Below are 142,648 nucleotides of genomic sequence, written 5' to 3' on the forward strand. Positions count from 1 at the left end.
TATCATGGATATGACTACTACTGATCAGTATACATGATGATGATCATTAATCAGATATATTAGCTACTCCAGGCTAACCTAATTTGTTATTAATTATATATATATGGATTATGGGTATAACTATATATGGGTATATATAACTGTCGACATAAGTACTGTCAATGACATGGTTGTTCTATATATATATAGTATTTCGCTTTAATTAATTAAGAAGATCACTAATTTGATCGACCTAGCTAGCTAGCTAGCTAGCTCATGATGAACACATATATATATATACTCAAGATTACCAATATCATCCTTTTTGCTCGGCCGACAAATAAACCTAATTAATTTGGTCTCATGTTTAACTAATTAGATTACTTTCGTGCATGCATTAATAATTGCTTGTAGAAAATATATATATATATATATTTGCAAAAGAATTTTACAAATTATAGGAAGATCATGATGATGACATGATGGAAATTATTACTTAATTTCTAGCACAGGACAAGTAACAAATTAATTCCTAGCCTACATTTCATGAAGTATAGTACTGCAATTAATGTCCATGCATGCATGCATACATGATTAATCCCTTATAATTAAGTTCCCAAAATAATCTATTTTTTTAGCGGATCGATATATTAATTTTAATAGTACTTGCAAGTAGTACGTCCGTTAATTATAAAGACGTTCTTTCGATTTTATTTTTTTACACTAATATTTTCTTGATATGTGTGTGTCTCCATAAGTAAACAAATCCTCAACTTTTACTATATATCTATAAGTTTCGATATAATATGAGTATATAAAAATATAAATGATACGTGCAGTCGTGAGTGTGCAAGTGTCGTGTAATCGTTTTGAAAAATGTGAATAAATATGAGATCCATGTGAAAAGAAATTAATTTTTTAATAGTGAACTCTACTCTTTTTCAAAGTGACTGCATGACATTTGTACATTCCACAACTGTATATAGCATTACTCATATAAAAATACACGTGCAACTTTAATGGAAATGAATATATAGTACTTTATATATATAAAAATGATACTTATAAGTCTCATGATAAGTTTGTCCCCTCAAAGTTGTTAATTGTTTGGATAATTTTTTTTTCTTATTTAATGGTTAAGTGAGTGACTATATATTAATAAAGTAGTGTATTTTTTTATTAATTTTTTAAAAATATTTAAAGATATTTAAAAAATGTTTGAAAGGAAAAAAAAAATGCAATTACACGAACAGTAAATTTGAGGAGGCAAACTCATAGAACTAAGTAACTAAGTAGCAGCACCCTTACATATAACACAGTTTAGTCAAATTAATTATAATATATGTTTTTTTTTCAGACAACTTTATGACAGAGATTGAATGGTTTTCAACTAATTATTAAAGGGTACTGTTGTCATAAACGTCAACATTATATGTATGTTTCGATAAAATAATAAAATAACTTGTTTAATCTATATTTTTCTTCATGAATTTCAACGATTGGACACCAAATTAATTAAAAAAAAAAACCCTAGATATGCAGTTTATTATGAGTTTGTCAAATCAAACCCGATTAATTTACACTTGCATGAGTCTGAACTTATCATACAAAATAAATTAGAGGCCAACGTCTTTCCCGACCATTTTCATAAATGGCCCAGGCCCAAGTACTTGAGTTTGCTCAGTTGTCTAATTAAAACCACTTTGTCCTATATATATATGACCGTATGACGTGGGAACAAAGCTATCAGAATTTATATATATATATATATATATATATATATATATTATATCATGCATATATCACTTTGCTAATTAATTACTGATATTAAGAAAAAATGATCGTACGTGGGACCTGCATGCAGAGTTATTAACAAAACAATATATTGATATTTTTGTGGCAACTACGTACTATATATTAAAGTTGGAATCCTTAGCTAGGCCGTACCATTTGAATTAAATATCGGAGGATATTTTATGGAAATAGTCATTTAATTAGTAGGAGTAGTACGGGAAGAGATACTTAAGTGAAGGATCATAATGGGTAAAGTGGAAAGATTAGTTTTGTAAATAAGAGAATAATAAAACTAAAGAACCAATTAATAAAATAGTAAAATAATTAAGGTAATTTAAAAGAATGAGAAAATCTATTTAACAAACAGCTGATGTGGAAGATTTTCATGTCAATTTTGTTAAGAAAAATTGATGTTTTAGTTTTTTTAAAGTTAAAACCAATCTCACTAAGTGGTGCAGGTACACCCGACTTATATGTAGCAAAATTCTAAAAAAAAATATATAGAGATGACTTGATAAAAGTAAAGGAAAAATAAATGTATAAATATATCCTACAACATTTATTGAACAGTTAATTAGACCTTTAAGATATTCTGTATATATATATATATATAAACACGTAACTGGATCATCAACCCTTTGGGAGACCGCATGCATGCATGCAAACAATGAGATGGATCATGAGGAAGCTGATCATGATAAACAGATAAACGACTAACCAGTTGTTGCAGTAATCATTATATGAATGAAAAAGAATATTGAAAATAAATACGACAAGTTGATCCTATTTACACGGACCGGTTGAGTACTTATAGGTAGCAGATTCCATAGTTTATTCGAACACAGGTGTCTTCCATGGGAAAAAGATGCCAAATATATGTTGGTATCCAATACCACGAAGTGATATATATTATATATGTGTGTGCGCGCACGCATGTATGTATGTATATGTGTGTGTGTGTGGCCAGCGCAGCCCATTAATTAATTTAAGTCTCTAGCACGCAGGATACCCGGGACCAATGACAGCATGCAATTCACATGATGCATGCAGCATATTGCCGTCCAGAAAGGGATATATCATCATGTAAATATGCATCTTGTAATTACAATGCTGGTGCTATATTATCTATATATATCTCTCTCTATGGTCAGCTGCATATATCACCTCATGTTAGAAAAAAGGGGGCATATAATTTGATGATGGTCCACATGACTTTTTTAGTGCTAGCTAGGGATCAGTTTCAGTCCTTATCCCTTTCATGCATAATAAATCGAAAATGGGGGAAAGATAATTAATGGAGAAAGATGGCAGAATATAATTAGTATTATTATTCTGATCATCAAAGATATAGGTTCGTACGTACGTTGAGTTTGGTGATCTCCAACTGCAACATTAACATATATAGTGCAGTACTTCATGATCATCATCATCATGTACTGCAAGATTAATAATTTTGAGGGCGCTCGCGTCTCATCGATCTTTGTTGTGTTTGCGATCGATCAGCTTGAGATGCAAGATCAGTGGAATCTGGCTCTCTCTCTCTCTCTCTCTCTCTCTCTCTTAACCCACAAAACAAACAAAAAAAAATGAATGATTTGACAATTTATTCAAGAAAGTAAGCATTCGCTAGTTTTGCCGAAACTTAACAAAAGAAAAAATAGTGGCCACTTAGTCACAATCAATATTCTTTATCATGGGATAATGATAAGGTTATTATCTTTTTATTTTTTCTTTAATTTTTTTTTTTTTATTTGACTTAATAATTAAGAACGTGAATAAGAAAAGTTGAGTGGCGTTTGATTCTGATCACTGCTTGCTGAATGTTTAATTTGCCAAACTTGCATGGTATTAAATTTTGTGCATGGTTCTTTGGTTTTTACTCGATTAATTAATATGCACTTTTAAAAACATATAAGATTAAGGTTCAGTCAGAGAACTGACTGATTGATTACGTGATAAATTTGTTTGTGGTGCAGCCGGACTCGGCCCGAGGAGCCTGCTATATATATATGGTACGTATGACATGAACCTGATTGTAGAGTACTTTTGAGCATCAAGCTGCATTGAGTTTGACCAGCTAGCTAGCTGTGGTAAGGTGGGTAAGTACGTACGTAATTAGAGTATGCAATGACATCAGCTTTGAGGTAATTAAAAGAGATCAGATTTATGTTTACCTAATATTAACTATCAACTATATATAAGGGTACAATATATGGTTTGTTTTTACAAAAATTTTCAATTTATCTTATTTAATTATTATAATTTTTTTAAATTTTTATACGAAATAAAATAAACAATTCAGCTTTTTCAAATTTTAAAATAAAAATAATATTAAAAAACTATATTTTAATAATATTTTTTTCAATTTTTAATTTTTATTTCAATTTATTTCATCTCATCTCATCTGTGAAAACAAACGAAATCAACTACTCTATCTTTATGCATGCTTTTCATTCAGTTTATGACATCAAATTTTGGACTTAATTAACATTAATCAACAATTGATCAGATCAAGATCCAGAGAACATGCCGATGAGAACTACATGATGTAATGAGTAATCGTAGACATGATGGGAAAAGATATTGTACATTAGTTTACATGATTCGACACCATATTAAGACCTATATTCCTAGCTAGGATTATGGTGAAGAAGTTCCATTGTAAAGATGCACAAGTCACAAGCTCTCGGACTTTGTTTTTCTCTCGTTACAAGGTAAATTGGGTAAAGATCATGAGAAGATGGGGATCATGAAAGCTGTGGTCGAGGAGAGAGCTCTTGATCTACATTAATGTTGTAATCATCTTTTGTAGTCTCATTTTGTTTGTTGTAATAACTTTCCTTTATGATCGGTAGATCATGTGTCTCATGTCTTGTTGCATCAGCCCACGTGTAATATTAAATAAAAAAAACAATGTTATATATTGTTATTACGAGTAATCCCAACTTCTTGACTCAAATCATAAGGAGACTTTAAAATTTATAACTTTTTTTAATAAATTAAAATCAACACATGAACAACCTTTCTAAAACCTAATCCTTAATTAATAGGTCAAGAGAGGGTATTAATATATATTTAGTCATTCAAATCTGTCTTTAATATGAGTTTAAAGTGAAAAATAATATAAGAAGTTAAATGAATAAATGCTTCCGTCTCATCTAGCTAGCTAGCTATTATGAAATGGAGGGAAGAGTAGCTTTGTCCCCATGCTTGGGTCAAGATGCAATCAAAGCTAACTAGAATTGATGGGGTTCTTTCTCTGTGTGTGTGTGTGTGTGTGTGTATATATATATATATATATATATAATGTGTGTGTGTGTGTAAGGAGGCTGCCATTGGACAAAACAAGAGAAAAAGAAACCAAGTGGAGGTGCAGGTAAAAAGCATATTGTGAACAATATTTGAGTACTTTAGGGCTAGCTCCAGCTCAATATTTTCTGGGTGTCAGTGTCGATATATCCCACTACGATGATCGAGCTTACATGCATTAATATATATATATTGGCCGAGTACTAAGCTAGGCAAACATGTAAGCAATGACCTATTAATTAATCATCGACCTGAGTGGAGGTCATGATCATCGAGGAACGTATATGTACGTATGTATAAGGTAGATGCATGTGTTATAATTACGTTTTTCACACTTATAGAAACGAGAGGGAAGTGGTTCCGGCACGTACACCCACTACATATATATAATTTCATTCAATGAGCTGAAAAACATCACCACCACCATTGACGTTATTGCCTTTCTCATTGATTTAAATGCATGTAATTATTTGCAATTTGTTACGTACGATTCTGCAAAGTTATGAAAGAACTTTAATGTTGTTCCGGACAATAATGCCACCCCCAAATTTCCACGTTGCTTCAATAAAGTCTTTTCTGCTTTAGATATATATATATATATATATGTAAGAAAAAAATCATGTATCTGTAAACATGACAATATATACCATGATTTTACAGTTGGGTGGTGGTGGCGGCCAGTGGGTTGTCGTGTAATTACAATTTGTGAAAAAAGGCGCCGTGGTCTTTTCGAGCATGCGTGCTCATGCATTGCATTGATATGGTGGTGATCGATCGATCGATGATCATCTGTATATACTGGACAGGCAGCCTCAGCGCGGGCGGCTCTGCAAGCTAGCTGGCTAGTGCAAATATGAATGAATAATTGATATATAGTGGAAGATAGAGATCATGATGATGATCACTACGTATAAGACCAAAACACTCGGAGATTTTCAATCAGAATTGATAAAGTCGCCAAAAAGTTTTGAAACATTTCACGATGATAATGATGATGATCATGATATGAAAGAAATCACGTGAAAAATATTCACAATTAATATTTATATTATATGAAGCGTAGGTTCCTATCTTATATATATTCCGATCTCCGGCACATTATTAATCGATGCAACATCACTCGTGTTTCCACTATTTTATAATGTTTTATGATCTTCAGTACTACGTACAACATTAATGTGTGTATATATATATATATATTTATATAATATATATATATATATATAAAGAGATCAGAGATCATGATAGATCGAGCAAAATATATGACATGCAGATGATTGTCGAGTGCGTTCTTGATCGAATGTTACATTCTATATATGATAGTTAGCTAGCTAGCTAGGGACGAAGCCACTACATATATAATCTCTGAGCGGTGCTACTCTACCGCTCATATTTGACCGCTGTAAATTACCATTAGGCTAAAATTAACTTTTTTTTCTTTTTAATTCATATTTTTTTATTATTTTAAAATATTTTTAAAAAATATAAAAATATATATATATATCAATACACTAATAGTCACTTCTTTAACTACTAAGTAAAAAAAAATTAAAAAAAATTAAAATACATGAGATCTCAAAATAGCATTATTCATAATCTATATGGGGGTGGAATAAGTTGTTGGCCTGGTTCCAATATTCTTATTAATGTTTGAGTAGCAGTACCCATTATCAAATTGGTAAAATAAAATAAAAATAAAGTGAAATGAAATGAAGAAAAATGGAAATTAATCATCAAGCTTAAACAAGAATTACATAATTACAAGGAAAAAAGTATCTTGTTTTTAGAGTTCAAAAAACATTAACCACTGCACATTACAAAAATAAGAAATAATTACTAAAAATATATATATGGCCCTAGGGGTACAAAGTTTGGAGAGAAGGGACCAAAAAATGGTCCAGAAATCCAATACAGCTGAAACAGTACTACTGCTACGTACGTCCAAAACTGTAGCGTTTATTGCACAAAGGATCATGCACTTTTTTTTCTGGTGGTCTTCATTTTACATTGGTTAAGCATCAATTTGGCGAATCTTTCATGTAAGTAATTAATACGGCTACTAGCTGGTTACATCATGGTACTGGATGCATGGATACCTGTGTTGATTAAACACGGCTGCATGCATTTGCTAGAATGGCCATGTTTTGAACTAAAACGTTTTGAGTTTCAGCTTCCTTAATTATTAGATAGAAAGTTATCGAGGAGGGAATTCTCAATCCCCCATCTACTAAAATAGCTCATCATCAAAATCTTCTTTTTATATTTATTTTATCTAGTCATTTTAAGAACACTCTATTTCATTAGAGAGAGAGAGAGAGAAAGAGAGAGAGAGAGAGAAAAAAAAATTTTAAAAAAAAAGATTTGAAAAGAGGGAGAGGGAGAGATTATAAAGAAAAAGAGGGAGGAAAAAATAATTAAAGAAATTAGGCATTGATCATGAAGAGCATCAAACCGCATGAAGATTGATACTGCAGCAAAAATGCTTTTTGCTTTTTCAAGGCATAATTGGATGGGGATGACTTTTTGAGGATCTGTGAACCATTCTATCTGAGAAGAAATATTTTAGACAGAAAGATTACAAAAGAATAAATCTATATAAAGTTAAGTGACATAGTTTATTGTAGTATATTAGATTGTAAAATAGATCTAATAAATCATATGAAGTTACGTTATTTTGTGTGTTTACTTTTATGTAATATTTTTATCTCTATAACATTTCTCATTATGTAAAGAATACTGCTATATCTATCGAGCTCTTATATCAATAGTGTTAAAGCTTTTTTTTTCAACATTTTTTGTGTATTTTTTTTTTCTAAAAATTATAAAAATTAGAAGAAAAAAAAAACACAATACTATAAAATAAAAAACCGAAATGCTAAGAAAAAAACCACACATTTCGTTAATTTTGTAGGTGGAATTATATAAAAACAAAAACGAAAAACGCAAAACTTTTGTAGGTGGAATTCATCGTGGCTATATCATTTTCCTTTACATAAAATGCAAAACCCATTAGTCGTGGAGCTAGCCCAGCAGCCAGTCTTATGCTTTTAGCACTTGAGTCGAGGCCTGACCAAAAATTCAGAAACGCTCAAAATAGTGTTAGGTCCTGCCTCCTGGAGTGAAAGGAGAAATCGTCGTGGCCCAATTTCGACAACTTGCCAAAACTAGTTGAATTTAAAGTCCGGTTTAGATATATAAAATGAGAAATACTTATAACCGGTCTATCTATTTTTCTTCAAATAACAGCCGACTAATAAAAACATGCCACGCATCACTTCCATTTTATCATCACTGAATCGCATCACATTAGATAACAGAAATCTTCTACGGTTCTACCCCCACCCCCCTAACAGAAATCTTCCCCCCCGCCCTCCCCCCTCGCGATTCTGCTCTGCTCCCCCTCGTAACGGCGTCGATCTCCCCCCCTCTCTCGCAACGGCCACGGCAACGGCGTCGACCTCCCCCCACCACCTTACACCGGTGTCCCCTACCCCTGATGCGAACTGCCCTCGCGATTCGAACCCCCCTCCCGACGAACCCCCTCACCCACGACCCTCCTCCCCCATCTCACAGTTTCAGACGCCATCTTGGATCCTCAGATCATCTCCTTTTGTGCAGTGTCCAATCGCATCGACTTAACTCACGCCTGCCAACTCTTTCGCCATCTACCGCATGGTATGGAACACCATTGTCATTGGATATTTCTACATGTAAAAGGGTATTTTTTTATTTTGGGTATGAAAAAGCTGAGATTGTAGGGTGCTATCTGGTTCGCCTTGGGGATGGTTGTTCTGCTTCATATTTTCTTCATCTGGTTTGAGAAAATTGCCGGTGTTTGCTTGCTTCAATTTTTCTTCATATTTCCAGTGTTCGGCGACTGGAGGTAGGCGACGTCTTCATCTTGAGCGGCGATGCAAAGAGACGACTGGCAGTGCAACGTCTTGCCTATTGTGATTCTGTTTGGTGAAGCCTAAGAGCACAACGCCAAGTGCAAATTTTATCCTTTTTTATCACAAAATTCCTACATTGAACTAGCTATAGCCATATATTTTAGTTTTGAGCTATAGTAACTTTTCCCACCTAGCTATATTTGGTGAATATTTAACGATACACTATTGAAGGACCAAATGAGTTTTTTATTATTTTTTCTCAATTTCCCTCCCTTTCCTTCCCTTTTTGATAATTTTTCTTGCCAAATTACTTTTCTTTTATGATAAAGTTTCTAATTGAGGGTACATTTATTTTCTATCATTATTAGCTTAATACACAATATAAAAATATAAATAGCAAAAAAAAAAGATTAGCAAAAATTAGTTTGTTAGTTTCAAGAATTGTTGTATAATTTTTTTTTATCAAATATTATTAAAATATATGAAGTATATTTACAAAATATGAAAAAAAAAATTTATCAAATATTATTAAAATATATAATATAATAATATTATTTTGACTTTAAAATGACTAGTCAAATATGGATTTAGATAGTCAAAAGTTAATACAATAGCCAAAATGTAAAATTTTAGCCAAATTTTAGACTTGGTCCATTGCCAATGCTCTAAGGAGCTTATTGTGTTTTTTTCCTACGCGTCGATGTCTTTAGCAGCCAGACCGTTCTAAAGCGTTTCTGATATATAAAATAATCTCATTTCATATTATTAATATAATTTTTTCAAACTCTCACATAAAATGTAATAAATAATTTAATTTTTTCAAATCTCAAAATAAAAATTATATTAAAAAATTATATTCTATCAATATTTTATTTAACTTTAAATAAAACATTTCATCTCATCTAAACTACGTAACCACGAGACCTAATTTTCCTTATAATGAATCCAAATAATCCTTTTTTTCTCGATAGGTTGATCCAATAAACCTATCAATAAACCAAGACATGAGATGAGTCTTGATTTGAATATTCATCTCATTTCATTATTACAACTTTTATAAATTCACACACAAATATAATAAACAATTCATTTTTTTCAAATCTCAAAATAATAATAATATTAAAAATTAATATTCTAACAATATTTTGTTCAACTTTCATCTCATCTCATCTCAATATCCAATCCTAACCTAAAACATCCGTAAATAATAAATGGTTTCAATGACCACCATCGGTCCATCTGGTACCCAATCAAGAGAAATATACGTCCATCAAAGTAAGCTTTGAGACATCATGACAGAAACTATAGTCTATATCCAAAATCTACTCAAAACTCTGGTTTTGGGTTCAGAGTATTCACGTGATCATCACGTAACATTGGACCTTCGAGAAAGGCCCTAAGCTAATTTCTTTACTTCTGTACCTCTTTCAGGCCCCGTTCGGCCGTACAGCCATAAAAAAAATTAAGAAATAAAATAACAAGCAGTCCAAATCCTTCAAGGCATTAGTAAAACTTGCATGTAGATGATGCAGTCTAAAAATTGATCAATTTTTAATCCTATGTGCCCTTCACTTACAAGATAACTTCGACTTAGAACTAAGTTTTCAGCAAAATGCCAGGCCTAGAAACAAAACAAATAAGCAAATACCAGTACTTCGAGGCAGCATTTATGACTCAAATGTACAGCTGCATCTAATATTTTTTTTTTTTTATAAGTAACAGCTGCATCTAATATTAACGGGTGTTGAAATCCCCATCCAGCTTCAAAGGTAGTTCATCATTTGCTATGGTGTAAATGGCAAAGCATCGTGTTTTCATTGAATTCCTCCTAGTAAAACCCCAAAAGTGATGAAGAAAGAGATTGAGGGCAGCCAGAAACAGAGAGGAAATAGATATTTGGCGCAAACAGTTTGACGTCCCACAATTGCTGGAAGGACAATAGTAATGGCAGAACTAATTGTAAGAGTTTCTGAGTTTGTAATGGCGAAACAAGTAATAACATCCAAGCCTCGAGTAAGATTTACAAAACATACTAAAGCTCGAATACTGGTGTGAAAGCAAACTATGCCTTGGCTTTCCCGGCCTGGAGAGATTGGATCCTCTGTTGTACCTTTAAGACCTGAAAGATGACCAAACGAGTAAAAGCAATTAATTCCTGTTTCTAACAAATGATCTAACACTCGATACATATAGATGCCCTTTTGGTGTAGTTATATTCATTCACAATATTCAACAAGGTTAAAACAATAAAATATAAAAGAAAAGGCACATAAAATATATAGCTTTTAAATGAGCAAGCTATAAGTACACAACTTATCATGGCTGGCACACCAGGACCCTTTTTTTTTTTTTTTTGGATAAGCTAACCACCATTGATCTTTCACCAGAGTATACAAATATGTTTGAAAGTATAATATAAAAACTACCAAATTTAGCTACAAAGCATCAACACAAACGGGGAAAACAACCTTGGTATTGAGATTCTCCACTAGGCTAGGCAACTCGATCCACAAGTCTATGTATAAACAGATGAAAATAGAAGCCAGAGAAAGCATCAAGGAAATTCTGGTCTGGGGAAAGGGGCAGTTTTTCACTTTTAGACCACAGGAAAAAAGGCAGCGAGCAAATACATAAATAAAAGGATTATTCCGAGCAATTGCTTCCAGTTATAAGAATAAGAGCATGCTTGAAGGAAATAACATCATCCAGCCACAAGTACAACCCATCCATTTTCAGTCTAGATCCCAAAAAAGCCTACACCCAAATCCTATTATGTTATGATGTAGATCAATCATTCCTAGCCCCAAAATCATCATAGGTTTTTTTATGCTTGCATAATACCTTCATTCTAGCTTTGTGGTTATTCAAACACTAAAGTGTACAGGAAAAATAATATCATAAATCAACCATCACCAGTAAAATGCATCACTCCTTCTAGTTTTTAAGATGGTTGAGTCAAGACTTAGTTCAGGTACAGAATAACGTTATCATAAAAAAATAAACAGAGAATATGACCCCTTTTGATAGCTCAATGGCAAAACAATCACTAGAAAAAAGGAAACTGGAAAAGAGTGTAATATTTGGTTGGAAGAAAGGAGAAATGAAATAAATAGATAGTTTTGACACTATACCCTGATTGGAATGGCATATGTAAGGGCAAGTGCATAAATGTAAAAGCCCCTCTAATCAAGCTCCCTTTCCTTCCTCCAATCTCTCCACTTTGGGGAGGGTTGAAAACAGTGGGCGTAGTAGGAGAAGCCATGCTTTCAATTTTTTTTTCCCCCTACCTTCAACTGAATGACGAATAGAGTCCACCTCCACTCCCCTTTCTTCCCTCTCAGCGCCCTTTCCATTCTTCTAGTTGCAAGAGGGCAAGGACCTAACTTTTCAAAACCCTCTTAACAGGCTTCCTTTTTTTCAATATCTGTTCACCCTTCAAGAGAAATGAAAATGGCAAGCTCCAAGGAAGACCTCACCACTCCATGCTAACCTTTACTTCCAATCCTTTAAACCAAATGACAGAGACTCACCCTCCCCTATCAGGGCCCTTCTCTATAGCATGATGCTCAATTGGGTATGCCACTATGGATTATGTACATTGCTACAATTACTCTAATCCAAGAATGAAAATTTCCACAAACACCTTTAGTCATTTTATCAAATCTACCAAAACCAAATATCTAAAATATATTAAGGGAATAATATTGTGTTTTATACTTTGTACCCCAACCATCAAGACCGTATAACGCCACCTATTTTACCTATTCTCCATGCATCCTAATGACCATACTGGACTAGAGTGCTTTTTATCAAATTCTAGTGGTTGGAGAGTGCATGTGTCAAGTTTGGTAATTCAGGGTGCAAAGAGCAAAACATCCTATAGTTTGAGGTGGAAATGTATTTTCCCCATATGTTAACTTCCTGAACCATGAAATCTACAACCTTCCTTTGTCATAAACATTAAGTACAAATCACACCTAAGACCACAGTTTGCTCCCCAAAAAGATATAAACACGTGAGGTTCATGAACGCAACATATTCAAATACAAGCAGTTAACATTTTTGCAATAAAATTGCAACACTATTGAAATCTGTAGAAATCAAATGCCTATAGTTGTATTTAAATTTGAATCAAATATCTAGAATAATAAATTTTTTCTTTGAAATTAGAAAAAAACCATCAGAAGGCATATCTTCTTATGGTAAATTTCACAATAAGAATGTGATACCCCATATGATAAGAGGATAAAGTAGGTGGTGTATGAGATTCTACATTGCTTGGAAAAGAGAAGTTTTTACTCTTTATAATGTTTCAATGGGGCTCCAATTATATCATTGACTAGTCTTGTTGGAGTTTAGGCCATATAGTTAGAACCTTTCATTGGGATGTTATAAATGGTATCAGAGCTTATCCCAATCATAAATGTGGGACTTAAGTCATGCCAATTACGACGAACTAGCCCGAAGAGGACGTCGGGAATTTAAGGGGTGGAGATTGTGATATCCCATATGATAAGAGGATAAAGATATGTGGTGTATGAGATCCCACATTGCTTGGGAAGGAGAATTTTTTGCTCTTTATAATGTTTCAATAGGGCTCCAATTATATCATTGATTCAGTCCTTTTAGAGTATAGGTCATGTAGTCAGGACCTTCCATTGGGACATTACAAAGAATAAGTTACGTTTCTTATTGAGTTTTCTTCAAATTTCAAGATCACAAAGTTTTTGCCATAAAATATCGCACAGTAGAAGCTGGTAGCTACAATTAATGGAATTTTAGTAAGGAGTTTGTGGTGCCCTAATGTTTAGCCATAAAATTCAAGTTTTTTCACAAACTTCCAAACATTCAATCAAAAGCAGAAATCAAAATTTTTCATGTTTGATAAACTACAAGATTCACCAAGTCATGCCTCATTATCATATGAGTATAATGGACTTGAAAAGATAATGATATCACATTGTCCTTAAGAATCATAGCTAAAAGTGAAGTGAGTTAGATATCGTGACTTCGATGTGTCCATATGTTATGTGAAAAGGAAGAATTCAAACCGCATCTCTCTTGCTATTTTGCTTATCCTCCAAATCTTGAAGAGTTGTATCAAGCCGTTTCCTGTTATGTACAAAAGTTTTTACAGTCAAATATGAGCAGCAAAAACAACAATAAGATGATGACAAGGATGATGTGAACAACTCCTCCGAATATATACTTTTTAAAAGGTGAGACCATCAACAGAACCAGACAAATTTGACATTACACAGAGACATCATGGCATATCTAGCCAGTTCCGAACCAACATATAATCGTAGGAAAGATGGAGAATAAAATTCAGGATCCACAGAAATTCCGATAAAAGATATCACAGCATATCTAGCCAGTTCCAAACCAACATGTAATAGTGGGAAACATGTGGGAGAAAAATTGAAAATAAAACATAAGATGACATGAAATAAAGTACCAGCAGGAAACAAGCATGACAACATTGCAAACACAGATCTTTAAAGCTAATATACACAGGAAAAAAATGACAACTGTAGCTCTATATGCCAAAGTCAATGGTTCCATGAACAATAATTTTTTGACAATTGAACAACAGATGCAAAGATTGATAGAATTAGTAGTGAACAACGTAAAGCATCAGGAGCATACAATTCAGCAGACATGTATTCGATTCTCTTGCGCACATTTGCATTTGCCTCTGCCAAATCCTGCTTTACAAGTACCGGACCAATCAACTTGTACACATTTGCATCTTCGCTCAGCAGATCCAACTCCTACAAACACAAATAAATAATTCAATTTGAACTGATACCTATTCATAATCAAATCATAAAGATTATATTAAAACTCTATTTTGATAGCATATAAAAAGAATTAGAATCTTTCATTCCAACAAATCTAACACAACATAGATAAGAACTTTGCAAACTTGCACTGGATAGAACTTCTCAAGAAAGAAAACAATTCCAAAACATAAACCAAACAGCTTTTCAATTCGGACATAGCATATCAATAAGAAGTATACCTGGAAAATTTTAATTTATTTTTATTCAACCTTCGTTTTCCCAGTAAAAGACTAGAAATTAAAAAGAAAAAACAATAGAGGAGGAAAGGGGAAGAAACCTTCAGGACAAGCTCGTTCTCACCGAGCTGAATAGTGTACTTCTTTCTCACTTGGTGATTCTTCGAAATATCTGATAAGTTATAAACCGTCATGAGATTCCAATAACGGAAACACATACAAATATGAAGGAGAATGGATCATACAAGGCTTAGGGTTTAATTGGAGGGAGGGAGGGAGGGAGATATGAAGAATACGATATGAAACTACAGCTATAGCTTGCCTTTTTGGATTTTGTTAAGATCGTCGGCTTTGGTCTCTAATTCGCGCTGTAGTTCTCGAAGAGCGGCTGGGGAAGCCATTTGTGCTCGCTTCTTTTTTCTTCTGCTGCCACCTTTTTCGGTTTGAGAATGGAGATCGAATGCGGTTGCAACTTGCTGGTACGCTTCTTGGGCCCAGTACTGAACGAAAATTAGGCCCAATAAGTTTTCGAACTTTCGAAGATTGGGGCCCAATAAGTGAGCCACTCCTTTCAGTAATTCTATTGGAGCACTTTCAATGAATTTTTTATAATATATATAATAATTTTTCAAAAGTGCTCTTTATTAAATTTCTATTTTAAAAATGTGAAAAGCTTTGGAGCGGACGGACTGATCTTTTTTAACGGTCCTCAATCACAATTTGTCACATAATAATATTATATATAATTATAAAATACGTAAATATTATATAATTATTTTAAAAAAAAATTAATTTTATTATTAAAAAATTAATTTTATTTTATATAAATTTTATATTTATTTTTTTTTTAAATAATTATACAACATTTACATATTCACGATTAATTTGTCTTTACCACATCAACAATTAGGTAGCACAATAAATCTTATTACACCTGATCTTTCAGAACCCTAATCACACCCGATAGAAATCAATTCATCATTCTATTGTTCAACCCATCAACACCGTCGAAGGAGTGCACTTAAGTAGCGTCGTCCATCACTGTCGTCCTGCAGCCCGTCCGTCACCGTTTGCTACTATAAAAATCCATAGTAGCTGCCATATATGCCTTAAAAACACTCTACCTAAAAATTACAGATTTTTCAAACCAAATGAGGAGAAATAAGAACCTGCTTCTTAACAAAACTAAAGAACAGGTTTCGATTCTGAAGACAAGCAAAAAACAAGATAATTATGAAAAAAAAATATCTTCAGGGAAAGATCAAAGAGGTTTAAAATAAACAACCTCTTCTAATCCAAAAGCCTAAAAAACCAACCTTGAGGGATCAAAAATAACCCTCCAAGCCGATCCAAAGAAAAATGAAAAGAAAACGACTAAAATCTACTATAAATAAAAGGAAAAAAATGTTTTTCTTTTCAAAAAACTAAAAAGAAAAACCTGGATCTCGATTCTGAAAACACCCGTCTTCAAAAAAATCTGTCTAAGTTTGCTTCTTATACATTTTAAAACGAACCCAAAAATCAGAACCAAAAGCTCAAGAGATCGTCAAGTCCATTGTGGCCAAGGTTGTGGCCAAAGAAGCTCGAATGGCAGCTTCGTTGCTTAGCCTTCATTTCCACAATTGCTTTGTCCAAGTAATATCTTGCAATATTAACTAGCAAAATCTCTTGTTTTTAAGATTTCCTAAGGAATAGAAAACATGGGTTGTCCATGCATGAATGCGAGATTTGGATGGACGGGCTGCAGGTGTTCGAAGGAAGAAGAGATCTGCACAGCAGAGGAGAGATCTGTTGTGAGATTTGGACGGCTGCTTCTTGGTAGAGAACTGAGATGGGGCTGCGTTTAGACGCTGAACGAATTGAATTGAGATGAAATGATACTAAAATATTATTTTTTAATATTATTATTATTTTAATATTTAAAAAAATTAAATTATTTATTATATTTTTTATTGAGATTTAAAAAAATTATAATGATGAATTAAAATGAATTAAATGAATTTATTTATCAAATGAAGAGAGTCGAAATTTTTTTTAGATGCGGTCTCATTGTAGTGTAAATGGAATGTTTACGTGGAATTAAGTTATTGGAGAGCTGTTTTTATGGTAGAGTTCAACCCAAACGATTATAGGATTAAGGGCAGGTTTGGGGTCAAAATCAAAATATAAAATTTTCATCTCATCTCATCATTACACTTTTTTCAAATTCCTATATAAAATATAATAAACAATTCAACTTTTTCAAATTCTAATATACATTTTTCAAATCTCAAAACAATAATAATACCAAAACTTAATATTTTAAACTTCAAAATAAAACATAAAATTTTCATCTCACCCTCCAAACCTATTCTAACTCTTTAAAGATATTTTTATATTCTGCAATAGAAACTCTTTAGATGTATAGGACATTATTCATCATTGTAAATATTTTTAATTAATTTATCTTCCCTCCGTGCTGAGTTTCTCATTTCTTAACTCTCTTTATTCACATTCAAATCCTTGCGCACAAGATATGCTTGTTAAAATATCCGACTAACCAACAAACCAAAAATAGAATGATTTTGGCCGTTGATGGCTTTGGATTTTCTTATACTATATGTTTCATTTTATAAAAACAATAATACTAATTTATATTTTAGTTTAGTTTATAAAATTGGATTAATTTAAAATATGACATAATTATATGACATTATATATGATAATATATTGTAAATATCAAAAGATACGAGAATATTATTAGAAGTTAGAGAAAATATTTGAAATGAAAAAAAAAAGATTAAAAAGTATAATATTTAAATAATATGAAGAAAAAATAAATAAAATGATGTATGATATATTATAATGTCAATATATAAAATAGGTAAATTTTGATTATATATTTTAAATAATAAGATAAAAAAATATATATTGAGAGTGCTCAAAGAATTTTAGTAATTACTTGTCCATTGCTTTAGGGGAAATATTAGAAGTTAGACCAATACTTCAGACTGACGTTAATATCTGTTGGTAAATGGGTTAAAGCCCATGACTTATGTTGAGACATTTAAGAGCATTTTTATTGGATTAGTTAAAAGTTAAATTTGATGAGTATTTAGTTATTAAAGAGTAAAATATGTTTACATTAGATTAGTCCAATTCTAAATATTTAGAATTTAACTACAGTGACTTTCAAAAATTTTTTCAAATTTAAAAATTACTGTACATACATCAAAGACATATTTTATTAATTATTTATCTCTCCCTTTCTTTCTATCACATATTTTATTACAATTAATATATTAATTTGACTTAGTGGTATATTAATTTAATTAGATCATGATTATTAATTAAAATATAATAAGTAGAATAATAAAATTAAATAAAATTAAAAAAATTAATAATTAAAAAAATGAAATATTTTTTAAATTAATAATTATTCATTACCATATAATAAATAAATGTACAATCTAATGTAGAGATTTAATGTGAATAATCAAAACTAAATTATCTTATATTATTTTATTATTATATAATGAAAAAATAGCTATTTCAATATGGAGATTTATGTGAATGGAATAGTCAAAAATTAAATTTCTCTTAAATTTATTAAAACTATCATTTAACTTTAACTAATCTAATGAAAATGTTCTAAGAGAATGGGCGGAAAAATTACATCGGCAACTCCTTATCAATTAAATAACTTTCTAATGGTTATTTAGCTATTTTAGTTAATTAACTATCCACAATTAATTAACTTTTAAAAAAGTTAATAAACAACGTCACGAAGCTCTTGAAAAATGAGTCTTGCATATTTTCGTTTTTTATTATAAAAACAAAATATCTCTAGTCTCTCTCTACAATTTATCAGAAACAACTATTTTAAATTGCGTTTGATTGATAAAGTAATTTCAGCTATCCCGTAAATAATAGTAAAAAATTAATAATAAAATATTAAATAATAAATAATAATTGAGTATTCTCAACTACTAAAACTAACCCTAAACTATAGAATCATAGATCTTAAAGTGTGGAATAAATTTAAAAGTAATGCTATACATCATACTCTCATTTTATTTTGATTATGTTAAGTAGTATGTAATAAATTTATCACCATTAGATGATAAAAAACTATGCAATAAATAATCATTTAATAATAATATATACGTCACATCATACTTAATAGAATGAAAGTGAGATGGTAATATGATGTATAGAATTTTTTTAAATTCAGAGATCTGAATAGCCTTCTAAATGACGTGGAGGTGCAATCTCAAAATTGAACATGAGTTATAAAACAAGCAAACATCCAACTTGTAGGAATTTCAGTCTACTTGAAATAATTCAAAGTCTAACAGTCTTTATTAAAAAATTAAAAAAAAAAATCCAATAATTATTAAACAGGACCACATAATAATGATGGGACAATGGAGTATTAATATCAATGTGTCAAGCATTCCCATAAGAGGACCGATCTCTAGTTCAAGTAGAAGACTATTTGTTATGAATATGCCTACCAACATTGTTATAATTGCCGTGAGACAGAGGAAGAAGACTAACATGGTAATGGCGACAGATAATAAATACATGCAACAACACTTCTCCATTCCCTTCGGTAAAGAAGCCAACTCGTACAAGAAAAATTATATTCAGCAACCCTATATTATATATCTGTAGAGAAAAAAAAAATAAATGTATAGTATAGAGTTGTTGAGTATAAGAACTTTCCGTACAACTATTATTATTACATCAAGAAAAAAATATTAGCCTTTTTATTTTTATTTTTTTGTCAATTGTAAAATTAGTAATTGAGTTTTTACATTCTTGTAATTTGAGATAGCAGTTTTTAAATTTTGTAAAGTTGATATTTGAATTTCAAGAAGCTTGAAAGTAGGTAATTTCATCAATCTTTCATTACAAAACTAACTTAATGCCACGTGTCATTTTTTATTGGCTGATAGGTACATCAGCCCATTGAATGATGACACGTGGCATCTTGATGATTCGTGACAATTGTGTTTATTGAAGTTTAAGAATTAATTTCTAAAAATTGAAATTTTGAAATGTAAAAACGTGAAAATCTAATTATTAATTTGTAATTAAATTTTTATTTTCTTGAAAAATAAAATGAGTTATGCTAGTTACACTACTTGGCGTGGGACCTCTTTTAATTATAAAAAACCTAAAATTATATTTATTAATTGATGTGAGATTTTTTATATATTCCAAATCACTGATGAATCACAGTGCGAATTCTTTCCCGCTATATTGTTGGAATCGACAAGAAACCACTCTTTTGATCAAAATGCCATGAATGTTGTATTATAACATGAGAAAAGCTCTCAATCATATGAGTTTAAAACTCATTTTCACACCAACCAATAAAATCGCAACACGTAGGCGCTTCAAGAGAAAAGAAACTGCACTTGGAAACACCCGATCCCCAACTCATATCCCTTCATTTCTCAACTCATATCCCTTCATTTCTCAACACGTAACCCTCTCTCCCTTTTTTCCTTTCGTTCTCTTGTTGCACCAAACCTACACCAACCTATTTGTAGTGTTCTCTCCCTCACTTGACGTAAGCACTCATTCTCTCCCTCTCCCTTCCTCTCCCTTACGGAAGCCCCAATGGACAAAAGCCCCACTGATGTGGATACATAAAAGTCTACCTCAAACAATTCATCTGAACCTCAAACAATCTACCTAAAAGTCTAAATAATGATTTGTGCTTTCCTCAAATATATTTAAAGAATGATCAATCTCAGACTATAGTAACTGAATTTTGTTTGGATTATGAGAGTCTCGGGATGGTTTATCTGAAAATCACATTTCAATATTATATCTAAGACAAAATAAAGACGATGAAGGACAAATATGGAGTTGATAGGACTCTGTATCCCCATCTAGATAGGGATACACGTCCTAAGTTTATCTTTCAAAGGATTGCAAAATGGGTTCGTCCTGGAATAACTATTTTTATTGCTTCAAATGAAATAACATCTGGATTTTTTTCACCTCTATTTGTAAGGTAAACAGCCCACATTTGCCTTCTCTCTTTGTAAGGTAAATAGTCCAAGAAAAGCTTGAGTGCAAAGATGGGGGAGGGAGAGAGATTGAGAGATGAGTTGGAGATCAGGTGTTGCCAAGTGTAGTTTCTTTTCTCTAGGAGCGCCTACGTGTTGCAATTTGATTGACCAACATGAAAATAGGTTTTAAACCCATCCGATTAGGAGCTTTTCTCTTATAACATTTGTACCTAATACAAGCACATCATTATTGATGGGAGAGTGTCTACATTACCACCGTTTTCAATGATTTCTTATGGTCATCAATCTACAAAAAACTCACTTTAATAATATTTTACAGTACATAATCTTTGTAACGAGAAACGATTTGTATAAATTCCTAATAGATAAATCTTATGTAAGTCCTTGTAAAAAAATAGATTCCGTCTTAAAAAAGTTGTACAAAAAATATTTTTTATTACTAGAATCTACTTTTTTTATAAAGAATTTGTATGATACTTGTCTATTTGAGATTTGTACGCTTATAATTACTCATATATAACTAATGGAAAATGATAGATTATTGAAATTCCTTACCTAAGTGTGTTCTTTTTTTTATAGCATTTGTGTTTGTTTATTTTTAGTATTTAAAAAAAAAACACACAAAATGCGATAAAAAGAAAGACAAAATACTTTGACACTGTTGATACAAAAGCTCGATGGCTTTGCTAGATGGATGCAGCAGCATCCATAACTAATAGATAAATAAAATATAACAAACAGATTCTCAATGATCATTTAATAGCATATCATAAAATAATGTTAAGATAATAAATAATATATTAATAACACTCTATTACAAATAATTTTAATTTTTTAAAAAATGATGAACTCGCAACTTTGGAGTTTTACATAAAGAGCTTTGCTACACAACCTCCACCACACTCCACATTCCACACTCCATACTTTTTTAAATTTTTAATATTTTTTTTAAATTTTTTTTTGAGTTTATTCTTTTTAAATTATTTTAAATTTTTTATTCATTATTTATATAATAAATATTTAATAAAAGAAAAAATAATAAAAATTAAAAATAATATGGAGTGTGGAGGTTGTATGAATATTAAGAGGTTGAGTAGATTTTTTGTTACATAAATAGCAATCCTTTAAAAAGAAAATAATAAATAATTTTAAATTTATTATTTTACTCCCATAGCCCATATCTATCATGTTATGCAAATAAAGATAAATGATAAATGATAATTACAAGTGCGCAAGCGTCGCATTTAAATAAATAAACAATTACGAGATAAAAAATTAACTATTTAATTTTAATCATTATCTATACACTATATATTTATTAAAAGAAAAAAATAAAAAATTATATATAATGTAGAGATAATGAGTAAAATTTTCCTTAAAAAACTAAATAAATCCTGTGAAAGGGTGGTGAGCCGAGCCTGCTACAAGACCACGGTTTTCCAAACACGCTAACCTAATTGTTAAACTATCATGATGATTATTATTTGTTTTTAGTGAGAACCCTAAGGTATTATTTAGATAATGAGTTAAGATAAAATGAATTGATATAAAAGTTAAAAGTTGAATAAAATATTATTATTATTATTTTGATATTTTTAAAAAATTAAATTATTTATTATATTTTATGTGGTGATTTAAAAAAATTGTAATAATGAGATGATATGAATTACTTATGTTATCAAAACGATCCTAAGAATAATTAAAGAAGCCATTTTTTTCAAATTAAATCATTATATTAAAGCAACTTTGATTGATTAGCAACACTTTATCTTTCGGGTTGAATAAAGTTATAACTCAAGTTCGCATTATGATTAAAGTCTATCATTTAAGGAAGAAAAATTCTTCTTTAAAATGTACACGGTATTCGTTAGCCTCTTGCCAAGAATAATAAGGCTGTTGTTATTTATCAAATAATTTATTTATTTTTATTTTACATTTTATCACTTATTTTTTTTATTTAAATGATCATTTTATAAAATCATTTAGAAATTATCATATGAGTGAGAATGATTAAATTAAAAAGGCATGAATAATATTAGAAAAATGATTTCTACAAGATGACTCTCTTTAAAAAAAAAAAAGTTACATTTTTGTAATGATTAAATCTATTATTTTCAAAGAGAATACATAAATTTATACATCATCTTATTACTTATCCAGCATTATTCGTAATATTCATACTCCTCTGTCATTTTGCATGTTAACAACACTTTGATTAAATAAAGTAACAGCATTGACATTAACTTTATCAAAAGTCCAGCTAAATATAAAATATGATACATTTCAGCAAAAGAGAGTTATATTAGATTAATCAAATAAATAAGTATGAAACATTGAGTTACAGTAAATGTATATGTTTCTTTAAATTTGAAGAGTTATTGTTCACCCATCAAATTTATTTTTTATTTATTTTTAATCTCTAATGATTTTTTTATTCACATTTAATTTATAATTTTCTTGTAATAATAATATAAGAATCAAATTAAATTATTAATTAATATATGATTAGTATAATTATAAAATATAAAAAAAAATTATTATTAAAAAATAATATAATATTATTATTTTGATAATTCAATAGTTAATTTAATATAGAGTTATGAATATGAAAATTTTAGATACATGAAAAATATATATTTCTCATCAAAATTTAAATATGAATTTAATGAGTACAATTGTCGTTTGGATTCGAAAATGAGTTGAAATGTATTGTAAATAGTAATAAAATGAATTATGAATAGTAATAAAATTTATGAGTTAAAATTGTTAAATAATAATAAATAATAATGAGATGAATTAAATTGAGATAGACTGTAAATACAAACGAAATAGAATAAAGACCAGAGAACTGGCATCTTTGATAAATAGACACCTTCACTGTCCATTTACTCTGTCGCCAAGAGCAGAGTGCAGATATCTTAGCAACTGAGAGAGAGAGCGAGAGAGAGATATTTTGGGCAGAAAATGGATCAGAGCTCCTCAAAAAGCAAATGGGTCTCGCTTTTCATGCTTCTCTTTGCTCGTTTGGCTACTGCAATCGTAATAGAAGATGGTATGTTTTCTCTTCTTCTCTGCCCACCACCTATATTGTTGTCTATTCGTTCCAAATTTCTCTCCCAAAGTTGCAGATAAGATTTGCAATTAGTTTCCACCTCTCATTTGTGGGTTACCCGTAATTTCTGTGTTTCTCTTCGTCATTTCTGAGATCTGGTAGTATATATTGCATTTGCTCTTTCCACCTCTCATTTGTGGGTTTTCGTACGGAAATATTGGTTTGCTCAGCAGCTGAAAATATATAATGTCTGATTCTTTCTGCTCTCTAAAGATAAAGAAATCACCATTTAGTATTTCATCGAACAATGAGGTTTCGATTTCAAGCTGATTACTCCATCTTTTTTCCTTCGGTAACTTCAGTCGCGAGCCTTCATATGATGTATAAGACCCATTCGTAGCAAGTATTTTTGCACAAAGTAGCAGTTGCTCTGAATCATAAGTTCTAGTAATAGTGATTTCACTGTTTGCAAGTAGTGCTGATTATGGTCTTCAACTGTTCAAACCCAAGGAGCCCCCCACCCCACCACCACTTCTCGACTATTTTTTCCTGTTTTACTAGATCAGTCAGAGACTCAGAGCACTCGATATAAATTTTCTCTGACGATAAAGAACCTAGCTTTTTTTTACCTGGCTGTTTGCGCTCTGATTTGCTGTGCACCTTTGCTGATGATGAACAAGATTGTAGGATGAGAAAATCAATTCGGGGCCCATGTTGAATGTGTGACTAATAATTTTTGCTGCCAAAACACATAATGATCTGCATCATAAAGTTTCTAGGAACCCACTTCAAATAGTTAGGTACCGTGACATATATCGATTATGGAGTTGAATAGTTGATAGCAAGTTATAATTTCTCCATGGTTTCGGATCAACAAACCCTCTAATTGCTTAGAAACTTTGGGCACTAATTTTTCCTTTCCTTTCCTTTTGAGTTCCAAACAATCAAAAGCTTTAAAAATTATTGTCTTTTGAAGCGAGAATCGAGAAAATTATAAAATTGGTTGGTATAAGGGCCCTGGCCCCTATCCCAGTATGATTCATCTTTCCACTTTTTGATAAGATGGATAAATGACCCACGGTCGGCTGATATCCGGGCCCTTTTTCTCCAATTTAAATAAGAAATGGAAAATGCTATTTCTACATAAGTTTTCCACCGAAAACTTCTACCGAAAGGCAATTTTATTTTATTTTTTATTTTTTTATTTTTACTTAGTGATTAAGAAATGTTTTTAAATGAATTTATGATTTTTTTATATTTTTTAAAAATATTTAAAGTGTTTAAAAAAATGATTGAAAAAAAAGCAAAAAAAAAAAAAAAAAAACTTTTGCCTTTCGGTAGAAGTTTTCGGTGGAAAACTTCTGTAGGAATAGCAGTGCTCATAAGAAATTGATTTACAAACAATATCTTTTATAATATTTTATACAAATATTTTTATTTTATAATATTATTGTCAAATATGTTGAAAAAATATATTATATATATATATCATTACTCATTTAACAAAAAGGTGCAGCGTCTGTGGCACCGAGTATCTTTTTCCATTGTTGCTGTGTGGTTATCATCATCCCAGTTTCTAGCTAAAAACAGCGTGATATGGTAAAAAATAAAAGAAGAAAGCACCTTTTTCTGAGTCAAAGTTGAGAGGATCGGCGTGGAAAAAAAAGACCAGGCCAGACACGGTTGGGTAGGACCACGGGTTTAAAGTTTAAACAACGCGGCCTCATGATCAAGCTGATGCCGAGTTTTATTTGTCGTATACGACTCAGAAATGCTTCACAGAGGGGCACATGAGCTTCTTCTCATGTGCTGTATATTTCTCTGTTTTTGTTTAGTTTATTAGCCTTACAGTTAAAATAATTTAACCATATTAGTATTCTAACAGTCTTATATCTTTTAGATTAATAATTAGATATTTAACAATTGATATTAGATAAAAGACCACATCACGAGTTCAGGTCGAACCGACTGGATTAAAATATATTAGTATTATGTGTGGTCATAGTGTTAGGTCCTTGCATATTGATAGATAATTGAAGTTGCTAAAAGTGAAAGGACTACCATTGAGTTAGTGTCGATGGAATGGGCTGTCGTAAATGTTGAATTCGGAAGCACGGTGAAATGTTATAATTTTGAGAGTTAAAAGTTTAATAAAATTACTATCTAACAGTTCTATAAGTTTTAGATGAATGATGATGTATCTAAGAGCATTCACATTGGGTTCCCTATAAAATTTCCTATAATTTAGTTAAAAAAGACACTCCTTATAATTTTTTTTCTAAATTTTACCCATCTTTCAAAAATCTTCTACATCTCATTTCTAATCATTTCTCAATTATATTAAAATAATATTATTCTATTATTTCTTTATTATTTTTTTCTCACTTCTATTTATAAATTTAATTATTTTTTTTTCTTATGTTTTGAACTATTACTATAGTGAATATTTTAAATAAAAATTTAAATTATTTTTTTACGGGTTTGATAATATTTTTAAAATTATTATTTTTATATTTTAGTAATTATTTTTAAAATTATTATTTCAAACTATAATAAATATGGGTATAAGAGAAAATCTAATTGATTAGAAGAAGAATGTATTTTATTTATTATAATAAAATATTAATAAAAGATGATTTAGGGAATGAATAGTGGATGAATTTAGGGAATGTATTTAGAGATAATAGTGAAATAGGGCTGCGGATGGAGATGCTCCAACAGTTTAGCATTTTTTTTTCCCCCATTTAACAATTTCTTTGAGGTTGCAGAGAATCTCACACATTTGGCAAGAGGTCCATATGCAGATAAGGTTATCCATGGGGCGTGTTTATATTATACCATCCCCACCCCGATTATTAAAAAAAAGAATAATTTTGGTGACGTTCTATAGAATTGTATAGTTTAAACGAGAAATTATTTAAAATTTGTTCCGTCTCACCGACTAAAAACAGATTGATAAGACGGTGCAAAATTGTTTTTTGGTAAGCAAGTTGGTATGGTGTCTCGTGACAGCGTTGTTGTCTCGTGTACAGAGAAAAGGATTATCTGCACACGTACAACATCTTAAACTCGTACAATTCTTTTGTCGTGAGAGGAGTGCAAACTGCACAGGCCCGTTACTTGAACCGTGGTTGCGTGTTGTCAGATCATTCCCCTCTCCCTCACAGCTCGTACCACTATGATTTAAAATATAAAAAAACATATGAAAATGGTTGAAACTAGAAATAACTTGCTGACGATATTTTGTTTTTAACAAATTATATTTTATATAATCTTGTAAATTCCATTATCCTGAATGCAGGTCCTTTGCCAAACGGTGATTTTGAAACGCCGCCATCAAACGGGTTCCCAAACGGGGCAATAGCAGAAGGCCCCACCTTGGTCCCCAGCTGGAGATCGAACGGCACGGTAGAGCTCGTCGAAGCGGGCCAAAAACAGGGCGGGATGATCCTCATTATACCCGAGGGCAGACACGCCGTGCGGCTCGGCAATGACGCCGAGATCAGCCAGGACCTGAAGGTGGAGAAGGGATCCATATATTCCGTCACGTTCAGCGCGGCTCGTACCTGCGCGCAGCTAGAGTCACTGAACGTGTCCGTGCCGCCGGCGTCGCTGACAATAGACCTGCAGACACTGTACAACGTGCAAGGGTGGGACCCTTACGCCTACGCGTTCGAGGCTGAGGAGGAAGATGTGAGTTTGGTTTTTAGGAATCCGGGCATGGAGGACGACCCCACTTGTGGACCCATCATTGATGACATTGCCATAAAAAAGCTCTTCAGTCCCGATAGACTCAAAGGTAAAATAAATAAATAAAAAATAACAGTTGGTAATGTTAACAGTTAGGACTGACTTTCGCATGCATGGCTCCCCAGTAGGCACGTAGGGTTTGCGATGCTTTTTGAGTGACTGAATTATAGGGGCAGCATCCAATCCTCTGCGGGTTTCATTTTTTTGGGGAACCAGACATGGGGTGGTCCTTTGTAATCGTGTCAAATAATGTCGATTGAGATGTCTTCATGCTTAGCTCCTAGTTGCAGAAGAAAACAGTAAATAGAATAAAAATTATATGCTACAATAATTTTAGAAATTATAAATGTTTTGCAGGTTAAGATATACCATCCGCATGATAATATTTAATTTACAATATTTAAGTTTTTCATTTTTTTTAAAATCAAATGATGTTACTTCGTCAATGTGAGTGATGTCTCTTTTATACCGATTTATAAATATTATTTTATATTTTATAATTAGTCATAATGATACTTTATTTAAAAAAAAAAAAATCATTTTGAGCTTTCTATCTTATTCGAATTTCAGATTCTACATGAATACTTAAATTTAAAATAAAAATATAAAAATGATTGTATAGGTATAATAAAATATCCACCCGCACAAATGAGGGACAACCTACGAAGATTCATTCAAGTGTCAAAATTTTATACTTCTTGTGTCACGTATTTATGTAAATTATTACGGTGATTTGATGTATTAATACTACTTCTTGCAGAAAGCTGTAATGACAACACACCGGGCTAGTTTAGTTATTTTGGATGGTTCAATTTGACTTGGGATTTTGCAAACTTGGTTTGGATGTTGTATGATAATAGTAACCGTAGAAGGGCTCTTAAAGTATTGTTTAGATTTTGATTGTATTGTTGATGGGTTGCTGAATTGGTTGTACTCGTTTGCAGACAATGCAGTTATCAATGGAAACTTGGAAGAAGGCCCATGGATGTTTAGGAACACTTCGCTCGGTGTCTTACTCCCCACCAACCTTGATGAAGAAATATCCTCATTACCAGGTTGGAATGTGGAATCCAACAGGGCCATCCGCTACATAGACTCCGACCACTTCACCGTCCCGGAAGGCAAACGAGCCATCGAATTGCTTTCGGGCAAGGAAGGCATAATTTCCCAGATGGTGGAAACCACAGCAAACAAACCATACACCTTGACGTTTTCCTTGGGCCAAGCTGGAGACAAATGCAAGCAGCCACTCGCCGTCATGGCCTTTGCCGGAGACCAGGCTCAAAACATCCATTACACGCCTGATTCCAACTCTACCTTTCAGACTGCCAATGTCAACTTCACAGCCAAGGCTGAGAGGACCAGAATTGCATTCTACAGTGTCTATTATAACACGAGAAGCGATGACATGAGCTCCTTATGTGGACCGGTGGTGGATGATGTGAGGGTGTGGTTTTCTGGGTCTAGTGGAAATGGTTTCGGAGGTTTAAGCTTGGGTCTTAGCTTTGCTTTTTGGTTGTTTGTTTTCAGCATGGTTTAGGGCTTTCAAGGCAGGTTATATGTGGCTTAATGTGTTTGGTTTGGCAAGGGAGTTGAGGTCAAACCCATTCCCGTCTATATGTTTGTATGTGTTGCTTTAGAATTTTGGTATGGAAAATGAGTGTCCTTGTGTATGCCCCCCTTTTCGTTAAGGCTAATACATCAATCTAATCAATAGGCTTTGCAATTTTAACACGATCCGAAAATATAAAGTAATAGAGTCAGTGTCAAGTTTAATTAAAGTTGAATTATTAAGTTAACACGAATCTAATTCACCCAACTCAATTTTTATGACTGCATCTCGAATAAATCTATTCTTATAAATAGAGATTTTAAAATCTTTAAGTGTAAAATAAAAATTGAAATAAAATCCATTATATAGAGCAAAGGAAAACAAGTTTAGGAGTTGGCTTAAATGGCAAATGTCTACTCCTACGAAGATAAACTATTTCATCTTATCTCATTTTCTTTTTAAACATCATTTAAAAACAAATACTTTTAAATTAATCATTACAAACATTATTCAAATATATAAATACTTTCAAACTAATCATTACAGAATTCTCAAACTTCTAAACAAAAATAATTTAACTTTTTCAAATCTCAAAATAAAAATAATATTAAAAAATAATTGTTAATGTCGTGCGAATTGGGTTAGAGATCAAAGTGATTCTTTTTGTATCTGGGACTTGGTATTTATACAATAAGTCTGGGGGACAGATCATGTCTGTCCCCATGGAGTCCTTTAATGAGATGTGGCTTTGCGACAGTGTTATTAATGATGCGTGTAGTTCGGACAATAGTGCCATTAATGCGGCGTGATTTTTTGATTTCACTCTCCCCGTTAAAGTCCTTGATGGTCCATTGATATCCCTACTGTCAGAGGATCAAGGGTCTCTCGTACATTACGGCCACTACACAGACAAGCACTCAAGAGCTAGATACTACTCGAGAGGTTTTTAGGTCAATGAGTCACATCCCCTACAACACGTTCTTTCATGCAGGTTGCATCCAGATGAGCCTACCCACGAGTCGGGTTGAAGACTTTATTTGTTCTGAATTAGACATTCAGTTCTTGTTCCCGTAGTTGCTATTCTCAGGCCCGCTGGGACTGTGGGGAAAAAATCTCCTTACAATAATATTATAACAATATTTTAATTTTATAATATTTTTTATTCAACTTTTTATCTCTTATTTCTCAAAACCTAACAAATATTCAACTCAATCTATCTTACTACTATTTACAAAATTATCATCTCATTTCAATTTCAAATTTTTGATTTTTTCATATAATTATTACCATCAAAATAATATTAAATATTTATATTATAAAATTCAACTTGTACTCTCTCATTTCTTAAAGAGAAATTCTATTTATAGTCCTGAGTGGAGGATTACGTGTACAGTCTCATTAATAAATGATGGTAAAAAGAAGAAAAAATATCATTTTAAAAATGATATTGTTGTAATTTTAAATTTTTTTTAAATATAACTGTATGGGCTTACATAAGTAGTCTCCATTTGGGAACTGTATGTAGATAGAAAATCCAATTAAGCATCTTAACTCAAATTATTTTATTACTATTTATAGATTTCTCATCTCATCTCATTCCCCAAACAGAATTTCAGTTTTGTTGGTATGCATTATCTATATCTAAAATTTGAACTCTTGAATGCTTTAAGTTTCTAAAGGTCAACCTCATTCTTTGTTTGGACAATAGTTTTAGGGAAGACTTTGACCATTGATAATCTTAGAAGACGTGGCATTATGATAATGGATTGGTGCTGTTTGTGCAGAAATAGTGATAAAATGGTGGATCATTTACTATTATATTGTGAGTTTGCTAAAGATACATGAAATTACTTTTTCATCAAGATGGGAATAGCTTGGGTAATGCGGGATAGGGTGGTTGAACTCTTAGCATGCTGGAGAGGGATCATATTGGGACACCACATATTGCAGCAGTCTAGAAAATGACCCCTATCTGTATTTTTTGGTGCATTTAGAGTAAACGAAAAGATGGACGTTTCGAAAATTGTGAATGTACCTTAGAAGAGTTTTGGATTTTTTTTTTCTTTTCTGGAAGACTTTGTTTTTGTGGCCATTGCTTTAGATTTGAATAGTTGCAGTTTACATGATTTCCTTATAACTGTTTCTAGTTTCTAAATAGGCGTATGCGTATGTGCATATTTTTATTGTATTTGAGTTATTCATATCTTTATATCAATGAAATATTTTATTACTTATAAAAACAATAATAAAAAAAAAGTTTCTAAGGGTCACCCATCATCGATGAAAAGTCAAGAATTTACCTAATTTGTGTGATAGAGACTTATCATAGGAATTCGAAGTTTAATAACGTAGAAGACATATTACATTTATAAGATTTTTGAAAGGGTAATATATTTTACACCTTCTTTATTATTGATTTAATGTTTAGTTTTTTTTTTTTCTTTTCACTTTTTGAATTTAGATTAAAAATTTCAGAACTTGACGTTCTTATATATTTAAAAAAAAATTAAATCAATTAACATAATCATGTAATTTAATTAAAAATAAATTTAATTTTATAAAAACTGACATTCTTTTATTCTTTGAGTCGATTTTTATAAAATTAAATTTATTTTTAATTAAATTACTTGATTATATTAATTGATTGAATTTTTTTTTATAAGTTATATAAGAAGGTCACGTTTTGAAATTTTTAATCTATATTAAAATAGCAAAACACAAATAAAAAAAATTTGAATATCAAATAAGTAATGAATGAGTAGTATTAGCTTTATCCTAAAGAGTAATTTTATATATAATTGTGAAATGCATAAAGATTAAGTAATCGATTTGAAAAATATTAAAATTTATTATTAAATAATTAATTTTTTAAAATGATTTACACATTTTATTTATTTTTTTTAAAATAATTACGTTGCAGTCCATAATTGAAAAAATCTTTTCACTGCCCTAAATTCCTAAAAGTTTAGATAAGCCGTTGGATTGATGTCAAGTGCCGACCACGTCAGCCAGCGGCCCCCAACGTCAAGTCGGTATAAAATGGGTACTCGGGTGGAATTGACGACCAGAGGGAGTTGGGAGAAGAAAGGCCGGGCTACAGAGTTTTCCATTTCCTATTCTCAGATCGCCTTTGCTCTCTCCACCTCCTCTCCTTCCCCAATGGAAGGCCGAGAGGGTCCCACCTCCCCCTCCCACTCCCACTCGGACCCACCGTCTCCGCCCAGAGATCTTGATCCTGACTTCACACCTGTTGGATCCCCAGACCACGACCTCCACATTCCCGAGATCCACGCACTTCCCTCCGATGAAGACCACGACCACGATCACGGTAAAGCTCCAGATCATCCGGGTGGGGCCGCCGTTCTCACTGATGATCTCAAGCATAAGATCATTAAGCAGGCATGGCCTTCAACCCTTTCCTCAAAACTCTTACCATGTGCATTTTGATTTTTGAATCCTAATAAATCCTTTTGCTACACTTTGGCTGCTGAGAAAACGTATAAATTTTAAGTCTTGAGTTTTATGCCTTTTTTTATCAGCACAACAGGGACTTTTTTGAGGATGAAAATAGGCATAGCCCAAGAAAGAAATATGAAGTTCTTATATCGAGAATATTTGAGTTATGAGTTCTCAGAGTTTCTTAGTTAGATGAATGAATTCACTTTATGTTTAGGGTTGAGCTTTTTTCTCCACTCGTGACTTTTAAAGTTGTAATCATTGCATTGCTAGGTAGAAAATCCTTGCGAATAAACGTTAACGAGCTGTTACTTAGATTTGCTGCCACTCAAAATCTTATTGGCCTTTGAAAGCAAAAATATTGAAATCACAAATTCACAAAAAGAACCGAACTCCCCAGACCGCAACATGGTTGGCTCATTTTTATCGCTTTTTTTCTTCGTTTATTGTTTACATTGATTGAAATTTAATTTTATGTGCAATTTCTCAAATGATTGAATATCTTTTCTAGACCATTTATTTTATGAGACCTCTAAAGTACTTTTGAAACGTTCAGTCACATCAACAAATTCACTTTGTGTTCGTTGTTTACAACTGAATCCTCAAAGTGTACAACTATGAATACCCAAGTGCTAGACGGGGAGTCCTTGAGACATTTATTTGTCATTTGTTTGTTTTTCAAACCAAAGGCCTTCATGCTAGATGTCATCTCCCGGCCCTATAAGAATGGAATGGTTTGTGAGGTCACGGTTCAATTCCTGCGAACTAAATAATAAAGAGGAAAGATTTTCTGTATCTTTGCTGCTAGTTCTATTGATTTTAACTTAAAGTGCTAAGTCCTCAAGCATCATGGAGCTTGTTCATGGTTTTGCAGGCAGAGTATTATTTCAGTGATGAAAATTTGTCAACTGATAAGTATATGTTGGGCTTTATTAAGAAGAACAAGGAAGGTTTTGGTAAGTCCTTAGCTTTCATGGTTCAATTTCTAATTTAGCTTTAGCTCTATGTTGATAGTGGTAATGATAATTCTGATTGCACTGCTAATGCATGGCATGTTGTTGTTGTACATAAGTTGTTTTGCATGTGTTTTTATGTACTATAGCATCTGATTCTGCTATATTTTTAAGGCGATGAATTTTGGATCCAAACAAATATGTAATGTTTATGACGCTCCTCTTGCAGCTTTAAAGATCTGATGACCAGAATGGGTGCTTAATTTTTTTCTTTCGATAAGTAAGAATGGGTGCTTAATATAACAACTTTGCAGAACTTAATATGCAAAAACAATTTTTCTTCTAGATATAGCACAAGAGACATGTAGTCTGGCACAAGAGCCCTCTTTCAGCCTCTTTCACATTTATCTTAGGTAGAAGACTTTAAGACTAGGCTTGGTTTAGATTGAGAGGGGCTCTCAACCCATCTAATCTCATGTCATCTCATTATTACAACTTTCGCAAATTTTCACACAAAATATAATAAACAATTCAACTTTTTCAAATTCCAAAACAATAATAATATTAAAAAATAATATTCTAACAATATTTTATTTAACTTTCAACTTTTATCTCAACTCATCTCATCTCAACTCACTATCCAAACCTAACCTAATCGATATTGCCTTATTCCTGCATTTTAATTTTCCCTAACAGGATTTTATATTTATTTATCAGGCTGTTATATTAGAGACTAGATGCACTTGAATCATCCAGTGTCATATTCTTCATCAGTAACCGCTAATTCAACCCAATCTCTCTCCACCCCAACCACCATCCAAAAAAAAAAAAAAAAAGGAAAGAAACATTTTTGCTGCTAGAAAGACAAGAATAGGGATGATGAACGTGATGAGTAAAGCAGGTACTTCTGACAGGTTGCTTTGCCTGGATGTTTTCCTGGTGCAGCCAGTTTTGGCTGTGCCGAGCTTCCAGGATTAGTCTGAATGACGTTGCAACTAACTGCGAACTGATTCCTTCCCTGTTCTTATGTCCCACTGTACTGTGGCTAGCAGATTTCAGTTTTAGCCGTGCCAATCTTCTGAGATTGGTCTATATGACTATCCTTCATCACATAGATGCTTTTTTTTTTTTGTTTGGTCTGTCACAAATGTTTTTCCACTTCGAATGGTGCGGTAGGATACTCTTAATTTTCTAAATTATTCTTGTTCCACAGGTCCGCTTTCCCTCAATTCTCACGTTAATTTGAAACATAGGTGTTATGTTTGAAATTGGAAATAGATTTGGCAATATATCCATTAATTGTGGTCTTCTTAAATTGTTGGCTTTTCTCAAAGAGGAACAGTTCAGACTTTAGATGATCAGGAGGGAGTACATTGCAGATTCATATATTCTATTTTATGATTTTCTCTGTTTTGTAACTTTTGTTGGAGGGAAGATGTTCTTTTAATAGACTTATATGTGCATCAATGATGGATACATGCTACATCGAACTGCTTATGTCACTCTTTCCCTGTCAATATTTCAAGACTGTTAAGAACTGCCTTTTAATGTAGATGGTCCTCCCATTATGCGTTGGGAGCTCCTCTGTCAATGACTCAATTGGCAGTCTCATATTCCGTTCCCTTGTGGAGCAGCATTGTTGCTATTACCATTTGAGACTGGCCATGAGGCATACAGTTATTCTTTCTACTATTTTGTACCTATCAAGAAATTTTTGAGACTGTTACCCATAGAAAAAATAACTGTTTAGTTGCAATATTACCCAGTCCCTGGATTTTATTTTTTTAAATTACATGCAGAAGCTGAAGTCACAAAAAGGTCTCATTTTTTTATAAGTAATAAGAGATTTTATTCCCAAGAATAGGCAAAAATAAAATGTAGATTGTCCAAATCCGGCTCTATCATTTCATGTTACTTGCACATCCATATTTTTGGAGTAATGCATTTGTATGTAAACCTATGAGAGTTAGAATTCTAATTTGACAAGTTGATGCAGCTATTTTCTTGGTTATCACTTGTCAAAGACTATTAGTATAAAAAGAAATTTTTCCTTGAGCATTTAGGACACTGTTTTAAGTTGCAGACCTTTACCACCACCACCAATCCCTCTTGTAGGGCAATTTGTGCTTGGATGGGTCGTGTGATCTATCTAGGCCATTGTGCCTGGATGGGTGCGTGTCGATCGATCTGGGCATGTGGAAATCTTCAATCACCATGTTCCTGTTTGCATCTTCTCTTTTTCTTAAAGAAGGTTAAGTGAGGGGATCTCCTCCCCAATGTTTTTTACGGTTGTATCCAAAGGGAATGTTAGCCCTTGACATGTGTGAGTTCATTCATTTATGAAAGAGACAAGAATATGAATGACTATAGATACATTTGTTCCTCTTCTTTTTCTGGTTATTTGGTTGCCATCTGTTTAACCTTTAGTTCTTTGTTATGTATGGGTGTATTTCCAATTTCTTTCATGAGTCAATATCTTTTCTAATTTGGCTGTCATTTATACAAACTCTGTTGTTTTTGGCATATTTTCCTTGCAGTCCCTATAGCAGTTATTGCTTCTTTTAGGAAAATGAAAAAGCTCACCCGAGATTATTCATTAATAGCAGCTGCACTGGGGGAGTCTTCCTTCCTTGTAATGCTATTTTATTTTCTCAGTTTATTTTATTTTTAACTAACAATGGAGTGGTCAAGGTGCTAACAGCTACAATTCAAAACTTCTTACATCACAACTACAGGTTGTGAATTCAAATGGGAAAAAAGTCAAGCGACTCCACCCATTTCCATCCACTGAGGTTAAGGATCCAAAGGTATCACTTTGATGACATTGATATATTTCTCTCAGATGCGTTATTTATAGAAATTTTGTAGATCTAATTTCTGGACCCTAGTTATTCACTGTTTTGGTAGAAAATCTACCAGAGGATCATTCAGTAGAGAACATTCAGAGGATATTTGGTGAAGCTGGAAAGTAAGTTTTTTCCCTTTGCTCTTAATAAAATTGTCATTTGGTCGAGTCAGTTTTTTCTTCCTCTTCATTTGTTTGTCCACATTGTCATATTAGTGCATTCTGCATTTTATTGATTGTAGAACTTCATTTTAACTTTCCAGTATAAAGAATATTTGCATCCGTGACCCTCATGCCGTAGAGGGGTCAGCTAAAGTCAGCAAGCCTGAAATGCTGATCAGTAGTAAGGTGTGTAGCTTGAGAAGATGGACTTCAATGTCAAATAATTCATTTACATGATCTATATACTTTTTTCCTCATCTTAGATTTTTTTAATTTTTTGAAATTGTCTTCCCTTTTTCCAATTCATATTCTCTAGTATTGCTAACTTCTAATTTACTTATCAAAAAATTAATATTCTTTAGTATTGCATGTATTGAAATTGCATATTTTTCTTCCAAACTAAATTGGATTTATGACGATTAGCCTTTTCTTTTCTTAAGGAAATTGGTGAGATTTTCTATGCATTAATGCTAGTAAATGTGCTTTTTTTAAAAAAAAAAATCTGGGAACAGAGAGCTTGTTTAGGAAATGGCTATGCCAGCCTATGCAACCAAATTGTTTTTTTTTTTTTTATAAGTGATAAGAGATTTCATTAGAGACGAATGTATAGGTGAAACCCATATACACAGGAAAAAGAAAACACCTAAATACATTCTAGGATACAAAAAGCGAGATCAGAAAATCATGAGCGGAAGATCCGTTATTCACTAAAGCTGCAAGCCAAAACAACAAAGAGCGTACAAAAAAATTCTAGATATGTTCGAGAGAACACTCTGTCATGAAAATATTGCCCATTCCTTTTCATCCAAATGCACCACATAAGACACAAAAAAATCATCTTCCAAGCAGCGCCCACTTGAGAACAACCATGAAGCCTGTTCCAACAAGCAAGAAAGTCAATCACTCTCAACAGCATCACCCAAGTCAAACTGATTCCACGAAAGATACCATTCCACAAAGCCTTTGCTATCTCACAATGCAATAGAAGATGATCCACAGTTTCCCACTCATTTTGCTCGAAGCACCACTCCATAACTATATGAGTATTGTTATAGCCACAAAGAGATTACAAAAAAGTAATCCCACAAACTGACGTTACTTCATGTAGTCCGTTAGATCTACTTTACAATAAAAATAACTTTACAATCTGACGAACCATATCATGCAGTATTAATTTGTGAGATTACTTTTGTGTAATTTATTTATGGCTAGAGATGGTAATTGGGGAGATTAGAAAGTAAATAACGATAGAAAATAAGTGGAGAGATTAGAAAGAGTGCTCTTAACAAAAGTAAGGCCCGCGTTTGGATGTTGAGATGGTCTCAACCCATCCCATTTCATCTCATCTCAATTCATCTCAATTCATTTCAATACAAACATTTTTTAATTTCAAATTTTTAACTTTTTCATTTAATCATTACAATTTTTTCAAATTTTCAAACAAAATACAAAAAAAATTCAAATCCTAAAATAAAAATTATATTCTAACAATTTTTAATTTTATAATATTTTTATTCAATTTTTTATCTCTCATTTCCCAAAATCCCATAAAAAATCTTAACTCAAACATTTCACTACTATTCACAAACTATTTCACTGTTACTCATAGATTTATCATCTCATCTCAACATCTAAACGAGGCTTAAGTTTAAGTCTCTCCTTTAGATGAATATAGTTGCTTCCAGTCAGCTAGCCTTCTCTCAACTTTTTCAACAACCCTATCCCAAATAGCACAAGCCTTGAAAGGCGCCCCCAACAGTAGACCCAAATATTTCATAGGAAGCGAGACGATTTTACAGCCCATCAAGTTTGCCAAACTATTGATGTTACACATCTCCACCAGAACCAACTTTGACTTACCAACGTTAAGGCTCGAAACAACTTCAAAACATAATAACACAGCCCTTAAGGGTTGAATATGACCACGATCCACATCACAAAAAATGAGGGTATCATTTGCAAAAAGAATATGCGAAAGATTAATAGACCCATTAATGGCATTACCAACCGAAAAGCCAGAAAGAAACCCCCCTAATAGAGGCCGCCACCATCCGTCCCAACACCCCCATGATGACAAAAATGAAGGGAGATAAGGGATCCCCCTGTCTCAAGCCACGAGAGTTATGGAAAAGCTAGTAGGGTTACCATTAACCAATATCTAGAAACGGGTTGTAGAAACAGTGCCTAATCCATGAACACCACTGTAACACCCCCTTCCCTAGGGTTAGGAGTGTCACATGTTTTTTTTTACATATAGCCAGACAAGAGATTTCATAATTTAATAAATTCAACTAAATAAATAATTAAAGCCTGAAATTAAATCCAATTGCTCCATCTAAGCCTGACCCGCCTACCCGTACTAATCATCCTCACGTGGGTGGTTAAAAATATGAAAGAAAACTAAAATGAGTCGAAGACCCAATAAGAAACCCATCACAACATAAACATAATAACGTAGGATTTTTCATAAAACATTTCATGCTGAGAATTTAAAATCATGATCATTTACATATATGCTAATGTCATGCATGACTTATTTTTAAATTATCTGACTTATCATACTTATCTTACTGGCCAACACGCTTAACCCTGTGTGCAAGGTTGTGCACCGGCCCCACATCCTGTAGTCACAAGAGGAACTGCTAATAGTATTTTGGCATATTATGGTAGACCACGCTTAGGACTGTGGCTTACATGTCCACCCATAAAATCACATTGGTAGCATGCATCTAAATGACCATCTTATAAAACTTATCTTATCTTACACTTAATCATAAGAAAGCTTACGTAACTTGATCATAAAAAGCTTAGATATCTTATGCAACGTGAGATGTATAACATATATAACATTTACATAATTATAAAATGCTGAATTAAATGTGATGCAGAATGACATGGTTGTGTACGGATCACATGTTTGCATATACCATGACGTGCATGGTACATAAACACTAGCTTTCAAGAAGCTAACAAAATAACAAAGGAAATTTGTTTCGATAATTAGCTTAATCGTATTTAAAATTCAAATACTAACAAAACTATTATTATAATCTAACTATAATTTAACACTAACATTTTATAATTTGGTAGGAAATCATATTTGATTTAAATCTATTAAATAACACAACCATTTAAATACTAGTATCATATCTTAAGTTTTAAATTATAGTTTAGTAGGGAAAATATTTTATCAAATTCTGTAACATAACAGTGGAGAATATTCAGCTCATGGATAGACTTAACAATACTTAATATTAAAATTCTTGTAAACTATTACTGTTTAATAATAATTTAATACTTGATAATATAATTTAAAAACCCTTGAATATTTTCTGTAAACAGTAAAATTTCTGGGCTAACACATTTATTCAATTAAAACCGAGCCTATGTAAAACATAATAAAATGGTTCTGTATAAATAAATATAACTCGGTCCAATAACACCTGTCTAACTTAATAATCATTTAACATAACCCAACTCCAATTAAAAATCAAGCCTAGTATAAAATAAACGTGGAAACAGGCCAAAAGCATACTGCCATGACTTATAAAGTAGGGTAGTAATGTAATTATACTTAAAACAAAATTTTCAAGATGCTTTACAAAAGCTACACGACAAAGGATTTTTAAGGGCATTAGTGTAAAAATGTATAATATGTGGTTGCACTTCTGGAAGGCTAAAACAAAAAGGTTGCCTTAGGTCATGATACTAGAATGCTCATTTGAGAGGAGTGTCGTGCGATGGGGTCTGGGACTCATCGAGAGAAATGGCTAGGGACGAACGCCAATAGAGACTTCCGTGCATGGTGGTAGAGCTCCTAGCATAAAAGATGGTTCCGGTGCAGTTAGAGGGAGAGAGCGACGGAGAAGATAAAGCGAAGGAGAGATTGACATGGGCTTACCAAAAGAGAGGGATGTTTTGCACAGTGGTTCTGGTTGGCTAAGCTACTGTGGGTTGATGGGAGGTAATGACCGGAGATATCTGTGGCAACTTGAGAACTCCAACGTCTTGTGGTGGTCTACGGTGGTGTTCGGGTTACTTGATTGCTCTCGGTTGAGCGAGTTTCGACGTACTGCGTACAGGTAGGGATGGAGAGGCCTACGGAGGAGATGGGTGGCACCTTCTGGTGCTTCTTGGTTGTGGGGTCTCACGGTGTGGCGTCCATTGCAGCTTTTTGTGGCATGGAGATGCTATGTTTTTGTTGTATATAAACAGAGGCTACGTCGGTATCATATGGGCTGATTTTGGTGGTTCCTGTTGGTTGGCTGCTGTGACTCACGTCTGAGTCGTGGTAGTGTCGAGCATGATGACGGTGAGTCTTCCATGGCTTGAGTGCATGTTGTCCGTGCGTTGGGAAGGGCTATGGCTCTTCTTCTCCATCTGATTCGATGGTGGGTTGCTGGTGACTGGCCGACTGTAGCTTCCTTCTCGGTTTGGACGTGGAGATCATGTAGTGGAGGTCTCTCTACGTCGGGTAGTTTGTGAAGGATGAGGAGGTTGAGCGGCAACCATAGAGCTTGAAGAAGATGAACGTACATTGCCTTTAAGGTCCAAGGTTCAAACCGAGATTGTGAAAGTTTGTGGGATGGTTGAGCAACACTCTGAAAAATTCAGCATTCCACTCCTTTAAATCAAGCTTCAAAGCTTTGAGCTTACTAGCAAGAATGAAACTAGGAGTACCCGTGAATTGATAAGATGTCCACTAGCTCCTAACCTTGTCAACAAAGCCATTAGATCCCAACCACATATTTTCAAGCTTAAAATATCTCCAACTCCCATGAATGCTGCCACTGTCCAGCAAAATAGGAAAATGGTTCGAACGCACCCGAGGCATTCTCTTTTCACATAACTCCAAGTAATGTGCCTCCCAAGAAGGAGAAACAAGAAAACAATCCAATCTCCCCCCCACCACATTAGAGGAAGGTCCAAGAGGTCCAAATATAAAATGAATTCAGAAAATCCTCCATTGCTGGGGAAGAACTAGAATTTCTTGAACGTTCACTAGGAAACCAAGCAGTGTTGCGGTCCCCACTCACACCATGGAATGTCCCAAAGAGAATACAAACCCGCCTATTCCCCCACACAAGTCTCCTATCCCTATCTGAATTTGGACCATAAACACCTGTGAAGGCCCACTCTCACCCATCCTCTACATTTTTAAATGAACAAGCTACAGAAAAATTTCCTATACATTCCTCCATAGACCCCACCACCTTGTATCCTACATCAAAAGAACTCCCAAAGCTCCCATAGATGCCAAAAAGGCCCAACTCACAAAAGAATTGCCCCACAAGCTACGAATTAAGCATCTACCAATAAAGTGTAACTTCCTTTTTTGAAAACAAACAATGTTAACCTTCCAATTATGTAACAAAGACTAGATATGAAGCGTTTATTAGGGTCATTAAGCCCCCTAACATTCAAGAAAGAATCTTAAGCTTCATAAAAAAGATGAGACCCCCTCCCTTTCAATCTATGCCTTCCTCCACTCCCATCCTTCATAATTAATAGAGCATTCTAATCTTCTTAACTCTCTTTCTTTTTTAGAGGTTGATTTCAAATCCGAGGAGCGTCCAGATTCAATGGCTATGAGAAGAGCTTCGAATTGTTCTTCGAAGCCATCACGAGAGATCCCAACACAAGCCTGTATTTCCTCTACCTTTTTAAAAACCAATTTGACACGGCACATGAAGAAGTGTGACAAGGAGGAATCAGATCATCGTCTTTCCCAACAAAACAGTTCCCTTCACACAACCAATTGCAAGTTCGAGACATCAGAAACCCCCCTAATGACATCCTGCTGCACCCTACCAGAGTTGAGCAACACTTGTGAAAAAAATCCATTGTCCATCCTTGATTGTAGTAAAGCCTCCATTAGAATTAATAGTTGAACAACCAACAGAGTAGAGTCCATTGAATGCGAACCCATTACATATGGAGCCAGAGGCATTGATGGGACAGCTTCCTGCACATCCACTGTTGTCCATGACTCAAGACTTGGCAGAAATTCCCCATCTTCCATTTCCGGAACAGATGCACTGATTGAGAGATCTATGGGCTCCGACTACGAAGTTTGTGCCGACCCCAATGACAATGGACCAGCAAGCAGCATTGTGGGAGAGGGTGAAAGTTTCGAACCCGAGAACCCCGAAATAGGCCTGATATGAGGCTTTTCTCACCAAACACAGAGTGGGCCTTTAACCAAGCCATACCAACTTTGTTTTCCCTTATTGTCCTCACCTGGCTTTGGGCCCATAAAGGCTGGCCCAACTGTATCATAGGACGCCCGCTTACCCAGAACTCTGAACTCGCAACCTACTCCATCCTTCAACGAACCCGAGCCCGTTGCAACCCAACGAAGCATAAAATCAAAATTTTTCCCTCATATTCAGTAGGGTGTTCTGCATGGATCTTCATCTCCATCAAAGGGCGAAGCTTTAGTTAGTGACAAGCGGTAGTTATTCACTTTCTCACGAGTCTTCTTTTCACTTTTCCGGAACTCCTTGCTGGAATTAGCCACTTCTTTCCTTCCTTTTAGCCTCTTAATCATTTTTTCTTATACTCATTTCTTCCTTATCTCACGATGGGTTTTAGTAGGAAGCTTTTCATTGACTCTTAAGATTTTTTATTTTCATCGTGAGAATGACAAATGGTGGCAGATTACGGAGAAAAGTCGTAAGGTCACTAAGTTTTAAAAATAATTTTTTTTAATTGGCACCAAGTGTCCATAAACAACGTCTCGACTAATTCCGAGGGTGTACAGGCCCACGACAAGGAGTTTTCCGCAAGTGTACCTTGGGTAATTTAAGGGGAAATCCCCCAATACGATGGACCCTAGAGATTGTTTGCATCCAAGGGAATTTGAACCTTAGAACTAGGGGAGCATACAACCAAGCCTAAGGTTTTTACCACTTGAGCCAACCCCTAGGGGTTTAAAAATAATTATCTAGGGGTTTAGAAATTTCTTTTGTGCCAATATTTTACAGTGGACAATTACTCCTGACAGTTTATTGTATCAATAGGGCTTTCAATAAACAACTTTTGAATACATCCTGTGTAGTTGGGTTGTACCTATTCTTGGTAATAAAATTTCTTATTAATTAAAAAAAAAATTTGAAGTTTTGATGTGATCAACATATGCGTGGTTGCTTTTCTTAAAGGGAAAAATATACTCTCTACTCTCCAACTATCCAGCGCTTTATACTTTGCATCACGAATCGCTAGAAACATGTGTAGTGTATGGCTAACCCAATAATGAACCTTTCATAAGGGAAGTGTGAAGACTAACACATCACCCTCCCAGAATTTCTTCTAGAGCATGTTAAATAACTGTATATCGTCTAGGAAGTGCTAGACTATTTTGTGTAAATGCAAGTTAAAGCAAACCAAAGTAAGTTATTGTTCATATGTTTTTACTCTAAACTAGTCATTTGAAACTTAATCCTATTGATTAAGATTGAAGTTAATTAATACCGAAATATTTTTTTATGAATATAGTACCGAAATACAGAACGCCTCTTTTTTGTATTTTTGCGGTGGGGGTGAGGAAAAGGGAAGAGGAAAATTTTCTGCAATGTGGTTCAACTCATAAATCAAATTAAACAATAAACTTTGCAAACTAACATAAAATTCCCAATGTGCTGCTACCACTTTTTATATAGCATTCTCTAGGTAATGACTCGGACTTTAGTTTTCCTGGCCTGTACGATTGTCCTCAACGACACCTCGGTAAATAAAGCATAAAAACAAAAATAAGTCGTATGTTTGGTAAATATATGTCATGCAGTAAAAAGTTACAAGAGTAATGCTATAAACCACACTTTCATCCTACTATCATCCCACCATGTAAATGTGGCACTCTCATCAACCTTGGATTATCCTTTATTTTTTTAAAAGAAAAAATCTACAAATTGATGGACAATGCCACCTCATCCTAGTGGGATGAGAGTAGGAGGATGGTGTAGTATGTAGAATTTCCCTAGTTACAAACATTTTATATCCGTAGAAAACATTTTAAAAGTTTTCTGATTTTTATATGTAGTTGCATGTTCTGGTGGAGTACGAGACTGTGGAGGCTGCTGAGAAAGCTGTGAGTATCAAATCTTCTTTCAATAATCTTTTTGCACTTTAGTTTTGTTGCTTGATTAATTTATATTGAGGGCTTGACACTTCCCTAATGATTGGATCAGGTGGCTACTTTGAATGATGAGCAGGACTGGAGAAATGGCATGCGGGTCAAGCTTCTTAAGCGAGTGGTAATTAGTATGACATTGCATCTCTAATTTTGGCAAAAACCGGTACTGACATTAGTTTATCTGCTTTAGGTCAAGTACGGGCAGAGAAAACATGCCTGGAGGGGATCTGATTCAGAGAAGAATAGCACCAGCCGAGGATCTGATCATATAGGAGACGAGGAAAATCATAACTTGAGTGAGCATCATGATGATACACCTGATGAAGAGGTCAGCAGTTCCACCCTTTTTTTAGGCATAAATCAACTTTTCTGTTAAAACCCTCGATAGATTGAGGTGATTTCCAAATTTTCTTTTGAGAGCATATTGTTTAGTGAGTCGGATTGGCTAAATTATGCGCACTTTATTTCTAATGGATCTCTTGTATAAGCCTTGGAGATGCTGTTGTTTTTTATTCTTTGTTTTTAGTCGTTTTGCTCCAACCTTTGATGTTATAAGGCAAGTAGAAGAGAGAAAGCCCCGCGTGGGGAAATAAAGGAAAGGCCTTTACATGTAATTGTCTCTGTTATATCTTCTTCATTGTAGGATGGGGAGCATCTATTGAAGGAGAAAATTGGGCAAAGAGGTCATAATCGAGGAAGATCAAGAAGGCACAATTACCGTGGAATCAATGGGCTGGGTATTTAGAACTGCTGCTTTTTCTCTCTTTTGATATTTCGATTAAATTTAACTTGGGTTGATATTATGTCTCCTGTAGGCCACGGAAGTACTTCCTCTACTCATGCCATTGAAGCCTCAAAACCACCTCCTGGTCCGAGAATGCCTGATGGAACTAGGGGATTCACATTGGGGCGTGGTCGGCCTCCCACCTCCAACCAAAGTTAAAAGAAAAGTAAGTGCTTTAATACCCAGGTGGAGATTAGCTCTCAGTTTTCCGATAATGCGGTGATCTGGGAGTTAGAAATGGGTGGGTGTCTGAACATGTGATTACATCGTAAATTCGTGGATATTTTAATTATGTGAGGATGTTCTTGCTCATAAACTCTAGATTTAAATCATGAATGCCAGATTTGCTTGTAAGATTGTGATTGAAAAGTAATACAACCTCATACGACAGTGTTCATCCCACGTTCACTGCTTTGACATGGTGTGAATGGATACATCAATTTTTCTTTCTTACGGATCACAGACCTAGCAGGTTTGTTTGAGATATTATCAAAGCAAAATCTGGAGATCCAAAAGGACAGACATACTTCCTTACTTGGGAACTGGAACATACTGGATAAGTGATTATAGAGGGTGGATGATTGCTATACAACCTGCCACATTCAGTTTTGAACGTTTGATGCAGACTACCAAATGCGAAATCTATGTTCACCTGCTCGACACAAGTTGCTAACTAACTAGTCAGCCTCGAAGAAACATTCATTCGGTGTACTTTATATATATATATATATATATATATATATATATTTATGGCCATTCGATAAATTTTGTAGGCAATTCGATTTTCTGACTGAATTGTCGTGCACCTGCATTTTGTTTTGGGAACCAATATTTTCTCGAGTTTCAAATGGGAGGAAAATATATGAGAAGGGTCTTTTAGCTTTAATTGATATCTGTATAGAATTTCAAGATAGCAATAATAATTAAGAAAAAAAATTCTGAAATAATATTTGTTCAAATTACCTGCAATTATCTAAACACCAAGTGTAGTGTCTAACCAGCTGTGGTGGCACACTGGCCTCTATCTGCACTGAGGCAGCCCGGATCCCATTAGTATTCAACTGATGTATCTTTCTACTCTATCATGCACTGAAATATTAATAACCAACCTCTCTTTATTTTTTATTTTACCCTAAATACCAGCATATTTTTATTTATATTATTTTTCAACCTTTATACAAGGCAATTAATCTCTTTATAATTCATGATAATGATATAGAGCAATAATAATTTTTAAATGGCAAATCTGAGCAATAATAATCTTAGGCTTGGTTTGGTTTCACAAACTTTTCAAAACATCTCATCTTATTTTATCTTATCTTAATATCTAAACATTATTCAAATACAAATATTTTTTAATTTAAAAATTTTAACTTAAATTTTTCATCTAATCTTTACTTAATCATTAAAACTTTTTCAAACTTTCAAACAAAATACAAAAAAAAAAAAGAAAAAAAATCAACTTATTCAAATTTTAAAACAAAAATGATATTCTAACTTTTTTTAACTTTATAATTTTTTATTCAATTTTTTTTTTCTATTTTTTCAAAATTTTAGAAAAATCTTAACTCAGATAATTTTATTAGTATTTACAGATTTTTCTATCTCTTCTCATATTAGGGGTGCTACCTATCCCCAACTCGCCCCCCGCCCCAACATGGGCGGGGGGCGATTTTTGAATCTGTCTCCCTAGTAACAGCTTCTGGGCCATTTTGGACCCATAAAAATAGAATTTAAAAAAAAAAAAGAGATTAAAAAAGAAAAAATGTTACATGAATAAAAATAATATATACATACACAATTTTATATAATTAAGACTCTAAAGAAGTACTACTATAGACTACAAGTCTAATACCTAATAAACTAATAAATAATAATAATAACTAAACTATTACAAAAATAAATGAAAAGTCTAAACAATTACAAAATTACAAAGAAAAAAGTGTTTAAGGGACATTGTATCAACATTACAAAATTACAAATCAAATACATAATACGTATATCTTATTCAAATTTCAATATTCTAAGAAATTAATAATCTAAACAAATAGGTGAGCTATTTGGGTCTTTGACTGTGACATTTGAGGCGGCCGGATGGATAGTCTTTTGAGGCTTGAGCACATTCATATTGCAGTGGAGGTAGACATCCGTCTGAGTCGTCTTATGTGTTGCTACAACAATCAATACCAAAATTAATATTGATGAAATTGAAAGGAATATAAATAAATCAAAATAATAAAAGAAAAACAACAATTACCAGATGGTGCAGATCCAGACTGATCACCAGCCTTTTCGTCGATCTCTTTAAAATCTAAAACATTCGGAACATAAATATCATTTCCCATCGTCCACCTCTGTGTGCATATCAATGCCTCCACAATTGTAGGAGACAATGAACTATGGAAAGGATCCAATGTGCACCCTCCAGTACTAAAGGCAGACTCTGAGGCAATGGTGCTAATAGGGATGGCCAACACAATTCAAGCAATCTCAGAAAGGATGTGATATTTCTTTGATACTACTTTCCACCATCCTAATATGTCAAAATCATCATCATCTTGAACAAGATCCGCTGACAAATAATTGTCTAACTTTGAAACCACCTCCGTAAATTGATGGACTAGTGTGAGATTATGTGCGAGGGTCTTAGTCTATGCCAATCTACGCTTCTTTGTTGCCCCGGTGTCTGGAGGAGGTGTTGGGGTAGATGTAGGTGTAGGTGTAGTAGATGTAGTACCATCCTTAATTGCATTAAACTCATCATAAAATTTATAAAGTGTATCTCGGGCCATCTCACTAATAAGATCAGTCCATGCCTAATCATGCGTAAGCCCCAAACCATATAACATGCATGAAATTTTTAGACGGGGATCAAGAATAACAGCCACATATAACAAAATATTTAGTCTAGTCAAATCTCTCCAATACTTTTCATATTTGACCCTCATGGTCAATGTCATCCCCCTCATCCTTAGATTGGAACCCCTAAACATGTCGTCTAATTCTTCTTTCACCCTATATATTTGTTGACAAAATTCATGGGATGTAGGGTGCAAAAAAGCAGATAACTTCAACGTGACATCGTAAAAAAGCTCGAGAAAATCAACAAAAGTAGCAACTACCTCCCAATCATCATCATTAAGCATTCTTAAACCCCCTTGCTCATTAAAGTATTTGATATATAATTGAAAGGCTTCCTTATATTCTTGGGCCGCCTCCAACATCAAGAAGGTTGAGTTCTATATGGTAGGAACATCAATACAAAAACCATTCTTTGATGTTATGCCCACAGTCTTCGCATCAATCTTGAATTTCTCTAATTTAGAAGGAGAAGACCTCACAAATTTCACAGCCAGTCTAACTCGTGCAATCGAGTTATCGACATCTTTCTACCACTCAGTCACAATTAGATTCAAGATATGTGCAGAACATCTAACATGCAAATATTCACCACCCAAAAATGTCTTATTTGCCTCTCTAAGATAAGTCTTTAGAAATCCCAAAGCGACATCATTAGACGAGGCATTGTCAACCGAAACTGTCAAAACCCGTGTCAACCCCACTCCTTTATTGTGGCCTCTAAAGTCTTCCCAATCGTCTCACCCTTGTGATAAGTTATTTGACAAAAATTAATAATCTTTTTATGAAGAATCCAATCAGAATCAATGAAATGAACAGTCAAAGACATATAATTAAAATTTGGACAGAAGTCCAAGTATCAGTAGTGAGACAAACTACCAAACCCGCCAATTGGCCGCTCAAAACATCTTTATATTTCCAGTACATCTTTTTAATATCCTTTGCCACAGTGTGGCGAGAAGGAAGCGTAAATCTAGGTTTCAATTCTTGGACAAATTATTGGAACCCTCTCCTATCCACAAATTGAAAAGGTAGCTCGTCTATGATAACCATACGAGCTAACTTCCTTCTACACTCATCAGCATTATACTTTGTATACCCCTTCAATGTTGGACTCCCACTACTCTCATCCGCCATTTTTTCAGTCCAATTTCTAGCCTAGATTGACTCTTCTCCAGTAAGGATCTTAATATTGGACTCTTCTTGCATTGTTCCTTTAGATGGACATTTAACTGGAATGTACCATGTTTCCTATAGTGACATCCATATATTTTTCCACAATAATTACATTTAGCTTGGGGGTTATTGGGGTCACCACCCTCTAATTTGGTAAAATGAGACCAAACTACCGAAATATGTTTCTTGCTTTGTGTGGGCTTGGAGGTGGGGCAAGGTGTATTCTCACTCCCAGGGGTTGAAGTAGGGTTAGGTTCTGGAGCAGGGTGACATGTAGGGGCAGGGGTACTGGTAGGAGTAGGAAAGCTATCAGTGAAATCCCTTTGACAAGACATTCCTGATTTCATAACACAATAAAAAAAATTATAAAATCAATCAACACACAACATAAGAAAATCATAATTATATACGACATAAGAAAATCATAAAATTTAAGGGGTTTCAATTGAAACCCTTAAATTGAAAATTATGGAATTGATACCCCTAAATTGAAAATTATGGGGTTTCGGATTGAAACCCCTAACTCAATTTAGGGGTTTCAATTGAAACTCCTTAAATTTAGGGTTTCGGATTGAACCCCTAAATTGATTTAGAGGTTCAATCCGAAACCCTTAAATTGAGTTATGAGTTTCAATTAAAATCCCTAAATTGAAAATTATGGGCTTTCAATTGAAACCCCTAACATAATTTAGGGGTTTCGGATTGAACTCCTAAAACCCCTAATTAAATTTTAGGGTTACAGATTAAACCCTGAAATCAATTTAGGGGTTCAATTTGAAGCCCTAAAATAGGGCTTCAAATTGAACCCCTAAATTGATTTAGGGGTTTCAATTGAAACTCCTAAAATTCAAGAATGAGTTTTGGATTGGAATTTAAATTGATTTAGGGTTCCAAATCCGAACACCTAGAGGCCAGAAATAGTGAAATACAAACTACAAAAAAAAAAAAAAAAACACACAACGAATCAAACACATGCACAAATTTCTCCACAGCACACAAATTCACAATTATTCTCATCCTCCATCTCCGACTCAACGCATCATTCCTCCAATCTCCAATCCAAAACTAAAAAACTAAAATTTAGGGTTTCAGATTTCTTATCTTTGAGTGACGGCAAGTCAACGAAAGTGGAGCCGTGGAGTGACTGGAGTCTCGGTGGTGTGGTGCTGCTCGTGCAGTCGTGCGAGACAACGAGAGAGATTGAGAGAGCGCGAGAGAGATGAGAGATCAAGACAGAGAGAGAGTGAGTCTGAGAGTGAGAGAGAAGAGAGTTCGAGAAGGAGGGAGAAGGACGCGCAGGGGGGATATTGAATGGTTTAACTAAAAGTGAAACGGTCTCGTTTCACTTTTAGTTAAGGTTTATAGTCTAAACGTGAAACGGCACCTTTTTTTTTCATGACAAAACGACGCTATTTCACTTACTTATGGGACTTTTTTTTATTATAATATATAATTTTAATTACATATAATTATATATATTAAGCGGGGTGGGGGGAAAAGCGGAGTGGGGCTTCGCCCCCTCCGTCCCCTGCCTCCACAAGAGCCTTGGGGTGCGGGTGGGGCCCCCCCATCCTGATTCAGCGGGACAAAACCCCCACCCTGCATGGGCGGGGGTGAGGCGGGTCAGCGGGGTGCAGGGCCCCGCTGCCCACCACCCCTATCTCATATTTATAACTGAACAAGACCTTTTTAACTCTCACACGTAGAGGCCCACTTGAGTTTTTGAGGGAGAGAGAGATTGAGAGAGAAGTTGGGAAAGAAAAGTGGGCCTGCAGTAGAAACAAAACATAGATTACAAGAACCAGAAAAAAGACACTCAAAATGTCAAACCGAACGAAGATGATCAAAAACTCAAACAAGTTACAAGTGGCTGCCACCTAACCCATAAGGTCACGCTCATAGCGCGTGTCAATCGCCTTGGCGACAATGTCGAAGCCAGCCGGTGCCACTTTCCACCCTCCACTTGCTTCCTTCCTTCGTTTCTGTCTTGCCCTTTCACAGGCGTAAAAATGCAACTGAATTTAGTCTTTAAATGCTCTAAAATGAAACTCCGAATAGACTCTGCCCCATCCATCTCTCCCATTTCTTCCTTTTAATGGCCGCCTTTCCCATGCCAACCTCTCCTCCAACATCTGATCCGTGCCTTTGCTTCTTCCTTTTCACGCTCTCTATTTCTTTCTCTCTGTCTCCGTAGCCATGCACTCTCACTCTCATTCTCTGAAGCCTACCCATTTCCATCGCCTACACTTTTCCCGGTTGCCGAAACCTGTTCCTCTTTTCACGCCCTCTCGCATTCGATCCGCTTCACTTTTTCCCCTTGATCTCAAGGTAATTTTTTTTTCACTCTTTTTCAAAGCTGCTTTTGCTAATTATGTTTTTGTTTATGCCAATGTTCGGTTCACTGAGAAATTCGTTGAGCAATCAACAGAATTTTCTTTTGCTTTTCGTGATCGAGGCCTTGGTTTGTTACCTTTTTCTTTTCGTGTAGTTAAATGCGCCGATCGTTCAAACACCTGGGTGCTGCTTACGACGCAGTCTTGTTCGATTTATGGCCTTCGATGGGGTATTCTTTTAAGCTCTGATACTATAGGCAAATTTTTGGGATTAATTAGCTTGTTTCTAAATGTATACTTCCTGTGTACTTGGCTATGTCTAATATATGGATTAATAAATTCTTCTTACTCATAGAAAAAATAAAAAATAAATCCTAAATGATGCATTCTTTTTGCTTTGCTTGATAGGATTCTATCGACATACCATCCCTTGATGACGGGAGCGACATGGATGGGACAGCTGGATACGTGCTTTCATCCAGTGAAGGTGAAGAGAGCGATGCAGAAACTTTGCTATATCCAGTAGCCGACGATGATTTGCCTAAAGTCCTTGTGTCGACTGATGAGGCTTTTTCAACGACTGCTCACCGGCTTGCAATGCTCGGGAGAAGGCGCAGGAAACGCAGGCAAGTATGCCGGCTATTGTCGTTAGAATAAGCTTTATTTGCGTTCTTATTTTTTTTATTTATTTTTTTTATGGGATTCTTTTGATGCTTATAGCAGTTATGGTAACTGCTCAATCTTCTTTTAAAGATTTAGTTCTAGTAAATTCTGCGCATCCCGTCCCCTCCCGTTATTGGCTTGTGCTCTAGGGTTCTATTTGAGTAGTCATAATTGTAGTTTGTAAATCACGTGGCTTCGCCTTTCTATTTTTTTTATTTATGTATCAATGATATACATGGTTTCTTCATTTTGATCTCGGTCTTTTGCACGCTATAATTTGCAGGATTAAACTTGGGGTTTTAATCAATGTTGGACTCATAATCTTCTTGATGGTGCTTCTTTTATTCGTGGATTGGTGTGCATGGCGGATAGTTAGGCTGCCTTTAGAAACATTTTACTTGACCCGCCCTTTTCTTATATCGGCCATTCTAGTCTCTTGTGCAGGCTATGTCTGTGTTCCATTACTGTATAGGTTCAGGATTCATCAAATAATCAGAAAAGAAGGGCCTGCTAAGCACTCCTTAAAAAAGAGAACTCCCACAATGGGTGGATTATTTTTTGTTCCTATAGGTGTAACTGTTGCCGGATTCATTGCTGGTTTTTCTTCCACTGAAGTATCTGGAGCAGCAACAGCAACTCTAGCCTTTGCTGCAATTGGGCTACTTGATGATATCTTAAGTGTCAGCAAGAATCATAATAGTGTCTTATTGGCATGGACAAAACTTTTGTTGGAGGTGAAGCTTTTTCACCGATTGCTTTCTTCTTGATTATAATATGCTTATTGTTGTTTGAGATAGTTGTTAATTCCTAACAAACTTGCTAATAATTTTTAAATTGGGATACTGTACAGGTAGCTGTTGGGACCTGGTTCTCATTTTGGTTGGATACCACGAGTATATCGTCACCTTACAGCATGTATAGCTTCTTGTAACTAATCTGATCAACATTTTTCTGAGGGTAACTCACATGTCTATTCTCATGATGACAAACTTACAAGACAATGTCAGCTTCTGTTATTTCTTTAAAGATTTTCACTTCTTTAAATATCTTTTGATACTTGAATATTTGATGATCTAATTAAATATGGATCAAATATGATTTAATTTTCACAATAAGAAATAGAGGTTGGCAAAGAAGGCTTTTTCCTTTTTTATTTCTACCGGGGAGGGGGGAGTGAGAAAAGAAAAATGAAAGTAAGCAGGTTTTTTTAGAACTATTAACAATTTACAAATAATAATATATTGCTGGATTTCTTAGTAGTTCAAGCAATATCAGCCATGAAAGCTCACCTATATCATTGTACCTTTATGTGTACAATTTCTCTATCACCCTAAAAGTAACAAATCATTTACTTGATATTTAAGTTTTAATTCTTCAGAATTCTCACCAAGCTGTTAAAGATTTGTTTGATCTAGTTATGCCCATGCATTGTGGGTTAGATTGATGCCATGCATTTATTATATCGTTTTCATTAATTAATGGAGGATATGCATCTAATATTGAATACTGTGCTCAGACACTTGGTTCCTGCATATCTATGAGGTAGCTGCTTCCATTAGAATTTGCATTGATTTGGGTTCATCATTCGTCTTTTCTTGTGACAGAAAAATGTTGCTTCCTCTACCGGGACCAGTAGGACTTGTGTACCTGGGAAGATGTTATCTATTGTTGACTTCATTTTGTTTTGTGTCCATGGGAAATGGGGTTAACTTAACAGATGGCCTTGACGGACTGGCTGGAGGGACTGCTGCATTGGCTTTTATAGGAATGTCAATCGCAGTGCTTCCAATTTGTTCTGGTTAGTATTGATGTTGTTAGCTAACGACATAAATTTAAGGGGGCATCTGTTTTAATATGCAGAACATTTCATTATTTTATTTGTGTTTTGTGGTTTCTGTTTGAACTGAATATATCTGTTAGGAACACTGTTGAGCTGATATATCTTGTTACTGCCCTTGTTTTCTCATCAATATGTTTATGTTGTTCCCCTATCCTCTTGAGAAAATTCATCATTTTCTGAAGATCTCTTAATACTTCATATTTTTCTACTTGCGGATTTTGACATGCATTCTCAATCATATTACTTTACTCACATCTTTATAGCCACATTGGAGGTCTAAATATCTATTTGGAATTTGTGACCTAGAAAAAAAAAATATTTTCGCAATTTGGCTTCGTGTTCATACCTATGCTTGCACCTCAGAACTGGATCTTCCTTTGTGAGTAACAAATTTTAGACCCATCATATTCTACAGTTGCATCTTGCTGGTGGAGAATATTACTGTGATGTTGAAAATTTGGTCTCCATAATATGCTGACTAAGTAGAATTATAAACCTAGCCTCTTCTCGATACTTCTTTAATGATAACTCTTGTTTTGCATCATAAACCAGACCTTGCTATATTTGGGGCATCAATGGCAGGAGCCTGTGTTGGTTTTCTTTTGCACAACCGATACAGAGCATCTGTATTTATGGGGGACACTGGCTCCTTGGCACTTGGTGGAGCATTGGCTGCAATGGCTGGTTGTACTGGAATGTTCTTTCCATTATTTATTTCGTCTGGAATATTTGTCATTGAGGCATCAACAATTATCATACAGGTATGTTATCTTGGTTGCATTTATCTCGTCTATTTAAGTAACTAAATACTCTTATCATTCATCTCGGAACTGCCACATTTAAGCAAGTTTTCTGCTACTTCGACTACATTTTGTGGTCACTGTTCTCCCCTTTAATTGTATTGCCTACAAAATGACTTTTGATAGGCCTGATTGGTGAAAATTTGAAAATTATTTCACGTATTGCTGCACAACTTGTTGGGAAGGATTCATGTAGGCTACACCCAATTATTTGGTATACATATGAACGTACACACCCATGCATGTATGTGGGTGTGTGTCATGAATGGTATAGCTTAGCATGAAAATCGTGATCTTCAGAAAGTGCAATTTCCTGGTCTGATAGCTTGACTATACTTGTGCTATAGGTGTTGTATTTCAAGATGACCAAATGTTTGTGGGCAGCTGGGCGCCGGCCGTTCCGAATGGCTCCCCTTCATCATCACCTTGAGTTATGTGGGATCAAAGAACCAATCATTGTTGCAGGCGCATACGTCGTATCCTCCATATTGGCATTATTTGCTGCCTATGTGGGTCTTATTTCGGCATAACATCTCACAATCATGTTTTTCCATCAATTTTCTGATAGTTAGGGTTACCGAAGTCATAGTTCTTTGTTTATTCTTTATGATTCTTTACTTCGATTTGAAGTTCTTTGTTTTTCCATCCTTTTTTGCTCGTCTGCTTAGAAAAATGCAAGCTAGCTAGAGAGTAATAGAATGAAGAATAATCATACTCATAGTTTATAACTCGATATTCCACCAATCAATGTGAGCAAAATGATATTAGCACATCTGTTTTATATCATATTTTACAACCAGCCAATGTGAATGTCATTTATTAAAAATGTTAGATTTTTTTTTTTAATTTTTATTTCCCATCTGGTTTTAATTTAGAATTTAACCACCTTTCATTTCATAAAGAGTTATATAAATAGTTGTAACAATGATTGTAAATGAGTTTGAGAGTGTAAATGAGTGATCAGTTTCAATTTAGCTCGAATCGATTATTAAATAAATTATTCACGAATACTTGATCAGGCTTGGTTACTTAACTATATAAATTTATGTAAAACTCACTGGACTCGGTTATTATTTATAAACAAGCCCATATAAAGATCCTTACACTATATTTTCAAAATAGTTTATATATATATAGTTTACAATAAAACAAAAACAAAAACATATTTATATAAGCGCTTGTTTTAGTTATGAGCTATGGATGTTAAGGCCAAAGGCATTACAAGCTTGCTATTTATGTTTAAAATTACAAGTTTACAATCTAATTTAGTTTTTCCTACTTCTTAAAGTTGAAAAACTTTAATACTCGTAAAAGTGTTGAGCTTGAGACTCAAATATTCAAGTTGAGTTTAAGGGCTTGTTTGGGTAATGAGTTATTCTCAAAATTTTATTCCCTAACATCACTTAAATACAAAAGAATTTCAAAACTTTAACTTTTTCGTCTAATAATTATCTAATGATTATTCAAGCACAAAATTCAATATAACTTTTCCAAACTTTTAAATAATATAATTTTTCAAATTTCAAAACAAAAATTATATTTCAGAAAAGTTTTTAATTTTATAATATTTTTATTAAATTTTTTCTTTTTCACTTCCCAAAACTCAATAAAACATCAATTTGTCTAGGTATAGCTGTTTTGGCAGACTGAATCCGTGCACGAAGTTGACATGGTAGTAGCTTTTTTTTTATATATAAAAAAGAACAAAAAAAAAAAGAATAAAGAAAAAAAGAAAAATACGAAGAGAAGAAGAAGAAGCATCGGCTTTGCTTCATCTCAGTTTCGGTTCAAGAAGAATCAGCCGTTTTCGCCTTCCCTTTGTCTCCCATCCCCCAAATCCCATCTTCGCACCCTATTTTCACTGTTTGTGGGTGGTGCTCTCTCGTTCCTCCCTCCGTTGCAAATTGGCCGATCTCCTCCGCGACCCACCTCCTGTTTTAACCGTTGAAGATCTTGAAACTCTAAAATATTTGATGCATTTACCATACTGTTTATAAGATTTAATTTCTTTGCATCATCCCTAAACCATGTCCCAAAACCATTTTCAGAAGATATACCACCTACACTCTCATCCCCTTGGCATTTGCAATGTTGAAAACGAGAATGATCAATTTTTGTATTTCTAAGAAAACCATTGTCTATCCCTTGAACTCCATACTGTAGCATACTTAGCACATGAGAAATTGTGAACAACTTGAGGCTCTTCTCCTCGAGCTTGAAACGGAACTTAAATGCACATCTCGAGTTTGATTTTCTAAAACACAGGTTACTATAGAAAAGACGAGGTCCAGCCCTAGACAAAATTTACAGAATTGCTTTAGAAGTACCCATCAATAAAATATCAAACTAATATCAAACTTAGTCTAAAAGAATCAAAAAAATCCCGTTTGGTTCAAGACACCTACATGGTGCACATTAAATTAGAAACAACTATAAATCATCAAAGTTCTCAGATTTGTTTCGATCATGTCTAAAGTCAGAGAACAAATGCAAAACAATTGCAAATCTTTTCTGCCTGCAGCGTAAATTAATCCGAGATTGTAGATGGTTCGAGCAATGGCTCCCATTTCATTCTGCTCCCACGTATAGCCTGCTCCCATTTCATTTAAATTCTCTTCCTGCCCAAAACTCATTCACTGAAACAAAGTAAAAACGAATTGTTTCATTAAACAATACAAGTGGATGATTGGGTGCGCGTTCGTCCCCCAATTTCTTAATTCAAACTATTTCACCGCTATTCACAAAATTTTGAAACATTCCTAGACTCAATGATTCAATTTGGTATCCTTCGATTATCAATTTTAATAAATTAAATGTAGAGGAAGTAAGACATAGTCATATAGAAAATAAGTGGAGCTGTCTAAGACCTTTAAAATCTCAAATTGTATTAATTTTTTTATTTGGCATTTCAAATTATTTCAAGACTTTAATTGCAGAATTTAAAGAAAATTATATATATAAAAAACAAAATGAATAAAATGAATAAAATATTTAATATATTTAATTCTACGAAGATTATATATGTAATATATGCTTAAAATAGTTTGATGTTATGACACAACGAGTAGACTTTTTAAACTTACAACGTTAGAAAAGATTTTAAAAGCTTAATTTTAAAGAGTTATGCTACTCGCAAGGCTATTATGTATTGCCACATTTACTATATCACCTACTATATTCTTAAAAATTATTTTTGCAAATAATTTATCTAATAATGTTATATATAGTTAGGATGTGTAAGTTCTGCGTATTTCTCTTAAAAAAAAATAGGATTTATTATTAAAAAAATAATTTTTATGTAAATTTTAAATTTATCTATTTTTTTAAAAAAATTGTACAAAACTTACATACTTCAAAACTACAAATATTATTTACTCATCTTTCTCAATTATAGAATAAATGGTGCAATAGGGACTTAAATTTAAAATAGTTAGTAGTTCCAAATTAAAAGGGTACAAAAATATAAATAAAAATTTTATATATAGTCATTTTTATGTATTTTTTATATATTATTAATATAATTAATGATATTATTTTTTTAATATAAAATAATTATTTTAACCAACCATAATAATAATAATGATGTGGGCTAAACAGAACGCAAAAAAATTAAATGTAGTAACCCTAGTAATAATATGATATAAATGAAAAAACAGAAGGATATTTCTGTAAATCCGATCTCAATTCACTTTCGTTCGAGCAAAACCCTACCCCGATCCCCATATAAATCTGGCGCCGTCACACCGTTCCTTTTGGTACCAGTAGTCCAGAGGGTTTTCGCAGCCAAACGAAGTACCGGAGCATCTTCAGAAACCCTAGAGTTCTCAATTTCATCACGTCCAAGCCATGGTAGGCTACTCTTGAATATATTCTCTGCTCTCATGCATATCGTGTTCTTATAACGTCGTTTGCTTTCCAAAGTCATCACCTTCTTTCTGCGCTTAGATTGCATGTGAAACCTTCGAACCGCAGTTTAAGTGTTGTTTCTTCTCAGATCTAGAAGCTCTTTGTTTTATTCAGGACTAAAGCCTTGTTTTTTCTTTGCGTAGATTGGGAAATTGATTTGCATTTTATATAGACAATCTATCAAATTTTCGTAGTTTTATATGTACAGCTTATTTGCAGTCAATAATACTAGATGTTGTGTTAGATAGAATAAGGTTTTTCACCTCGATGTGATTTGGGCGATGGGCATTGTAATTTTTCTTTTTCTTTCTCTTTTTAAAGTGAACCCCTGTAATTTTTGTGTAAATACATTTCTTAAATAGTATGTTTTACTTTTCCATACAATAAAGATCTGAGGACGCTTGTGTAGTTATTTATACCATCGACGTTTGTGCATTCCTTTCTTTAATATTCTCTTAATAAATGTACTATATATCTAGTCAATGAAACAAATATTATTTATGAGATTCACTTCAATAGAATTTGTTTTGAGCATGTCAAGTATGACTAAAATCTCATAGACTACTTTAATTCGATGTGCAAATGAAGCTTGGAGAACTTGTTTTACAATCTGTTTTACAATCAATAGAATCTGTTTCTTGGGCATTTCGTTTTCTTTTTGGGGCAATGTGAAGTTTAGTTATTTACAATGATAGCAAACATATCTTTACCTTCTTTTTGTGCAAATTTACCCTTTATTTTTTGGTTCAGAGGAGAGAAAAGTCCATTACCCATTCCCCTGTCTCAGTTTTCTTGAGTTTTGAATAGGCTTAAGCTGGTAACTTGACCCAATATTAGATGTCAAACTTTAGTGGATTGGATCTGTTTGTGGCCCCATGCTGTGACCCATCACTTGAGAATCGGAGGTGCTATGAAACATATAATTATTTGGGTTAGATATACTTATTAAAAATTTATTTGTGTTAGATATATCAGATTTATTTTTAGGCTTGCAAGATTGCTGGATTTCTGACTCCTCTTGGCTTCAAATATTTTGTAATGATGGATTATAGTCGAGGAAGAAGACTAGGGAGCCAAAGGAAGAAAATGTCACACTTGGACCCGCTGTAAGAGAAGGAGAACATGTTTTTGGTGTCGCCCACGTTTATGCATCCTTTAATGATACCTTCATTGTAAGTGTAACATGTTTGATTGGTGCTCATGCTATTATAATTTCTTGGAGTATGGCAGAAAGTGAACTTTTTATTTGATTGTAGCATGTGACCGATCTGTCAGGCAGAGAAACACTTGTTCGCATTACTGGTATGTACACCATCTGTTTTGTAGTTTTATACACAATCCATTCTTTCATTCAAAAATTTTGGACCAGAGGTGCATATCATGGCATTGATATTGTATCTGTTAACTGTATTTATTCTTCCTCCTTAAAATTATATATGCTCATTGGTTTGTAGTTGGTGCAGCATGGAGTTTGTGTATTTATTTATTTATTATGCTTTATTACACACTTTTAATCTGCATGTATGAAAATATTTTCTTTTGATGGCTTTGGACTGCATCTGCATCATGAACTAATTTCTGAACTTATAAGCCCAAGTCAATTCCTAGTTGTAGGAGTTTTTTTCGAACACTTGAATTTTTGGTGAGATCCTCTTTATCTTTATATGCTGTTAATGTGCTTAAGAGAATCTCCGCACCTCTTTATAAGCCTAAGTCAATTCCTAATGGTAGGAGTTTTTTTTCAAACACTTGAATTTTTGGTGAGATCCTCTTTATATGCCATTAATGTGCTTAAGAGAATCTCCGCACCTTCATTCCTGTAATAGAGTGTTTGATGACAGATGACTGAATAATCAATTGCATTTTGAATAGAAAACTGCTATATAGCTTGTTATGTAATCTGCATTTTGAATTACAGGTGGGATGAAGGTGAAGGCTGACAGAGACGAGTCTTCTCCATATGCTGCCATGCTTGCAGCACAGGATGTCGCTCAGAGATGCAAGGTCTTTGTCCAATTTCCATTTGTACTCTGAAACTGAGTGCTCAATGCTCTTTATGTTTCTTTGAAAGAGCATCATTTATCTATTTTGGTCAAAATATTCCCTTTCTCTGTTTGATTTTAAAAACAAATATGTATATGCTGCATGTTATTTGAACATTTTGTGATAGGTCTTGGCCTGGGGCACAATGCTCTTTATTCCTTGCGATAAGAACTTTCAGTTTTTATAAAGCAGGAACTTGGCATCACGGCTCTGCATATCAAGCTCCGTGCTACTGGTGGGAACAAGACAAAAACACCTGGTCCTGGGGCACAGTCTGCTCTCCGTGCTCTTGCTCGTTCTGGAATGAAAATTGGACGTATAGGTGAGGTTTTTGTTTCCTCGAAGGCAATTTTCACTGTTTTGTGTTCTAATTGAATGGACAGAATGTTATAGAATGATAACCTAAGCTATTATTTAAGGGCGAAGCTTAAATTATCCAAAAAAAAGAAAAACTGTAGGAATTAATTGAAAGATATGGCAATAGGAGTGCCTGTTGTCATTGCATTTTGAGCTTTACTTTCTTTGGTTTGAAACTTTGTTTTGTAGTTCATTTTCCAGTGTGTTTGTGATGATTTAATTTTAATTACTTTGTGTTTCAGAGGATGTTACTCCAATTCCTAGTGACAGCACCCGCAGAAAGGGTGGTAGAAGAGGAAGAAGGCTCTGAGTTTACTGTTCTTATCCTGTCCTGTCACAGCTGTCCTTATTCTTGCGCTCATGGTTTACATCTGAATTGGCAGACTTTTTAAATTAGCGACAATGCTATGCTACCTACCCAATTTTGAAACTATTTTGTAATTCTACAAATACTGGATTTGCCAAAGATTAATTTTTAGGCTTATTTGGAAACCTCTATTAAACTTAAGATTATGATTTGTGGCTTATTATAATATTATGATATTGCACCATTTATTTCACTTAAATCCAATTTCCCAGACAGCTGCCGAAGCCTGCCACTGTAGTTGTATCAGCTACAGCTACAGCTTCTGTGCTCCCATTTTTGGGTTATCTCAAAGCCTCAAACCCCTAATGTCGAATCTGGTGGGGCTCTGCCTAATAGTTGAAAAGATTACAATGGTCTTGGATTGAATTATTGTAATTTTGTTGGAAATTTAAAAAGATGTGAAGTGTCATTCCATTTTTCTACGGTAAACCAAACCCCCATCAACAAAATTAACTCTATTCTTTCTTCTGTTCATTATTCATCAGAAGAAAAGTACTTTGGACGGAAGGTAAACTGAAGAATGAACGAAGAGGTTCCCACAAACTCTGGCTTTTTTTATTAGCATTTCTTTATATATATATATATATATATATTGAATTTTCTTAATATTCATTTTGAGTAAATATGTATTTAAGTTGAGGTCATCCACGTGTGATACATTCTAGATCCTTTCCTTTCTTTGAAATTCAAAGATGCCCCTCTTTCATGTATAGGTGGGAGCGCATAACATGGAAATATAGAAGAAAACTCTCTAAATTGATGGCGGCTACTTAATTACATGTATCGTCCTTTATTCAACTTTGAAAATGCTGCTAGAAAGTGGCTTGACAATACGAAATTGGCAACAATTTTTCCCATCAACACCCTCCTCAATTTGAATTTATCACGTGGAATTAGTTGCAGACTTGTGTTCCTCCCTTTTTTTTTTTTTTTTTCCTTGGTGGAAGAACTGTAGCCGGTCCGGTCTCTCTGTTTCCGTTTGGATTCGAAACTCATTTCAACTCACTTTAATTCATTTCATCTCATTATTATAATTTTTTTTAATTCACACTAAATATAATAAATAATTTAACTTTTTTAAATATTAAAATAATAATAATATTAAAAATAATATTCTAACAATATTTTATTCAACTCATTTAAAACCATTTCAACTCATTTTTAAATTCAAACGAGATTTTTTCTTTTTCCTTATGGTATTAGGGTTTTTTTTCTTCAAAAAATCACGTTTGATGCTACCAAATTCTACTATTTTTCGATATTACCACAAAAGTATCAAATTTATCACTCAAATCCCATTTTGATGCACGAATCTCAGTTTTATCCCATTCTGATTGTTAAGATAAACAAAAAATAAATGACATTAAGCCATTTTAATGGGTGAATATTGAAGAATTAGCGTACATTGAAAAAAGAATAGTTAGGAATAAAATTCGGTGCCCTTTTTATTTAATGATAAAAAATAATATATACAAATTCTAAATACATAAATTTCGCGTAAGCATTTTATAAAATAAGTGAATCCAATTATTAAAGTGTGAAAAACTCACTTTTTTTTATGGAGTTCACATTTTTATAAAAGCCTCGTACAAGTCTTGTATATTTGGAATTTATATCTACCATTACTCTCTCGCTTCTATCTTTTTTTTTTTTTTTTTTTTCTTTTTTGGTTAATGATCAACTCCCTGTCTATGTTCGTCTCCTTGTTCTTCCAAAAAAAAAAAAAAGTGAGCCATGTGCTCGCGTCAATACAAGAGACACAACTGAATTGTATAAATATATATATATATTTTTTTTTCTCTCCATTATTTTAACTAAATATTGAATTGAATTCCCCTCTCATTAGTCATTCCCATGACAAGTCAAACCCTTTGATCGTTGAAGGGGGCGGGAAGAGAAAACTGCCGTCCCACGAGCACTTAACATCCATTATCCATTCATCGATCAACCAAACAAATGACATAATATATAGATAACATGACGTAGTTTTTCTGTCTGGTTCAATCAACCAAATAATAGTGATAAAGACGTGAAAGAATAAATATTTCAAAGTGGTGAAATATACAAAAAGTAGTTTTTTCTGTCTGGTTTAATAAGCGCGAGTGACTCTCTGGTAATCAAGTTGTTGTGCAACTGATCATGGCTAAATTAATTGAAGGTTAAGGTGGCCGAGGAAACAAGTGTCATGTCTTTACAATAATGCTTGCTACAACCACGACTAACTGGTGAGCTTAAAATGTCTTACGGGGAATAATTTCAATTGTTTGTAGATAAAATTTTGGATATATTTATAAAAAATGAATAATTCTTTCTTGTATAATCAATTTTATGAAATAAATTAGATTATAAATTTTTTTATGATATTAGAATCTGTCACGTGACATAACGAATGAGAGTTCATATTACTCATCCATTAAGAAAAATACTGACCGTGACAGTGTCTTGGACATATTTGATCATAGCTGGATCTTATTATCTGTGCCTTGTAAAGACAGAACTCTCTCTACCGCCGCCATTCAAAAAACTTCTTTAGACTCTTCCCTCTTATCTCCATCTATGCTCTGTTGATTTATTATTCAGCATTCAAACCCAAATTCCCCGGCAGTAAAAGCACTTGCCGCCCCCAAAACACCTTTCAAACAAACATTTGATCCTCCCCTAAGTACTACTTTACACCCCCTGTTTTTTTGACACCTACATTATATATAGTATACCCTCCCACACGCCGGCCATCTTAACCATTTCCCTCTTCCTCTCCAACTCCAAAAATAAAAAAGTAGATCAACAATATACATTAATGATCTCCATCATCAGTACCTCTGTCACCCCACTTTTGCCTTACCTCATCTGCTTCGTTGTCTTCCTCATCTTCTTCGAACAAGTCTCTTACTTGAAGAAGAAAAAATGGGTCCCTGGTCCTGCGTTTGTCTTTCCCTTCCTCGGCAGCGCTACCTCTTTGGTCCGTCACCCCACCCACTTCTGGGACCTCCAGTCCTCACTCGCCAAGTCCTCCGCTCTAGGCTTCTCCGCTAACTACATCGTCGGTAGATTCATTATCTTCATCCGCGACACCGACCTCTCCCATAAGATCTTCGCCAATGTACGACCTGACGCCTTCCATCTCGTTGGCCACCCGTTTGGTAAGAAGCTCTTCGGCGACCACAACCTCATTTACATGATGGGTCAGGATCACAAGGATCTTCGCCGTCGCATCGCTCCCAATTTTACTCCCAAGGCGCTCTCCACCTACACTTCTCTGCAACAGATTATCATCCTCGACCATCTTAAGAAATGGGTCCGCCTCTCGTCTCAGAGCGTGATGAAACCGATTGCACTGAGGAATCTGGCTCGTGACATGAACCTGGAAACTTCCCAGACAGTATTTGTTGGTCCTTATTTGGGCCGAGAGGCCCGCCAGAAGTTCAAGGTAGACTACACTCTCTTCAACGTTGGGCTCATGAAGTTGCCCATTGACTTTCCAGGGACGGCGTTTCGGAACGCCAGGCTCGGTGTTGACCGGTTGGTCAAAACTCTCGCTGTCTGTGCGGAACAGAGCAAGGTGAGGATGGAGACGGGAGAGGAGCCGTCTTGTTTGATCGATTTCTGGATGCAGGAGACTGTGAGGGAGCTGACGGCGGCATCCAGAGCCGGCGAGCTAGCTCCTGCTCACACCAGCGACCTCGAGATTGGCAGCTACCTCTTCGACTTTCTCTTCGCTGCGCAAGATGCGTCGACGTCGTCGCTGCTGTGGGCCGTGACGCTCCTCGACTCGCATCCTGAGGTGTTAGCAAAGGTTCGCGAGGAGGTTGAATCCAAATGGTCGCCGGACTCGGATTCCTTGATCACGGCGGAGCAGCTGGGGCAGATGAAGTACACGCAGGCAGTGGCGCGTGAGGTATTGAGGTACCGAACTCCGGCGACCATGGTGCCCCACATAGCCGGGGAGGACTTTCCGTTGACCGAAAATTACACGATTCCGAAGGGTACCATCGTATTTCCATCGGTGTACGAATCTTCATTCCAGGGTTTCAGCGAACCGGACCGATTCGATCCGGATAGGTTCTCAGAGGAGCGACAGGAAGATCGGATTTTCAAGCGGAACTACCTGGCGTTCGGAGCCGGGGCTCACCAGTGCTTAGGCCAGAGGTATGCACTGAATCACCTGGTCCTCTTCATCGCGATGTTCGCCACGTTGCTGGACTTCAGGCGCCACAGAACGGACGGCTGCGATGAGATTGCGTACGTCCCCACTATTTGCCCCAAAGACGATTGCATGGTTTTCCTCTCGCAGCGGTGTGCACGGTATCCGAATTTCTCCGTACGAAAGGTCTAAAATGCCCTTATTCCCTGGAGCTGGTGGTGGTTGGGGTGGGGTAACAGGTAATGTTGTTTGTTTGCCATATTTGTCGAGGGATTGGTCAGGCCGTGTTTTTGTCTGTTCATGTTGTAATCTTTTCGTTTTTTTTTTGTAAAGAGCTTGTGGACGGTTAGGATTCTTTGGAAAGGAGTGTGTGGATCATTGAATGGTGGATCATTGGGTGGGCGTGGAGAATCATTTTTTAAAAAAATAAAAAATAAAAAGGGTCTGGGCCTGACTTCGATAACAAACTCTAAAAACACGTGCCGTAATTGTATGGAGTTGTTCTTGTTTGTATTACAAGATGTTGGACATTTTCCCCTTGCAACTTTTACAAGTATGGTGCCAAAACGAAAGAAGTCGAAAATACGGAACCTTAACATAAATGATCAAAGTCATAGGATTTAGCTTTCAACTTTTGACAGTTTTTGGTTACCATTTACGTAATATATAATTTTATATTTGACAATTTTTTTATATGATATAGAACGTGTAATAATGAATAATAAAAGATTTATTCTTATATATATATATATTAATTAGTTGTAAAATAAATGAAAAATAATTATAAATGTTATAATTTTTTTTTAATGCATAGTTCCTAGAGGCAACCCAACTACTTCCACGTGGCGCTGCTGTCACACTGCCCCTATCCATCCGCAATATATTATGGCATGAACTTTACAGTAGAAAAAGTTCATTTGGTTGGACGCATGCATGCCACTTGTCCCAATATGTCCAGACTCATATACAAATAATACATTCATATATATCCTAGTTGTGGAGTAAGGTGCAATGCACATTTTTTTAATGACTAATATTCATAAAAGAGAGCTTCTATTTATCTGTCTCTTTCTTACATACATCACACCAAATCTAGCTTTATTTTTTATTTTTTAGTGAAAAACTCACCCATCAAGTACTCCCTCCCAGCCTCAAAATATGAAAGCGATATGAACAAGAACCCAACAGAAATCTATTATACTGGAAATGGACATGCCGACATGGTCCACAATCACAAGCATTGGGGACCAAATGACCAATACCCAGATCAAAGTTCACCTCTTTGAATCCAAATCCTTAGTCAATTTATAAACTCCATACAACATACACAACTCAGATAAGATTAAAGTGATTCTTTAGAACAAAACCACTGTGTTGGAGCTATAGTTGAGACTTTTTTGTAGGTAAACGGTTTGGGGGTCGATAAGGTTGGCGAAAATGGAGAGAGTACCACCGGGAAAAAGGGAGGAAATGTGAGTTGTGGTGGACCTTGAAGTCCGTGCTATGGTAAGAGGGGATGGGGAGGAGCTTTATGCAGGTGGCTATGCCAAAGAACCATAATAGGTGTGGCATGGATGTAGCTCCTTGAAGACCCATTTTTTGGAAGCATGTGAAGCCAAGACTCACACATGTGGCATCTCATCAAACACCTCACTAACGTCCAAAAGATGCAACCTCTGGTCTATTGCAATTGGATCTCCATGCAACGAAATAGAAAAAGTTGATTGCAGGTCTTCAAATTTCATTTCCAGGCCCTTTCGATTGGCCTTAATTTTACTAGTTCACTAGAAAATTGCAGGGAGAGAGGGATTCAGAGAGAGGGAGTCTCATTCACACCGTAGCGTCACCGTTAGCCACCCCTATGGCATTGCACCACCACCACCAGGCTCGTCTTTCGCCGATGACCCCTCTACTTCCTTCTTTCCTCCAGCTGACAATCCCTGATTTGTGATTTGCGTAGAAACTTGTGTGGTGATTTTGTGGTGATTTCTGTGATGATTTTATGATATTTTGCTGTGACTTTATAGTGATTTTACTGTGAGAATGTAGAGAGAGATGCGGATACAGAGAGGGACGTAAAGGAGAAGAAGAAAAGCGTAAAATACGTAACATTGTTTATTACTATTTATGTATTACTGTTTATTAATATTCATATTTATAGCGATTTTTAAGTATAAGGAAATATTGCAATTTACATGGTCCATACACACACACACATATATATATATATATATATATCTACTTATATATAAAGGGCGAAGAGGTTTGTAACAGTATTTTCGTCTAACATTTTTTTTTCCAATTTTACCCATACTTTTATTCCAAAATCTCGGTTTTGCCACTGACATTCTTCCCATTTTACCCCTGGTTCTCCCGTGCGCGAGCCCCTCCTCTCCTCTCCCCCGTCCGTTTCATCATTTGCTACGGTGCGCCGTCGCACGCCGTCGTACTCGACACCGCTGCTCTCATTCTCTTCCTCTCCGACCGGCGTCCATTCCCTTCCAATATCAGCCCCTCTCGTGCCGCCGTTGACCGCCACAAGCGAATCCAAGCCGCGGCTCGTCCGATTCTTCATCGCCTCCAGTGCGCCGCCGCACGCCGGCGTGGCTAACACCGCCCCATCCATTCTCTTCCCCTCCGTCCGGCGTTCCTCCCCTTCCAATATCAGCTCCTATCGTGTCGCCGTTAACCGCCACGACGAATCCAAGCCGCGGCTCTTTTTTTTTTTTAAATTAATTTTAATTTTTTTTAATTTCATTTAATTGTTTTTATAGGGGCGGCTGTGTCTTTATTGTGTTTTATTTCCTTTAATTTTAAATTATGTAAATTTTGAATTTAATTGTTACATTTCAGTATAAACTATTTTTTTCCTTTTATTAATGATTTTTGTTTAATGATTTATTAAAAAATAAACTTAAATATTTTTTTTTTCATTTCTAGATAAATTGAATAGTTTATTAATTAACTTGAAATTAATTACACTATTTGAGGTAAATCTATAATTTCTAATGTACTATAGTTTATTTAATTTTTTTTAAAGGAAAATGATAGGGTTACTACTCTCCTACTACTCATTTACTACTCTTTTTATATTTGATTTTTTTAAAAAAATTTTATTTTATTTAATGATTAAGGAATTGATTATTAATAAAATTATATATTTTTTTAATTTTTTCGATTAAAGATGTTAAAAAAATACTTCAAAGAAAATGATAAAAAAATAAAAAATTTGAAATTAACTATAAATAGTAATTGGATAGTAATAGGGAAGTAACCCTATCATTATCTTTTTTTAAATGTAAAGGATGAGACTTTATAAAATATATGATTAAATTATTTAATACTTACCACTGTCATTTTGAATTTTAAAACTGACACATTATATATTTATTTTGGAAATAACAAATATACAACATGCGTATCCAACTATAATTATTAAGAGTAATAATAGTAGGTTGGTTAGTATAATTACAAATTTTCATAAGGAAATAAATTCTAACTCCTTAATAATTTAAAAATATAATATGTCATTATTACTATTTTATTTAGCCAAGTGTGAAAATGTTAAATAAATTAATGTTTTTCATTATTATTATTTCTTATAGTGTTTCTGTTTTAATAATATTAAAAAGAGTTATGAAAACTTTTGAAGTAAATTAAGATGATCTGGTTTGCATTCTTAAATTAAGAGCTAAACTGTCTTTGAACTAACGTAATAATTTAACATTATTTGTAGTGTTAAATAGTCTAGAATATGTTAATATATATTAGAACATTTTTAATTTTTTCCTTCTTTGAAAATTTATATAATGTTGGAGGGACTTAGATGAGATGAAATTTTATAAAAAATAATTGAAAGAGAGAAATAGTTAAATAAAAAATATTATAAAATTAAAATATTATAAGACACTTAGATTATAATTTTATAATATTATTTTTATTTTGAAATTTAAAAAGATAAATTATATTTTATTTGAAATTTGAAATTTTGAGAAAGTTGTAATGATTATTTTAAAAGTTTTGTATTTCAGTTATGTTTAAAAAAGAGATGGGATATGATATGAAAATTTTGGAATAAAATCTATTTTCAAATAGACTTTTATTTGAAAATAAGTAAGGGATGAACAGTGTTCTTATCAATTTCTTTCTCACTTTTTTCCTGTTTTTCTCATCAAATTCAGTTCTCTTATGTTTTTGCTCTTTTGCCGATTAGGTGAGTTTGGATACTGAGATTTTTTTTTTATAGGTTAGATCCTAATTGAGATGAGATTAGTTTAATTGAAAATGAAAAGTTAAATAAAATATTGTTAAAATATTATTTTTTAATATTATAGAAACATTAACCTTTTAAACAATAGATTTTAGTAAGCTTAACCAAACAATATTTTATTTTTAGTAAAAAAAATAATCTTAATTTGCTTATAGATGTTACATTTCATTTAAGTGCATTCAATTCTTGAGTTTGCTGCCTAACAAGATCCAAGATTCTCACTATTGGATATAATCATTGATATTAAGATTTATAATATGAGATAAAAAGGGAAATTAGTCAAAAATTCTTACTCATATGCTGCTTGTGATAATATGATGATTTACTTTATACGATAATTCTATCTAAAGTTGGTCAAATCTTATTATCTATTATACATCTCACAGTATTTAATAGTAGATAATTGGACACACGTGCAGCACACGTTGCCCTAACTAGTTTATATATATAGGGCGGCAAAGCAACGGAGTTGTTAGGTGTTCTTATTAATTAAGACGTGATAGATAGGTTTCTGTTTTCTTTTATCTTTATTTAGCATAACAATGGAGTTTTATTTGTTAGGTGTTCTTATTCATGTGGTCTATCTAGCTATCTATTTCCCATGCATTGGTTTGGTTCCTTTTCACAAGTAATTGCATGCATGTCTTGGCTTTCTTTTCTGACTTCTAACTTCCTTCGATTACTCCGCCATTGACTTACACAAGTGCTCATGGTTACTTTGACCAACTTGAGATTTTGAAGTCACAAGTATTAACACGTGTTATTGATGACCAAATATCCCCCTTTTTTTTTTCCTTATGGTAATTAATGTCCTTGAGTTTTCATTTGTCAACTTTTAAAAAAGTTCAATACATGCACCCCCTATGTGCATTGATTGGACCCCAATCCCTTTTGGAGCATTGAACTTGCCTTTTAACTTCATGTCAATGAATAAAATTGGTGTGTTTCATCTGAGAAAGGTCACATGCAAAGTTTGTATTGGCTATTGGGTAACCACCGATTGCCTAGCCATATGTACTGTATTGAGAAAACCAACAAACTCTTTAAAACACTAAGATCTAGATCTAGGGAGGGGAAAAAAAACGATTTTAGCCAAGAATATTCTAAAGCCAAAATCATATTTGAAGGGATAAAATATCACAATTCATAGTTGGATCTAGCCTATCAAGTCACCACTAAAAATAACTAAAAAATAAGAAAGAGACAAAAAAAGATATGAGCATGCAAATGTTAGGAGGGATCGGAGGCCAAAGAGAGCAAGTTAGACATGTCAAGTGACTCAAGTCACCTCATGGTAGGAGATTAGAAAAAAGAGAGGGATCAGACAACTTTAAAAGGATCTTCTTCTTCTACAACAGAAGAGGCTCTCAACTTCTATTTGCTCATTTTCTTCTTCAACCCCGGAAATAAGCGCTCCAGAGGGAATTTTTTCTCCAATAAATGGATCTCCAGCTTTTTTTGTGCAATTAGATATGAGGGACCACGAGTGACTGTAAACAAATACATTATAGTGGAAACTTCTCTCCCTAAACTCTAGTGGATGTAGGCCTAGTGCCTAACCACATAAATCTTTGTGTTCATCTATTTTTACTTTCTCTGCACTTATGTTTTCTATTCATCGCCATGGACGTACGCATTGCCACCGTACAGCTGTATAAGAACACTACCGAGGGCTCCAAACAATACCGATTAAGGCCTTGTCAACTCAGTGGGCCGGAAATGACTATTTTTCTTCTTTTGGCCTGTTGTGCGATTTTTCCAGCATTAACACATATATGATTCACGAGTTATTCTATTCTCAAGTCAGTTTATAGAGCATGTTATCAACATTACTTAAATGATAAAATTTGATTAGTAAGATTCAAGTTTTAAAATTTATAAATTATGTCATATAAGCACTTCTTCACTACACATGACTGAATTGATAATATAATTTTTTTCACAATCCACTCGGCAAATAAATTTACGCACGCACGAAAAAGTACAAAAATGTGAATAACTCTTTTAGCTTGAAGGTAACAACACGGCTTAACTTACTACAAATGCACTATGTATAATCGTATATATCATAAACTATTCTCAAGCTTATGATTAAAAATTGTGTTTTAATTACCATGACAAAGAAATCAATTTTTCTCTCCATTGCAAATATTATGGCTAGTAACATGTAAAAAAATATAACTTATATAATAATATTGAATTATATCCAAAGTTTGGTTGATTTTTGGATGATAGGTCATCAATTGCATCAATTTTTTCAACAGGCCATGCACGGTCCAACGAGGTACAACGTTTGACTGGAAAGATCAACAAGGCACAAAGCATAATATTACCTGATCACCACTTTCTTATAACATTTTTTCCCCTATAATTGATAATTGAAGACGAATTTGGTAATTGACACTTAAAGCCTCATTTGTTTTTGTAAATGAGATAAGATGAGATAAGATTTTTTTATATATGTGTGAATAATATTGAGATATGTGAATTGAGATGAGATGAGATAGTTTTGTTAAAATATATGTTTGTTTATAGAGATGAGATGAAAATGTTTTGATTTTTTTATATAAAGAAGAAAAATTGGGATCCGCTAATAATTGTTTTTTTTTTTGGTTAATATTTTATGAAATAGTATTTGAAAAAGTGGGACCCACTAGCAACTTTTTGTGTATATTTATTACCGAAAGATGAGCACGGGAGAGAGAAAGGAATATTTGCCTCTGGGATCCACTAATATTTATCACTAGGACCCACTCTGTAAACGGTATTGTGCTAATAGATGAACACGAGAGAGAGAAATAGTATGGCTCCACTGGCAGCTTTTTTTGTGTATAATACAGTTGATGAATAGTGATAAAATAATAAGAGATGAAATGAGATAAGATAAGATGAGATAAAAAATTAGTGTTTGTTTTCAAAGAATATTTGACCGTACAAAACTTAGAAAAATTTTCCAAATTTTATATTTCATCTCTAAAAGCAAACGAGGCCTTAATTAGCTGGTCAAAACGATAAGGGAGGAAAAAAAAAAATCATAGCATACGTGCCTTTTCCAAGTGTGCATCATGTGGGCTTCACCTCTGTTTCGTGACTAATTGTTTTATAACCCGTATATTTTGGAGTCTTCTAAATTGTAAGGATATACTTAGAAAATTTAAATTTATAATACAAATTTGGATTCAATTCTTTTCAAAGTTATTAATTGAATGTATACAGTTATAAAGAAATTTTGTAAAAGTAAACTTATAAATTGACGTGACTTCGTGTGATTTATTAGATTTATTTTATAATAAAAATAATTTTACAATCTAACATATCGTATTAAGCCACGCCAAGTTGTTAGTTTATATTTGTAAAATCATTTTATGACTAAAAGTATTTCTTAAGTCATTATAGAAGAGACACTATACACACTATTGATGTAGTAAAATTTATATTGCAAATTAAATCATGTCATATCAGTGATGTTACAAATATAATCTTTCTTCATTTCAGTTCAAATCAAGTAATTTTTTTTTTTCTGAATTATCAAATCAAGTAATTGATTGTTCATTACACAAGCGTAAACAAGCCGAGTTCGAACGAGTAAGAAGTGATTTAAGATTTTTTTCATTTAATTTTTACTTCTTTTTCAAGTTGAGCTTGCGTTATACTTGATTTTGATAAAGTAGGATTATTTATATCATATCTTATATGTTTATTTACTAATTTTGATAAACAAATTCTGATTTCCTTTTTAGTATCATTATGAAGTTGATATATACATATATCAATCATTATATTTGTAAAGATTTGAAAAATAGGTATTATCACGCCCTGCACCTAGAGGGTTAGGAAGTGAGTTTATGCGACTTAAAATCAAAGCCCAACCATACAAGTATAAACTCCATATAATATAGGAAAAAGCTCTATAACATGTGAAACTTATTTATTTTGAAAAAATACGTTCCTATAGAATAAAGAATCCCCTAAAATCTCAATAAATGCATCATTATTTTAAAATGGTGCATTTGTTTTTATTATTTCAAAAGAAAATAACTAATTTATTGAATAAAGTCCTCTAATGATCTCTTGTACCTCTTATGCACTTGTTCCATAATGCTAAACTAATCTTGCCCTTCCTATTCTTGATCTTTAGTTGGAACTTCAAAGCCATCTGAAAAATATTGAATATAAACGGATGAGTTATCAATAACTCAATAAGCAATGAACATATACTAGTGTGTAAACATGAATCAGTTATAAAATACAGAACAAAACATAAGCTCAACATAACAGAGTGATATTTCATAAACATTAATTTACAACAATAATAAAGACAAAAGACATTTGACATAAGTATAACTGGAATTACATCATAACATAATAGAGGCTATGTTTACCCTGTAGTTGGATTGTGTAAACATCGACAGCAAACCAAGCAAAACATAAGTGAAATCTCCATCTTTTAAACTCACGTGTTGTGATGCTCCCAACCTTCGCTCGGGATGGATTAGAGAATTAGAGTGTTGAGATGTGTAACATAAGGTTACATACTCCCATTCATGACAGTTAATATGAAATGCATCTGGCAATATGCAATAACTGCAGCGGAATAAGAGCGACTAAATAAAATTTATGCTAGGATAAACTAAAACATCTCAATTTCATTTATAACCATCATTAGTTCAAAACATAAGGTAGTATAATTTTAGTACAATTATTCTTGCTAAGAAGTCTCTATGGCTAAATCAGCTACTTCATGCATTCTAAATCATGAATGGTTAGGGTTATAAACATCAAGATGAGGTCCAATCTTTCATCAAGGTCTGGCTCCTCTTCAATCTATTAGATTCACTGGTCCATCTTCGTCAAGTCCTAACACAACTTCTATTATTCTGAGTGGAATGATAGTGAGTCTGCAAGAGGGTGAAATTTACTTGAAATTTCAGTAAGTTAGACAGCCAACATGCATAAAGATAAATTATGCGTGATGAATGATAAATATGAAATGTATGCGATGCAGGAAAAAAAACTAGTATATGTCTCCCATCTATATTCCTTAACATTTTCAGAAAATTGAGACACATTTTCTTATAAAGAAATTTTTTCACTTCAACTGTAAAAAATATAATTTCATCATAACGTTTCATCATTATTAGCAATTCTCATTTAATCATAACATTAACATCATAACGTGTGGTATCTTCACAATTCAACATATGCAACGTGAGTACTTGCTAGTGACTGTAATACAACTCATATTGAAACTATGTTGTCTGCAGACTCGTTCTCAATGCATTGGTATTATAACATAATATTATCATAACATGTGCACCCACCAGCCTTAGGTGTCATAACATTTGATTTCGCTCCGGCGTTCTTTAAAAAGAACCAATTTGAAGCTCGTTGGTTGTTCTTTGTGAACCTAGGGATTATCACTTCATTTTTTTATCACTCCAGAGTGGACAAAAGAGTTCAATTAAGATAATTCCCCATCATATCATTTGGGGTCGTGACAAAATTATTTTCATACTATGCTTGAAAATTTTAGTTCATGACATGTGCATATATAGCAAACTCTCATGTGAAAATGACGTTTATATGCATTATGCTAAAATGATAAAAATTTCACATGTCATATAAGAAAGTAGTCATGTACTCAATGTATCATATAACATAATATTTCATGTTCAAAATGACAATTATAACATGAATATAGCATTTATCAATAAATTATAAATAACTTATCGATGCGTAAGTTAGAAGCTAACTTACAAGTTGCCCGAGTTTGGAAAGTTTGGAAAAATGTATCGGCTGTAATCAAAGTTGTGCTAAGATAGGATTTGAACTACTATAGAAGATGTTCATAATCAAAAGGTTTCAAAAATAGATATTTACAAAAATATCCTTAAACTATCAAAAATTACCACTACAACCCTAATTTTTCACTATTCGTAACCTCACTCTAAATTTAACCAAATTTCATAGAACTCATATTTTGTATATTCTAAAACCATATATGCTCTTGGAATTCCAAAAATCAAAGTGGAACTAGCCCAAATATATTAAACTTGTGGCATGCAGTCTAGTTGATGTTTAAGTGTAATTTCAACTATTGATCACTATGAATGCATGCATATTTAATTTTCTTTAATTAAAAATAATCACTATAACCCTTAAAGATATGTTAAAAGCTTAATCTTGGGGTTCATCTCGATACTTAATCATGGTTAAAAACCTTAATTTCTATTAAACTAGTCCTTAAGCATGCATGATATCTCTTAATCTTTTTCATCAAAAGTCTCAAAAATTAGAATTAAATCATGCATTTATCTTCTTATCTCAATCACAAGGTTTTCTAAATACTCATATTTCAAGTTTAGGTGAAATAAATCAAAACTCCATAAGTTAAGCATGATTTAATCAAATCGTGCATGCTTTGATGATCAACACAATATAGAATTAAAACTTATTATGGCATACTTTTGATCTCAAAATCAAACCTTCAAACATCATTCTAAGACATTTATACATCATATCAAAATATGCTAAGACATGCCATAGCTAAAATTCTCACTTAAAACAATTTAAACACTTAATCCACATCCTTAATGAACTCGGTTTTGAATTAAGCGTGATAACATTTTCTAAACTCATCCAAAAATCACTTCAATACTTAAAAGCAACACATAATATGTAAACTAAGATCTAGGACAAGAAAACTTACAATTTCCGTGGCCCTCTAAAGCTCCCAATACAAGAACTCTCAACAATCTTCCCAAGAATACTCAAGAACATTCGATTTCCACTCACTTGCACTCTGAGAGGAGAAGAGCTCTCAAGAACTCAAGAGGAGTTTGAAGAAAAGGTGTGGAGGAAATGAAGGAGTGAGGGGGGTTTTTATAGTGCTCAAGAGTAAGGGTGTTAGCCGGTCGGTTCAGACCGAAGTTGATCTGGTCCGGTCTCGATCCCGGTCCAAGAAATAGAGGATCGAAGTTGGTCCGATCCGGTCTCGGTTTAGGGGTTTTCCCACCCCAGACCGGACCAGATCGGACCGAATTAAAAAAATATTATTTATATAATAATTGTATAATTTATTATGTAATTTTGATGTAACCTATCACCATTAAAAATATAAAATTTCAAATATGTTATTAACAAATTAATATTCTATCAATTAACTAATGTATAATATCAATTAACTAATTATATAGTAATTATATAAGTTAATAATGTAATTTTCATCTAATTTATTATCATTGACCATATAAATTATTTTTTTATTAAGTTAGTTGCATAATCTATATGAATAATTCACTTAATTTTAATTTAGTATTTTAAATAATTTATTATTATTATTTTATTTAAAAAAATAAAAAAATAATTGGGTCGGACCGACTGAACTGATAGCTATTGGTTTGGTCCGGTTCCTAGGGATGTTGGGTCCAATCCGGTCCAAGGAAAATGATGATTGAACCTTGAGTCAAGAGGGGAGAGGATGCCGGCCATGGTTTATGATGATTGGGTGGAGTGGGTGGTGGGTAATGAGTGCCACCAAGTCTGTTGTGTGTGTCATCCTTGTGCAGTGAATAGTGCCCTAAAAACCACCATGATCTCATCAAGTCAGGTGCTGCAAAGAGGCTAGGGGGTGCAGAGTTTCCATGGTGTAGAAAAGAAAAGAAAATAAAAGAAAAAATAAAACCAAGGTATGATACCATGCCATGATGTGTCGGTTAGGTATTTTAAAAAAATCTGGCAGTTTTTCAATTTATTCTTGCATCATCTTTGTTTTATCTACATGACTGATTTGTGCAAATATCATGATACTCCTTGAAAACTTTTCCAGGTGGTAGAAGGTGGAGGGTTGGCTGCCATGTGATGATAGAGTGACAGATCAAAGAAGAAGGTGAAATGGAGATGGTTGCCGAGTGGTGTTTTGCACAAAAAGCCAATCAGTTTTGGCTTTATTTAGGGTGGCTTGGAGTCATGGTTCACCATGATGACTGGAGGGGCTCTTGGGAATTGGAGGAGAATGGAGGTGGTGTGTGGTGGTGGCTCAGCCATGAGCAGAAGTGCAACCAAAACACAAGTCATTCGTTTTCCATCTAACTAGTGTTTAGGTGCATTCGGTTTGGGGTGTTTTGTTTGATTCTTGGAACCAATTTCTTCTACCACTAGGTCTGCCTTGAGAATGATATTTTGAGGGGATGAAAGACAATAATGCCCTTGAGAAAAAGGCAAAAAAAGATTGGACTAAGGGCTATTTAGTCCATTGCACACAAGGGCACAAGTGTGATTGGTGTGGATTTAAGGTTTTGACATATCATTAACCTTAATTACATGTGTGGAGATTTATCTAAAGTTCTAATATGATCTAAGAATGATGAAATAGAATAATAAAACAAGAAAATGTCAGATAAAAAAGGTGAGAAATAATTAAAAAGAAAATTAAGCTTAAAACATGGTTTAAAGATCACTAATCATGGATAAGTTGATCCATGCTCTTAACCCAAGTTCAAAACTTAATTTTGGGTCCAAAGAATTCCTTAGGGGTGTGGGGCACAATGTAGGTTTGAGGAAACCAATGATATAGTGTATGTGAGTTTCAATTAGAAGTGGGAAAATGCAAGACAATATTTTAGGCCTTGTTGGGCTTAAAAATGCCATGAGAGTGAGTTGCATGGTTCATGGGCTTTGGGTGTGGGTTGATGAGAGGCCTCAAGATCCACAACAAAGGGGCTTGAAAGGTTTGATTTAACGTAAATGGACTTTGGGTCAAAACTAACATCAAGTTAGGCCAAAAATGTTTTATGCCTTCCTCACACTTGGGCCAAGTCTTTTTAAGGCTAACCCACCAAGATTTAAACTCTTATAAGGCTTCTAAGTGTCGGCTCATAACATTTTAAAGGGACTTAAGTGAAGCACTAATGAGCTTGCTTACTAAATTGCTCAAGCTTAACTCTCACGTTTAACAACTAATGACTCTAAGCGCCATAGTTTAATGGACAAAATAAACATAACTAACTCCCAAAGAAAAAAATATATAATTATAATAATAATTTTCATGCTAAAAAGAAATAAAGCCCAAAAATATAATATAGTATCATAATCTTATTCTAAGGGAGATTAAGGGTGAATCCTAATGGATAATTAGGCAGGGTGTTACACGTGCCAAGTGTGCACACATGAAAGACCCATTCAAAAAACTACATCGTGTCCAAAGTAGGTGTACCAACATAAATTTTGGTATCAACATATAACATTGCCCACAGTTTTACGCTTGTGGTAAGGTCAGGACCGAAACATAAATATAATGTCATGCTAAATGGTTTTTAGTTTCAATATCATATTATAACAAAGCACTAAGTAGATAAGTATCATATACATTTATAATCATATAAAAGTTCCAAACTTCCTATTTGCTCTTTATACAATTAAGAACAGAATAACAAAATTGTCCATGTCTATACCATTCATGTCAAGAATATTTTATTTTTTATTCATATACGAAGAATAGTACAGAAAATAATCAAGATTATTTTCATAACAAAATGGGCAGATATTTCATAAAATCAATCTGAATTAGTTTTTAGGAAAAGTTTAAGCATAGAATCACCGCTTACCTAACTTTTGCAGTATATTATCTAAACTTTGAACTTGAACAATGGCAGTATCATGACCTAATCTCGAAAATATTACTAATATATTAATAACTCATACGAATATAAGATCAACTTAACTAATAAAATTTTATAGCATAAACTACAGCTCAATATGAGCCGATAAATGGCACATACACAAAATAGTTCATCATTGATGCCTCAGGTTTATAATAGCATAAGTACATTGTCCAAAACACACACTCCACCAATAGATTATCCCAATAACCTCATTGATTCACTTAAAATTCACCACAACACATGTTACTATTTACAATCTTATTCACCAACAACTCACATTTTAAGTTCATCTCCTCCTCCGTCCATGACATTACAAACAGGTGATTCTCCAATCATCAAGCAGCGGCGGGGGCGCTAGATGTCCCACTGCGGCTTCGTTTGGATCTCAAACTCATCTCAACCCATCTCAATTCATCATTACAATTTTTTCAAATCTCAATACAAAATATAATAAATAATTTAATTTGTTCAAATTTTAAAATAATAATAATATTAAAAAATAATATTCTAATAATATTTTATTATCTTAACTCAACTCAACTTAACTCACTTCAACATCTAAACACAACTTGAGAGAGAGAATTAGCGTCGAGCGAGATAAGAAATAAAGGGAAAACCCTTTTCAGTCAAACGGTACGTTTTTTATTTTTTATTTTTTTTTCATCACTTAAAAAGAGAGGGTCAAGTCTCCCTTCTTGTGATTGGGCCGGATATTACAGGGTATTAGAAATATGATTTTTTTTTTCTTTGAACATTTAAAATATCCTAATTATAAATATAAAAACAATTTATTCAAGTTAATACTAGTCCAGTCGATATTTTATTTTTGGCGACTGCAGTCTGCTGCCAGGCCGGCCACCGTTGGGCACAGGCCAAATGCTATTTATTTTATATTTATTTTTAAATTTTTTTAAAAAATAAAAAATATCAATATATTAATAATTATTTCTTTAATCATTAATTTTTTTTTAAAAAAAATTAAATATATGATCAACATAGTAATTATAATTTTATATTTATAGATGATTCATTTATTAAATGAGTTGAAGTAAATTCAAGTTTATCCTTGCCGATTTCAAACTATTAGTAGAATAATTTTATACAAGTTATCGCTCGACCGATCTATACCTTGCACGTACACAAAATTATTTAACCATAGCTCCATATTTATCGTTCTTTACCGCATCAAAATTTTCTGTTGCTGGGGAGGCGAACGCTAAACCAGAGCCCCAAAAAAAAATCCCTAACCCCCCAATCCAAATCGCTACTCAAAACAATGAGCGAAGATGGGAAGGGCAGAGGACTCATTGACGATCAGCAGAGTCAATTTCACTACGGCACGTTTCAAGGCGTCGCCAACTACAACCCTCCCGCTCCGCAGCCACTGCCTCATCCTGTCGTCGGTTTTCCCCAGCCGGTTCCTCCGCCTGGATTCACTGTAGATTCCCGCTATAATCACCAACGCCATAATCATTATGGATACCAAACCGTTGAAGGTATGACACCTCTCTATCTGGGGATTTTGATAAAGGATGCAGGTATTTGTGAATTATTTCTCGGATATAATGTACGAGACTGGGTGGAAAAAACATAAAATGATTGGGCAATCAAACGTTGTTTTTTTATTGGTTACAGTGCAAATTATGGTAACTCCACGAACGGAGGTTGTGAGAAGGGCCCAAGACAAAAAAGAAAAAAAAAAGAACGGAGGGTCTAAATTTTATACTAAATTAGTTTTATTGGGCTATTATTTAATAATAACGTTGTGGTGCTGTTTAATTCATTTTTAAATGTTATAGCTTGAATGTATTGTATTATTTATATGAGGAGATTTGAAAGAATTAGTCAATTTAAATGGCATCTGTGTAAGTGCAATGATATGGAAGTTGAATTATTGAGCTAATCTTGCTCAAGATCTGTTTTCTTGCCCAAATGTGGCATGACATAACTCGGCTCTGATGTTGGATCTGAATGATCTCGAAAAGATGGATCTTACTTGAGTTTCTGCGCCTTGTGCTTTAATTTGGGATTACGACAGGTTGCAGAAACCATGCTTGTGATTCTGGGAGGGAGGGAAAGAGGATGCTATTTTTGAGAAATTTGGAGCTGGAAAAAGCTTGATCAGGATCTATTCTGAACTGAAAAAATGACATTAAGTACGGTTGAATAACAGAAGAAATTAAAATTTTGAATCTGAGTGCAAAGAGGGCCGTAGATGCTAGATGGGAAAACAACATCTGGCATCACATCTTTAGCTTGGGTAGAATTGCATGATGCAATACTTGCTGCAAAGTTGCTCAAATTAAGATCACTTTTGGCGAATTTAGAATTGTGGAATCTCTGACTTACAGTGATGATGCCTGGATTCATTACATTTTATGCCTTTTAACTTGTCATGTAGAAATGGCTTGGAGGTTTGAAGAACTTTTCAGCAACTGTTTTCATCAATTAGAAGGATGCTAGGATAGTTTCTTGCTATATATTATAGTTGTTTGGAGGGAAATAATGGAGTTATTTCAAATTGAGAATAGTTAGCAGGAAAATCATTTTATAATGGGATATGGTGGGGAGTAGACAATTAGTTTACATTGTGGTGGTTGAGTTTGATTAATTGGAAAATTTTCGAATACATGATGCTTAACAGTGGACTATCTTGTACTGTAATGTTGAATAGATAGAGTTGCCTCTGAGGTGGGCTATCTGAAGTGGTAAGGGCCTTGGGCTTGGTTGTATGCTCCCTCCAACTCTAAGGTTCAAATCCTTTTGGATGCAAACATTTTTGTCGACATCATATGTCCACAGCAACATGTAAATTGGGTATAATCCTAACCTCAACAAAATTATTTTCTCTTAATTGAAAACTAAAATAAGTTGTTATGTTTTTTCTTTTTTGGCGTTCGTAATGAGAAAGCACGAACCTGTCCATAGCCGTATTCTTCATAGTACTGCTTCTGAATAGCAGAGCCGAAGTAGAGGGACGTGTTGTATATGAGATATGAAGAGTGCTTCGTCAAATTTAGCAGCATGAAATCGAAGTTCAACGCCACCACACTACGTTCACATACCCAAAACGAAAAGATTTAACAAAAATGAAAACCTATGGGAATGAAATCCAGGCCGAGCTCCAAAGATTGGGAATGCTCATTGGATGAACTTCGATGCTTTTCAAATTTTGATAATTGTGTATATTAATTACTTATTGATATTGCTGATAATGAGCAAGTTCTTATTGATATTCTTGAAAAATTTCAATCCTCATGATATTCTTATGCTGTTCAAGGTTATGCCATTGTTGAGGGAAGACCTGTCAGTGAGCCGTCACTTCCTTGCTGTGGTATCGGCATGGGCTGGGTCCTGTATGTATGGATGTTTCTTAATTACGCCACTTTAATTTCATCAATTCTCTTCATATGTGTTTTAGGGGTGACAATAGGACTTGTAGAGTCAAAAAAATTGAAAAAAAGGAGTTTTGCGGTTTCTAGCTGGCAGTGGCCATGCATTAATGACATGAGGGATTTTTGGAAGAATATATATAGATACACATTTTACTGGGCCCAGTATGTTCATAATATATGCCGTATACAATGATGAAATCTTAAAATAGTCAATTGACTTGGTCAAACGAACAACTTTGGGCAATCATAGGTTTCGTTTGGCCATGGAAAGAATTTCTAGTCCCACACACTTTTCATGTAAGTTTAAGTTGCCTCTTGAGTGCTCTTTTATTGGCAATATTGGCTTGCCATTGCAATGCGCTTATTTGACTTCTGCAACTGTTGTGTATTTATGGCTTAATAGCTCTCCCAGACCTAGTTGTAGACTGACTGTCTTTAGCTAAGGCAGATGGTTGCTTTGCTGCCTATAGTTACTCATGGGCAATGGCACAAGACAAGAGTTGCATGAACAGAGCATTTCAGTAATTGGGTGAGCTTTTTTTGTAGTGGTTGTAATCGACAAGTGACAACTCTTGCTTTGATTTTTTTTTTTGCAAGGTTTATAACTGGATTCTTTCTTGGTGGCATTCCCTGGTATATTGGAACTTTTATTCTACTTTGTGTACGAGTGGATTACAGAGAAAAACCTGGATATGTTGCATGCACAGTAGCTGTAAGTGTTTGTATTATACAGTATCTCATTTTTCTCTTGCATCATGATGTTCACTGGTTATGTTATTTGTTTTCAGCTTCATGATTCCTTGTCCTAATATGGACTTCTTCAATTAGTCTTGCTGGTGGTGTTATAGATCTTTTGAGACTAGTTGTTTCTCTTCAAATGGCAATTTATTCATTTACTTTCTAAACTTGCAATTAGTGCGATGGCACCACAGTTCACAAAAATAACTCTGTCTTAATTACTCACGTTCTGGGAAGTAGTAGATAAGCTTCATGACCCCCTTCAACCTGACCTATTGAATGGACAGTTCGTGTTTGGGAATAAAAGCTTAATGTTTTAACTTAAAGGAGGGGCTCCTCTTTACTTATTCCATGGTACATATAAGTTTGTTAGGAATATTCGGTGCTGGAAGTATTTAGAGTGTGCAATCTAAACTATAGTGTGAACAGTTAGTTATGACAAATTTATTCAGTTGCAGTAGCAGAGGAAAGCTTTTGTTCAAGAGTTGAAAGAGATTAGAATAAGGGGAAATATGCTTTCTACTTTCCAACTAATAGGTGTTCTACATTTTGAACAAAAAACTATTAGAATTGACATGTTGTATTTCTCAATTAAAAAAAACAAACAAACAAACAAATAACACTTGTTCAATTCAGACTGTTAAGGTGGATGAAAAATAGTTAAAAATAGGTGACATAAAATAATCTTGACAGGATATGTACATTACAACTTTTTAGTGGTCTGCGGGTAAAATCTGCCAGCTTTGTTTTTTAAAGTTTAGAACGCCTGCTAATTGGAGAGTGAAAGGTATATTTTCAGCGTAAAATAACTATGAAAGTTTCAGTGAGTTGTTTGTAAGAGTGCCTTGGCTAACCTCCTTGCTAGTAGGATGGTTTTTAGGTTTGAGAGATTTTATGCCCATGATGTGTGTTACGGTACCATTCCTTTAAACTAGGCGGGGTCCCGTTCCATTTGTGGTTTCAAACTTCTTGCTAAAATGTCTAATCTGCATTATTTGGGTAGAAGTCACCGCTCTGATTCTTTGGTGAATTCAAGGCATCGTGTTTTCAATCATTAGCAAACGCCATAGAAGAGCTTCTTCTGTCTCTGTCTCTGTCTCTCTCAGGTTTCTATTCCTAATTATACTGCCTGGCTTAAGATCTTTAAGGCTTTCTAATGATGAGATTTAGACTTTCTGCTTACAATGCGCATGATCTATGCTTAAGCATTGAATGATGTTTATCTTGTTGAATTGCCCTTTTGTCTGGTTGCTCAGAAAAAGATACTTAACTCTTTTTTATTTTGTTTTTGTTTTTTTTTTTAAATAATAATTTCTACTCGAGCAGTCGCTACTCGCCGTGATTGCTGTTATGCTTGGGGTAACAAAGGGTACTCGCGTGTGGTGAGATTAAGATCAGCTACAAAGTTGAATGCATGGAGATACCTGTATGCAAAAGAGCAACTGATTGCTAATATACTTTTACTGGGACTCAGAGGTTGTTCTACCTTGTATTTATGTAATTATTATGTTTATGTTGTTGTGGCATTCTTTCTGACGTGCTTGCAAAATGCCTACTTATTGAGTAGATTGCCAAATATTTGAAGAAAAGAAAAGAAAATTAAGTATTTATAAACTTGAGCTTAAAATTTGTTCGTACTCCATTTAATAATATTATAGTCATATAAATTCGGTGCATGTCTTTTACTGTCACACTGGCATCATTTGCTTGTTCTGCCATTAGCGGTCTGGATCGATCCAACCTCAATCTGTTAGCCCTATCTTAGCCAATATAATGTACCCAGATTCCAATGGTCGAAGTACAGTCTACCAGGTTGAATGTAAATGGAAAACGAAAGAAATGTAGATGATGAGGAATTTTGTATGATTCACTATAATTTCTGTAAAACAACGCCCGTCCTCCAATTGATGAGAGAGACTACAAATACTAGTAAAGTAAAAGTACTAAAATGCCCTCTGTTCTATTTTTTTACATCAGGCAAAATGCAAACATGAAATAAACGGGCCCATGATTCCGAGATTGAGGCCATGCCTCCTTCTACTTCAAAGCCCATTGCCTTTCCTACCGTGTCAAGCCCACCATTAGCTTAAAGTCTAGGGTTCCTTCGATTCCCAATCCCGTAAGCCTTTCTCGAGCTGCCTCTTCTTCCTCACGAACTCTTTTGCCCCCAATACTCCTCATACCGTGCCATGGTTGTGTATCATACAGGATTAAGAGCTTACAATTTACAAACTGATACGGAACTCATCGTGATCTTTTGAAATGGGATGAAAGACCACATCCTAATATTGCGAAATCCGACAAATGGACATTACATTATTTTATATTGGCACGAATCTTGTCGTTAAATAATCAATTTATTATTATTCTTAATTATAGCAAAATTTGATATAAGATTAAATGATATGCATAATTATTTTCATCATCTTTTGCATAACCATGAGTTAAAATTAGAATATATATATATATATTTTTATAAAATTTAAGTTAATTTATAAATTTCTATGGAAGAAATACAATTTGGAGCAATAATAAATTTATATGTAGTACAATCTCATGTCTTTGAAATATATGCATGCATTAATATAAATATATATATATATATTATTATATTATTTACGTGGGTTTTCTTTCCTTGTTTGGATTTCAATCGGGCCTGGTCCTCTGTCAGCCCAAAATTGCGAAGGTCCTTCTCCACGTGTAGGTATTCTACTAGCGGTCATTTATTTGTCTCACTGACCAGTCACTTTATGCCTTTCTTTACAAATTAGGGTTTTTCATCTCTTAGTCCTGGCTCATATATAATCCAAAGAAAACCTTGCCCCTCGCCTTCTTCTACACACCGATAGAGAGAGAATTCGAGAGGCAGAGGCTTCGGAGATCATAGCTTCTTATCGGAAATGGTTACTTTCAGGGTAAGCCTGCGTATCCTAGTTCTCAGATCCATTACAAAACCTGTTCTTTTAGGGTTTCTATGCAAATTCATTTTCTCTGGTTTTGGTAGTAGTTCTTGAGTTCTAATTATTTATGTTTGCTTGGTTCGCGAGAAAATATAACAATGGAAATTGAAACCGTCCCTCCTTAGTTTGAGCTCTTCATTTAGGTGAAAAAAAAAAAACCTCATGAATAGATATCGCGATTTTCATTTTCGCTGAAACAAAACTGTTGGGTCGGGGGGCCCGGAGGGGGAGGGCTTGAGGGTTGTAGGTTGGCTTTTTCTGAGTTTATGCTGAGGGTGTTTTCATTTGGAGTTGCAGTTTCACCAGTACCAAGTCGTTGGTAGGGCTCTGCCAACTGAAGCTGATGAGCATCCAAAGATTTACCGCATGAAGCTCTGGGCCACGAACGAGGTTCGCGCCAAGTCGAAGTTCTGGTGAGTGATTTAGTGGAGATCATTTTGGTTTTGGCAATGTTGTTTTTTTATTGTTGTGTTATCGATATGTGGGTCTCTTATTCTTTCTTTGCTTAGTTTTGGTTTAATATATTTTGTTTGGTCTGGTTTAGGTATTTTCTGAGGAAGTTGAAGAAGGTCAAGAAGAGCAATGGGCAAATGCTTGCTATCAATGAGGTATTTTGTTGAATCTCACCTATGAGTCGATTGTCTATGAAATGATTTATTGGATAATGTTCTAAGTAATTGTGGTTTTAGAACTCTTATGTTGTGTTCTTCATTCCAAAGAACCTAGTATTCTTTTTGGGCTTATGATATACGATGTTTGTTAAAATGTAGAGAAATGCTGAGCGTGGTTATCAAATTAGCTGTAATTTTTTAGTCTTGGTGTTGTTGCTTGTTTTGCTTTCCATATTAATTTGAGGGCATGATGATTGTTATTTGATCATTTAGTATTTCTTCCATGCAATGAAGCAACAACTTATGTTTGTGTGGCACCCACCCGTGGGTAGCCCAAGTGGTATGGGTGAACTTGTGTGCATGAGCCCCACCCATGTCACAGGTTCGATTTTCCCAAGGATCAAACTGTGATTTAACTGGGAGGTCATGGCGGTGGGTTGATGTGCTAGTCTCCCCGGGGGTTTAGGTTCCATGGGTGAGTCCGAAGGGCTCTGCCATGGGTTGGTTCCCCTGTTATAAAAAATAAAAAAAAAGAATGTTTGTGTGATATTGGCTGCTAGGTTGTGATTAAGACATAAGAAATTGTGAGGGTATGGCTGGATAGTTGAAATTTTCTAATGGTAATTTTGAGTAGAATGGGTAAGGTATGGGTCTTACAATTGGAAAATGGGGTCTGAACATGGAAATTGGTCAAAGCTTGAGTTTTGTTGGATATAATTCCCTTGAAACTGCAGTATTGTTTACATAGTATTGATCTGGATTTGAAGTTGCACATCTTTCTTTATCTAGGCAATAATTTCTTAGCCTACTTTAATTACTCATTTTTATGTCGGGTTGCTTTTTATATAAAGAGGAAAACAATGGAATGGATGATTTTCATTGTTTCTGACTTGTACATGGAAAACGAGTGAATATTCTATGCCTAGTTAGGTGTTCCTCTTGTATACTATGTCTACTAGGGTAACAAGCTTTGCGATTATTAAATAATAAAATATTTATTAAAAACATATTTGTTATAAAAACGAATGAATATCTCTTTGTAGGTTCAAACTGAATAATAATATATAATCAGTTTCTTATGGTGGGTGCCTTAATTTTTAGAAGAAGCATTGTATTGAATATAATGTTATCCTCTGTTTTATTATCATTAACCCTATACATTGACTTGGGTTGTGCAGATTTTTGAAAAGAACCCTACCAAGATTAAGAACTATGGTATCTGGTTGAGGTATCAAAGTCGAACAGGTTATCACAATATGTACAAGGAATACCGTGACACCACTCTAAACGGGGCTGTGGAACAAATGTACAATGAGATGGCTTCTCGACACAGAGTCAGGTTTCCTTGCATCCAAATTATCAAGACTGCCACCGTCCCAGCAAAACTCTGCAAGAGAGAGAGCACCAAGCAGTTTCACAACTCCAAAATCAAGTTCCCCTTGGTATTTAAGAAGGTCAGGCCACCCACTAGGAAGCTGAAGACCACATACAAGGCATCAAGGCCTAACTTGTTCATGTAATTTGATCATTTGAGGAATGAGCTCTGAAGTGTTAAGAGTGGGGCCTAAAATCATTTTGGTAGAGACCATCGTATCGTTGAATGTTTCTTTTTGGATATTGTTTTATTTCAGAATCTTAGCAAACCAAAGATTTGGAGCTTATCTTTGGGTTTTCCGAGTACTTCATTTATAATTTTCTATGAGAGTTTTTTTTGGTCATGAACTACTTCAATGATCTGGTTTTGATTGTTTCGTGTTCTTGTATTACAAGTTTACAACCCGTTCAATTTTTCTTTTTAAATTTAAATTTTATTTTTTATGGTTATGGAGGAGTAATGCTCCCCTCAAAGTGCCCTTTGGTTGGCTAGCATCTCACGGGAAAGTTTTGACTATCAACAAGTTGAGAAGGCGTGGCCTATACTTAACAGATTAGTTCTTCATGGGCAAACATGACAGCAAATCTTCATTGCGAAGGCTTTATGGGATGATATTCACACAAGACTTGGTATGGCATGGCTAATGCCTAGAATATTGGCATGCTAGAGAGGAATCCGGGGCAACGAGCAGATCGTGGTTATTTGGAAGGTAGTGCCTCTTTGCCTAATGTGGTTTGGATTGGAATGAGAGGAATAGATGATGTTTCGAGGACAAGGAGCGCACATTGGAAGGGTTTAAAGACCTTTTTTTTTTTTAGTTTAATCATATCTTGCTTCTTTGGGCTTTTTCTATTGTATTGAATGGAACATCTTTTAAAGACTTCTACGCTACTTTTTGCATCACCACTTAGCTTGTAATTAGGCTTTTTCTATATACTCTCTGAGTACTTGTGTTTTGCTTATTTACGTGGATTAATAACATCTTTTCTTATTTATAAAAAATAAAAAATAAATAAGTTTTGAGTTTATAGAAGATTATACAAGTGAAGTAGAGTTTTATACTAGTTTATGATTTAATAACCAATTATAATTTGTGTTTACAAATGACTCTAAGGCTGTGTTTGCAAGATGAACCAAACTCAACTATCTCAAACTAATTATTAATGGGATTCACTATTTTTTTAATTTTCTATAAAAAAGTTAAACTCATTTCAATCTACTTCATACATTTCAATCTAAAAAATTAAATTTATCTTAATCTAAAAAATTTAAATCCATCTTAACAAAATATTACTATTCATAACTTAACTCAACCCATCTTAATATTCAAATATAGCTTAATAAATGAGTTGAGACGAGCTTGAACAGCTTATGAAGTAGTATGGTTTATTTACAATCTTACTTATACATTTTGAGACAAAAAGATAACAGTTCAGAAGAAGCCAATTTTGGGATCTGATTTTTGTTGTTAGGCGGATCTCATGTGAGGGTTTTATTTCTTCAATTCAGTTTTGAATCTGTGCAGTAAAGTTGGTGGCTTCCTGTAAGTGAGTTGCGTTTAGATGTTGAGATGATCTCAAATAATCTGAATTGTTATGTAAATAATAGTATTTTGTGAGTTCTATTAAGATGTATTTGAATGTAAATATGTTAAAATATGTGTTTAAATGTATGAAATAGATTAAGATAAATTTAACTTTTTTAATTAAAAGTTAAAAGATTAGTGAGCCCCATCAATAATTAATTAGAAATGGATTGAGATCAGTCATCCAAACAAACAATAGTCTTAGAAGCTGTGCCTAAACTGCAGTAGGTGGTTTGGGTGTTGGGTGTTGTTCTTTTACCTGTTCTTGTCAAGAAGCTTGGAGTGTGTGCCCAAATGGTAATTAATCTTCTTTTTCCTATCTCTTGGTGAAGTTTGGGAGTATGCTCTACAATGTTACACAAAAATAGAATTCTAAGAGAGAGGTTTCTAGTGGGATTCATATGGGCACGAAATGGTCACAGTATGCAGCAGCACAAAACAGAACAGATACCTGCGCTTTATCCTTGATAATACTACTCTGATGGACACTGCATCTAACTCTGGGTGTGGTAGCCCCGCCCATCTTAGTGGCGTGGAAATTTGGAATGAAGGGCCCAATGTCTTAATAACCTTTTGAAAACGATACCATGCATAGACAGACTATTCTTCAATTTTTACTTAAAAAACTTTTTAATAAAATATTATTTATTTTGAATTCAAAGAAATTTAAAAAGTAATAACATTTTATTAAAGATTTATGTAAAAATTCTAAAAAAATTGCGTCTTCCTCGTAACATTCATATATTTAATTTTGTCATTCTTAATCACACTTACTTAAACGTCTCATTTTATCGTCTTTTATTTAAATGATTGACATATAAAACTACTTATAATGAATCAAAAAAAGAGTGACGGAGAATGACACAATAAAAAATGGAAGAATGTCATTTCTCTAACGTTTATACACGAGAAATTATAAAAAGTAATTTCCATGTGTGTGTCCAAAAATGCTTATTTTCACCCCATTTTTAGCCAAATATGAAATGATAACATCCACCAAAGGAAGGTGGTTCCATCATCAAGGATGCTTCTTGTCTTGTCTTGTCTTGACTAATCTGTTTCTGTTGAGCTTAATCCATGAAATAAGGTCTCTCATTTTCATATGAAGAAATGATAGTGTAATAAAACTAGTCATCTATCTCTCCCTTTAGCTTAGGACTTTTTTAGCTTAAATTTTGGTAACTATTTAGTCACGGTGTACACAGCCACACGACCTACGTAGCTAGAGATGCAAGTTTTTTCAACGTCGATCCAACGTCCAAACAAAGAAGAAAGATGATATGGACAGCATACCAAATCTCTGATGATCTCTCTTCTGTTCGCTTTAGAAATTGCTCGTTGAAACATTGCAATACTAATGATGAACATGACTTTGCAGTGGATCCCTCTTAGTGCATTATCACAAATTGATGTTTTACCCTTTAGCTTTGACGATCGTCTAAAGCAAATTAAGTACCCCTTTTCAAGATTGGATTTATCTTAAAACCAAGTAGAAAGTGTTGAAATTCTGAACGCCACACCCAAAGATGAGAGATTACTACTAGTTCTAGATCTTTTCCTTTTTGAAAAATAAAATAAAATCACTCCGTTTTTGCAAATTATGTCGAAGAAGGTGACGTGAAAATGTTTAGACTTTCGTGGTTTAAATAACATATTGTAAATGGATATATTTAAGTATAGGAAAATGCTAGTATTCTGCCTAGCTTTGTTCTCTCATTTTAACCGTTCATGTATTTAATTCTTTTTTAATTTAATAATTAAGAAAGTGACTTTTAGTGTATTAATATATTTTTTTTATTTTTTAAAAATATTTAAAGATGTTTAAAAAATGTGAAAAAAAAGAACAAAAAAATAAAATATAGAATTTATACTAGTGGGCAAGCCTAACTGTCAAAGTTGGGTGGCAGAGTAGCAATGTAGCATCACTCTTAAGTATAAAGTGTATTTTTTTGGCCGGTTCAAATTTTGAAGAAAAATATTTGTGGTGTATATATATATATATATATAACTTTACTAATACTCACTTTCTTAATCATTAAGTAAAATAAAAAATTAAAAAAAATCAAATACAAAAATAGTAATAAATGAATAGTAATAGAATAATAACTCTATCATTATTCTACACACACACACATATATATATATATATATATATATATAAGTATACAAATAATAGGCCTTCGCTATTTTTCCCACCAATTAAAATGGACTTGCTATGTAAAAGACAAGAACAATCCAATTGTCATTTAAAAAAAAAAAGAGAGAGAAGGGAGTGGAACTAATATTATAACTCAAAGTGCAAAGTGCAAACCAATAGTAAGTTGAAAAGAATAAAAAAAAAATCCAACCTCTATGCCTTTATTTGGCCATGCTATGAATTTCGAGCTTAGATTATCACCATGTAATAGAGACAATCAATGTTTCATTATTCATCATGTGATTGGATGTCGGGTATGAAATACAGCTGTAAACACCCCCTCTCTCTCTTCACAGAAAAGAATTATCTGCAGTCCTACTGGAGCCTCGTGGATATGATCATATCTTTTCTTTCAGCAGTAGAATGATAAAGCAAATACTAAAAAATACTAGTCAACCTCGCCTCCCCCTCCTTTACCTTCTTTCCTGGTTCTACTTTTCGATATGGGATGCTATTTCTGGCCAAATATGTCAAATGGAATTTAAAATTACACTGTTCATTCTAGATATACTACCCTCTTACTTCTACCAAAAATCAATCAGTCAAAATGATGAATTCGTTTGAATTTAAGTGTCTTTAGTCATGAGTTTGGTAACAAGAGGTGATCAGAATTAGAAAGACCAGGCTCAACAAATTTAATCATTTGTATGCATTTGTCATGGGGTGCTTTAATGCCGTTCATAATCCATTGGATTGGGTTCATAGATCTCATGATGTCATGCCAGGGTGGATCGGTAGTTAGTGTTTAAGAATTGCCCAATTCCTTGTGTTAATATGCAGAGGCAGTTGATATATACCTTCTGTCATCATTAAAAAGACATCAATCTGAACATCCCCATATTATCAACTAAGCTCATCCCATGATGTATTATTTATTGACTGTCGACCATGTAGAGTTGTGCAGAGTAAGACAGACATGCTACCATGTCCATCATGCATCCACTACGCGGTCCTTCTCAACCTTTCATCCATGAAAATTGACCCTTTTGTGTCTGCAATTCCACATTCTCCTTTCTGTACCAAAAAGCTTGCCCATGTTAGCCCCACATCGTTGAAATTGTTCATACCCTCCCCAGCTTTTTGTTTTTGTTTTTGTTTTTTTTTTTTTTTTGTTTTGGGTTTAATTTATGAATCCTAATCTTCTCTCTCTCACCAACCACCACGAATTGCATGACCATGCTTATGAATGTCATAACCAACATATCTTGTTATTATCCATTTTGTATTCACTAATCAAACCACACTCGGTTTCTTTGTACGGTAAAGAACTGCAGCAGTTTCTGGAACAGCAACCAAAACTAGCTTTAGTTAAAACTCTATTTAAAAGCTCTACCTCTCATTGCCACTGAAACAAACTTTAGCAGAAAGCATCTACTTTCATAAAAAATTAAAGAAAGGCTGAACTTTGCAGAGGGATCGAGCAGCAGAGAAATTTCCGGTAGCGATCGAGGCAGCTTAGGATTTGTGATCGTATTCTTGCTTTCCCTGGAGATTGAAAAATGCAGGTTTTTCAGAAGCTAGCACCTTTCACCATCTCTACATACTGTGTTATTCTTCTACCATTAGTTGGCTGTTCATTCCACCAAGAAATGAATCAGTCAGTCAGTCACAAGAGCATTAGACACAACTTTCACAAGGTAACCCAGTTCTTCTTCAAGTTCCCTTTTTCCTCTTCTATCTTCTTCCTCTTCATCTTCTGGAGAAGTGCCAAGGAAGATTATATTCACCATTAGCAAACTAACTTTCCTATTTTATTCTTGCATTAGTTTTTCTATGAGCTTTTAAAGAAATACCAGAGGTAACAGTTATTTAGTCCCCTATTGCAGCTGAGTCCTAAGATGACTACTGATGTTGCAATTCATGGGTTTCTCCTATGGGTTTCACTTGGGTTCTTAATGCCTCTTGCGATACTTGCTATCAGAATGTCTAGAAGAGAGGAACCACGGTCCAAAAGGCTCAAAGTTTTTTTCTATCTCCATGTTTTTGTGCAGGTATGCTCTTCACTCTGTGAATACTATGCATACATGAGGTCCATCGTCGAGAAGTTGAAGAATGTATTTGCATCCATGCATATCCTCCTATTTTTTAAACATATCCAACGAATGAAAACTCAGAGCTACAATATGTAATCATTAAAGATTTGATCTTTTTCTACAACTGCATCATGAAAGTTACTTGAACCTTAATGGGGTCCACAATTATTTTGGAAGAAAATAATTTTGTAGCCCACCGTTTGGAAACAGTTAAGTTCAATTAGTTTTACAAAATTCCTAACAATTAGCAAAAGAAGGTAGTGATTATGTAATCATATATATTTTTTTCCTCGACTTCATTAGTAGGATACCCCCTAGGCTTTCTGTATCAAAATGGTAATCACAAGTTGAAAAAAATTATAATCATTTCTACAGGAACTAGCAAACTGCTGCTATCACACACACACACACACACACACACATATATATATAATATTCCATTCCCCTAAGTTTGCTAGATCAAATGATTTAGTCACCTTTCATGGGGCTATAGATAACTACAGGGGCGAGGTTTTTAAGAACTAGATGAATCAAAGAAGGCATAAATCTTGCAAGTTCTTCCACCAGCTATTACTCTTCTATACTTCTTCTAAACCTTTGTCTCTCTATGTGCTAAATTCAATTTTAACAGATACTGTCAGCGCTTCTTGCCACAGTTGGAGCTGCCTTATCGTTCAAAAAACTTGAGAATTCCTTCACTAACAGCCACCAAAGATTAGGACTAGCACTTTATGGTGCCATTTGGGTGCAAGCCTTGATCGGATTTTTCAGGCCTAAAAGGTAATTGGTACAATTTTCTCACAGTCTAAGTAGTTTCTTACCAACTATTGTTGATTCTCAATTAATGCCAAATTGAATTCATTGCATCATTTTATTGGCACTGCCTTATCTATATGTAATCTACATTTTCCTTCCTTCTGCAGGGGGAAGAGAGAGAGGAGTTTGTGGTACTTTGTGCATTGGATGCTTGGAACAATGATTTCTCTCTGTGGGATCATCAACATCTACACAGGCTTAAAAGCTTACAGTAACAAAACATCAAGAAGTACGACCCTTTGGACTATACTTTTTACAGCAGAGGTCCTTTTCATTGCTTTCTTTTACCTCTTTCAAGACAAATGGGAGTATATACAAAAGCAAGGTGTCGTTTTAGACAATGCACCTATCACAGTTTCTAATCAACAAATTCCAGAAGGGATCTACCAAAAGGAGTTGCAGCCTGAACCATGTGGCAAGCGTAGTAGACTTATTAAGAACTTGTTTGATTAATATGGGATTCTTTATTGCCTTTTTTCTCTATTATTTTTCTTATAGGTTGCTCATTTGCACTTTGTTTTTTGATGCCTGCACTGCAAGGCGATCTGACAAAAGAATACATTATTGGAGTGCATGCAGCTAAGCCCAAGGATTTTCCTTTCTCATGTGGCATACATACGTACTCTAGCTAGATATATCTTTGATGTGATACTGGCCTTAGGAAATTGGGTGCTTTTTACACATAAATATATATATATATATAATATATATGTATGGAATAGATGGCGATTATGCAGTGCTTTGTAGGAGAATGTTATGAAGTTTGTAAGTTTGCTTTTGTAAAATTATATATAAGAGAATATCACACATACCCTTGATCTCAAACCCCGTACACCATGTCTCGTTCAGTTCATGGAATAAAAGAAATCAAGTGAAGTCTTCGAAACTATTATTGTGGGTGTACTCCCATATATTTTGGTAGGTGAGAAGTCATGGATTCAGATCTCTATGGACATAATACCAAAGAATTCAGATTCATATCCATTATCTCGACCTGCATACTTCATTCTATAGACACAAAGTAATTATATAAGAATAAACTTACAAACTGACGTAATTTCATGTGATCAGTTAGATCTACTTTTATAACAAAAATAACTTTACAATCTGACATATATAATATCACATCAAGCTACGATCAATTTGTGGATTTATTTTTGTGTAATTCCTTTGTGGCTAAATTATTTCTCTACTTTTCATAACACCATATTAAGGAGATCCCACCAAGCAGGATTTATGTGGAAGAACCACAAATGTACTATCAAGACGAACTTGAGTTATAATACAGATCCAAATTAACCTAGCCCACCAAAGGCATGGTAGGGTTAAGCTGGCATGGATGATGGCTCAAGTTCATATTTTTGAATCCCTTTGGTTCTCTCGCTTCGATCATGCTTTGCCCGCCTAGGTCCTTAAAGGAACATCTTGTGAGTAAAGGTGCTACTATGATTATGTCCAAACCCCAGAGAGTACCACTTTGATTTTCCATTTCCTTTTTTTCTTTTCTTTTTTTTTTTATCAATGCAGCTATTTGTAAACTTATTTTCTGTATGAAATCATTCAACTGCCTGCATCCAAGTAAAAATATCTCCAGCTTAATATCAAGGTAAAAACTTCATCAGCTGACAGCATGCTTCTTCTTCCAAGATATGCAGTCTCTGCAAGAATTGAGTATTTCTGGGAAGTAAACAAACTCTTGGCACTTTGCAGAGTTTGCATATCTACCGATCGAGTGGCTTGTGTAAGACGATTCTGAAATAGTACCGTATAGAAAGGATCACCAAAATATATATTAAGAAAAAAAATTGGAGCAGGATGAGGATGTGGGTCCAAAAGACTCCAAACCCCAGAGGTTTTGTGCACTCAAATCCAAAATTGAATTAGACTAAGCGACAAATTTTGCCTACTTTATATGGAGAATATATAGGTTGGCATGCATAATGAAAGCAAGCGGGAAAAGTTGTGGACATTGTGGTTCGTTTCTTATTATAAGCTGGAAAAAGAGAAGAGAGGAAGAGTTCAGTTCAATGGTATTAATATCTTTTCTTCGACTAGCAGCAATCAACTCCGCGAATGATACTGACAAAACAGTAGTGAATTTTGCAGTGATGATATATATTCCCATCTGCATTTTCATAAGCCAAAGAGAGAACCTTCTAGCTGCATGGGTACTTGCATGTTCATCAATATATGTGGTTTTCTACCTGTGTCATTCAATTCCTTCCTCTCAGAAGTTGCATCCAACAGATCAACCTCCACTTACTCAATACTATTAATTTGGCAGACCTCCAGTACTACTGCAAATATTGGATAAGAAAAATTCTTCTCATCAGTCACTATTTATCACTCCACACCTTACACTTTATGAAAAATACTCTCATATTCTATGAAAAACACCTCACACTCTATAAAAAGGTTATAGGTGTGAGGTGTCTACACTGGCTAAATACTTCTAAAATGGCAGTCATTATATATTCTGGCAAACTAGTTGCAGAACGAATGAAAGAGGACCATGTTCAGTCAGTTATCATGTAAATCATGCAATTAACAGTTAAAATTAAGCATTAATTAAGTAATTCTTTTGCCACTCATTGTTTGCGTTAATGAAATGCATCACTTTTAATGGCATGCAGGGATGGAAGCCCATCTAACATCATTTAGGTCCTCTATGCTCAGTAAAGCCCACAAAAATCAAAAGCCCTACTTGATGCATTAGGCCCTATAGTAATATTTTACATATTAGTGCTTCTACGGAGACCAAGAGATCTACCGATAGAATGTACTGATTGGTGCTTATTAATTTTTTTTCCCTTGTATTTCTTAACGTTTAAGAAAAAAAATCAATTCAGTGCATTTCTTGATGTTTAAAAAATACAAAATAAAAAATAAAGAACAAAAATGCACCTATCTATGCAAGTGCTCGGTAGACCGATCTATCTAGCATTTCTCTTTATATATTACTATAACATTTTGAACAGTACTACACCTACCGAAGATGTAACTTGAGCTGAGTCCTAAATCAAATCTTAATAAATTGCAAATTAAAAGGGCAATCAACTTATTACAATCCTTAAAAACATTTAGGCCTCGTATCTTTTGATACGTAATTGGCCTCATATCATTTTATTTCATATTATCGCATATTATCTAAATATTTAAACGCTATTCAAACATAAATTTTATTCAAATTTTTTTTCATATTTTTTCATTTAACTATTACTAGTAGTTATAGTATTGAATATAATTCAATATATGTATATCATCTATATAAAATAATTGTAATATATATGTTATATCCTATAGTTAGTAATGTGGGAGTCGAATTCAGTGTCAGTAAAACTGGAGTCGGAGTTGGTCAGAGAAACACTATTTCTGACTCTATCTCCGATCGAATTTTTCATAAACATTCCGATCCAGTTCCGTTTCAAATTCTTGAATAAACATGCATGTGACAACATTTGTAAGTCAAAAGAAGAATAGTGCAATTTACTTCAGCAATTGAAGGCAAGCCAGCCAATCAAAAGAAAGAATTGTTCCGCTCTAAAGTCTGGGAGACTAAAAAATACACTGTTTGCACAGATTTCAAGAAATATAAGTGATTTAATCAGATATCATCTCCATGTTCCTGATACAACCAGTGGCCTCTTCGCTTCCTTATCCTCACACTGCTCGGTAAACCTTTGCAGACTACAGGCACAATGGCTTCCCTGCCTTCCCACGACCACGACCACGACCACGACCACGACCATCATCATCACCACGACCATCATCAAGATCACGATCATGATCACACTCATGGGGATTCAACAACAAAGTCATGGGTCGGCCTCGATGGTAAGGTGTACCATAGCCATGATGGACTGGCACCGCACTCGCATGAACCCATATACTCCCCAGGCTATTTCAGCAGAAGAGCTCCGCCACTTCTCACCAGGGATTTCAGTGAGAGGGCTTTCACTGTTGGCATCGGTGGCCCAGTTGGTACTGGGTATCTCCTTTCTCCCTTCAATGTTCCATTTGTTAGTTTCTTGACATTATTATCAACATTCCCAATCACCGTTGGATCACTATTAGTATTTTCTTCAAAGACACGGAAGTGATTGATTATAATATTATACAAATCTTAAGTTCCCTATTCTTTTATGTAAGATTCGGATTCATATGGGGATAGTTTCCTTGGAAGAGTGCTCGGTACAGTAAATTTCTTTAGAAAGACGAGTCTTTTGCTTGGAGGGCTACTTTGGGTAAAATCTCAACTGCTGAAAACCTTATACAAACAATGTTCCTAGTTGATTGGAGTTGCATGTGTAAAATAGTACTGAATGTGTTGAAATTTTCTGCTTCGTTGCCTTTTTGCGAGGGAGCTATGGTCCTTCCACTTTTTATGTTTTTGGGTGTTCAATGGATGCCGGATGGTGCCAATGACAACGATGGATGTGTACTTTGGGAGAGAAGGGGGGGGGGGATTGGAATTCAAGTTCGCACGGATGTGTACTTAATATGTCTTTTTAGTTTTTAAGTCGGTGTTTGTTGATACTCGTAGCCATTTTAGATACTCGTAGCCATTTTAGGAACTCATTTATTCAAATTTTTCTTCTGATTTCATCAACAAAGGTTTTTATCCCGCCCCTCAGTATTCTTTATTGGATATGCTCAACTGTTTTAAAAGTAGGGCATTAGCAATCAAATTTAATTCCTATACTATTTTGTAGTATATTCTATTAACATCTATATTTTTAGTGAATTATCTTTCATTCCTCATCCCTCTAGTTGGGTGTTTCCCATTGTATACACATACTTGGGTTATGCCCCTTTAATAAACTTACTTTAAAAAATTATAAAAAAAATATATATCTTCCAGGCTCCAAGGTTTCTTACAGTTGTGCTATTTTGAACGTTGTTTGTTTCTTGTTATTGTTATTATGACATGCTTACCTCATATCTGTTATTCTCTTCAAATGTAAACATGGATGACCAGAAGGGAAGCTAAAGATGTTTGCTCCCCTCCCCCCCTCTCTAGTAGATCCACTTTGTTTCATGTATGTATTTTGCATTGCTAGTCTGAATCCAACTCATAAATGGGTGTTGATGGAATGCCGTTTCATGCCTTACAGGAAAACAGCTTTAATGCTGGCTCTTTGCAAATTATTGCGGGATAAGTACAGTCTTGCTGCGGTAAGTAGAAATTCTGTTTTTTTTTTTTTTTTAAATTTCTTCTCTTTTTCCTCCGTTCAAAGTTATTTATATTCCTACAACTTGGACTCGATAATTGCCACTCTCATTTGGAGGAGTTTAAAAAAACACCTTTTCTAAGCCCAACTTTAGCTCTTTTCTCTGCTTAACCAAACCAATTAACAGACAATCCTGAGCCAAAACGAAGAAAGAAAAGGGGAAAAAAGGATAAAGAATGCATCTTTATTTTGTTCATGGCAGTATAGAAACTATTAATCTGATATATCTTACAACATTAATCAGCAGATGAGTATGCGTATGTGTTTGTTCTTACTAAGCATATGTGATAACTTTCTCTATTTTGAGTATCTCTCCATTTCTGGGTGTTTGAAGATTCTCTGGAACCTAATAGTAGAACCTTGCACTGTGGTTGATGTTTCCAAAGACCTTGAAGTCCATGTGGGCCTGTGGCTTGAGTCAAGGCATGCCCAGTATACCTAAAATAGAATATAAGAACACCTTTGGGCTTAACCTTAAGTTTTAAATAGGCATACAACTCACACAAAGGGGATCTGCATTTCTGGTTTTAGTGGTGCTTCATTGGACTGAACTATAATAATTTCTCATCATTTGTTTCTAGATGTTACTTGTATAAAAAAAAATTTGTTTCTACACACAATCATGCACATAAATAGATACATAATGTTTGTCAACCTATGTGAGTGCATTCCATACCTCAGGAATTTGAGGGTACAATGTATCAGTTTTGATAGTTCAGGATGCAAAATGAAAGACACCCTATGATTTGAGGGAGGAAACTGTACTTGCCCATATTCTCAGGATGCAACCAAATCTTATTAGAAAGACACCCCGCACAACCCCCTGGTTCCATCTCTACCGATCCTAAACATAAATCTTGATTTGCTTGATTTGGAAAATGATACTTGGCCCCATGAATTTGCCCCCTCAAAGTTACTGCTCGGGTATTTTAATTTATTTTTTTTACTTAATGGTTAAGGAAGTGACTATTAGTGAAGGTGTGTATTTTTTTTCTCTTACAGGTTAAGGATGTTTAAAAAAGGTTTGAAAGAAAATGAAAAAAAAAAGTGCAATTGCACTAATGGTAATAACTTTGAGGGGGCAAATTCAGGGGGCTGAGTAGCAGCACCCTCTTGATTTATTTAATCTCTTTCTAGGATGTGTTGTACTTTTTTAAAAAAGTAAAATACAGCCTAGAATATCTAGCTTTGGACCTCCCTCTATATTTGGTCATGGAAGGGCAGAGGGTATCTTGCCTGTCATCAACTCATTTTACCTGTCATCAACTCATTCAAGCTGTTTTGGATATGGGTGTGTCCAAAATAATATGCTGCCGGTTTTTTTTTTTTATATATATACATAAAATACTTGAGCATGCAGTTGCAAGCAAGATTCCAGCTTTGTGAAGCTAGCTTTTGCTTAGCCATAACATGTCATTGACCTTAACCCCTAGGGGTTGGCTCAAGTGGTAAAGTCCTTGGGTTTGGGAGTATGCTCCCCGAGGTCTAAGGTTGAAATCCCTTTGGGTGCAAACAATCTCTAGGGGCCATCGTATTGGGGGATTTTTCCCATGAATTACCTGAGGTACACTTGCTAGAAACTCCTTGCCGAGGGTTTGTGCACCCCGAGATTAGTCGGGACACTATTCCCAGACATCCGGTGCCAATAAAAAAAACGTCATTGACCTTGCTTATTGTTTAATAAACTGTGTCTATTCATGTGGTGACTGATTACTAGGTTGGCATCTTTTGTAGATATTGAACTCCCCTCACTAGAATTATTTACGAGTTTTCTCTTGCACTGATTCAGAGGAGTGCATTAAAATTTTCTGAAAAAATTTGAATCTGTTTTGCTTGTTCCATACTCCATGAGAACATACAAATTCCTTTTGAAAGTCTCCTTTAGTATTCATACAGAAGGATGAGATGGTCTAATCTTGAAGTTTGATATCACTGAACCCATGCTAGAGCCTGTTTTTCATATTCTTCACGCACAAGTAGTTAATTTATTACCTTTCTTCTATATGATAAGATACACAAGGAAGAAAAGAAATTTAAACCTTTTATCTTCTGATTTTGAAATTGTAATTTTTCAGGTGACAAATGATATATTCACAAAAGAAGATGGTGAGTTCTTGGTAAAACATGGAGCACTTCCTGAAGAAAGGATACGTGCTGTCGAAACTGGGGGATGTCCACATGCTGCAATCCGCGAAGACATAAGCATTAATCTTGGTCCTCTTGAGGAGCTCTCTAACTTGTTCAAAGCAGACATACTTCTTTGTGAATCTGGGGGAGGTAACTTTACAAAAGATGATTGATGTGGCAGTAGTTTAATTTTGGTTGATGCAAACTGATATTAAAATTGGCATGTCACAAGTTAGTAACTGGCAATGATGGTCATATCAGAACAAGAATCAAAATGTAGAATTAATTTGATTTAAGATTTCATTTGGGGAAATGCAGTTTAATTAGTGGGAGAAGAGCAGCAATGATAAAGTTAGGCAGTTCTTTTTCTCTTTTAGTGAAAACATGATGCATACTTGATGCCCCTTAAGAAAGAGGGTACAAGGTAGTTGCTTTAATTTCATTTAAAAAGTTGCATTATTAGTTCAGGATCTGTTTCTAAAATAAAGTTTCTGTTTCAAAACACAATCGTAAAAAAAAATGCTTATATGAAATTGTGAATAAGCGAGCACCTATCTTATGTTAACGCTTATGGAATTAAAAGTTTCAATGAGAAAAGGTTCAATATTCTCTTGAATTTGTGTTGGTGCAGATAATTTAGCTGCCAACTTCAGTAGAGAACTGGCTGACTATATCATCTATATAATAGATGTATCTGGTGGTGATAAAATTCCTCGGAAAGGTGGCCCTGGTATCACCCAAGCTGATCTCCTTGTAGGTGTTTTCTTAAATTCATAACTGCTGCTTTGGCTATGGCACCCTTCTTACTGTCAATTATCAATCTTTATAAACATAAAGTACTTGGGGAGTCTAATGAAAATGAGTCAATTGTTTTGGATTGCAGGTAATAAACAAGACTGACCTTGCACCAGCAGTTGGAGCTGATTTAACTGTCATGGAACGTGATGCACTTCGAATGCGTGATGGAGGGCCATTTGTCTTTGCTCAGGTCGGGTTGAGTACGTTTTTCTTTTTTCTTTTGGTTGACGGAAACATGATGCAAGCTCTAGTTTGCCCTATTGGTATCACCTGTCAAAAGAAAAGTTTGTTCTATTGGAATTGCACAATTTGCCATGTTCATGATGCATGTGATTTATATGTCAGGTGAAGCATGGACTTGGTGTAGAGGAGATAGTGAACCACATACTACAGGCTTGGGGAGCAGCGACCGGAAAGAAGCGTCACTGACGTCCCTTTCGGGAAGTTGGTTCAGTTTGTATTTTGTATCTCAAGTCACTATTGTATTGGGTAACTTTTTAAATGCCTGTGTGACTGCATTTAGGAATACTCACGACTTTGTTTCCCTGTCTTCTTAATGATGAACATCTGGATACTAATTTATATTCGCCCCCCTTATAAATGGGTGTTTCTAATTTGGGTTGGAGGGCCATGGCAATTTGCTCTCTTGACAATGAGAGAGGAGTGTGAGAGGCAAACACTAATGTAGAAAGTAGGAACAATTGCATGGTGATTCTAAACTGCAATTCGAAGCATCCAAGTATTTTGGTCAAGGGTTGTTGAAGCTCTTGTCAAACTAAAAAAATTAGTAGAACTACAAAGGTGGAAGTTGTGCTAGACGTCGTATGGACCAAAAAAAAAACCAAATCTTCGGATGAGGAAAAGGGGCAAAAGAACCTCTCATGGAGGTGATTGAATTGGAAAGATTCGATGAAAAAGTAGCAAATGCATGAGAATTTATCGAGGGAAATGAAGAGGGAGTGTTGGGGAGGAGGGAGGGGATCTTCCCGTCCGGTGCAACGAGAAATGAAGTTTGAAGTTAATACAGAGAAGAATATAAGGGTGTCAAATCGTATTCATGTCATGTCAAGTCATGAACATTCGACTATATAAATAAATCTGAACCTAGTATGTTAAGTTAAACGTATCAAATTTCCAAATCATAATTGAACCCATTTAGATAATGGGTTATATCGTATCATTTGTTTAGATCCGTTTAATAATTAATTAAAAATATGTTAACATGACACGACTCATTTAAACTTGTTTGTTTCATGTAAATAGGTTGAACTAAAATGTATAACTCTTTTTACCTGATTAATATAATTTTACATAAAAGTTAAAATCTATATTTATTAATAACTACAATATCTTAAAAAATATATATCAATATTTTTCAAATTTTAACATATAATAAACCCAATATTACAAACTATATAATAACAAATATGAACATAGGTCTAAAATTACAATTTCAACAATAAAAAAATAAGCATATTGATAAATACTAATGTTACAATTTAACAATAATAAAATTTTAATTTAGAAATAAATTCTAAACGGGTTAATTTTATGTTAAGCAGATTGACCCGTTATTGACCTATTTATAAATCGTGTCTTAACTTGTCAACCCGTTAACATCAAGAATAATGCTACTCATCATCCAAACTTCCATCATCATTTTATCATTTTATGATGTGACATTAGGTGATTGGATATTATTTATTATATTTCACTTGTGAATTTATCATTATAGCTACATCATGAGATGATGGAAGGATGATGAATAGATTTTTTCCTTTATCTAAAAGAAGAAGAAAAAGAAACGAACTTATGATGATGGGCCGGGCCGTTTACACAGAAATCAGACCCGGCCCATGTACTCCACCGTCCCTAATTCTGTAAATTGAATTTCCCCTTCCCGATTCTCAGACCAAGCCATCGAACAGAGAAACCAGTCGCAGAGCATTCCCCACTGAAATAGATATCAGGAAAGAATGGGGGAAGAGGTGGAGAGGAAGAGGAGGGTCGTGGTCGAGTCGCTTGGATGGCTGACGGAGTCTTCCATAATGCCGAAGAAGCACAGGGCAATAGAAGGGGTGGGGCCCTCCTCCATCCTGGAACTCAAGGCCCACCTCTACAAGTCCCAGGAGGAGTCCAAAAAAAACAAGGAACTCGCCGGCGTCCCCGACTCCGTCACTTTTCACCGCGCCAAGCAGAATATCGCCGCATCCGATTCCTTCTCCGCCAAGAACTCCGGCGTCGAAGCCCGCGCCCACAAGTACCCTTCTCTCTTTGTTTCCCTTTTTGTTTTTTATTTTTCTCGTTTTGAATTATTTTTTTATTGTAATTTTATTTTGTTTCTTGGGTTTATAATGAGAGAACCGATCTTAAAGGGTCCGTATTTGAGTAGAATTAGGGTTCTAACTTGTGGGGTCATGATGATGATTTTGTTTACTGGTGATACTTAATTTAACCTTGCATGTAACAAGTTCAATTTTTGGTCGATAATGGATATGAAATTGGCAGTAGGTAACTTGCAATGGGGGTTCTTGAGCTTGTTTTTTTGTTAGCAACTGTTATTTACTTCTTCCATAATCTAGAGTTTTCATCTCCCAAATTTAAACTTCACCCGAAACTAATGACCCTTGAGAAAAGCAATCTTCCCCTTTTATATATTCCAGTCTCATGATGTTACGATCCCACATTGACTAAGTATGAGATTAGTTGATGATTTATAAGCTCCTAGGCACCCTTCCCTTATAAGCTAGTTTTCAAGGGTGAGTTCTACCTAGTGGGTTCATAACAAATGGTATCAGAGCCACCCCACATCTAAGGCCATGTTGCGACGGTTGCAATATGCGGCACGGGGGGTGATGCCGGCATTGCAGTGTTCGCCCAGAGCTAGAAAAAGACCTAGCGCACAGCCAGCCCGTGTGAGCGCTGGGACCGCCGTGGACGTCGGTTGCGGAGCGTGGTGGTTGTTACGATCCCACATTGACTAAGTATGGGATTAGTTGATGGTTTATAAGCTCCTAGGCACCCTTCCCTTGTAAGCTAGTTTTCAAGGGTGAGTTCTACCTAGTGGGTTCATAACACATGATGATTTGATTACTGGTGAAGCTTAAGTTTCCTGTTGAACGTAATTAATGCAATAACCGGTATTGAACTATGTATCTTTCTCGATGAGGATGATTGCTAGTAGAAGAATAATGTAACTATCTTGACGCGAACATATAACTCCTTGCAATTCTTCACTTTTCATTTTGGGAATTATTTCCATCAGTGTCCAAATATTGCGGACATGGGATGACATAAGTATTGTGTCCTCTAGTGTCCAACATGCCACTGGACTCTAATTTGGCTTGCAACTTAAGTGGCATCATGTTTTGGTGTTAAAATGATAAATCCAGGGACAAACTCGAGCTGAAAGCAGCTAAAGATGGATCAACCAGCTATGCAGCATTAGAGAGGAAGGCCGCATTGTATGATAAGCTAGTGAGGGGAGAGCTATCTGATGAGGAAGATAAGGAGAAGTATTGTGTTGATTTCTTCCGCAAGAACGTTGAACAGGATGAATCAGAGCAATCTCAGGTCCCAGATACTCCCGCAATAGTACCACCAGAAAGTGAAAATGGCGAGAATGATGCTTCTTTTTTGTTTAACACAAAAACCGTGGGGCTCGGAAGAACAGCTGGAACACTGGACAATGATGAACACAAGCGTTTTGTGAGGTGAGAGTCCTAGCCATTTCTTGTTTAGAACATATAGTTTTTTATATTGTAAAATTCTTAGTAATAAATATGAAACACAATTCGTTTAGATATGAATTAACTGGGCAATGATTGATGAGGGCTTGGGCCTCTGGCAGTTCAATTCAAGTTATTAGTTTATAATCAAGAATTTATGTTGGCCAATAATTTTATGCAAACTCATTTGTACAGGTATAATGCCGTGCAAACTCATTTATTACACTTATACTGTTATTTTCCTGTGCCTGCCGAGGGCCTTTGCACCCTGGGGTTAGTCGGGACTTTGTTCCCGGACACCCGGTGCCAATTAAAGAAACAAGTTCCCGTGCCTGTTAGCATAAGTTACACCCTTGGCTAGCCACTATAATTTGGTTGTGGCTGCTGTTTTTTACTCATCTAAGTTGCATTATTGTGGCGGAAAAGTCAAGAATGGCCTGGTTTCAGCAGTTGATGCTATTGACAAGCTGCTCAATTCTAACTGTTTTAAGTTTTAATAACAAGCCTTCTATTATTGCTGTTACGCAGCATTGACTTGACACTATCTGGCTTCAGATTGAACCTCGTTTGGCAAAGACCATAAATATAATGTATTATCATCTGTATTCAACTAAGGATATAAGGAACGTAGTTCATGTGGATTTTAGGCAAAATCCTATCATAAAACTGAGGAATGTTTTTTGGCAGCACCTGTAAGTAGAACATAAATTTCTAGTAACAGCTAAGAAAGGCTCAATTACCGTCTATGTTCTTTGGCTTGTTTGGTTGTGTATCCCTGAGACCCCTGCCTGATTTTATTGTTTGAAAAATGTTTTTTGTGTTATATGAGTAAGGCTCAATGGCTCATGACATGCTTATTGTGTTTGTGGTTTCCTCAGGGAAGTTCATGAAGAAGTAAATCAAGCAAGAGAAAAGGCGTCTGAGCTCAAACTGCGCAGGCAAGAGCAAGCCGCAGCTCGTCGTGAGAAGCTGAGGCAGGCATATTTAAGGAAACGGCTAGAGAACCTGAAATCTGCTGCATCAAAGTCAGAGCGGACATGATTAGCCGAAGGCTAGGATCATTGTTTTTTATTGTTCATGTTGATTTTTCCGGCTCAGTCATGTGGAAGTTTGTTAGTCCTCAAACGTGTGAAAAGTAAAGTGTTTACTTTTGAACAGTAAAGTAAACATTATTGAACAGTAAAGTGTTTTATAATACAAACTAGATGATCAGTCTGACAACCTCCATTCCTCCCCCCATTCTACTACCCCCACCCACCCACCCAAAACAAAACAAAAAAATAAAAAGGACACTTGCAACTTTGATCCGTCTTTGTTCAGCTTTTGCAAGCCTTGAATGAATTGCAGCATTTGATTCTGGTTCCGCAATGGAGAGTCATTGTGTCTGTTTCAGAGATGTTGCATCCTTTAGCCAAACAGAAAGTGAATATGATCGCAAGATTGACTTCAAACATGTGTCATGAGATTTCTGAGCAATCCAAACTAGAAAATTGAACAGGATAGATTTTGGAGAAAGATGTTATAGATGCTAGTAATCAAGTTGTCAGCTTATTGACATTATACTCCACAACCGAGCCAAACCCAACAATCATCCAACAGAACAACAAAACAAAAACCTAGAACAAATTTAAAAAACGCAAGTAATTCCCTTTTCACATTTACAAGAGTCTTCAATAGTCTTTTGCAGAAAATGTAAAAAGAAAAAAATAGTGGTTGTTGTCAGAAGTGGGATTTGAACCCACGCCCTCGTTAGAGGACCAGAACTTGAGTCTGGCGCCTTAGACCACTCGGCCATCCTGACTGATGTTTAGTTATGCAGAAGAATATTTTATTTAATCCAATTTATAAATTAATTATTAATTATAAAAGCAAAAATGTAAACAAAAACGACTCCGCTGGGGATCGAACCCAGAATCTCTGGTTCCGTAGACCAGCGCCTTATCCATTGGGCCACGGAGTCCACATTTGGTTACATGATGGTTGTCATTGATATTATTACCATTACATTTGGCTACATGAGTCAAGATTGAAGCCACCGTTGATGACAAAAACAAACAACGTACAACAGTAGTGTTCATTCTGGTTCTTTTATATCTATCATGGGAAATGCACCCAAACATCGTGAGTAAGAGAAGTGGAGTTCTTCTATGAAATGCAGCATCTTTTTTACAACGACAGTTTGAAGTCACAACCAATCAATTTAATAATTGAATCAACGCAAATTCCCTTTTGGTGATCTCCTCGTTAGTTCAGTTACAGATATAGGTCCATTTGTTTTTTTAATTTTATCCCATCTTCCCATGAGCAATACAATTATTGTTGTAATGAGATTTTTGTATTCCTTCCCTTCTTGTACCTCTGTTTTAATTGAATGCATCTTTGAACTTTTTAAAAAAAAAAAAACATTTTCTGCATAGACTAGCCTTCCTATAAGATCTAGTGTATTTTTATTTTTCCCTTAATTCAATGATGCTACCCTTCATCTTTAGGGATCATGGGATCTAAAAGTTGGGAGTTCAAAACTTCAATCCCCTACTAGGGCTATGGTAAACTCTTCCTAACTTCCCCACCCAAAGTTTTAAATTTTAAATAAATTATTAGTGATTCAAATTAAAAACCTCACAAAGCTATCAATTGGCAAGGTGCCGTTACACAGTTAGACCAGGCTGGTACGGGTTATAGTGGAGTTAATTATAAGGAAAGCCCACCACCTTAAAATGATCATGTTTGTGGTTAAACCAACATAACTAGCTGGAAGATTCTTATTTTCTCCTCAAACACTTCCTATAAAGACCATTTGCACTCCCATTTTCTTCACTCAAAACTCAAACCACCCCCATTTCTTCAATTTCCTTGCAAGTTTTACTCCAACCTGTTCTCAATTTTCCATAGAGATTAGTCAGAAATGGGGGATTGCAGGGTGCCCATGGTTTTGACCATCTACATTATGGTTATTCTGGCTTTTGCTGCTTTCAGAGCCACAGTTGCACTTGAAGATATCGGGGAGATAGCACCATCGCCTGTGATGGAGAGTGCCGGAGCGGCTTTGGGTGTTCCAGCTGCGTTTGCAGCTATGGCTTTACTAGCTGTTTGGTTCTTCTAAATTACATTCTTTTTTTCTTTTTTTTTTTCTGTTTTCCATTACTTGTCGAAATGATTAATGGGATGGAATGCCTAAATTCTTTTATATTGTATTTTGGAATGAGTTTTTAAGGCACTTGGGCTTTGAAGAATGTGAAATCTTTCTATTCTCATTATTTCTGTACTCAAATGTTGGAGACCAGCATTTAAATCTTTTTACCCCCACCAAATTAGGAAGGAAATATGTTTTCCAAAAATACCATAACAAATCATACTTCTAAAATGATGGACATTATCCTACTGCAGAATAAGCACATATATATATTTTGTCGGGGTACCTCTCCAAGGCAGGGCTTGGGACCCATCCCTACAGAGTAAACCCCGGTCCCGTGTACCGAGCTGGAAAATTTCTCTACACAAAACTAGTTAAATCGTTGACTTTTCACCATAGGGTTTGGCCCCAAAGCATTATTTGCACTCATGAGGTGTTGAATCTTGAACTTTAAAGGGAGTGATACCCAAGACCAAGACCTTCACCACTTGGGACAACGCCTTGGGGTTAGAATAAGCATATATTAAAACTAAAAGAAAGAGAGAAATAGACAAAAATCATACGGGTTATTTTTAAATTATTTAATGGATAAAGTATTGTAGCTATTTCATCCAATCTTTTGCCTTACGATCTGATCGTTACAGTATAAGATGATATATAATTAAGGTATGTTGAGGACAAGGAGTCTCTTTAAGGATTCCGATGAAAAACTTCTCCACAACTTTATATGCAACGACCATTATGCATGGAGAAACTTTAGATGATAAACATTCTAAGAGAACAGACAAGGTCTTTTATGCAACTATTTGTCCTTAAAACCAACCCTCGGAAAGCGAAGAATGAGAGCTAAAAAAAAATCTAAATGGTTCATATTCCTAATCTCGTTTGCCTTGCTATTGCTGTTGCTCTTCTTAGTCATTTTGCTTTCACAGAATGTACTATTCGCTATGACTCAGTTTACTTTCTTATACAGAAGCAACCTTTAGGGGAAGCCAAATAATGGATTTCTACACTTTGAATTCTTGTCTGAAGCATCTTATTAAGACCACAAAGGAATTCACCTCAAGTGAATCTAGTATACACGTTGCGAATTCAAATTAATTTTTCGTTTCTGAGCACAACTTCAGACACGAAAAATAAGTGAGGAATAAACAATAGGTTTAAAGTGAACGCCACACCAAAAATAACCAACTCTCACTTTCTAGGACCCAATTAAGATTCATTCTAGTGCTTTAAGGCAACTGCCTATTGAACAGGATTGAGTGTATATTAAACATTTTTCTAGTTTGCTAGGCATATTCTTTCATCAAAGTTCAATAAGCTCGAGAGTATAATAGCAAACATATATCTGCCGGAAGAAAGAAAGAAGTCAGAAAAAGTACTCTGCCTATGTCGTGTTCTGAGATTCAACTTTGAAGTCACCGCTGCTTAATGGACCTAAAAAGATCTTCATATGAACGCTTAGGAGCATCAGCTCGGGAAACTATCTCTACAACCTTATAAGATGCTTCAGGATGGACTAATGCCTCAACAGCAACTTCTGCAACCTGATCTCTGGATATGGTACCTTCATAAAGAGTGTCCTACAAAGAAGGGGAGAAAGCGAGAGAGAGAGCAAAGAAAAGAAACAACTGAGTTCTTAGTATTTGACATGGTAGATTTTTTTTTATAAGCAATGTATTTGAACGCCTGGTAGAGAAAATGTTGAAGTTTAGCAAAGTACTCTTTCATTTACCTCTGGCTCCATTAAAATATTTCCTGCCGGGGGTTCATTTCTCAGCCCACCAGGCCTTATTATAGTGTAGTTTATACCCGATTTCCTGATATATTGTTCAGCCTGAAGCTTTGCAATTAAGGTAAGTCCAAAAACATTGAGAAAGATGTAAGCTGGATTCAGTATCTGTCCCATTGCAGCTCCATTGACTAAAATGGAACTGATAAGTATGAATCTGTTGACACCTAGTTTACGGCACGCTTCAACAAGGTTTACAGTGCCAAAATTATCAACCTGCAACATCATATTTTTCAGACAATAATACTCATATTACAAAAGAGCACCAGAAAAGAAACAGGGCATATGCAACACAAGGACCATCACCAAAGGCTCATGAAAGACTTCACAAAAATGTACAAATGACGGTTGAATTCTTAGATTCCTATTCTATATTCACATAGGCTTAGCTCAGAACCCCCACAGCTTGACCACTATCTTATTAATCTACTAGTCAACTGAATCAATAAAATGAACTTAGATTCCTTTGTGTTCTACCCTTTATCTACTTGGACAAAATACAAGTGCCTTTGTCAGCATTGTTTGGGATAACACTGGATCTAATCGGATACAAAAATCTTTCAGTAAACTGTGATGCCGGTGAAGAAACTAAAATATCTATGCAGTTCAAACTCAACATGAAAGCAGAAAGTAACACACGAAATATTATTAGCCTATCGGTCCATGATTAGTGACAACAATATAGTGTCATACAAGCTAAGTAAAAAATTAATTCTTTCTTTTAGGTATTTTGAATGAGAATTTAAAATTGAGGTGAATAAGTGGGTTGAACGTCCGTGGGTTGAATGAGGCAAAAAAGCGGCTTCACATAAAAAACTTGTTGCGAGAATGGAGGGTGGATATAGTTTGTTTACAAGAAACTAAATTGAAAAGTGTTTCTCGAAGTCTAATACGTAGTATTTGGAGTTGCATTTATGCGGATTGGATTTATCTAGCCTCGAATGGGGCTTCGGGTGGAATCATGGTGATGTGGGATAAAAGAGTTGTGGAGAAAATTGAGGAATTTGTGGGGGAGTATACAGTAGCATGTTCTTTTAAGAGCGTGGCAGATAACTTGTGTGGGCTTTTGCAGGTTTATACGGTCCAAATGTAGACAACGATAGATGTTTCTTATGGGAGGAACTCGCTGGGCTACATAGCTGGTGGGAGCTTCCTTGGTGTATAGGAGGGGATTTTAACGTAATCAGATTTCCTAGTGAACGATCGGGAGAGAGTAGGCTATGCCCATCAATGACAAAGTTCTCAGACTGTATCTTTGATTTGAACTTGCTGGATATTTCTCTGCTAGGGGGCTCCTTCACTTGGTCGAATAATCAGACATGGTCACGGCTAGACAGATTCCTAATTTCACCGGAATGGGAGGTGCACTATCCGGAAGTGTGCCAAAAGAGGCTGCCACATCTTTGCTCGGACCATTTTCCTATTATGTTGGATTGTGGTGGCATTCGAAGCGGGAGTCGATACTTTAAGTTTGAAAACATGTGGTTGAAAAGTGAAGGCTTTGTGGATAGGGTTAGGCAATGGTGGTCTTCTTAGCAATTACATGGTAATCCCTCATACATCCTAACTTGTAAGCTAAAAGCTTTGAAAAATGACCTTAAGCTTTGGAATTCACAATCCTTTGGAGATATTGGGGAGCAAAAAAAATCTATGGTGGAGGAATTACAACAGTTTGAGCAGTTATTGGAGGCTAGAGCCCTTACATCAGATGAGATATTGTGCAAGTCAGAAGTGGTTGCAGAATTAGAAAAAATACTATCACTAGAGGAAATTTCTTGGCGCCAGACGTCGAGAGTTTTGTGGCTGAAGGAAGGGGACCGGAGTACTAAGTTCTTTCATAGAGTTGCTAACTCTCATAGAAGAACTAATACCATTGATATGCTAAACATTAATGGTATGAAATGTAAGGAGGCCCCTATGATTCGTGACCATGTGGTGGACTTCTATGAGCAACTGTTAACAGAGCGTGTGGGATGGAGGCCAAAGCTGGATGGTCTTGTTTTTTACACTATTAGGCCTCAGGAAGCCTCTTGGTTAGAGAGGCCTTTTGAGGAGAGGGAAGTGTATGATGTAGTCAGACGTATGAGTAAAGATAAAGCTCCTGGTCTAAATGGTTTCTCAATGGGTTTCTTCCAATCTTGCTGGGAGGTGGTGAAAGTGGACATTATAAATGTGTTTCAGGAAGTATTCTTGGTTGGAAAGTTTGAGAAAAGCCATAATGCTAGTTTTATAGCGTTGATTCCAAAGAAGACGGGAGCGGTGGAGGTAAAGGATTTTCGACCCATTAGCCTTGTGAATGGGGTGTATAAAATTATATCCAAGGTCCTTACTAACAAACTGGGGGCGGTTTTGAGCAAGATTATTTCGAAACCACAAAATGCATTTGTTAAGGGGCGGCAAATTTTGGATTCAGTCCTTATAGCGAATGAGGGCCTGGACAGGAGATTAAAGACTGGCTTCACAGATATTATTTGTAAGTTAAATATGGAAAAAGCATATGACCATGTCAATTGGGACTTCCTGCTGTATTGGTTGGGGAGGTGTGGCTTCAGGCTTAGGTGGCGTAATTGGATTAGTTGGTGCATATCCACAGCCAGATACTCAGTATTGATTAAAGGCTGCCCTACCGGTTTCTTCCGTAGCTCTCGAGGTCTAAGGCAAGGAGATCCGTCCCCACTTCTCTTTGTTTTTATTATGGAGGCCTCGAGTAGGATGACATCGGCGGCGGTTATGCACGGGTTTGTGACTGGATTTACGATTGGTGATCCCAATAGGGGTATTATTACTTTGTCTCATTTACTTTTTGCAGATGATACACTCATATTCTGTGAGACGGATCAAAACCAGTTGAGGGCTTTGAAGGCTTTGTTACTATGCTTTGAAGCAACGTCAGGCTTGAAAGTGAACTTTGACAAGTCAGAGTTAGTGCCAGTGGGGAACGTGAGTAATACTAGGCAGTTAGCTAGTATTCTTGGATGTAAGGTAGCCTCTCTTCCGATCACCTATCTAGGATTGCCGTTGGGGGCTGCAGCAAGGGCCTCATCCATATGGGATTCAGTCATAGAGAAGATAGGACGGAAATTGACAGGGTGGAAAAAATTGTACTTGTCGAAAGGTGGCCGTTTGACTCTTATCAAGAGTATCCTTTCTAACCTACCTACATACTTTTTATCTTTGTTTCAGTTGTCCGCCAGGGTAGCGGCTCAGATTGATAAACTGTACCGTGACTTCTTATGGGGTGGGCTAGGGGATGAATTCAAATTTCACCTGGTCAGCTGGGATAAGGTGTGTACACCAATCTCGTTTGGTGGTTTGGGTATCAAAAACCTGAGAATTTTCAATCAGGCCCTGCTTGGGAAGTGGTTATGGAGGTATAATAACGAGACAGAAGCCTTATGGAAGCTGGTGATTGACTGTAAATATGGAAGCATGTGGGGGGGATGGTGTACTGAAGAGATGTACGGGCCTAGAGGTGTGGGAGTTCGGAAACACATTAGGAAGGGGTGGGGGGATTTTAGTAGCCTTTCTAAATTGGTGTTGGGGAGGGGTTCTCACATTAAGTTTTGGAAGGACATATGGTGTGGAAATGAGGCCCTAAAGGACACATTTCCAGCTATTTTTCAATTGGCATGTAACCAGGAAGTTTCAATAGAGGACCTTATGCTTCTAACAAGGGACCAAGTTCAGTGGAATGTCACATTTAATAGATCGGCGCAAGACTGGGAAGTGGACACCTTTGAGGCGTTTTTCAGCTTACTTTATTCCATGAAGCCGAATGGACAGCAAGTCGATAGGCTGTGGTGGACGCCTACGGGTAAGGGCATTTTCTAAGTTCGATCCTTTTATAAGTCCCTTTTCCAAGTTGCCAAAATCCCGTTCCCATGGAGGAGAATCTGGAGAAATAAGGCGCATCTGAAAGCGATCTTCTTTACTTGGACAGCAGCGTTAGGGAAGATTTTGACTATCGACAATCTGAGGAAGCGCCGTTTAGTCATTCTAGACTAGTGTTGCATGTGCAAGAGAGCTGGCGAGACAGTGGATCACCTTTTGCTACACTGTGTGACTACTAGAGCCTTGTGGGTTGAAGTATTTAGCCGGATAGAGTTAGCCGTTGTTATGCCTGCAACGGTGGTAGATCTATTGGCCAGCTGGACACTTTCGAGAGGGGCGCAACAAATCAAGGCGGTGTGGAATATGATCCTGATTTGTATTATGTGGTGTATATGACAAGAGCGCAATGATCGGACTTTCGAAAACAAATAGTGGTCTTTAGAGGAATTTAGAACATTTTTTTTCCGTACTTTATTTCTATGGGCCATTGCTTTAGATTTTAATGGCCTGAATTTTCATGACTTTCTAGTTTCTCTTACTTCGACCTAGATAGGTCTTATCTCTTGTATACCAACTAGGCTTTGCCTATCTTTATTAATATATCTTTGATTACTTATCAAAAATAAAAAGAATGAGAATTTACAAGAGCTGTTTATAATTTAACATAGACGAGCAGCTTCCATATGATTACAGATAAGTTGGGCATTAATATGAACAATGGATCAATGTACTGCGGAATTGGCTACAAAAATTCATATGAGGATAGATATATAAGTTGAATAGGCACAAAATGGACTGACCTTCCATGGAGCAAACAAATCCCACCCCGGCCGAAAGCCAGTTGCACATATCACAGCTTCTGAATCATCACCAATAGCTTCTGATAGCTTCTCTGAACCCTCCGTTACATCCGCTTTCACCTGAAAAACAGAAAACCCATAACACGTATCTCGAGAAACTTAGACAAACTCAATAAAAATAAAAATAAAAACCAGTTAAATTTTCATACAGACAGTATGGGCTCGTTTGTTTTCAGAGATGAAATGAGATGAGATGAGTTGAGATTAAAGTTAAAAAGTTGAATAAAATATTGTTAGAATATATTTTTTAATATTATTGTTGTTTTGAGATTTGAAAAAATTGAATTGTTTATTTTATTTTATGTGGAGATTTGAAAAAGTTGTAATGATGAGATGAGATGAGATGTTTTTAAAAAACAAACAAGGCCTAAGTCTTGCACTTCAAACATCCGAGAAAACTAACAATTTGAAGGGCCGGGTTGTCATGGGAAAGCATATTTTTGGCCTTTTCCAAGTCACGAACCCCGGCTTTAACCTGAAAACCCTTTGCCAGCAGCTGCTCGACAATTCTCTTCCCAGTACTTCCGGTTGCTCCAGCAACAAAGATTTTCTTCTTTACAATCTCATTGGCTCCTGAATTCTCTGCCACTTCTTCTGTAATCTCACTTCCTTCCATCTAACAGAAATGGTTGGCACGCATAGCAATATTGTCAAGTTATGAGAAGCAATAGTCTATTTTTCTGTGAACCCATTTTATCCCACCGTTTGGAAACTGAGAAACCATAGGAAAATAAAACGAGAGAAAAAAAAAAAAAAACCCAATACCAAAAATTTCTTTTACTTTTCCTAGACAATCAAAGAGCGGATTGCTGTCTTTGCGTGCGTGCGTGCGTGCGTGCGTTACCTTTGTGGAACAGAGGATGGAGAGAGGCTTGGACTTGGGGATGGTGAAGAAGGGAAGGGAAGAGAGGAGTTTGTTGGAGTGTGGAGTCCAGAGACAGAGAGGTGAGGTCCTGAGAATCAGAGGAGAAATAGTGGCCATTGCTATCTCTGAGCTTTCTCATTACATGTTCAGAACCAAGGCAAACCCCGCCACTGATTTCTTTCTCAATCCACTAATAGCCTCTCTCTCTCCGCCACGTGCTCAACCCTTCTATTACCCTCCGACTTCTCGTCTCTTAACGCTTCTAATTAGATATCACGAAACGACATTTGCAACTATTAAGTAAACGTTAAAAATAAAAAAATAAAAAAAATTAAAATTAAAATGACTCATACAATCTTCAAATAAGAACTACAGTCTATATAATTATATTTAAAAAAATTCAAATTTTAATAATATCTTTTTTAAAATTATATTTTTTCTCTTTTTATCTTCATTCATCAATAGAACTACACACATTGATTAGACCCTATTGAAATTGAGAGATGAGATAAGTTGAAATAATTTATGAATATTAATAAAATTTGTGAATTAAAATTTGTGAATAATATAGTGAGATGAGGTGAGATCAACTCTCATTCAAACCGGCTCAAATTCAGCTATTGGCAATAGAGTACGAAGACCTGCCTCAATTTCAGCTAAAATGGAAACAAGTTGATATGATGTTCCAAAATATTCATCCGAAATAATTTCCTTGTAATTTTCACTTTCATAGCGATTCTTCTACCATCAGAATTTCATCCATCTCCATTCATTCATTCTTCTCCAAATTTCTCCGGTTCACGCATAATGACAATGATCTTACATTATACACGCACACAGAGAGAGAGAGAGAGAGAGAGAGAGAGAGAGATTAATAACAATGTTCGGATATGTAATCCATATACAAGTCATTGAGTATGTTATTGATCTGTCTTGATGAGCATGGACCACAAACGACACAGCAGAGTTTATATCTAAATTAAAAATGACATGCAATCATGCTCAACTGTGTTCTTTGGTCACCAACAATGACTCACGCACACACACGGGTATATTAAATGCCCTAAGAACACAAAATTAAATGCTTCCATTCCATAAGAGAATTGCCAAAATTCCGTAAACAACGAAAACAGTACCAAAAGAACAAAGACCTGTAGTAATCAGCTCAAGTCTTACATGAGGGCAAAGTTAAGATACATTTTAATCAGCTCCATGACCACCATCGATATCAGCCGCTGTATCCAAAGAGAGAACACTAAGCTGGGCTTCAAATATTTAGCAACTATCTGCACCTGGTCGGAAGCTGTCCCTGTCAGCCCATTTTGTGAACCTCTCTAGTCATCTACATTCCGATCAATGAGCCAGAAAGATGGTAAGAATCATGTCATAAAGCAAAAGGCCTTCGACAATCTCTCCCTCTCCCTCTTCTATCCATGACACAATTTAAAACTGAAAATAGATGGAATAGTTCCAAGTAAAGATGTCACAAAGTAATCGGAGCTAGAATTCAACTCATAACTATCACTAAATTAACAACTACAAGTGGCACAAGCATGACGTTGACTCCAGAAAGTGTAAGCGCCTCACTAACAAACAAGCAAACTCCTGAAAAGCAAGACTCATCTCCTACAAGAAATCCAGAATGGCCGGATGATCAAGGTTTGAATGCAGAAAAGGCCACGACTGAGTTGTGTCCACCGAATCCAAATGAATTTGAAATGGCTGAAATCATACGACATTGATGAGTAATTAAATCTTGGATGCTGGGCATCACAAGCAATTGCAAATGAAAATGGCGTGGTGTACAATGGGCATCTTACCAACATTCACTTCATGCTGCTGCTTTTTATTTGCGACGGTGTCGAAGTCAACTGAAGGCTCTGGATTCTGCGTCCATTGAAGAGAACATGTCACTCATCATAATAACATTATCCTAATCTTTAAAAAACTGATTAAATTGAAACTTAATTACTACTTTATTTAGTCTAAAAAAATAGACCAAAAGAAAGTAAAAATTCAAAACCATAAGATTCGAGTTTACTTTAAAAAATATATAAAAAATCAACTCTCATGTGATTGTGGTCTGTACCATGGCTCCCAACAGCAAAGACACATAATTTGTTTTTTTTTTTTTTTTTTTTTAATTGGCATCAAAAACACATAATTTGTAATGTTAGGTAATAATATTAAAAATAAAATAAAACCTCAGCCCAATTAGTTGTCTGCAGTGACTAGTGGAGAATAATGTTCACAACTTCCTGTTACATTCAGTGCTATATGATGGCATTAACCATATATTCCATCTCCATCACTTATTCCCAGTCTAATATCTAAGATGAAATAATAGGATCAATTGAACAAATCGGTATAAGAATCAAAACTGGCTAATGTTATGAAGTGTACTGTATGTGTGCTTCACAAGTTTTCTTTCTTTCTTCCCCCCCTTTTTTTTTTTTAAATAGGAATCTGTGTTACACTAGTTAATTCTAATTTGCATTCTACAAAGCAAGTGTCAACTAGAAAGTAGCACATACAAATTGATTTATGGTAGGATGCAGCCATCCAGTGGTTATGGCTTTCACAGTCGCGATGGCTTCCAAACCTCCAGCGGCACCAAGGCAATGTCCGATCATTGACTACAACAGAATGAAGACAAGAACAAAACAAGATGAGACAAGTGGAACCAGGATACCTAGTTTTTTTTTTTTTTTTTTTTGGGGGGGGGGGGACTAAAAAAATTTTTTAATGAGGGGGCAAAAGTCAATGTTTAGAGTCTACTTTATAAAACAAACCTTAAAAATATGAAATTTAAAGTGAGTTTGTCAAATACCTAGTTCTACCACTGCATATGACCGGCTTAAATTTGAAAGAAGAGAAAGTAAAGCATTCACTTGGGGAAAGATTACCTTAGTGGCATTAATTTTGATCTCTGAAGTATTCTTGAAAACCTTTTTTACAGCATTTATCTCAGCCAGGTCACCAGCAAGAGTGGAAGTTGCATGCGCATTTATGTAATTAACCTGGAAAATGGGGAAAAACTATTTTAATTCTCCTTCTTTAGTTTATTTACTAGTACTGTCATTCAGAAATAATTGTAGCCACAGATATTAATTACAGGCCAAACATTGATTTTTATAAAAAAATTAATTTACAAACCCAGCACTTAATATTATCTGTCCATTCCACCTCATTCACCAGATATGACTGGAAATAATTGGTTCCTGACAGTAACAGCCCAATCTCTCAGACTTACAAAATTGACAGCCCTTTACAGCACTTAACCATCACCTCAACAGAACAAAACTTTAGAGCCTTTCTCTTGGTTCATCTACAAAGATGTTTTACACCATTGTACTCTATCTATGGCCATCCTCATGCCACTTCAAAGCAATACTGTTCCTTCCTGGGTTCCCTTCTCCATGCAACACCGTCAGTTTAATTTATATTAACTCACTAAAGCACTAACGAATTATTAGTTCTAGTCACGGAGACCAAACTTTAACAATCTAAATTTCTGACAATGGTGCTTATTTTCTCACAGATGGATGTGTTTTAAGTCCTTTCTGCCTTGCCACCACCTTTTTCCAACATGTTTATTTAGACTGCTCACTTCACAGACATGTTTCCTGACTGTCCGGCATCCTCTACTGGTTCACCGCAGAGGACTTGCAGTCTTCTAAAAATGTCAATGAATTTCTACTTTGAATCATTACACATGCACCAATCATAATCTTCTCCAAAAGCATCCCTACACTTCATCTATCCTCTTTTAGCCTATGGCAACATCAGAGTCAGGTCCTCACAGGCCCAATAGTCAAACCAAAGTAACTCAAATGGTCACTCCTGAGTATTAACTAGTCCATAAACATCACTCTCAAAAACCCCTAATACCTAAAAATAGAGCACCATACAGTAAAAAGATTGCCTACAAGGGAAAAATGACAATACCTCCTCAGGTGACACGCCGGCATCTTCAAGGCTGCTCTCAATGCATGAAGACACACCAAGTCCATCTGCTCTTGGATCAGTCATATGATGAGCATCACAGTTAACAGCACCTCCCAAGTACTCAGCAATAATTGGTGCACCTCGCTTCATTGCATGTTCTAAGCTCTCCATTATCTGTAATGGAAATCTCAGTCTTACACTAATAATCATATCAATTCATGAAGCAAAATTACATGTCATTACAACCATAACACTTAAAACTGTTCAAAGAGAGACTGGAACTCATACAAAGCAAGCTTATTGACATTTAATCAAACAAGCAAACTGTTCAAAGCTGAGGAAAAAATACACATGTAACTTCTAATTGGAAACTCATAGAGCAGGCCATCGTCTACACTAATTACCAAGGAGGCCCTGTAATTATTTTTCTGATTACACCTTTGTCTGTTACAAATTTTATAGAAACGACCAAATCACAATGGTTGGTTGGCATTCCAAAACTCCATTGGATTCCTGTATAGGTTAAGTATGAAAGCAGACCCAAAAGGTGAAAGTAGTCAACTAGTCAATGTAACTTTGGCCTTTTGTTATTTATGTCAAGCAAGCTTACATCCTTTTTACACAACTAACATAAAAAGAGGTAGGCTTACCAATACTCCAGCTCCTTCACCCATGACAAAACCATCTCGATCTTTGTCCCATGGCCTTGAAGCAGTCTTTGGATCATCATTTCTCTGAGATAAGGCTCTGCATGCAACAAAACCCCCTAGTCCAATGGGAATAACAGCAGCTTCAGTCCCACCAGCAATCATCAAATCAGCCTCACCCCGACGGATGTGATTTGCAGCAGCATAGAAGCAATAATTGGAGGTTGCACAAGCCGTTGAGATTGAGTAATTTGGACCCATGAAGCCTATATCAATTGCAAGCAATGCAGAACCCATGTTCGTTATAGCATAGGGAATGAAAAAAGGGGTTATTTTCCTGTAACCTTTCTCTATTAAAGACTTAACACCCTCGGAAAAGACTGTAAGACCACCCATCCCAGTTCCCACAAGCACACCAGCCCGCTCCTTATCAATCTGCAGCAGAAATCAGCAATCACAGTGAGTCAAGCACATAGCTGAAACTAAAAAGAAGAAAAAAAAAGAAAGGGAACACACTGAATTAAGCTTGTATGATGCATAAAGAATAATCTTCTAGACACAAGGGTGAATGCTTGATAAAAATAAAATAAACAAAGAAAGAAAAAGAAATGGCATTGTATCAAAGACTTCCATTATACAGACATTCAATTAAAGATGAAACATTTGATGTGCTCGAATAGAATATTTTACCAGCATAATCACAATTTTTTTATCAGTAAATAAAAATTTTATTCATGAGAAATAGGCATAGCCCAAGTACATGGGACATATACAAGAGCAACACCTCAGCATGATTGACTAGAGATACAGGAAGTTCATGAACATTCAGACCATTGAAATCTGTTATAATCGACCAATGGAGTGAAGTGTTAAAAAAGGATACTCTACGCTCATCCATCGATCGCTTGTGATGTTCAAAGCTTTCAACATAAGGAAAAACGTATCTCACCATTTTCATCATTTCATATATAGAGTAAAAGAAGCATGAATAAAACTTCTTGATTACCTATAAAAAAATATATATAGAAAGAGTAAAAGAAGCAACAGACTGTTATCTATAGACATGACACAGAATCGCTGTTTTTTTTTTTTTTTGACAAGTCAGAATCGCTGTTCTTATGGACTACCAATATCCTAAAACTCCTATCCCCTTGGAAGGCTTGAAAGGTCAATCAAGTGACACGATTGTCCTTGTTATATAAGATGCAAACCACTAAATTTTGGGGAGGGAGTTATGTTGTAGGTTTCCTAACTTCCAACATCTTCAAGAGGCGAGCAAACAAACATAGGACTTTTGAGGAAAGAAAAAATTAGGCAAGCTACAAAATTGATTTAAATCTCCAATCTAGAAAAACTTATCCCAACTATCTACTATATTTTTTTATTTTTTATTTTTTTGACATCCTATCTACTATAAAATTGATGCCACATTTAGTTAGTTGGAAAATGATAAACCTACAATTAGTATACAACTATTTTACCACTCTACTTAAAATGAAGGGTAACTATGTAAAATTGAAATTATTTTTAAATTATGTGTCATAATTACATTGGTTGGTTTAAAATGAGTTGTAAGATAATTGTAAAAGAGTTTTAGGTGTATCATTACCCTCTGCAGTTACATTTGAAAATAGCTTTTTTTATAAGACATTTGAAATTAGGTCTTTTTTTTTTTTTTTTTTTATAGGTAATCATAGAAATGTTATTAATAGAAAAAGGCAAAGCCCAGGTACACATTTGAAATTAGGTTTTAGCAAAGGATAAATGATTTATCCGATCTCAAACATATCAAATGCATGCATACATGTCAACAATTTGGCCATGCGTGACTTGCAGCAAAACCAATATATCATAAAAATTCAAAGCCAATTTTAGTACACATGACAATTTAACCACAATAACCCAAATCAACCATCATGCACCACAATTGAATCAAACACATATAACTATGGTATTGAGTAGACTAAAATTTGGAGACGAGAATAGTGGACCTTGGAAAGTTTATCGCTGCCAAGATCGGCATGCTCGAGAGCCTTCTTCCCAGCGACAATGCAGTATCGAAGGCAATCGTCGAGGCGCCTGTCATTCTTTCCATCAATGTATCCCTCGGAGCTGAACCCACGGATCTGGCCTGCGAACCGGGTGGGGAACTTGGAGGCGTCGAACCGGTCGATGGGACCGATCCCGCTCTCGGCTGCAAGCAGCTTGTTGTAATACTCATCGACGTCGTTTCCGAACACGGATACCAATCCCGTCCCCGTGATCACGACCCGCTTCTTGGGGTCCTTCTCGCGTTTCGGCGTCGAAACGACGGGACGGGACGAGGCCGCAATGAAGGGGAGGCGGCGCCTGGCGATGAAATGGAAATGAGAGGAGCTATTCTTGCGGAGTGGGCCGAGCGGCGAAGGGCAAAGGGTTGGGGATTGAAGGGCTTGCATGGCGGCCTGAGAGGTGGAATAGAGAGTGGGTGGCGAAGAGTGACGACGAATGACGATGATAACTATGCGCTTGTGAAGACGAAGCGAGTTTCTCGAGTGCTCGGAAGTCCCGTCTTTATTAGTGGATTCTGGGAAGTGATTTATTAAATTAAATATTTGCAGGGAATATTATTTTTAAATTTACAAAAAATTGATGTGTAATTATTTTTGCGTGTTTTTTTGAAAATTTATTAATATAATTGATTATATTATTTTTTTAATATAAAATAACTATTTTGACCAATTACATCAATAAAATATATAAAAAATACGTAAAAATAAATGTATATAATAAAACTCTTTTATTTAATATAGTACTTTTGGTGCACAATATTCAAAAGAACAAACAAAAAAAAGATTTTATGGTTTTGTTTTGGGTGAGTTTGGTGCAACTATAAGATTTCAACTTAGATTATGCCAATGTTAGGAGTTAAGAGTTTTATAATCAAAATTAATATTTTTATGAAATATCATTTCATGTAAAACAATTTGTAAGATTGGAGAGAATTAACTTTCATAATCCCAACTCTTTACTACTTACATAACGTGGTCTTCATTTCTTTTTTGTCAAAATTTTAAGTTTCTTTAAGAATGTAAATAATTAAATCTTAAAATCTATTTCTTATTATTAATTTAAAGTTTTTGGACAAATAATAATTTTACATAATATTAAAATACATATCATAAGTTCGAATCTCGATTCTTCACTTTGCTTCATTAACAAAATATTTCATATATCAAACCCATTTATCGAAAAGAGAGAAAAATATTAAGAATATATAAGTTGTAAGAAGTCTAAAATGGTTTTGAATCTTTTGATACCTTTTGTCACAACTCAATAAATGTTAAACATATTAGTAAAAAAACAACAAAAGTGATACTCATGCTAGGCTTGCAACTTGACTTGGTACAATCGGGTTTATGCCCGACTCGACCCGAACGAGCTTGTTGAAGGCGCCAAACCGACCCAATCCGATATGAACAAAATAAAATCGGATCAAACCTGTACAACCCGATTGAAAATTAAAAATAAAAATAAAAATGTTTCCTGCACTTCGATTTACAAAATCTCTGTGTGATTTGAATCTCAGATCTACAATCATCCTCAAATGATCTGAATCTCAAATCTACAATCATTCTCAAATTCAAGAAAAAACCTAAAAAATACTTGCAAAATGGAAGATCCACTTGCAGAAGAAAAACGAATGAAAAATAAAAATAAAAAGAGAAAAAGGGAAACGAAAACATTACCATCGCCATCATCAACGTGCGGCGTTTGGAGTTTCTCAAAACTCATCCCTAATCTTCACTTCGTAGCTTCAACAGAACCTCTCGCCCACTCTTCTCCGCAATGCCCAGTGACCCACTCCCATCTCTCATTCCTCAAGAGGCCATAACAAACGTCAAACACACTCAGTAACCTCTCTCTCTCTCTCTCTGCCTGTGTGTGCGCGCACGCATCCTTGCACCTCTGCCCATCCTTGCGGAGAACGAAGACGAGAGCTTCAACTTGGTCAACAAAATGGCTGAAGTAACCACTCTAGCCCGCAATGAACGAAGACGAAGGCTTCAATTTGCTTTGCCATGCCGTTGAGTCTAAGGGAATATTTGCAGAGTATCCAAAATTGAGGTGAATGGTGTAGCCCTTGTGAACTTTTCACAGTAATAAAAAAAAAATTATTGTCTTTTCTTTATTACATTGTATCCTTTTTTAAGCCATGTTTCTCACAATTTTATCGGACGGGTTGACACTGAGACAAAAAAACTTGTTCCTAGTTGGGTTGGAGACTCGATCAGATAACAATATGATAAAGTCAGGTCGGGTCGATTCACTTTAATCGAATCCACCGGGTTATCGGTTGTTTTGCACAGGCCTACTCAATACCATACAAAGATGTCAAGAGCCTATTCTACCTAATATAACTCATTCTGTCTTTCATTTTGAGGGTTGACAAAACTTAATATATACTTTGATTGTTCCCGAAATCTTGGAAATGGACTAGATGGGAGGGAGGAAAGAATATTTTCAAACAGGATGATAGAGAATTTTCAAGTGATTTATTCCCCCGATCGGACACTTCATTTTCATTTCAATGCAACGATGAAAGATGAGTTATTAGTTTTTGCTTTTTGAAGTCATTATATTTTTAAGAAGGATCTTTGTTCTATCCCTAAAATAATATTATTTTATAAAATACTCTTAATTTAATATATAATTATATATAAAAAAAAGCTGTATTAATTATATCATTACATTAAAAATAAAAATTTATAAGGTCTTATTTGGATAGTTATCTCAACTCATCTCATATCATTTCATTCTCAAACATCACTCAAATACAAATATTTTTTAATTTCAAAATTTTCAACTTTTCATCTGGAGTGATGCTACACCTACCGATGGATGCAACTGAATTTGGTTACCAAATGTGCAAAAAAAAAAAAATCAAACACATTTTCAAACCCCTTAAACATTTTTAAAAAATACAAACTCATTAAAAAATATTTCCTTAACCATTAAATAAAAATAAATAAATAAAAAACAATTAGGTAGAAAATGTCAGTGGATATTGTCGGTGGGAGTAGAGTTTTCATTTCATCTAATCATTTTCATCTAATCATTACCTAATTATCACAGTTTTTCCAAACTTTCAAACAAAACACAGGAAATAATTCAAAATTTTCAAATTTCAAAATAAAAATTATATTCTAAATCTAACAACATTTTAATTTTATAATATTTTTATTCAACTTGAACTCTTTCATTTTTCAAAATCCAATGAAATATCTTAACTCAAACTATTTCACTATTATTCTTAAATCATTTAACTACTATTCACAAATTTTGCATCTCATCTGTGTAACCAAACGAGGCTTCATAGGGTTTTGAGAAATCTGTGAATAATAGTAAAATGATTTAGGTTAGGATGTTTTATAGGATTTTGGAAAATGATAGAGAAAAAGTTGAATAAAAATTTATAAAATTAAAATATTGTTAGAATATAAGTTTTGTTTTGAGATTTGAAAAAATTGAATTGTTTTTTGTGTTTTATTTGAAAGTTTGGAAAAGTTGTAATGATTAGGTTGATTAGATAAAAATTTTGAAAACTTAAAATTGAAAAATGTTTGTATTTAAATTGTGTTTGGATATTGATATGAGATAAGATGAGACAAGTTGAGACCATCTATGAAACCGAACGAGCCTAAATCTTTTGTATGTTATGTGCCCCATACATGTGGTTCCATCTAAGCCTTTCATGTGATCGCTTGACTCTCATTTGTTCCAATGTCTTTTATTTGATTTAAGTCTAGAAGGTTCGTGAATCTTCTTTAGCAGTTGTATTTTTTAGTCTATTATCTTTTGGTTTGTAAAGGTCTTTAAAATAAGGAAAACGCTGGGAACCAAACGTGTAAGAAGGCTTGATTTACACCCACCAATAAATGCATGACACGTACGGATTTTAGCCAAATGATTAATAGAGTTGCATGTAGGCAATTCACTCGTATACCTCCAAGCCTTTCATGTGATTGCCGACTCTCATTTGTTCCAATGTCTTTTATTTTATTTAAGTTCTAGAAGGTTCATGAGTCTTCTTTATCAGTTGTATTTTTCAGACTATTATCTTTTGGTTTGTACGGGTCTTTAGGATAAGAAAAACATTGGGAATTGAACGTGTTGGAAGGCTTGATTTACACCCCCCAATAAACGCATGACACGTATAGATTTTAGCCAAATGATTAATAGAGTTGCATGTAGGCAATTCACCTGTATACCTCATCTTCCCCCAATCTCTTTTCTCCTATCTCTCTCTCTTTCTAGGTTTGAAGCTTTTCCCCTAAAACTAACACTCGACACTAGAAAATGGTTTGCGAAAGTGGCTATCCTTCAACAAAAATCTTGCCTAAGGACCAAAACAACGTCGAATGACATAAGATGGGTTTTTTTTGCTATTGCAACTCTTAACATTCTTTCTTTTTTTTCTTTTTCTTTTTGCAATGTGTTGAAAATAATGGGGAAGCTGGCGTAGGGGGAGGGGGAGAGGGAGGGGGATGCGAGCAAAGCCTTGGAAGGTGTTCGATATTGAAATATTAACGAACTAAAAATCTTGTTTGCTTAACATTAGAGAATAATCTGATTCTCCTCTAGCATCTAAGAAACCTAAGCCTAAACAGGCAATAAATTCCACACTCTTTCATTATGGGAATCTTAAAAAAATCTAACAATATTATCAGAAAATTGAGAAAAGATAAGAAGCACCAAGAGGAGTGCCAATATTCTACCTAAAACTGTTACTAAAATCTCTTTTTGATATTTGAATGACAATTTTTCATACAAAAGAATGGACGAAATGGGAGAGAGAGAGAGATTGCAAAGACGGACACTATTGAGAGAGAGTTTCGCGAGGACAGAGAGAGCTTCACAACGAAATGGGTTATGATAGAGATGAGAGAGAGATCGATTGTGGTGGGGGGGGGAGAAGAGAGAAAGGGAGAATGGATAAGGGAGAGGAAAGGAGAGGAAAGGGGAGAGGTAGGGAGAATGAGAGAGAAGACATCAGGAAAGCGTGCTACCTTCAACTTGCACTTACTATAAAACATGTAAATCCCCTACGTGTCCATTTTCTATTGGAGGGTGTAAAATACAAAATCACACCACGTCTGATTTGAAGCTTTTCCCTTAAGATAATGGACCATGGTAGGCGATAACAATAAGTGGGTTGCTTTCAACACACAATCAGGTTGCTATGTGATAGTTCCTTTCAACCTACAAGGTCACAAATTCTCTACATATCTCTATTTACTGACATTGGGTGGTTGTGATCTTGTTTTGGGGGTTAATTGGTGTAATACCCTCTTCTTGTAAGCTAGTGATGTCATATATTTTCATAAAAATAACTCGGCAAGAGATCCCATTTTTAATAAAATAAACATTTATTTCATATAAGAATTATTTAATAAAAGCATGCCTCCCAATAAAATTAAATGAAATAACTGAATAAAATTCATGTCATAAAAATAATTTATTCTAAGAAGTCTGGAATTTAATCAACTACTCCATCTAAGCCTAGCCCGCCTGTTCGTATCCATCACCATGTTTACTTGTGGTGGTTTAAAAACATAAAACAAACTAAAATGAATCGAAAACTCAATAAAAAATCCATTATAACGTAAACATACTTAACATAAGGTTTTTCATAAAATATTTCATGCCAATAACTTAAAATCATGATCGTTCATACGCATGCTTATGTCATGCATGATTAGTTTTGAGTTATCTATCTTTTCATACTTATTTTACTAGCTCACACACTTAACCCTATGAGAGTCCCAAGACCAGATGAAAAAGTATGCAGATCTTAATAGAACCGAACGAACATTTGAAGAAAAGGAATGGGTTTACCTGAGGCTAAAACCCTATTGTCAACCCTTTGTAGCAGCTCGAAGGCACCAAAAGTTGGCTCCGAGGTTTTACAGCGCATTTCATATCAAGGAAAAGATTGGAAGTGTTGCCTATAGACTGAAGTTGCCACCAGAATCCAAGATTCATCCAGTGTTCTAGGTTTCTTGTCTCAAGAAATGCCTTAGGACATCATCAATCCCTTAGCCTCGGCTTCCTCCAACCAATGTAGATGACTCCCTCCACCTCGAACCTAAAAAGATACTCCGACAGCGACTTAAGAAAGAGGGAAGGACGGTCACCACAGAGCTCTTGGTGAAATGGCTAGGGTTGAGTTCTGACGATGCAACATGAGAAGAGATTAGGGCTTTTCGTGACAAATTTGGACACCTTGCGAACAAGGTTATCTAAGATGGGGAGTCTGTTATGTACCCAACTCATGTGGATCCATCCAAGCCTTTCGTGTGATCGCGTGACTCTCATTTGTTCTGATGTCTTTTATTTTATTTAAGTTTTAGAAGGTCATGAGTCTTCTTTACCAGTTGTATTTTTTAGTTTATTATCTTTTGGTTTGTACATGTCTTTAGGATAATTGGCCATGTTAGGCGACAACAATAAATGGGTTAGATCATGTCTTAGCATGATCAAGAGTCTATTATGTTTTGAGTCATATTTAAAGTCCAAGTTCTGATTTAGGACTTGTTTAGAAAAAATTACATCTCAAAATTCTCATATCATCTCCTCATTCCATCTCATTCCCAAACATCACTCAAATACAAATATTTTCAAATTAATTATTATAATTTTTTCAAACTAATCATTACAACTTTCTCAAACTTTCAAAAAAAAATAAAAAATAATTAAACTTTTTCAAATCTCCAAACAAAAACAATATTAAAAAAAATTATATTATAACAATATTTTAATTTTATAATATTTTTTATTCAAAAATTTCTCTATTTTTTCCCAAAACTTCAAAACCCCATAATTCAAACTATCTCACTATTATTCACAAATTATCTTACTACTATTCTCAAAATTTTCATCTCATCTCACTCCTCAAGTTTGTCCAACTCAAACTATCTTACTACTATTCATAAACTATCCTACTACTATTTAAAAAGTTCTCATCTCATCTCATTTCCCCAACATGCCTAATGAAACAACTATTACCATTAATGACTCGTTTAGATAGTGAGATGAGATGAGATAGTTTTAGATGAGTTAAAAAAAATATTTTTAAAATATTATTATTATTTTAAAATTTGAAAAAATTGAATTATTCATTATATTTTATATGAAAAATTTTAAATATTATAATAATAAAATAGATAAAATCATTTATGTATTTTATCCAACCCTAAGGGTAGGTTTGAGAGTTGAGATGAGAATTTTATGTTTTGTTTTAATGTTTAAAATATTATGTTTTAGTATTATTATTGTATTGGAATTTGAAAAAGTTGAATTGAGATTTAAAAAAGTTGAATTATTTATTATATTTTATATAAAAATTTAAAAAATATGTAATGATGAGATAAGAAGAGATGAGAATTTTATATCTCATTTCACCCTTCAAACCTGCCCTAAATCTATATTTTGAAAGTTTTGGGCATGAAGTAGCCTTATTTACCATTGTCGTTGATAGCTCGTAGCCCTTGGCATTGTACACACCCTTTTTGGCACAATCTTTTGTACCCGTGTGACAAAGAACCTTTTTTTCTAATGATTCAGGGACACTGTTGAATTGACGATTTAACCCGTCAACCCCGAGTCACGGCCGACCACCGCAGAGAAAAAGGAAAATGGCGAAGAAAGCTAAGAAGTCCCAAGTATCTCGCTCATCTCGAGCTTCTACGTCGGCTAAGGCCCCCAAGAGAACATCCAATGAGTAAGAACCTCTCGCTCCCTTTACTCTCGGTTATCCTTTACTCTTTAAGCTGCTGTGGGCTTTCTGCTTGGTTCCTGAGAATACCCAGAAAGAGAAAAGGAAAGAAGAAAAGAAAAGGACAACTGCTCAATTTATTGGGTGTGGCGTTTTGGATTTTGAAAAGCCGAGAGCACAATTTAGCTTAGAAAATCAGTTGCATTCGGCTTTTTTGAGTGCCGGGGGTGGGGGTGGAGGGTTTTTTTTTTTCCTCTTGTTGATGGTTTTCTCAGCAACCAAGAAAAGTGTGAACGTATATCCAAACCACATCCCTAAAAGGTTCCAAAATCATAGAGATATTAGAGAACGCCGTGAAAACAAAAAATGATATATAGGAGAGGATTTTCGTTTTCCGGTTCTTACGTCAGCAGCACTTTTATTATGCTTTCATAGTGTATACCTGAATTTTTTTTGTTTGATTTCTGTAGTTTCATTAACGTCAACTTTTTTTTTTGATAAGTAATATGAAAGTTTCATTAACGTCAACTAAAGAGTGGGTTTGCTTGAAAATTTACAGTGAAATGGCGTTGACGGTAAAATCAAGCGAGGGGATGAGGAGATCGGCAAGGGTGAGCAAAGTTAGCGAGGGAAGGAGACCCAAGTTGGTAAAGAAGTCCAACGCAAAACAAAAGAAGAAAAAGAATAAATTTGATGATAAGAAGCCAAAAAAACCGCCAACTGCTTTCTTCTACTTCTTGTATGTGCCCTGTTTTATTTACAAGTAATTGGTATTTGGTTTTAGTGCTTGAATCCGCTAGACAAGATTAGACACTAGTACGCTATGCCAAAATTTAATCAGATTTAGGTGTGTTTGGCTGATAGTTACTAGACTACGGGGTGCTCATCCATTTAGATGCCATGCAAAGGTTTTTTTTTTTTTTTTTATAAGTAAAAAAAAAATTTATTGATATAAACGGAGTAGGCAAAGCCCGTGTATACAGGAAGTATACAAAAGAATACCTCAATACATTCTAGGAACCAGAAATTAAAAACAGAAAACCATTAAGCAACTGTTCCTAAATACATCAGGAAGTATACAAAAGAACACCTAAATACATCATGAACACTAGTTCCATTAAGCACAATGGCTGAAAACCAGAGCAATAAGGTGTGTACACAAGATGCCATGCAAAGATAATGGAGTTATTGAATTTAGGCACTGGCACAATCTATATTCGAGGTCATGCTTATGGGGAAGTAAACAAGTAATTGTAGCAAATTAGTTTATGTGCATGGTATGCTTCCCATGGCTATGTTTTGCTGTACTCTTGTGTGGGCAAAGGTGGACGTACTGGTTGAGAAATAGATGCATAGGCTATCTTTTATATCCCATTTTGATGGAGGAATGAAAAAGTAAGGGCCGGCTTGATATACATCACCATATAATTTACCTTAATATGTACTAGAAAACACCTTGATGTATGTGTGCGTGTGCGTGTGTGTGCGCGTGCGCGTGCGCGCGCATAGATTTAAAAGCCACCCCATCGATGCCTCCCATCTTTAAAACCTTCAGTCCTGAGTTAATTATGCTTCTTAAGAACATTGTTGGCAGCTTGACTTATTATTTCACCCATGTCATTACTATCATTTGTGAGCCACGCTGGGTAGAAAAGAGTCTCGTCCTCATTTCATTTCCCAATTGCCTCTTTTTTGTCTCTCTGTTGCTGGTTTCTGTTGCTGTTGCTGGTTTCTTAAGAACATGCCAATCTCCAAGCCTCTCTATGCATAGCTTCATGTGCTTCAGCCTCCCACTCCTATAGGGGTGACCTTATCAGATTCAACTTACCGCACTTGACCCACCCTAGTGAGCTCTCTGTGAAATGTTCTCCAGCCCTTTTCATTTTTTCATTTTTTTTTTATAAGCAAGAGAATTTTATTAATACGAATGAAATAGGCGAAGTATACAACCCCCTGAAATACATTCTAAGAACCAGAAAAGGACAACAGAAAATCATGAGCACTATCTTCGTTAAGCACTGAAGCAGAAAACCAATGCTGTAAGGAGTATGCAAAAAAATTTCGAAGTTCCTCCAAAGTGTGCTCCTTATCATTTCGAAGTTCTTCATTATTATCGTTGATGCTAGAAAATGAATAGTATTGTCTCAATTGTGGCAATCTATTAGTAAGTTTACTATGGAAAGCTGTTCCATATGCGAGAATCTATCTTTGAACATGTCTAACATCATAAAACTAATTTTACTTTGTTTTTCAAGGGACGATTTTCGTAAGGAATTTCAAGACCAGAATCCAGATGTCAAGTCAATGCGTGATGTAAGTGGTGGGACATGTGTTTCCATTTTGCATTGTCTTATTAATTCAACGGCCTCTCTTTTTTGGTTGCTCACTCTCTTCTTTCCTTTTGCATGAAATATGCTCTATTTCCATCTTTCAGATTGGCAAGGCATGTGGAGAGAAGTGGAAAATAATGACATATGAGGTTCGAGATGCATCTATATTTAAGCATGCTTTTGTATTTTTCATTTGTAAGTTCTTTGGCATAGGATTATGGATTATTCTCTTTGTTGAGTTGAGAAGAAGTTCCCTGGAAAACACTTGTTTTGTTGTCTAGTGTGAGTAATTAAGGTTGATTATGTTCCATATTGTTTTGCTTCTTGAATGTTTTAGACCTTGTTTTATTTACAGTGGCTTGAACTGACAAAATGTTTTGTGATAAGTATTGAACTGACAAAATGTTAGTTGAATTAGTTAAAAATTTTGACAAGTACCCTTGATAGTTTTGTATATAGGAGGTGATATACACTATGCCTGGCTATACTCTCTTATAACATACCTCAACTTTCCCTTGGTTGTATACACTTGAATCCGTACAGCTCTTGTGACCTACAATTGACGTTAAATAATCTTCTTTGCTGTTATTCTGGTTGGAAAAGTAATTATCCCTGACCTTTGCCCCAATGGAAATTGGTGGATGATAATTTGATAATTCTAGTATCCCACATAAACCCAAGACCCTATTAAACTGCTGGAGTTTCCATTTGTCCCAATAAAATGTTACTTTTACCATATTACCCCATGATTGAGAGATGGAGTTGTTCTCTTCGTTTTTCAACAGATTGTATTATTTTAGATGGAGAAGAGGCGGTAATGACCAAATATGTTGGATCCCGTTTAAAAGAGGATCTTTGAGGTTAAATCCTATTTCAACGCATTCATTCGTCCTTTTCATGACATATATTTGGAGAAACAAGGCACCTTTGAAGGTTTTTTTGGTCTTAATAGCCGCCTCAGGAATGATCTTAACCATGAATAATCTGATAAAGATGCATCTTGTAATAATGGATCGGTGTTCTATATGCTAACATAATGGGGAAGATATTAATCACCTTCTACTACATTGCGAGTTTGATACGGAGTTATTGTGGAGATATCAAGTTTTCAACACATTCGGGATTGAGTGGGTTATGTCCCAGTGAGCGGTTTGTTGGTATGTTGGTGAAATATTTTTGGAAGCCATAAAAATTAAGAAATTTGAAGGATGGTTAGCTATGTTTAATGTATGTGGCAAGAATGTAATGCCTGAATGTTTAAAAGCTGAGAGAAGAGGGTGATCGGGTTAAAAGCTATAGTATTCAGCAAGATGGTTGTAACACCCTGATCTCACACTGGGAAAATGAATAACTCATGTAGTGTAAGTTATGAAGGTAGTCATGAGTGCAATGCCAAGTCCCACATTATCTTTATTAGTGATTTTACGGAAAATTCAGTTTACTTGTTTTTTTGGGTTATAGCGCAGAGGTGGTTGGTTTTCTGGGGTTGTTGCATATGGTATCAAAGTCAAGTTGTAAAGCTAGTCAGGTGATATATTGGAGCTCTATGTGACATGACCCTGACTAGAATGTTAGGAATTTAAAAGGGAGGAGTTTGTAACACCCCACTTCCATAGTGGGAAAATTAATAACTCACACAGTGTGTAAGTTTTAAAGGTAATCATGAGTGTTAAGTCCTACGTTGGCTATTTACTGGCAGAAACTGAGTTTTACAAGTGATTCTTGGAAATTTTTAAATTGACTAGTTTTTATGGGTTATAGTGCATATATGACTAATGCTTTCCTTTGGTCGTTACGCATACACTACCTTAGGTTGAGTGTATGAAGGTGGTGAATAAGATCTCAAATAAATTGGGAGGGAGAAGTTCTTGCTCATTATAATAATTCCAAGGGGCTCCAATTGTAACCTTGACTAGTATTTTTGATAAGAACCTTGACTAGTCTTTATGAAGTATATATGTCTTGTGGCTTGAACTTCCCTTAGGTAGTTACACATGGTATTAGAGCCAATTTTAGATACAAGTGTGGGACTTGAACCATACCACCTATAATGGAATGACCTAATGAGGACATCAGGTATTTAAGGGGAGACATTTGTGATACCCTGAATTGGGTACAAGGGGTGGTGAGTGAGATTTCATATTTTTTGAGAGGGAGAAGTTTTTGTTCTTTATAATGAATCCAATTGACTTACATTATAACCTTAATTAGTTCTTTTGGAATATAGGCCTAGATGTAGCTTGGGTTTTCCTTGAGTTATACAATGGATGCTCACAACAACTCCCAAGTCTTTTGTTTCTTAGATTTCAAAGATGTTTGCTCCTTTCCTTCTTCTGGCTAGTTGGGCGTTTTCATTTGTATGCTTCCTGTGTAATTGGGTTGTGCCCCTTTGCGCTTTGGTTGGAATATGATATTTAGTGCTTGGGTTCTATATTTTCTTTCGTATGCTTCTGTGCACATGGGTTGGATTATGATATTACACACTGGTAGAGTTAGCTGGTAACTTGGTAATATTTCATAATAAGTATTAATGGTGATATTTCTTATGTGGATGCTATTTAACTATTTGACCAGGTGTAGGTGACTACTCTCTTTAAGAAAAAAGTTAAACAACATTTTTTTCTTCTCTCTACTGATAAAAATAAAAAAATCTCTGTATGTATAAAAAAGTTAAACAACATTTTATTGAGGTTTGACTTGAGTACAACAGCCTCTTGTTTAAATATGACCAGAACTTCAAGGACTCTCCTTTAGACTCTTCCGGAGCCACTACAGCAATTGGAAATATATTGTATAGAGTTCATGTAGTAATAAATTTTTGATTCACAGGGTTTGATGAACAGTCCCTCGCATATTTTTTCTGTGATGGTCCTTTTAAAGCTGTTGAATGCTGTACATTTGGAGATTTGTATTATGGGGGAATTTTGATCTTAGACTTTTTGTCATTGGTAAAATAATAGTTCTTTCCTAATCAAAGCTCCTCATTTCACTTTAATATGTTATTAGTTTACCTATATTTTGGTATAAAGTATCAAAAGATGTTGCGTATTTTGATTAGTTTTCCAAATATCATATTGCAAAGATTCTAGAAGGAAACTGGCAAGAGTTCTGCCACTCTAAATCCGTTTCTTTTTTTTTTGGTTGCCTGTGTTTGTTGTGGTTCTTGCAATAGGATAAAGTTCAGTATTACGACATAGCCACCGAGAAACGGGCAGAGTTTGACAAAGCCACGGCGGATTATATCAAGAGAAAGGTGAACTAGCTTTACATGTTCTTCTTTGTTGTTTGCCGCAGCAGTAAATGAGGCAAATTATATGAAAACATGTATCTTTTGCAGGAAAGCGGTGAGGATCTAGAGACTGAGGATTCTGATTCAGAGTTTGATGAGTAGAACTGTGGGATTGTTCTGTAAAAGGTAACGTTTCTATAGGGGTAAATAGTGGTTGGGCAACAGGTTGTATATCGACTGACGAATCATTTGTCATATGAAACGGTCAGTGTCTGTATCATTTTTGTGTAGATGACTGCTTGCAATTGCTTTCTCTGATAACAAAATTTGACAGTGTGTCATTTAGTTTGATTTTGTTAGGAGCTTGGTTTCTGCCAAGTTGTTTCTCGGATTAAATTGCTTTGAATTTGATAAAGAAAACTGAAAACAATGGCTGGCTTTACTTGGCCGAGTGAATTCTGGTTTGAAACAACCATACCCGCTCATATGTTCATATAACATAAATAACTTTAGAGTTCTCTCTCTCTCTCTCTCTCTCTCTCAAAAAACAAAAAGAAAAAAGGAAAAAGAACTTTTAGGAGAGCCTTTTATTATAAATGGACAGAAGTCATATATAATTTCAGAGATGTCATGAGCGAGAGGGATTGGAGGGTTGGCACAAATTAGATTGCTTTGTGATCGTAGGATTTCTGGTATGTTTGTACCTGACTGCTGTTTTCTTAACCACACAGACCTTTTGAGGAGTTCCACACGCAATTTTGTTAGGAATCGTGCTACTTAGCATCCTATTTGACAACCATTTTATACAACCATCAACTATTTTTTCAGTTTTTTCTTCCAGCCATAATTGATGCATGTCAATAGAAAGTCATTTTCATTTAAAGAAAATGTAGAATTTTGAAGTATATATATATAATTTCTGTTCATAATTGTAGAAAATGGTTATATAATGGAATGATAAATTATCATTTTTCGCTTTGTTATCCCAGTAGGATGGCGCACAATCCGTGTGGTTTCATTCAAGAAAGGTTTGTGATCGGGAGACATTAAACAATCATAATTTATTCATGCCATTTATGGCCATAATTCAATTCTAACCACATAGAAGTCCAAAAATAAAAGAGGAAGATAATACTTGGGGCTCAAAAGGCTTTGGTATTTTTCTTAAAAAAAAAGAAGAGATTTTTATATATTATTTTGTGGACATTATCTAAACTTGAAATCTAAAATAGTTGCATTTGGATAGTAAGATATTTTGAAGTATTCTGTGAATAGTAATGAAAAAGTAATGATAAAATATTAAAAAATATGTAAAAATTAATAATAAATTAATAAATAATAGTGAGATATTCTCAAGATACTTTGACAACCTTTCTAATAATCTTGAGGTATCTTCTCAATTGGGGGACTGCATCATGCAAAAATCTTCAACATATTTGACAAATGAGTAATAAAACCAAAACACTTTATTAGTGTGTATCATGGCTGGAGAATTTTGGTTGAAAAATTATATTTATAAGTTGATACGAAGGACATACATTTCATACCATTACTACTGATACTATAGGATTTGATTTATAAGTGAATTTACTTTTAAACTTATAATGCAAATTGAATTTTGTCAAAGTTGCAAACAGAAACAGAAGTACTTTCATTATGAATGTGACTCTTTATCAGAGTATGCGGCTCTATATGCTTCTAGTAATAAAAGATGTTGACTAACTTGAATCACTTCATACGAGATTATGGGAAAAAGAAAAACAAAGAGAAAATGGCACCATTGCACTTACTATTCTAGAGTAAGGGAAATAAAAGGAATATGTTCCGGAGGTAACAAAGACCATTCCAAGCCAATTTTTTATTCGTTCAAGGAACACGAAAATCTGAAAATTACCGTCTTAAAGCTCTCTCTTCAGATGTGCTGTGTCTAACAGCCGATGCCCCTAATGAGTTGGTGATACTTCTGACCTCTGCGATCATTGCAACCACGTCATTAAGCTTGTTCACTGCTGAACCCACACCCTGTATTTAAACATCATAACATGTTAGTGATCTCATTAAAAAGAGTAAAACGGCAGTCTTAAAATTTTGACATGAATGAGATCCTGTACAGGCAAGTGAGTTGCGTTATCCAAATATTGTGACATGGGTGTATTACAATTTTCGAGAGAAAAGAATGATGCGTGTTACATACCACACCAGCAGCTCCGGCTGTGATGGCCATTGGCGCTGTAACTGAACTCAGTCCAGATGAACACATGACAGGAATCTTGACAGCCCGTGAAATTGAATATGCAGCTGCTAATGTTGGTGTGGCCTGTAATTACCAATATCCAAGCAAATTCTTAGTTGGCACGAAAGATTACCATGAAATTAAACATAGGTCACTCTTTTCAATTTACATTTCCAACCTATTAGTTTTATGCCTACTTCATTTTAGAAGCATTAGTCTTCACTGTCATTACAGACATCTTATTCACACTGAAGGACTCATTCAATCACTCATGCAAAGCTGCTTCTGTGCATAATTGTAAAAAAGTCTCTACAGAGTTGGATAAAAAAACACCTGATAGATAACCAATTAAGTTTTAATTTGAGCACAGATAAAAGTTTAGACCCTGCAGCCAACAGTATGTTTTGAGGGCATTGTGCATGTACTAAGGCTTAAGGCAGGAAGTATGTGGAGCAGGCTCGACATTTGATGTCTGTTGATGATACAGACGGACAATTTAGATCCAAGAACTGCCATGATTTTTTTTTATAGGTAATCAAGAAGTTTTGTTCATTAAAAGTAGGCAAAGCCCAAGTACGGAGTATACATGAGAAGTACCTAACTAGAGTTTCTGAAAGTAGAAGATGTATTATGCTGTTCACCGAACCATTTTTCAATTCTGACACTTTCAAGTGTACATTCTCCAAATCTGAATTCAGTACAGCACTAACAGTGTAGCAAATTTTGTGGCCAAATGCTTATGATATTTTGCATAGATAATGCCATTTTTTCTGAGGAAAGGTGCTATATGGTAATAGGGATTACTACAAGATTCTTTTGTGTTACCTTCTCAATCAAACCAAGAACACCAGGTTTTGAAGGATTAGAAGATTTCCCTCCTTCAGTTTGAATGATGTCAACACCTTCCTGTTCCAGCATCTCCGCAAGCTTGACCTGTTGGTTATTCAGATACTAAGATTAAATCAAATATATGGTTGAGAAATGGAACGTTGTTTTAGCTGCTCCTTGTAACCTGATCGGGTAGGCTTAGTGTGTGAGGCACAGTTACTGATAAGATCACAGATGGAAGAATACTCTTAGTCTCCTTTGTTAGATTCAATATCTGCAAAATAATATATTCAACAGGAAAGCAAATGCAGAGTCATGGAGTTGATTCTTATAACTCCTGCATAAAGCCTCATACAGTGTAATTGGGCAACATGCTAAAAATACATTTTCCAAATTGATATGACATCAGTGTATTTACATTAAAATTCTAAAGTCACCCTCTCTACAGGAGCTCTACAGGAGCACACCTCCATGTGTATGAACGACTTATATATGTCGAGAGAAATGGTATATTTCAATTTACCCATTTTGCAGTTTTGAGATAAAAGTCTTGTCTAGTTTTTTTCTTGTTTAAGGTTCCCCAATCTCTATCTATTTACAGTAGCAAATTGATAGACACACTGCAGACAAACTATTCAATGGGGCTTTACTTCTATATTTATTAATGGAGAATTAATAAACCATACCTTCTCTGGAGAGAAAACCACACCCATCTCATAGAATGAATCATAGTTCCCAATCTCAACCTGTAAACATCATTAGTTTTATAATTAATTCAAACTTAGCAAAGTGCTTTGCGGTTTTCTTCTAAATTTTTCACACCAGTAAGGGGCACCATGTCAAGGGATTCAAGCTTATGGCTTAAATGCAGGATTAAAATAACAGGTTTGTTGTCAAACCATTAATGCCCCGGCTTCAACGGCAGCTGGAAATGCTGATGGATCCACCGAAGAAACACAAACCTGCAAAGGGGAGAGATATCTTCAACTCATATAAAGAAAACATTTCAACATGTTTAACTGAATGAGCCTCTTCTCAAGAAAAAAATTAGGCTGCAGATAAGATATTGAGTCATCTTATACACCAACAGTGAAATTTGAAGCCTAAAGACATCATATGAAGCTCTGGTCTTCTTCACTATGGTTCTGTTTTCATTTATAGCCTCCCCCTATTTCTCTTATTATTTACCTAAAATTGTTGTTTATCAAGATCCATTTCAATGACATAAAATATATGAGAGGACACGAAATAATTAGAATCTTTTGCATCTTTCCCATAATGCAAAATTTTGAAGTGAGCGATCAAGATTGCTTTTTGAAGGTACGAATTTACCGGAAGAGAAGTTAAACTGATGGCAAGCTTCACTAATTCTGGGTCACAAGCTATATCCACATGTGTTGCTCCCCCCTACATGTATGATGACATGATAACATGACTTGTAAGTTTTGGAGGTAGGTACCTTTGAGAAAAGAA

The 142,648-nt window shown here is 34.8% G+C and overlaps 14 protein-coding genes and 2 non-coding genes across 18 annotated transcripts in view; 10 read left to right on the forward strand and 6 right to left on the reverse strand.

The window, feature by feature from the left end:
- Positions 1-10,498: 10,498 nt before the first annotated feature.
- LOC109021380 (prefoldin subunit 6-like) lies at positions 10,499-15,454 on the reverse strand. 2 transcript variants are annotated; one of them, XM_019004001.2, is made up of 6 exons: positions 15,317-15,454; positions 15,096-15,166; positions 14,622-14,746; positions 14,024-14,084; positions 11,006-11,091; positions 10,499-10,800 (listed from the first exon to the last, which is right to left on the reverse strand). In XM_019004001.2, exons 1-5 carry the CDS (start codon positions 15,393-15,395, stop codon positions 11,035-11,037), a joined length of 393 nt encoding a protein of 130 aa, XP_018859546.1. In that variant the 5' UTR covers positions 15,396-15,454; the 3' UTR covers positions 10,499-10,800; positions 11,006-11,034. The 2 variants fall into 2 exon arrangements, with proteins under 2 accessions (XP_018859546.1, XP_018859544.1); XM_019003999.2 differs by lacking the exon at positions 10,499-10,800 and having other exon boundaries at positions 10,834-11,091.
- Positions 15,455-23,868: 8,414 nt separating this feature from the next.
- LOC109021376 lies at positions 23,869-29,557 on the forward strand. Its single transcript, XM_019003996.2, has 3 exons — positions 23,869-24,075; positions 27,377-27,874; positions 28,770-29,557. Exons 1-3 carry the CDS (start codon positions 23,988-23,990, stop codon positions 29,363-29,365), a joined length of 1,182 nt encoding a protein of 393 aa, XP_018859541.1. The 5' UTR covers positions 23,869-23,987; the 3' UTR covers positions 29,366-29,557.
- A 2,827-nt stretch (positions 29,558-32,384) lies between these two features.
- On the forward strand, positions 32,385-46,113 carry LOC109021375 (la-related protein 6A). The gene is made up of 11 exons (XM_019003992.2): positions 32,385-32,776; positions 33,708-33,789; positions 36,324-36,418; positions 36,522-36,593; positions 36,675-36,754; positions 36,895-36,979; positions 44,835-44,882; positions 44,983-45,048; positions 45,118-45,255; positions 45,571-45,664; positions 45,743-46,113. The coding sequence occupies exons 1-11, from the start codon at positions 32,417-32,419 to the stop codon at positions 45,868-45,870; spliced, it is 1,248 nt and encodes a 415-aa protein (XP_018859537.2). The 5' UTR covers positions 32,385-32,416; the 3' UTR covers positions 45,871-46,113.
- Positions 46,114-51,679: 5,566 nt separating this feature from the next.
- On the forward strand, positions 51,680-56,168 carry LOC109021381 (phospho-N-acetylmuramoyl-pentapeptide-transferase homolog). The gene is made up of 8 exons (XM_019004002.2): positions 51,680-52,074; positions 52,235-52,309; positions 52,488-52,705; positions 53,026-53,476; positions 53,593-53,657; positions 54,347-54,540; positions 55,135-55,343; positions 55,730-56,168. The coding sequence occupies exons 1-8, from the start codon at positions 51,943-51,945 to the stop codon at positions 55,910-55,912; spliced, it is 1,527 nt and encodes a 508-aa protein (XP_018859547.1). The 5' UTR covers positions 51,680-51,942; the 3' UTR covers positions 55,913-56,168.
- A 2,874-nt stretch (positions 56,169-59,042) lies between these two features.
- On the forward strand, positions 59,043-62,248 carry LOC109021379 (40S ribosomal protein S14-3-like). The gene is made up of 6 exons (XM_019003998.2): positions 59,043-59,231; positions 60,341-60,460; positions 60,545-60,590; positions 61,207-61,292; positions 61,524-61,653; positions 61,931-62,248. Exons 1-6 carry the CDS (start codon positions 59,229-59,231, stop codon positions 61,996-61,998), a joined length of 453 nt encoding a protein of 150 aa, XP_018859543.1. The 5' UTR covers positions 59,043-59,228; the 3' UTR covers positions 61,999-62,248.
- A 2,388-nt stretch (positions 62,249-64,636) lies between these two features.
- On the forward strand, positions 64,637-66,675 carry LOC109021374 (cytochrome P450 710A11-like). Its single transcript, XM_019003991.2, has one exon. It carries the CDS (start codon positions 64,853-64,855, stop codon positions 66,386-66,388), a length of 1,536 nt encoding a protein of 511 aa, XP_018859536.2. The 5' UTR covers positions 64,637-64,852; the 3' UTR covers positions 66,389-66,675.
- Positions 66,676-81,299: 14,624 nt separating this feature from the next.
- Positions 81,300-89,583, forward strand: LOC109014971 (60S ribosomal protein L18a). Of its 2 annotated transcripts, XM_035688170.1 has the most exons (6): positions 81,300-81,624; positions 83,409-83,484; positions 84,121-84,235; positions 87,519-87,634; positions 87,766-87,829; positions 89,011-89,583. In XM_035688170.1, the coding sequence occupies exons 1-6, from the start codon at positions 81,405-81,407 to the stop codon at positions 89,350-89,352; spliced, it is 933 nt and encodes a 310-aa protein (XP_035544063.1). In that variant the 5' UTR covers positions 81,300-81,404; the 3' UTR covers positions 89,353-89,583. The 2 variants fall into 2 exon arrangements, with proteins under 2 accessions (XP_035544063.1, XP_018850586.1); XM_018995041.2 differs by lacking the exons at positions 81,300-81,624; positions 83,409-83,484; positions 84,121-84,235 and adding an exon at positions 87,012-87,176.
- Positions 89,584-94,243: 4,660 nt separating this feature from the next.
- Positions 94,244-96,663, forward strand: LOC109013087 (cytochrome b561 domain-containing protein At4g18260-like). The gene is made up of 4 exons (XM_018995040.2): positions 94,244-94,626; positions 94,816-94,980; positions 95,654-95,802; positions 95,946-96,663. The coding sequence occupies exons 1-4, from the start codon at positions 94,489-94,491 to the stop codon at positions 96,289-96,291; spliced, it is 798 nt and encodes a 265-aa protein (XP_018850585.1). The 5' UTR covers positions 94,244-94,488; the 3' UTR covers positions 96,292-96,663.
- A 2,745-nt stretch (positions 96,664-99,408) lies between these two features.
- On the forward strand, positions 99,409-104,610 carry LOC109013086 (urease accessory protein G). Its single transcript, XM_018995039.2, has 6 exons — positions 99,409-99,826; positions 100,953-101,013; positions 103,145-103,346; positions 103,828-103,949; positions 104,080-104,184; positions 104,340-104,610. Exons 1-6 carry the CDS (start codon positions 99,537-99,539, stop codon positions 104,421-104,423), a joined length of 864 nt encoding a protein of 287 aa, XP_018850584.1. The 5' UTR covers positions 99,409-99,536; the 3' UTR covers positions 104,424-104,610.
- A 1,293-nt stretch (positions 104,611-105,903) lies between these two features.
- On the forward strand, positions 105,904-108,937 carry LOC109021614 (uncharacterized protein At4g18257-like). The gene is made up of 3 exons (XM_035688901.1): positions 105,904-106,254; positions 107,387-107,707; positions 108,601-108,937. Exons 1-3 carry the CDS (start codon positions 105,971-105,973, stop codon positions 108,761-108,763), a joined length of 768 nt encoding a protein of 255 aa, XP_035544794.1. The 5' UTR covers positions 105,904-105,970; the 3' UTR covers positions 108,764-108,937.
- A 502-nt stretch (positions 108,938-109,439) lies between these two features.
- On the reverse strand, positions 109,440-109,523 carry TRNAL-CAA. The gene has a single exon. It is a non-coding gene; the product is annotated as a tRNA-Leu (tRNA).
- An 86-nt stretch (positions 109,524-109,609) lies between these two features.
- TRNAR-ACG lies at positions 109,610-109,682 on the reverse strand. The gene has a single exon. It is a non-coding gene; the product is annotated as a tRNA-Arg (tRNA).
- A 2,357-nt stretch (positions 109,683-112,039) lies between these two features.
- On the reverse strand, positions 112,040-118,393 carry LOC109013085 (uncharacterized protein At2g34460, chloroplastic). The gene is made up of 5 exons (XM_018995037.2): positions 118,183-118,393; positions 117,742-117,954; positions 117,279-117,398; positions 112,591-112,863; positions 112,040-112,438 (listed from the first exon to the last, which is right to left on the reverse strand). The coding sequence occupies exons 1-5, from the start codon at positions 118,318-118,320 to the stop codon at positions 112,274-112,276; spliced, it is 909 nt and encodes a 302-aa protein (XP_018850582.1). The 5' UTR covers positions 118,321-118,393; the 3' UTR covers positions 112,040-112,273.
- An 878-nt stretch (positions 118,394-119,271) lies between these two features.
- On the reverse strand, positions 119,272-125,367 carry LOC109013084 (3-oxoacyl-[acyl-carrier-protein] synthase I, chloroplastic-like). Its single transcript, XM_035688628.1, has 7 exons — positions 124,790-125,367; positions 122,802-123,233; positions 122,152-122,325; positions 121,110-121,223; positions 120,738-120,839; positions 120,024-120,090; positions 119,272-119,925 (listed from the first exon to the last, which is right to left on the reverse strand). The coding sequence occupies exons 1-7, from the start codon at positions 125,234-125,236 to the stop codon at positions 119,858-119,860; spliced, it is 1,404 nt and encodes a 467-aa protein (XP_035544521.1). The 5' UTR covers positions 125,237-125,367; the 3' UTR covers positions 119,272-119,857.
- A 6,936-nt stretch (positions 125,368-132,303) lies between these two features.
- On the forward strand, positions 132,304-138,570 carry LOC109013083 (high mobility group B protein 14-like). Its single transcript, XM_018995035.2, has 6 exons — positions 132,304-132,561; positions 133,115-133,294; positions 134,811-134,868; positions 134,990-135,034; positions 138,058-138,138; positions 138,223-138,570. Exons 1-6 carry the CDS (start codon positions 132,476-132,478, stop codon positions 138,274-138,276), a joined length of 504 nt encoding a protein of 167 aa, XP_018850580.1. The 5' UTR covers positions 132,304-132,475; the 3' UTR covers positions 138,277-138,570.
- A 1,176-nt stretch (positions 138,571-139,746) lies between these two features.
- Positions 139,747-142,648, reverse strand: part of LOC109013082 (uncharacterized protein ycf23-like) — a 4,670-nt gene continuing 1,768 nt past the window's right edge. Inside the window, exons 3-9 of the mRNA XM_018995034.2 lie at positions 142,508-142,582; positions 142,075-142,137; positions 141,862-141,921; positions 141,360-141,449; positions 141,173-141,280; positions 140,309-140,431; positions 139,747-140,136 (exon numbers count right to left, since the gene is read on the reverse strand). Coding sequence (XP_018850579.1) covers positions 140,005-140,136; positions 140,309-140,431; positions 141,173-141,280; positions 141,360-141,449; positions 141,862-141,921; positions 142,075-142,137; positions 142,508-142,582 — 651 coding nt within the window. The 3' untranslated portion in view covers positions 139,747-140,004. The remainder of the gene's footprint in view (positions 140,137-140,308; positions 140,432-141,172; positions 141,281-141,359; positions 141,450-141,861; positions 141,922-142,074; positions 142,138-142,507; positions 142,583-142,648) is intronic.

Source organism: Juglans regia, chromosome 3, assembly GCF_001411555.2.
Source record: "Juglans regia cultivar Chandler chromosome 3, Walnut 2.0, whole genome shotgun sequence".
Taxonomy (NCBI): Eukaryota; Viridiplantae; Streptophyta; class Magnoliopsida; order Fagales; family Juglandaceae; genus Juglans; species Juglans regia.

Bases quoted from the DNA above. Each gene is read 5' to 3' on its own strand.
- LOC109021380 (XM_019004001.2), bottom strand. From the start codon at position 15,395: ATGGCTTCCCCAGCCGCTCTTCGAGAACTACAGCGCGAATTAGAGACC. The intron at 15,167-15,316 runs GCAAGCTATAGC...ATAACTTATCAG, and splicing joins TCTTAACAAAATCCAAAAAG to ATATTTCGAAGAATCACCAA. The intron at 11,092-14,023 runs GTTTGAATTCTT...GTCATCTTTCAG, and splicing joins AAAATAGCAAGAGAGATGCG to GTCTTAAAGGTACAACAGAG.
- LOC109021376 (XM_019003996.2), top strand. From the start codon at position 23,988: ATGGATCAGAGCTCCTCAAAAAGCAAATGGGTCTCGCTTTTCATGCTT. The intron at 24,076-27,376 runs GTATGTTTTCTC...TCCTGAATGCAG, and splicing joins TGCAATCGTAATAGAAGATG to GTCCTTTGCCAAACGGTGAT. The intron at 27,875-28,769 runs GTAAAATAAATA...ACTCGTTTGCAG, and splicing joins CAGTCCCGATAGACTCAAAG to ACAATGCAGTTATCAATGGA.
- LOC109021375 (XM_019003992.2), top strand. From the start codon at position 32,417: ATGGGTACTCGGGTGGAATTGACGACCAGAGGGAGTTGGGAGAAGAAA. The intron at 36,419-36,521 runs GTAATGCTATTT...TCACAACTACAG, and splicing joins TGGGGGAGTCTTCCTTCCTT to GTTGTGAATTCAAATGGGAA. The intron at 36,755-36,894 runs GTAAGTTTTTTC...TTAACTTTCCAG, and splicing joins ATATTTGGTGAAGCTGGAAA to TATAAAGAATATTTGCATCC.
- LOC109021381 (XM_019004002.2), top strand. From the start codon at position 51,943: ATGCACTCTCACTCTCATTCTCTGAAGCCTACCCATTTCCATCGCCTA. The intron at 52,706-53,025 runs GCAAGTATGCCG...TATAATTTGCAG, and splicing joins AGAAGGCGCAGGAAACGCAG to GATTAAACTTGGGGTTTTAA. The intron at 55,344-55,729 runs GTATGTTATCTT...CTTGTGCTATAG, and splicing joins CATCAACAATTATCATACAG to GTGTTGTATTTCAAGATGAC.
- LOC109021379 (XM_019003998.2), top strand. The intron at 60,591-61,206 runs GTATGTACACCA...TTTGAATTACAG, and splicing joins AACACTTGTTCGCATTACTG to GTGGGATGAAGGTGAAGGCT. The intron at 61,293-61,523 runs GTCTTTGTCCAA...TTTATAAAGCAG, and splicing joins ATGTCGCTCAGAGATGCAAG to GAACTTGGCATCACGGCTCT.
- LOC109021374 (XM_019003991.2), top strand. From the start codon at position 64,853: ATGATCTCCATCATCAGTACCTCTGTCACCCCACTTTTGCCTTACCTC.
- LOC109014971 (XM_035688170.1), top strand. From the start codon at position 81,405: ATGAGCGAAGATGGGAAGGGCAGAGGACTCATTGACGATCAGCAGAGT. The intron at 84,236-87,518 runs GTAAGTGTTTGT...TTGGAGTTGCAG, and splicing joins ATGTTGCATGCACAGTAGCT to TTTCACCAGTACCAAGTCGT. The intron at 87,635-87,765 runs GTGAGTGATTTA...GGTCTGGTTTAG, and splicing joins CGCGCCAAGTCGAAGTTCTG to GTATTTTCTGAGGAAGTTGA.
- LOC109013087 (XM_018995040.2), top strand. From the start codon at position 94,489: ATGCAGGTTTTTCAGAAGCTAGCACCTTTCACCATCTCTACATACTGT. The intron at 94,627-94,815 runs GTAACCCAGTTC...CCCCTATTGCAG, and splicing joins TTAGACACAACTTTCACAAG to CTGAGTCCTAAGATGACTAC. The intron at 95,803-95,945 runs GTAATTGGTACA...TTCCTTCTGCAG, and splicing joins GGATTTTTCAGGCCTAAAAG to GGGGAAGAGAGAGAGGAGTT.
- LOC109013086 (XM_018995039.2), top strand. From the start codon at position 99,537: ATGGCTTCCCTGCCTTCCCACGACCACGACCACGACCACGACCACGAC. The intron at 103,950-104,079 runs GTAGGTGTTTTC...TTTGGATTGCAG, and splicing joins TCACCCAAGCTGATCTCCTT to GTAATAAACAAGACTGACCT. The intron at 104,185-104,339 runs GTCGGGTTGAGT...TTTATATGTCAG, and splicing joins GGCCATTTGTCTTTGCTCAG to GTGAAGCATGGACTTGGTGT.
- LOC109021614 (XM_035688901.1), top strand. From the start codon at position 105,971: ATGGGGGAAGAGGTGGAGAGGAAGAGGAGGGTCGTGGTCGAGTCGCTT. The intron at 106,255-107,386 runs GTACCCTTCTCT...TGATAAATCCAG, and splicing joins GTCGAAGCCCGCGCCCACAA to GGACAAACTCGAGCTGAAAG. The intron at 107,708-108,600 runs GTGAGAGTCCTA...TGGTTTCCTCAG, and splicing joins GAACACAAGCGTTTTGTGAG to GGAAGTTCATGAAGAAGTAA.
- LOC109013085 (XM_018995037.2), bottom strand. From the start codon at position 118,320: ATGGCCACTATTTCTCCTCTGATTCTCAGGACCTCACCTCTCTGTCTC. The intron at 117,955-118,182 runs GTAACGCACGCA...CATTTCTGTTAG, and splicing joins CCATCCTCTGTTCCACAAAG to ATGGAAGGAAGTGAGATTAC. The intron at 117,399-117,741 runs GTTAGTTTTCTC...TCTGTTTTTCAG, and splicing joins ACAACCCGGCCCTTCAAATT to GTGAAAGCGGATGTAACGGA.
- LOC109013084 (XM_035688628.1), bottom strand. From the start codon at position 125,236: ATGCAAGCCCTTCAATCCCCAACCCTTTGCCCTTCGCCGCTCGGCCCA. The intron at 123,234-124,789 runs GTCCACTATTCT...TTTCTGCTGCAG, and splicing joins GCAGCGATAAACTTTCCAAG to ATTGATAAGGAGCGGGCTGG. The intron at 121,224-122,151 runs GTATTGTCATTT...CCCATTTTCCAG, and splicing joins CCGGCGTGTCACCTGAGGAG to GTTAATTACATAAATGCGCA.
- LOC109013083 (XM_018995035.2), top strand. From the start codon at position 132,476: ATGGCGAAGAAAGCTAAGAAGTCCCAAGTATCTCGCTCATCTCGAGCT. The intron at 134,869-134,989 runs GTAAGTGGTGGG...TCCATCTTTCAG, and splicing joins ATGTCAAGTCAATGCGTGAT to ATTGGCAAGGCATGTGGAGA. The intron at 135,035-138,057 runs GTTCGAGATGCA...TTCTTGCAATAG, and splicing joins GGAAAATAATGACATATGAG to GATAAAGTTCAGTATTACGA.